The sequence below is a fragment of the Pongo abelii genome, chromosome 6 (genome assembly GCF_028885655.2).
Source record: "Pongo abelii isolate AG06213 chromosome 6, NHGRI_mPonAbe1-v2.0_pri, whole genome shotgun sequence".
NCBI classification, from domain to species: Eukaryota; Metazoa; Chordata; class Mammalia; order Primates; family Hominidae; genus Pongo; species Pongo abelii.
The window spans coordinates 52,253,872-52,383,591 of NC_071991.2; the positions used below are offsets into that span (position 1 = coordinate 52,253,872).

The 129,720-nt window shown below is 39.1% G+C and overlaps 1 pseudogene; it reads left to right on the forward strand.

Moving 5' to 3' along the window:
• Window positions 1-41,482: 41,482 nt before the first annotated feature.
• Window positions 41,483-119,566, forward strand: LOC112134268 (protein C-mannosyl-transferase DPY19L1-like; annotated as a pseudogene).
• Window positions 119,567-129,720: the final 10,154 nt, after the last annotated feature.

A 129,720-nucleotide genomic window follows, 5' to 3' on the forward strand; every position in this document is an offset into this window, starting at 1 on the left:
TTTTTTTTTTAAAGAACAACTTGGTGATTATAGAACTGAAAAATACAATAACTGAAATTAAAATTCAGTAAATGGACTTGGTAGCGGAGTGAATATTACTGAGGAAGCAATCAGTGCTCTTGAAGATGGAACAATAGAAATCTCCCAATCTAAATTGAGAGAAAATCACAGGAAAAAGGACAGAGCCTTTGGGACCTATGGTGTAGTAACAAAAGATTTAATATTTGTATCAACAAAATTTCAGAAGGAATGGAAAAAGAGAGTGGGGCTGAATAGTATTTGAAGAAGTAATTGCTAAAAACTCCCCAAATTTGGTGAAAGACACACCTGCAGAGTGAAGACACTGAGCGATTCCCAAGTAAGACAAACCCAGAGAAATCCATGCCAAGATACATTGTAAGTTAACTTTTAAAACTAAAAGAAAAAATCTTGAAAGCAGGTACAGAGAAATGACACATCCCCTACAGGCCAAACTGACTTGAATTGTAGCAGACTTCTCATGTGAAACTAAGGAGGCCAGAAGGTTGTGGCAGAACATTTGTCAAGATGAATTAAATATCCAGTGGATGTTTCCTTTATGAATGAAGGGCAAATAGACATTCTCCAATCAAGGAAAATTAAGATAATTTGTGGCTAGCAGAGAACCTTAAAGAATGGTTAATTGAAGTTCTTTTGTCAGGTTTCTTGAAGACCAGATGGTTGTAGATACGTGGTTTTATTTCTGAGTTCTCTATTCTGTTCCATTGGTCAATGTGCCTGTTTTTTACCATGACCATGCTGTTTTTGTTATTGTAGCCTTGTAATATAGTTTGAAGTCAGGTAGGCTGAGGCCTCCCACTTTGTTCTTTTTGCTTAGGACTGTCTTGGCTATATGAGCTCTTTTTTGATAGCATGGAAGCAACCCAAATGCCCACGAATGATAGACTGGATAAAGAAAATGTGGTACATATATACCATGGAACATTTTGCAGTCATAAAAAGAAATGAGATCATGTCTTTGGCAGGGACATGGATGGAGCTGGAAGCCATTATCCTCAGCAAACTAATGCAGGAACAGAAAACCAAACACTGCGTGTTCTCACAAGTGGGAGCTGAACAGTGAGAACACATGGACACAGGGAGGGGAACAACACACACTGTGGCTTGTCAGGGGAGGGTAGGGGGAGGGAGAGCATCAGGAAAAATAGCTAATGCATGCTGGGCTTAACACCTAGGTAATGGGTTGATAGCTGCAGCAAACCACCATGGCACACGTTTACCTATGTAACAAACATGCACATCCTGCACATGTACCCCTGAACTTAAAATTTAAAAAGTTCTGAAAACAAAAAGGAAATGAAAGAAGGAATCCTAGAATATAGGGAAGAAATATAAAACAGCAAAATAGATACAGAGAGGGGTAGATATAATAGACTGTTCTTCTCATGAGTATTTCCTTTAGTGTACTTTTTTTGCTTTATTTTGTTATTCTTTATTTAGATTTTTAAGTCAAGGATTTAATTCGCTTATTTTCACTCTTTCATGTTTATTGATAAAGCTTTTGAGGCCATGAATTTGCTTCTTATCCTTGCTTTAAATGTCTTCCTTAGTTTCCATATGGAAATGGTATTGCCTGCCATGCTGCTGCCATCATTCTATTTTTTCACCTTTCTGAATCTGTTTTTGTTTGTCTTCCCTGTGTAGCATAAGTTGAGTCTGTCTTTGCTTTGTGAGATAATGTGAAAACCTTTGTTGTAAGTTTTATGTGTATTTGACTATATTTGCTTTGTTTCTGTATATGATTCTCTTTTAAACTTTTTGTATTTAAGAAGGTTACTATTATTTCCTCAATTATTGCATATTTGAAACTTTTTTTATAACATCTATACTTGAATGACAGATTGGCTAGATATAAAATCCTTGGTTCTCACTTTTTTTCTTGAGACGGAGTCTTGCTCTGTCGCCCAGGCTGGAGTTCAGTGGCGCGATCTTGGCTCACTGCAGCCATAAAAAAGGATGAGTTCATGTCCTTTGTAGGGACATGGATGAAGCTGGAAACCATCATTCTCAGCAAACTATCACAAAGACAAAAAAACCAAACACTGCATGTTCTTACTCATAGGTGGGAATTGAACAATGAGAACACATGGACGCAGGAAGGGGAACATCACACACCAGGCCCTGTTGTGGGGTTGGGGGAGGGGGGAGGGATAGCATTAGGAGATATACCTAATGCTAAATGACGAGTTAATGGGTGCAGCACACCAACATGGCACATGTGTACATATGTAACAGACCTGCACATTGTGCACATGTACCCTAAAACTTAAAGTATAATAATAATAAAAAAAGAAGTTGTTATTACCTAATAAGTTTTAAGGTATGTAGTCTCTGCAATTTATAGTTTCACTCTAAAGAAATATTGGTACAAATATACCAAGGAAACCAATTACATGAATCTTCATGGAAGCATTATTTGTACCTGAGGAAAAAAAAGCTGAAAACAACTCAAAGGCCCACTAACAGAATGGATAAAATGAATATTTCCATACAAAGTAATATTGTAAATGAGTGAATGTGATCTACAGTCACAAGCATCAGCAGGAACCAATGTCAAATAGACTGTTAAAGATAAAAAACTAAGTCATCAAAGGGGATGAGTGTGCATGTCAATATATATGCCATTTACATAGGGCCTAAAAGCAAACAAGACAACAATATTATAGAAGATATAGTGTGGCAAAACAGCAAAAGCGTAGGCATAGTTAATTCAAAACATAGGCTGGTGATCACTTCTAGGAAAGAATGCAATACAGGAGAAGCCCTGGGTGCTTCAATGTTAATATTCAATTTCTTGGTGTTAAGTATACAAGTGTTCATTTTATAATTCTTTCAAATGTGTGTGTATATATGTATATAATGCTTAATATATATTTATATTCTTCAAAGTAGGGCTTTGATTCCTCATCAGTGGTTCTTAAACTTCATGTTCTCTTTAGGTAGCTCTGGGTGCTTAAATAAGCATCAAGAATTGTTCTGATGACACGTCCAGCTATTCAAATAAAGTTCAAATTGTAGATTTTATTGTTTCCATTTGTGCAATGTATTTTTTTCCTTCCAACTTCTATTTTAGGTTCAGGGGTACATTTGCAGGTTTATTATATAGGTAAATCGCATGTGATGGGATTTGGTGTACAGATTATTTTGTCACCCAGGTAATAAGCATAGTACCTGATAGGTATTTTCTCAGTCTTCACTTTCCTCCCACCCTCCACCCTCAAGTAGGCCCTGGTGCCTATTTGTCCCTTCTTTTTGTCCATGTGTGCTCAATGTTTAGCTCCCACTTATAAGGAGCACATACAGTATTTGGTTTTCTGTTCTGTGTTAGTTCACTTAGGAAACTGGCCTCCAGCTCCATCTGTGTTGCTACAGAGGACATGATCTCATTCTTTTTATATGGCTGTATAGTATTCCATGGTATATATGTACCACATTTTCTTTATCCATTCCGCCATTGATGGGCATTTAGGTTGATTCCATGTCTTTGCTATTGTGAATAATGCTGCAATGAACATATGTGTATATGTGTTTTTATGGTAGAACAATTTATATTCCTTTGGGTATATATCCAGTAATGGGACTGCTGGGTTGAATGATAGCTCCATTTTAAATTCTTTGAAAAATCTCCAAACTGCTTTCCACAGTGGCCAAACTGGTCTACATTTCTACCAGCAGTGTATGTGTTCTCTTTTCTCCAAAACTTCACCAGCATCTTTTTTTTTTTTTTTAACTTTTTCATCATAGCCATTCTGACTGGTGTGAGATGGCATCTTACTGTGGTTTTGATTTGCATTTCTCTAATGATTAGTGATGGTGAACATTTTTTCATATGCTTGTTGCCTACATGCATGTCTTCTTTTGAGAAGTGTCTGTTCACATTTTTTGCCCGTTTTTAATGAGGCTGTTTGTTTTTGCTTGTTGATTTAAGTTCCTTATAGGTACTGGATATTAGACCTTTGTCAGACGTGTAGTTTGCAGGTGTTTTCCCCCCGTTCTGTAGGTTGTGTGTTTACTCTGTTGATAGTTTCTTTTACTGTGCAGAAGCTCTTAGTTTTATTAGATCCCATTTGTCAATTTTTGTTTTTGCTGCAACTGCTTTTGGTATTTTCATCATGAAGTCTTTGCCAAGGCCTATATCCATAGCCTTTCCTATTTTCTTCTAGATTTTTTATAGTTTTCAAGTCTTTCATCCATCTTGAGTTGATTTTTGTATATTGTGTAAGGAAGGAGTGGTATAGCTTCTTAAAAATTACTGGATTGTGTTTCATAGGGTTTTGAAAAAAAGATGTCATTCATAGAAATTGCATTAAAATTCACATCTCTCAGGATGTGTTTCTTCATCTGTACATAGGTGATAATAACTACCTCATAGAATTATGCGGATCAAGCAAGGTGTTCCAAGTCAATGTGCATTATTAAGGGCTACACATGTGATCCATTTTGATACCACCAGACAATAGACCAACTTTGAATTGGATGTTAATAAAAAAGCTATGATGTATTCATAATCCAAAAGAGCAATAAGATTATTTATATTTGACTTTGAATAATTTTTTGAGGAGCTTTTGCAGCTACTGACTTCCTTAGTATGCTTGCCTGAGATTAAAATATATATTGACTTCCTCATTATGCTTTTCTGAGATTAAAATTCTTTTATATCCTTTGAGCACATATAGATAATGGCCTTTACTTTTAAAATTTTCATCCAAGAGATATATATAACTCATATATAAATATTGAGATTATTCAGATGAAGCTGCAAAGCCAGTTCACGGAATATACTGGATTGAATCATATCCAAGAACGTATGAATTTTATTTAAAAAGCACCTCAGCTATTGAAAAGAGCAAGCCTGTTTACACAGCTTCATACAGACCTAAGAATACAATGGGGATCATACACATGAGAGTTATTTCTTTAATAAGGATGGTGTGGCAGCCACAAAAGTACACCACCTCTAGGGTATTCCTCTGAGAACCTGCTGCCCAGCTTCAGGGAACAGAGTTAACTGACAGCCTTCAACTGTAGTGCCATCAACATCTGCATGGCATTCACACTGGACCACATTCTTCCTAGTCAACCCCCAGCCAATGACCGAGCAAGGAAGATATACTAGTCTGTTCTCACATTGCTATAAGGAAATACCCAAGACTGGGTAATTTATAAAGGAAAGAGGCTTAATTGACTCACAGTTCAGCATGGCTGGGGAGGCCTCAGAAAACTTACAATCATGGCAGAAGGTGAAGGGGAAGCAAGCCACCTTCTTCACAAGGCGGCAGGAAGGAGAAATGAATGCAGGAGAAACTACCAAACACTTACAAAATCATCAGCTCTCGTGAGAACTCACTATCACGAGAACAGCATGGGAGAAAACACCCCCATGATTCAATTACATCCACCTGGTCTCTCCCTTGACTTGTGGGGATTATGGGGATTACAATTCAAGGTGAGATTTTGGGTGGGGACAGAGCCAAACCAGATGAGAAGGGTACTGTAGGGCCCGGCTGTTTTGGCCCAATGCTGAACTGCTTCATCACGCAATCTTTGCTCTGAAGCTGCTCACTGAGCAAGCCAAGCCCTGGTCAGCCGTCCTTTGCAGCTGGAGGCTCTCCTGCTTTCTTCCTCTTTCATAGATGTCAACAGGCCTCACAGCTGAAGGCTTTACCCACCCAATCCTGCTCCCCCTCCTCTAACAGCTATGACACCTTCCTAGTTTCACCCCTTCACCCATTCCAGTTTTACATAAGTTTTCCTCACTACACAGAGATGGTGCCACCAAGATCATTATTCATTTTACAACCTTACTGGGATCCCCTGATGAAATCCCTCTGAGACTACAGCACAGTAGCCCCTGGCAGAAGAGAGGACCCTGTACCTACAAGATGCCTTCCCTATCTCACAGATCCAGACCATTGTCAGATTTTAGAGTTCCTAGTATGGAGAAAAGTCCCTTGAGAACAGTAGAGCCTGGATTGAACTCTTAAAATAAGTAGGAGGTAGGCACCTGTGGTCCCAGCTATTCGGGAAGCTGAGGCAGGAGGATCGCTGGAGCCCAGGATGCAGAGAGACATGATTGCGCCACTGCACTCCAGCGTGGGCAACAGAGTGAGGCTGTCTCAAGGAAAAAAAAAAAAAAAAAAAAGGTGACACTGTGCAAAATGTTCATTTTATGTATACTTAGTGCCATCTGCTGGCTATGAAATATGACAGCATTTGTCATGAAATTACAAAAAGTGTTAAGGTGCTAGTTTGCACATGTTTTAACAGAAAATGGGAGAAAGCAAGAGAACTCAAGGACATGCACTACACTTGTTTTAGTTTTGTTTGAGTTGTGATGATCTCAGTGGCTCTTCTCTCCCTCACCCACCCACCTCTCCTATTTGTTCAATCTCTCTCCCTCCTCTGGTGCCTTAAAGGGGTCTCCATGCTTTACATCCCACCTCCGCTCCAGGATCAGGGACCCACCCGACATCACACCTTTTGCTTCAGCAACAATGAACTGCTGGAAATTTCCAGCAACTCCTTTTCCTGCCAGTGCTCACACTGTCCCCTTGCCTGTTAAGGTCTTACTTGTCTTCCTCCCACACCCCTGCCTCTCACCTGCTCAGATGTCCCCTCCTGCCAGCAGCCAGTCCTGACCATCCCCTCTGTGATCTGCTAATGCCACTCCACCTGTCACACAGTTTGATCATTTAAAAATGATCTGTTTTCCTTTGAAGTCTTTTATTGAACTCTGAATTACTTAATAAAAGGGTTTGTATATTATTTATTCCTGTTTTCCACCCGACACAGTACCTGGAACATAGCAGATGCTCAGCAAACATTCCACCAAAGAATAAGGTGGAAAATAAATGGTTAAAACATACAAAAATTTTAAAGATAGGGTATTTGGGTCACTTTTACTGTTTTCTGTCCCTACAATATGGCTGAATCATCCCCCATATGGCTCAACATTTTCTTAATTCTTTTTAAAGTACCCAACACTATATTGAGTGCTCTGGGGATCAAAATAATAGTATATAAAGACTGGGCGTGAATCCCTGCTCCACTATTTACTAGCTGGGCAATTTATTTAACATTTTAAAATTTCATCATCTGTAAAGTGGAAATATTAAAGGTATCTTCTTCAAAAGTGACATTTGGAAGAAAAAAATAAAGTAATACATATAAAGCATATGAGATTCAGTAAGTACTCGGTTAGTGGTGAGTTGTTTTTGTTGTTATTGCTAAGACCCAGGAACTCATTGTTTGAAGATCAGCATAGAGCACTTACTGGTTGGGTGGGATTTCTGTTCTCTACTCAGTGGTTTGTTTATTATTTAGAGACTGTCTGTCCCCTCTAGAGTCTATTAGTAATATTTTGTTATGCCAATTTAGGGGAGTTTTACTATCATGCTGTTTCTCTAATAATAGCTAATTTATATCTTTAATTTTTAAAAGCCATTATGCTGGAAACAGAACATTCATACAAACAATACATGAATGAATGTAGGTTATACTACAAAATAGCTGGTTACTATAATGTAGTGGTATTCCATGGCTTTAAGTTTAAAAATAACTTCACATTTACTAGAGTGGACTTACCCTCCAGGCATAAAATTTTAAAGTCCAACAACTCCAGGCCTCCAGAGTCTTTACTTCCCACTAACTTCTCACCAGTGAAGGTGAAGCTAATGAAAAAGGATAGATGACTGCTTCTCAATTGGAAATGGATCCAAATACCATCAAGGGAATTGGTGTTTGGTGTACAGATTTTACCTACTGTCACAGCCTGGTTGGGTGGAGGATGGGGAAGGTGGTGGTATCTTTCTACTTTTAGAGTCTGTAAATGTTTCTCTGAATTCCTGTTTTTGTAGCAGATAATTTTGAGAAAATTTTGATTTTGAGAAAATTTTGCCTTGAGAAAGAGTCTGAAACCAAAAAGCTAAACAGAGGCAAAAGTTTGCGGCTTGGATCTTTAATATTAATAAGTTTATTGCTTTTTCCTACCTCCCACTCCTGCTACCTGAAGAAGGTGAGTAGGAGGGGAGGGATGGTGAAAGATGAGGGATGTGGAGGGAAAAGGACATAAGTGGGGGTTGGGTAGATGACAGATAGTGGCTGTCTGCCTGCCACCCATCTAGGTATGCCCCCAAGGGTGGTCTCTGCTTTTGCCCACAGGGGACTCATTCACACACAAAGGAAGATGACAGACAATTGGCCAGAACATAGAGCACTGAAATGAAACACAAAGGCCACTCTTGGGCCTCTATGTTTCATCACGATTATATTAGTTTTCTAGGGCTGCCATCACCAAGTACCACAGACAGGTGTCGGAGATCAAGGTATCTATCAGCAGGGTTAGTTTCTTCTGGGATCTGTCCTCTTGATCTGCAGATGAGTGTTTTCTCCCTGTGTCTTCACATGATCTTTCCTCTGTGCCTGTTGTGTCCTCATCTCCTTTTCATATAAATTCACAATTGAGCACATAACTCCTATTTAATACCATATGTTGGAATAAAAAAACTTATAGCAATGCACAGGATAGAAATTCTTTTCTTTAAAACTTAGAGTATTTTGCAGTAATGAAAAATGGTCCTGACATACAGAATGCCATCTAGCTTACACCTGCATGTGGCATGCAGAAGAAAGAGATGAGCAATCCTTACCTGAAAAGAGACCACCCTCTCCTTTAATGGGAGTGGAAATTACAGAATAATGCCCATAGTTTGCTGCAAACACTATTGCTCAATTTAATACTGTAATGGAATTCACACATTTTCTACAGTGTGTGTCCAGTCATTGTTAACTATACCTTTATTATCTTTATAATGTTGAGGTAAAGAGCTTTCTGCTATTATGCATTAATAACTCCATCCCTAATGCCATCATAGTTCTAGTGTCTAGGAAAGGAGTCTGTATTAATCTGTTTTCACACTGCTATAAACAATACCACCAGGCTGGGTGCAGTGGCTCATGCCTGTAATCCCAGCACTTTGGGAGGTTGAGGCGGGTGGATCACGAGGTCAGGAGATCGAGACCATCCTGGCTAACACAGTGAAACCCCGTCTCTACTAAAAATACAAAAAAATTAGCCAGGCATGGTGGCAGGCGCCTGTAGTCCCAGCTACTCGGGAGGCTGAGGCAGAAGAACAGCGTGAACCCAGGAGGTGGAGCTTGCAGTGAATTGAGATTGTGCCACTGCACTCCAGCCTGGGCGACAGAGCGAGACTATCTCAAAAAAAAAAAAAAAATACCACCAGAGACTGGGTAATTTAAGAAAGGAGGTTTAATTGACTCACAGTTCTGCGTGGCTGGGGAGGCCTCAGGAAATTCACAATCATGGTGGAAGACAAAGGGGAAGCAAGGCACATCTTACATAGCAGCAGGTGAGAGAGACAGAGAGAGAGAGAGAGAGAATGAACCAGGAATTGCCACACTTTAAAACCATCAGCTCTCATAAGAACTCACTCACTATCATGAGAACAGCATGGGAGAAACCACCTCCATGATGCAATCACCTCCCACCAGGTTCCTCCCTTGACACCTGAGGATTACAATTCGAGATGAGATTTTGGTGGGGACACAGAGACAAACCATATTATTTCAAGGTTCCACAGGTCTCTAGAGCAGGTGCAAAATGCTGCCAGTCTCTTTGCTAAAGCATAGTAAGAGTGACCTTTACTCCAGTTCCCAATAGGTTACTCATTTCCATCTGAGACCATCTCAGCCTGGACTTCATTGTTTATATCACTATCAGTATTTTGGTCAAAACCATTCAACAAGTCTCTAGGAAGTTCCAAACTTTCATTCATCCTCTTGTATTCGTCTGAGCCTTCCAAACTGTTCCACCCTCTGCCTGTTACCCAGTTCCAAAGTTGCTTCCACATTCTTATAGCAGTGCCCCACTACCTCAGTACCAATTCTCTGTATTAGTCTGTTTTCACACTGCTATGAAGAATACCACCAGAGACTGAGTATTTATAAAGAAAGGAGGTTTAATTGACTCATAGTTCTGCATGGCTGGGGAGGCCTCAGGAAACTTACAATCATGGTAGAAGGTGAAGGGGAAGCAAGGCACATCTTACATGCAGCAGGCAACAGAGAGAGAGAGACAGCGAGAGAGAGAGAGAGAGAGAGACAGAGAGCGAGAGAGCGAGAGCGAGCATCAGGAAGTACCACACTTTAAAACCATCAGCTCTCATGAGAACTCACTCACTATCATGAGAATTGCATGGGGGAAACCACCCCCAAGATCCAGTCACCTCCCACCAGGTTCTTCCCTTGACACCTAAGGATTACAATTCAAGATGAGATTTCAGTGGGGACACAAAGCCAAACCATACAGAGTCTTCCTCTTAAAATTCATGGAAAGGTCATCTCTGTCTAATGTCTCTCTGATGCTTCTTTTGGCAGTACCACTAAAGACATTTCCATCCCAGAGAGTAGATGTGGAGGACATCAGATTCAAAGACAAAAAATTATTTGTCATTGGTTTCAACCATAAAACCATTTACTATGGTTTTAATATTGTGAATATCTGTTCTGATCCCAAGAAATCATCAGTCAAGTAGAGAAAAATAGAACAATCTATTTCTAGAGTGTCTAAAGCATTCATTCTATCATTTTAGTAGATGATATATGTGACCATCACCATCCAGTCATTTCCTGAATAATACAAGACATTATAATTTACCTTAGAGTGAAGCTGTTCTCACAGAATTTACATTGTGCAATTTTGCTTTTTCACATGAATAAATTAGGGGCTCAGGAAGTAGAAGGACAAATAAGGCAGAGAACAAGCAGGAAAAATAATTCAGGTAGGACCAGTAATCCATGGAGGATCCCCAAGTTCAGGTGAAAGCATAGAATATATCTGAACGTGAGAGTTGAGCCAAAGATAGACTCATTTAGCCATGGACTCACTGATGTGTGATCAAAGAAAAATAAGTCTGAAGAGCATTGGAAACCCGGGCAATGGTCATGGAATAAATGGATAGTCAAATACTACTAAAAATAATAATAATAGCCATCATTTACAGGCTTACTGTTTGCTAGACTCTTTATATATTATGTAACTTAATCTTTAGGACATCTTAGTAACACTGTTTTGCAGATGAGAAAACCGGGTCTCAGAGATGTCAAGTGCCTTTCTTAAAGCCCTCCAACTAGACAGGGGCAAAGCTTGCAGTTAGATTTGGGCCTGTCTGATCCATTGATACAATCAAACAAAACCATTGTGCCCTGGATGGAAGTCATTAATTTAAGGGGAAGTAGAACTGGACACCTAGAAACTAAGAGATCCAGGAGTTCTCATTGTATATTTGGGACTAGGTGGTAGAGGACATGAAGAACAAGGAATAGCTGGCTGAGAATAAAAGCATTGACCCTCCTGCAAGAGAAAAGTAAGACAGAAACTGTGTAGTTGAAGAACCCCGGTTCCAAAGGTTATCTCAAGCATTGTTTCAAAAATTGTTGACCAAGCAAATTACTCAGCTCTTCTCATCCAAAACCTTCTCGGGCTTGGCATAGACCTGGAATCCAGGGCAGGACTGAACCTCAGGGATGGGGACCAGTGTCCACCAGTGCACACGGTGGAGAGGGGAAGGGAAGCAAGCCAGAAGGCCATTAATTAAACCCAGGAACTCCTGGCTCCCAGCAGGATCCTGTTCTTTCTCTTCCCATAGTAAGAAGCTAGTGGGGAGATACAGACACCAGGTGAATCCCTCAGCTGACTAGTCAGCTGTAGGATCACTGGGAAAGTGAGAGGATCCTGCGTCCTCTCGAGGAAGTGCAGCTTTCTTCTGTCCAGGCTCTGGAGTCCCTGCTAGATTTGCTCACACACAGGACTTGCACTGGGCAGAAGTCTGTGGCATATGCCTTTGAAGCATTCCATTAGCTGGAATTTAAACTTCTCTGGAAGAAATCAGAATACTGTCTGAAGGCAATTTTACAACAGTGTGAGGCTCCTGAGGGCCATGGAGCTGTTCCAGGCAATGAAATGAATGGAGCATTCAGCCGGACAGGGCAGGCACTCAATTTAAAACGTGCAGGTGAATGACTGATGGGACCTCTTGCTCAAACATCTCGAATGCATTTTGCCAGGCTCTCCAAATATGCAAAAGCCTTGGCAAATAACATGAAATTGCCTTGACTGCCTCATAAAATGGCTGAATGTAAATGCCCTGTAAAAATTAAAAAAAAAAAACCTAAAGAGCATTTTTAAGGCTTTTGCTTCACAATAGGATGAAAATGATTCGAGATGGGAGCACAATGATGTCAGTGAAGTGTGGCTCAGCCATGCTTTTGGTAGTTAATGCAGTCAGAGACACAGAGGAAGTCAGAAAACCTATTCTAAAATGATGTCGTAATGCAAAAAGAAAAAGCAGTGTGATGTGTAAATAGATACTGAGTGGTGTATTCTATTATGCAGCTGAAGGAAATTGAGATCAGAACTGCCATTCTAAGTAAGAATTGACGCAGATTCTCCATTTCAGTTTCTTTGAGGTGCTTAATAATCTGAGGTTGAATACAAAGACACCTGACTTTCCCGTGCCTTGATTTACCTATCTCTGAAGCAGAGAAGACACAGTGTGGCCACTCCATGATACTCTTGTATGTAGTGTTTACCTTTCCCCGGCATGAGAAGGCTGCAATTACAAGATTGTTCTCAGAGATGTGTGGGGTATTTTTATCATACTTGTTTAAGACAAGAAAAATGCTATCCCTCATTCTGAGAATATGAAAGTCAATTTTAAAGCAAGGTCACACATTAAAAAAATTATTATATTCCTGCTATGTGCCAGAATCTGTGCTAGGAGCTCAGAAGGCAGAGAACATTCTCTATCCTTAAGGAACCTCAAGGAGGAGACAGACATATAAACCAGAAATTACACTAAGTATTGTAGATATAGGTGGCAGTAGTAGTACATGTTTCCAGAGTGTGAACATAAAAATGGGATACCGGATCAATATGATTTGTGTGAAGTTGAAGCTACCAATATGCAAATAAGTCCCAAGTAGATGCCAGAAAATGCTTACCTAACAAAGCTGTTCCCACCTCTCCCAGTGAAAACAGAAGTCATCCCACAAGGTCTCTAAAATTCCCACTATCCAGCATTCTTAAAAGCCCTCCTAAAGAGGGTAGGATAGGAGATGTGAGTTGTACATGGAATTCAACAATTATTAGATGTTAAATATTACTGAGACTGCCATTGCTGGCCAAGATAAAGTCAGCCTTCTATAGTCTGTCTCTCTCACAGATTACAGCTAAAAATGAATACAGAAAGCAACTATTTAACTATTTTACTACTCTGAAAAGTAAACACCAGAAGATAGTTTGAAAGTCAAAACTTGAAGAAATTAGGATAAGAATCCTTAGTTATTTTTGCTTTTTTATCTCACTGCTTTGAAATGAAAGTGGCCCTAATTATGGAACTGAGCATTAGGAGCAGATGTCAAAACTCAGAGAAATCTCCTTTGTTGAACCAAACAGATACAGAGACCTCTGTAAGCTGAAAAGTGTAGAATATATTCCAAGGTTTTTTGTTTTTTTTTTTTTTTCTGTTTTTCCCCTCTTTTTTCCTCCTATCTCTAAGCGAGGAGTGGCCACAGTCTAGAGCTTCTCTGCAGCAGTTGTGGCATGAGCACCTAAAACACTGAGAAAGCAAACAAACAAACCACTGTCTCTCTAGTCAGAGGATCTTCAAAAGAGTTCCCTATCACCCCAAGTGGAGGGGGGAAAATTTTTGTTTTCGTTCTCTTTGTCTCTCCAGTTGTGTGGAACTGCATAACAGGGTGGTCATTATGGAAAATCAATATTCTCTAGAGGATTTTAACAGGACTCAGAGTCTCACAACATAATATCAGATTGTCTAAAATACAATCTGAAACTACTTAACATACAAAGAACCAGGAAAATGTGACCAGTAGTCGAGGGAAAAACCATTAACAGGTGCCAACTCACTCCAAAACAGCAAAACACGTTCTTTTCAAGCACCTATAGAGGACACAATCTGAACCATTAAATAAACCTTAACAATTTTTAAATAATTGAAATCATACCAAATATGTTGACAATAATACGTATGACCATAAATGGTTAAAGAAAAAAATAAAAAATCAAGGATATCTAGAAAATACCTAAATATTTGGAAGTTAAACAACACAATTTAACTGCGTTAAACAACACAGTTCTAAATAACCCATTGGTTAAATAAGTTTCAAGGGAAATAATAAAACATTTTTAAATAAGTAACAATAAAAATACAATTTATAAAAAATTGTGGAAGTGCTTAGAGAGAAGAAAATTATAGCACTAAATGCTCATATTAGAAATAACTTAAGCTTCCACAGTGAGACAGTAGAAGAAAAGAACAAATAGCCGGGCACGGTGGTTCATGCCTGTAATCCCAGAACTTTGGGAGACTGAGGCAGGTGGATCACCTGAGGTCAGAAGTTTGAGACCAGCCTGGCCAATATGGTGAAACTCCTTCTCTACTAAAAATACAAAAAACTAGCTGGGCATGAGGGCGGGCGCCTGTAATCCCAGCTACTCGGGAGGCTGAGGCAGAAGAATTGCTTGAACCCGGGAGGCGGAGGTTGCAGGGAGCCAAGATCGTGCCATTGCACTCCAGCCTAGACGCTAAGAACGAAACTCCATAAAACAAACAAACAAAAACACAAAGCAAAAAAAAAAAAAAAACTAAACCCCAAGCAAACAGAGAAAACGAATTAACAAAAATCAATGAAAGTGAAAACAGAAAAACAGTAGACAAAACCAATGAAAATATCAATAAAATGTGTAAATCTCTAGCTAAACTAAGAAGGAGAGAGAGAGAGAAAGAGAGAAGACAAAGGCTATCAATATCAGGAATGGAAGAGTGGATATCACTACAGAACCTAAAAATGAATGACTCTATTACCATAAATTTGGGTTTAAATCAGGGTTAAATCGGGAATTAAATGGACTAATTCCTTGACAGATACAAACTACCAAACCTTGGTGAAAAACTTAGATAACTTGATTTATCTCATATCTATTAAAGAAATTGAATTTGTAGTTAAAATACTTCAACAAAGAAAATACCAAGTACAGATGGTTTTACTGAGTAATTCTCCCAAACGTTTAAGGCAGAAGTAACCAATCTATATAATCTTTTCTTAAAAATAGAAAAGAAGGAAATACTTCACAGCCTATTTTATTAGGCTAGAATTATACCAGCATTAAAACCAGACCAATATCCCTCATGAACATAGGTGAAATAATTCTGAACAAAATTTTAGTGAATCTATTCTAGCAATATTTACAAAGGATAATGTACCATGACTAAGTGGGATTTGTCTTGGGAATGTAAGGCTGATTCAACATTTGAAAGTCAATCAGTATAATTAACCATATTAATAGGTTAAGAAGGAAAACCATGATTGCTTCAATAGATACAGAAAACATATTTGAAATTTTCAATATCTATTCATGATAAAAATTCTCAGCAAACTAATAATGGAAGGATTTTTTTTTAACTGATAAAGGGCATGTAGAAAAAAACTGTATAGTTAATTTCATACTTAATGGAAAAATATTGCATTCCCCTAAAATAGGAAACAAAGCCAAGATTTTTGCTCTTACCATTATTTTACAACATTGTTCTGGAAGTCCTAGCCAGTGCAGTAAGGCAAGAAAAAGAAATAAAAGGCATACAGTTTGGAAAGGAAGAAATAAAACTTTATGGACAACATGATTATGTAGAAAATTCCAAGAAATCTATAAGAAAGCTCTAGAGCTCATAATCATAATTGACTAAAAAGATCAATATATAAAAATTAATTTTTGCCAGGCATGGTGGCTCACACCTATAATCCTATCACTTTGGGAGGCTGAGGCAGGCGGATCACTTGAGGTCAGGAGTTTGAGACCAGCCTGGCTAACATAGTGAAACCCCATCTCTACTAAAAATAGAAAAGATTAGCCAGGCGTGGTGTCACACACCTGTAATCCCAGATACTCAGGAGGCTGAAGCACAGGAATCGCTTGAACCCAGAAGGCAGAGGTTGCAGTGAGTCAAGATCATGCCACTGCACTCCAGCCTGGGTGACAGAGTGAGACTCCATCTCAAAAAAAAACAAAAAACAAAAAAAAAAAACAAAAGTATTTCTATATACTACCAATAAATAATTTATATTGAAATTTTACATTATACCATTTATAACAGCACCATAAAATAAAATATTAAGAGTAAATGTAATATCAGCAGGATCTATATGTTATAAACCCTGATTAAAAAAAAATCCCAAAGAAGGGCCAAATAAATAGGAAGATATACTGTATTTATGGGATATTCATAAGGTGTCAATTCTCCCCAAATTTATCTATAGGTTCAATGCAATTATAATCAAAATCTCCACAGAATTATTGATACATATTGGCAAGCTGATTCTAAAGTGTATAGGGAAAAGCAAAAGAATGAGAATAGCAAAACAAATTTGAAAAAGGGCAAAGTTGGAAAACTCATACCACTTTATTTCAAGTTAGTGTAATCAAGCATGATATTGGCAAAAGGATGAACACCTAAGTCAATCAAATAAAATAAAGTCCAGAAATAGATCTATATAAGTATGGTCAACTGAATTTCTACAAACATACAAAGATAATTCAGTGGAAAAAAGGATGGTCTTTTTTAACAAAATTAAAATGAATTGTAGAGCTAAGTATAAAACTGTAAACTTCTAAAGGAAAATATAGGAGAAAATTATTACATCCCTAAATTAGGCAAAAAATTCTTATATATATATATATATATAAATAGCACCAAAAACATAATACTTTCAAGCAAAAAATTGGTAAATTAGAATTCAATAAAAATTAAGAATTTACTTTGCAAATGACATTGTCAAAATAACGCAAAGAAAAGCCACAGACTGGGAAAAAACCATCTGTGAATTACATATATGACAAAAGACTTGTATCCAGAATATAAAAAGAACTAAAATGCAACAATAAAAAACCAAGGAAATTTTTAAAAGAATCAAAATTTTGAATAGACACTTCAACTAAAATATATATGTATGGCAAGTAAGCACATGAAAAGACAGTCAACATCATTAGTCATTATGGAAATACAAACTGAAATCACTACCTGCCAATTAGGAAGGCTAAAGTTTAAACACAATATGACAGTACAATGTATTAGTGAGATTCAGGCCACTGGAGCATTTGAACAACAGTTTGGTAGTTTCCTATAAGAAACTTAAATATACCCTTACTATCTGATCCAGCAATCTCATTTTAAGGTATTTATCCAAAAAAAGAGAAAACTTACATTCATATAAAACCATTATGCAAATGTAATATAGCAGCTTTATCCATAGTCACCCAAAGCTGGAAACAACCTAAATGTCCTTTAACTAGTGAATGGATACACAATGAATAGGCAAATTCAGCCATAAAAAGGAACAAACTATTGATACATGCAACATGGAAGATTCTCAAATTCATTATGCTAAATTTAAGAAGCTAGGCTCAAAAAGCTACATATGGTAATCCATTTACATGCTACCCTGGAAAAGACAAAACTACAGGAACGAAGAACAAATCAGTGGTTGCCAAGAGTTTGGAGTGAGAGAAGTTGCCCCAAATGGGGGGCAGTTAGAAGGAACACTTTGGGGTCATAAAACTTGATTGGTATCCAAAATCATACAACTATACACTAAAACCAGTGAATATTACCTTATGTAAATTAAAAAGAAATCAAAAGAAAAGCATACATATCAAAAATAGTTTTTTCTAAGCACTTCTCATTTGTAAGGTGTTTTAAGTATGTTGTATGTTGTCTCATTTCACCCCCATAACAAATCTATGAAAGAGGTACTTTTATCCCCATGTTAACGTGAATAAACCCAAGTTTGGAAAAGTTGAGAAACATACTTACTGTCATATAGCTAACAAGTGACCGAGCAAGGATGTGAAGCCAGATTCCTCTGACTCCAAGGTCTGAGTTCTTCCTCCTGCACAGTGGTCAATTGGCTAGACCCACATAAACAGCATGCACAAACTCGCCACTCACACATACATACCCACAGACACACACCACACAGATGGGATACAACTCACAATCACATATATGGAATGAGTGATATGCAAATATAAAATTGCATTATTTTTGTATTCTCACATATAAATCCTACCATGAGGTACAGTCTGTCTCATTCATTCATTCGTTCATTTATCCATCCCTTCATTTATCTCCTCATTTCCTCAGGAAATAGCTTCCTTTGTGGCAGGTGCTATTCCAGACTCTGGAGGTACTGCAGTAAACAAAACAGAATAAACTAAAAAACTCTAAAATGCAACAATAAAAAACAAGGAAATTTTAAAAAGGATCACAGTTTTGAACAGACCTTTCAACTGAAATATATATGTATTTAATACACAAAAAAACAAGTAAATAACAAGTGGGATATTTGGTAGTGACAAGTGCTATGAAGAAACACTAAAGCAAAGTAAGAAGAGTGAGTGAGAGGAGGAACTGTTTTAGAGACAGTGACCGGGGAGGCCTCTCTGCGAAGGAGAATTGAAGCAGAGAATGGATGGAAGTGAGGCAGGGAGTATTGGGAAGGTCTGGGAGAAGGTTTTTCCAGGACACAGGAATAACCAGGAGAAGCCCCTGAGGCAGGAGTCGCTTGGCACCTTTGAGGTACAGTCAGTGGGCTGCTCGGCTGGGGTGAGCTTGCAGGGCTGAGAGTGGGAGGAAGCCAGGGAAGCTGTAGAACTTTCCTACTTACGGTGTGTACTTGTAACTGCTCTTCAATTCTCTGGTATAAGTGTATCTCCCTGGTTAATTTCAAATTCTTTACAGGACCATGCTTTCTATTTTTTAAATGAATCTCAGTCTGTACCTGGCACTTCACTGGGCATGGAGCTAATGCCAAATAAAAACGTGATGGTTGATGAGTGCTGTTCATACACATTTCCCAGTGGTTCTACCCCCGGGAGGCAGCTACGTGATCAATAAACAGGATGCTAGGAGACTGGGAATTTCCCGCAGTGCTTCATACTGTCACCTTTGAGACCTATAGAGAGTTCTGCTGAGGGCAAGGTTTTGTAGTATAGGAGGTCATCCTGATGAGGGTTTTTATTTTTTTATTTTTTTTATGGTGGCTTTTAGCGTAAATTGGCAGGGATTGATCAGGTGCTTCCTCTGGGCTAATGCTCCTTGGGGATCATGGGATGTGGTCTGCACACTCATCTGAGAAGGTCCAGTAATGGCAAGGCAGTCACCAGGGGACCCATGTCCTCAGAGGACCTGGCCCCTCGGAGAAACTGCAGGTTCACTGGGGGAGATTATCAGGACTTTAGACCTCAGGATGAAGACACACACTCCAGGAGGCACTGTGGATAGTTACTATGGTGCCCCAGAAAGGTGCCAGGGTAGTGCATGGGGAAAGCCCCCCGGGGTCCTGGCCAGCTTAGAGGCAATGGGGAGGAGCATGATGGGCAGACTATGTGGGGTCCAGTCATGATCAGCCTAGCTCCTGAGGGGCTTTGTGTGGCACAGGTGTGAGGATAAGAGCAAAGGTTCTGGTAAGGAACAAAGAGACAGTGAGTCTCTAGGAAGCCTGGACTTTTGATTCAGCCAGACTTGGGTTTGCAGCCTGGCTCCTGCCCAGGGTAGAGTAAGCTCCTGTCACCACCTCCGCCATTACAGGGGAATCCTAGCAAATCTATGAGAGCCAGAAGCTAGACGCAATGCTTGGCACTTAGTGCTCACCATATACTTGTCCTTGGATAGCCAATGTGCAGTTACATTTGCCAGAATTGTCACTCTGGACCAGAAAGAGCTGTATCCTGGCAATGGTGGCAGAGAGTCACCAGCAGGACCAGGTAGGACGCATGGTCGCCACAGTGGCTAGTGCTGTGAGGAGGATGGAGATGCGGGAGAGTTTGCTCCTATAGGGCAGCACCATGGTGGGGCCACTGAGACTGAGACCAGTGCATGGAGGGCTGGGCCTGGCGGTGGCCCCTTTGCACAGGCAGAAGAGCCTCCCAGAAGAGGACTCAGTCTGGGCCTACTATGGGGGCTGGTTGCTTGTAAGGAACGGAATAGACCACCAGGGGAGAACACCTCCCAGGGGGGGCAGTGCCAGGGCAAGACGCTGGACCTGACAACAAAGTCTTCAGTGGTGAAGACAGCAGAGACTCCAAGCACCCTGTGGAGGAAATGACTCACCCCGTCCCCAGCCCAACTCCTTTCCTAAGGTAAGAATTCCAAAAAGAAAAACTCTGTCAGTAAATTCTAACATGGGAGGTCTCAAAGAGCCCTACTCAGCCCCCATCCAACAGCCAGTAACACAAAAAGCTGGCTGCTCAGAGACCACAGCACAGTCTGTTCTTAGGACAGAAGAGCAGATGGGTGGCACACAGGCCATAACCACCAACATGGAGTTGCTGTGCCAGGTGGAGCCAGGGCCTCACTCCTGCACCCCGTGGAGCTGTGACAGCTGGTGGTGGGCATTCTGGTGACAAGTGAGCCATGAGCAGGCTTGCGTGGCACAGAGAGCAGGCTTGTTCTTACACACCCATGAGACACCCTCTGGAGAGTCCCAGAAATACTGGCCTGGAGCTTGCAGGTGGAGGAGGTGTGAAGGTCTGCAGGTGCAAATGAGGCCAAGCAGTCAGTGAGATTTAAATTGGTCCTGTTAACCTGATCTCATTTGTATCCTCAGTATGGAGACACTTTGGGAAGATAAGGCAAGGATAGTGATGATCAGTAATGGCATCTATTTGTTGAGCACCTATTGCAGGCAGGCACTATGCTTAATACTATAAACATATTTTTTTGCTCTTTATCCCAACCCTGAAATAAGAACATTTGAGACAGGAGGAAACTGAGGCTGAGCATTCATGTAAAGGTTGCAGCAGCATCAGGGAGAGGTGTGGGAAAGCACAGGAATAGGACCCAAATGTTCCCAGCAGAAGCAGTCCCTAGCAGGGGCCCTTCTCTGACCTGCTCGCTGCTCCCTCTGGACTCAGCAGGAGCCTCCAGGCTCCAGGAAGGACATGGGGCAAAGCTCTGCTTTTTGACCTGGGCATCTCCTTTTGAGATGCTAACAGTGGTGAGTTAGCCAAAGGGGGCATGGAAATGACTGTGAAAATGAAATGGCAGCTGGAAGAAGGTCATGATCCAGGAAAGGGCATGAGGAGGGCAAACTGCAAAAGACTGAGGCACTGCAGCGATGGGAATGTTGAATGGTATAACGGCACATCAGGGTTTCCATGACTTTGATGCAAGGAGAAAGCGATTTTCACCTCAGACTCAAACTGGAAGTTTTTCTCCCCACCAAAAAGGCAGGATGCCAGAGAAACAGACCTTTTCCCTCCTGGGTAAGAGTTTGGTGTTTCTCCAGTGCTCCACTCTGACCTAGCAGGGAGCCAGCAGAGACCATCCCACAGTCACCTCATCCAGCAGAGGATTTTCCACATGTGCCATGGGCTCTGTTCCTCAGCGACTTCAATAACAGAGGTCCAGCACCTGGGGGGAGCCAGGCTAAAGGAAGTCAAACAAGCTTTTTGTTTTGTGTTTCATTTTGCTTTTACTCTAGCATTTTCCAGAGCCTTTAGCATGCTAAAACGAATTGTCACTCACCAGGAGTGGAGATGCAGCCACTCCCGAATTTATCTGAAAAATGAAAACTTTATTGGGAAAATACTTATTAACATCTTAGCGAATTGGATTTCTGGGGAAGATGATTTAGGAAAATCTGCTCTGTGCATGTCACTACCTGCTTCATGATTGCTTATTGCTTAATTTGATGCAACCTTTTTTTTAAACCAAAAGTCAAATAATAACCCAGGTTTACCATTTGCAAAGCTTCTCCCTACTCCCAACACACACACCTTCCTTCTTCCTCCTTCCTCCTCTTCTCCCTTCCCCTCTCCCTCTCCTTTTCCTGCCCTTTTCTGTACAAGAATGCCTTGAATAAAGAAAACGTATAAAACAGAAATATAAATTTGGCAGTGATTATTTAATTGGCCTTTGATTTCATGACAGGCAAAAATAAGTTATCCCTCATTTTTTTTTTTGAAAAAAATGTTACTTTAAATACTAAAGGATTTAAAGGATACTTGGTAAATATTTGTTGGCTTAATTCATGAAACATGTGGCTATTATGTGAAAATACATTATCTGTAACCCAGGAATTAAAAAAAATAACCTTTTTCTGGCCTAGAGCACATCAGCCCTGGGGACCCCACTCACCTGGTATTCTATGTATATGGCGCCCCCTGCAGCAGCCCTGGGCTCATTACAAGTAACACTGATTTCTTAGGTGTTTTCTGCCTTTTTACCAGTCTCTTTAGAGAAAGCAGATGAAAATTTAGAATTTTAACAGGGAATGTTTACCTGAGGACAGAAGCTAGATGAAAAGATCAGCTGGCACCCAGAACACACATATTTTTCCTGACAATCCAGCCAAATGAGAATTCAGAGACTGGGTTTAATTCATCAGAACAAAGCAACACTCTGCAGGCAGGTTGTGTGGTACCCACTTGCCTTTGTAATACCGCCATGCTCAATTCTGAACACAGCCTATCAACTCATCAGAGCAGGACTGGTGAGAAAGCCAAGGCTGGCAGCAGGCTTGGTGCCACCTCTTGGTGCCAGAACCACCTGCACACAGCGTGGAGCAGCGGAATAGCCAGGGTATCCTGGAGCCAGTTCCTTCCAGAAGTCAGCAGCCCTAGGACCCCTCTATCCTGCCCACTCCCAGCAAGAAGGAGCTGCCATGAATATGAAGGTGGGAAGAGGAAGCTCAGATCAGGGGAAGGCTTGGGCTTGGGCTGTGTCTTAATTCTTCTCTGGTTCCCAGGGCCCAAGACAGTTGTCTGGTTAATACTGCATTAAATGCAGTGAATTGATTCTAGCCCCAGTTCCACTATGAAATTCCTGAGTGATCTTAGAAAGTTACTTCTCTTGGAGCCTGCAGCACAACAAACCACTCTGAACTTAGTGCTATAAAACAAAGGCAAGCATTTGTCATTACTATCTTTCACTTCTTTAGGAGTTGATCGGCTCAGCTAGGCAATTTTTGGTCCTCATGCAGTGACAGTCAGACTATGGCTGGGGCTAGAGTTCTCTTGAAGGCCTTTCCATTTATACTCTCTGGTGCCTGACTTGGGAAGACCTAAATAGCTGGCGGCTGGAACAGCCGGGGCTCCTCAGGCACCTCTGTCAATTACAGTGTGCTCCCTCCATGTGGACTCTCTGTCAGGGTAGCTGGACTTCTTACATGAAGTCACCTGTCCCCGGAGACAGGCTGGTGGAAGTCAATCACCCACTGTGATCCAGCTTCACAAGTCAAGCAGTGTCACTTCCACCATATTATATGCATGGAGACGTCAAAAGTGCTGCCCATGTTCCAGGGCAGGGGATAGGTCTCTCTTCTTGACGGGAAGAATGTTAAAGAATTTACAGACTTGCTTTGAAACACAGCCTCAATTTCTCAATGTCCTCTAAACGAGGACAATAATAATACATCATGGGCCAGATTTTTTTGGTGGGGGGGATGGAAGGATACTTGGGGCTAATGCAGATGAACTCATGTGGTGAAAATTAAGGTGCAGTCCAAACATAAGAAATGGACAATTAGAGCTGTCTGGAGTTACAAATTCTTAAACTGGAACATACTATAATCTTTCAGAGGCCAAAAAAGTTTTCCTGTTGGCATTCTTCTCTTCAATAAATAAATCACCTGAGTTGCAAAAATATAATTTTCCTCATAAGATCAACAATAAAGCCATTTTGAATGAGAGAGAAATATAGCCTGTAAGTAATTTTTGCTTTTTCCTAATTTGCTCTTTATCAAAATAAGGTTGCCCACCAATGCTATGTGTCTTGTTACAGTCACTGCCAAAGCTCAATGTCTTGCAAATGTTGCTGTGCATAAATGTTTATAGTGGAAAGGATTTAAGAACAAAAATGAGTTGTCATTGGCCTATTTATCATTAAGTACAATTGACATCTGTACTCTATTTGTATAAATAAGATAGGTTAAAATTGGTTCTGTTGTCATACCACCACTTCCATTGTCATACCAATAACAAGTTATTATACTCATTTATTAGTTGGAACTCTTGGTTGCGGAGAAAAAAAAATCAAGGCTTAAAACACAAAAAAGGAAATGTAGGGGGCCTCAAGCACTGGGGTGTTGGAATGTGGCTGGAGGGTCTGGAACCAACAGCTGGTGGGAAGCAAGGCTCTCCAGGATTCATTCAGTCATCTAATTATTCATTCTCCCTCCCTCCCCCATCCTTGTTTCTCACTGTCTGCTGCACTCTACTCTGCACACTGATTATTTCTATATTTCTACTTCTCAGCCAACATGACAAGCAGAAGTGGCTGCTCCATAATCTTCAGTTTTGAGTCTGTCATTCACCAGGCTTGCCCAGGCTAAATCAAAACTCTTAGTTAAAGGTTCAAATTCTTGGGAGAGACAATGTTGCCTGGTTGTGCAGGGGCCAGTATCCATTCAGGGCTACGTCACATAACACAATTGTGCTGCAGGCTCCCGGGCACAGAAGGGGAAAGAGTGCTGCTGGGGAGCGCCTAAGGGGTTCTTGGTGAAATGGAGAGCCACTCCAGAGGGTGGTGGCTACAATGTATTTACACACACACTTTCATGCTCTGCTAGACTTGTTTTGTTCTTCTCTATCCTCAATATCAAGCCCAATCCGTAGTAGGTAGTCAACGCATGCTAAGCTTTAGGAGTGGAAGTTTTTACAGTCACATTTCTTAAACAGCAAAAGCACCTAGAGCTCTGGTGCACTTTGAGAATCTTGTGATAATTAGCACACTAAATGGTGTTACCTCTTTTAAGTCCATCTTGATAATTTGAAATGTAACCCAAAGGCACATGTTGATGTCTGAAAACGAACTTCTCTAATATAGTTATTCCTCTTTAATGAAGTATGCATTTTAGGTGGTAATGGAATGGGGAAAAAGTACATAATGATCAGGGAAAGTATGCAAACACAGTACTTAGATATATAGATATGTCTTTGGCTTACAATTTAATAATGCTAATGTATGTCTTAGTGTCTACGGACTAGAGATGCAGTAGGGCCCTATGAAAAGTCTATTCATTTGAAATAATAAAGATTTGGGGGTAAATTACTGGGAGATGATTGAAGGCCAGAGGAAAATATGCAGTGAAAATCTAGCAATCAGAGCTAGACATTCTCAAAGGTAATCAGAATTTTGTACCAATCTCATTTTATTCAAAGTATCCCATATTTTTTGAGTTGGAAGGGATTTAGGGAAACACGTATTTCATCCCCTCCTGGTAACAACCAGTGACTTGGCCAAAGTCACATCGATGTCTTGGAAGGTCAAGGGACCAAAATGCCTAAGTGGAGGCACACATGTCCTAGAAGAGTTGGCTCATTCTTTCCCCGGTGCCTTGCCATTTATTCCTTTAAAGGGGGAAATTCTCAGCTTGGAGTGATTTAATCTTATGCAACAAATGCTGTGGCTCCTGGGACTTACGTAGTCTTGGCAGGCAGCAGAACGCCCCAGAACTTATCTCTGCAGGCTCACCCATAACACTGATGTGTTTGCTTTGCCACCATCTATTTTTCCTGCCCATTTTCCAGGAAGGCCCTAAGCTGGAGCTCCTGGCACACACTGCCAATGTCTAGCTTCATGCACCTTCCAGCTACCTTCTTCAACTCAGTTACATAAATATCTTTCTGCCTAGGTCTATTTTCCAGGCCAATGGTTCCCAGCCATGGTGGTATCACAGCACACTGGGGTGTTGCAGTGGGCTGGGGTGTAAGCCATTTGTTACTAACAACAGAGTTCCAAAGTCTACTAATGACTTACTTTGTAATATGTAAAGAGAATTCAAGTTAATCCCCATGATATGCCACACTCAGTTGCACTGAACATACTTTCTTAGGATGGGCTGTGATTCTTAGGGTGTGCTCTTAGCATCTTTATTTTCAAGGAAGCAATTTTTAGCTTTTAAGGGAAAAAACTCATGTTGTTGTCTTTTATGAATTGTCCATCTCACAAGACAGTGTAGTGTCAAGGGTTAGGAACAGTGGCCTGAGTTCTTACCCCAGCTCCACTGCTAACTAGTGATATAACCTTGAGCAAGTTTCCTCAGCCTGAGTTCTTTCTCCTACAAATTGAGGATAATGAAAGGATGCATCTTGTAGGCTCCTGTGAGAATTAAACAAGGTAGTATATGTGATATCCTTAGACAGTCCCTAGAACTTGGTAAAGGCTAGTTTTGTAGGGCTCTTTTTATTTTCTATTGTAAGGCTTTTCCCTTTTCTGGGGGTTTTCCTTAATGGTGTATCAGTCTTCTTATTTTGGGGCATAAAGAACAAATGTATCATTAATGCTTTGTATCATGCCCATACACAAATCTATAGGCTGGCTAAGCCTGGATTTCTTTTGTTTTCTTGACTCTTGAAATTCCATGGGCCTTTTTCTTGGCTGGCTCCTGAAATGCATCTTGTGCTTGAGTAACTCCAGGAAAAAAGGGGATTTGAGGAGATTTTTTCCAAGATATTTCATGACTCTTCACCAGCTCTCAGTCTTGTACCTTGATTCACTTCTCCCTTCTTCCATCCATCATCTTCATGCTCAGGTTGCCTGGGCTGCAGTCAAGCTGCGACCGAGCAGAGGAGACAAGCGGGGGTCTGGGAGGCAAACCTCTGGCATCCCAGGTTAAAGTTTCAAATCATTTTCCAGCCAATACTGTATATCTACGGTGCCTGCTGGGATAAATTAGCATTCATGAGCTAATCTAACTGTTGTAGAGGCTACAAAAGAAGAGCTCAAAAAGAGACCAGTGCCAGGAACAAAGTCCCACCTTTGATGTGTGAAACCCACTTCCACATTTTGACTTGTGATCAGAGAGACATTCTGCGTTACTTGTTACCTCATTATCTTTTCCTTTTACTGTACAGACCCTGGGTAAAGATAAATTTACTTTTAGATAGATATGTTAAAAATCTATCATATCATAAGGAATGAGCAAAGAGATCATTTCTCTTTTCCCTAAAGCTGTGGGTCTCAGGCTCCCCACTTGGCAGAATCACCCGAGAAACTTCTAAAAGGTACAGATGCCATCCTTTTCTGATTGCATTCGCCTGGAGTGACATCTGGGCACCAGCATTTCTCAAAGCCTCCCAGGTAATTGTAATGTTGCCAGAGCTGCAGGGATGAGAGGCAGCGGCCTATGGGCATCCACTGAGCAGTGTCATTACTCCTTTTGCCCCCCACTTTCAGGTTCCAAAAAAAGGGTTAGATGACACCAGCTCTGAAATTGTCTAACTCCACAGATCCCAAAATAATATATCTGTGTAACCTCTTAATAAAGTTTTGTAAATAGTACATGTCCTATTGTTACCTACTTCATTCTCTTGGCAGCATTTTTAAGACTTGTTTCCAAGATCCATCTTACACTACTAAAAAAGAATTATGATGGATGTTCAATAGCTATTCCTCCAAAATATGACTCTAAAAAAAAGGGGGGGCTGGGCACAGTGGCTCACGCCTGTAATCCCAGCACTTTGGGAGGCCGAGGTGGGCGGATCACAAGGTCAGGAGTTCGAGACCAGCCTGGCCAACATAGTTAAACCCCGTCTCTACTAAAAATATAAAAATTAGCCGGGTGTGGTGGTACGTGCCTGTAATCGCAGCTACTCGGGAGGCTGAGGCAAGAGAATCACTTGAACCCGGGAGGCGGAGGTTGCGGTGAGCCAAGATCACGCCATTGCACTCCAACCTGGGGGACAAGAGTGAGACTTCGTCTCAAAACAAAAACAAACAACAACAACAACAACAAAAAACAGTGTGGTAAGAGATATGACAGGGGAAGGTCTAGGTTACAGAGGGAAAGGAGAGTTCCTGCAGGAACTGAGTTCTAAGTGAGATGTGAAGACTGAGTCAGAGACATCCAGGAGAACTGGCAGGGCCTGGGCAGGACAGAAGGGTGGCCATCCAAGATAACAATATGTGTGCATGTCCAGGGAATAGAGGGCATCGGGCACTGGGGAATGTTGAGGGGCACTGGGGAATGGTGAGAGGCACTGGGAAATGGTGAGGGGCACTGGGGGAATGGTGAGAGGCACTGGGAAATGGTGAGGGGCACTGGGGAATGGTGAGAAGCAAGGCTGGAGAAGAAGGGGCAGGAAGAGGATATGCAGCATAGATCCTGAAGGCCTAGTTAGCCATGTCGACAGATTTGGAAGTGTTGAACAGTTTTCAAAACAAGGAGTGACAGGATTCGATTTGCATATTGGAAACAGCTCTCTGGAAGATTGATAGGCAGCAAGAGAAGATGCAAAGAGGCCAGTTAGAGCTGCTGCTGAAGACCATGGGAAAAATGACTGTGGATCATGGCACTGAGGGTGGAAAGCAATGAATTGATTTGAGGACCATTAATGAGACAGAATCAGCAGGATGACTGCCTGGATAAAGGAATAGGGGGAATGGTAGTGCCACTTGCTGGAGTAAGGAGACTGGAGGAAAGGCAGGCTTGGGCTTTGGGGTTTGAGGTGACTAAAAGACACCCCATCACAAGGAGGAGCCCCTCTTCTGGACACAGCCAACCTCTCTTCCAGAGGATGGTGCTCCCTCTACTAACTAGCTGCTTGGTCATCTCTCCACTCTTCTGGCTGCCTTTCTACAGCCTTAAGCATGCCCAAGTGACATGGCTGTTATCTTCATTAGAACTCTCCACTAAACCAGCATCTCCCCAAGGCAACCACTAGATGTCTCTCCTTCCTTCATGCATAGACGTCCTTGGCAGAGTCCCTCATACTTGCTACCTCTGCTTCCTCAGAGGCTTCCAGGAGCCCTTGTGCTTTCCTCAGAAGGATTTTCCAGTCTCACTCAAGTTCACAGAAGTCTGGCATCTTCATCTAATACTGCACAGAACTGCTCTCACCAAGTTGGTTAAAGACCTCCATGTTTCTGGTTCACAGGACACGCCAGTCATTATCATGTCAGCTGACCACTTCCTTCCTTTGGTTTCTCTGACCCACATGCTCCTGGGTTTTGTGGTCTCTCTGGCTGCTCTTTTCCAGTCTCCCTTACAGATGCCTCTTGTTCACAAACATCAATGTCCTCTAGAGTTCAAAAACTAGGCTCTTTTTACTTCACAAACATCCTCTGGGCGATCTCATTATTGTCTTTTTGTTGAAGATTTGCAAACCTGTGTCTACAGGCCAGCTCTCCTCAGCCTCAGACCCATATGCCCACCTGCCCATTCAGTGCTTACACTGGGGTAAGAAGCAGAATCTTCGGTGAGTCTGAGGGTATGTGGCAGCTCCTTCTGATGGTGCCCAGTTTCTCCATTGAGTAGGAGGCAAGGCCATGTTTAGGGGTGTGGGAGTTGGTGACAGGGTAGCAGGTTTAAGAGACTAGTGGACATTTGCTGTATCTTCTTGGGAGAATGGAACTAGGAGAATGTAGAAGGCAGTATGTAGGATCCAGTTGCTAATGGAAACTATGAATCCATAGGGTTCCTGCCTTCTAAGTTGTGGGATTTCTCCAGCACTCCAGTAAATAGCATGGGTATGGATCCAAAGTTGGATAGTAACATTCTGCCACGTGGATGAGACAGAAGGACCAAGCAAGGAAAGATCCTGGCAGAGGGAGTTGCAGTGACAGGCCCTGGGATGAAGATAGAATACCAAACAGACTTGGAGGCAGTAGAGGATTGGATGTTTGAATTTTAAAATGCAGAGGCAAAGCCAGATTGGGGTGATGATATGGTGCAAGGTGAGACCATAAGTGTTGGTCAATGACATGAAGTGGGAGAGCAGGTCCCTGGAGATGAGGATGTCAACGGGCTGAGAGGCTCAGTGTTGAAGTCATTCCTAGCACTGGTAGGAGCTGGAAGGACTGGGACCAATGCTAGTGAGGTCAAGGGGGAGCTGACGGGCAGTCTGCACAGGACACCAGTGACAAAGAGCGGAGATAAAAAGGAGTTCAGAGGAGCTTTCCAGGAGGGAGAAAGAAGGCTTGGGGAGGGAGGGAGTGGAGCTGTGGGAGAAGAAACCTGTCATAGGAGAAGGGTATTCTGGGAAGGGGTGGAAGCTACAGAGAAGAGCTGAGTGTATCAGGAACAGATCGCTGACCCCAGGAAGCACAAGGCAAGGTTGAGTAGAGGGAACAGCTTAGGAGTGAGAGGATACATTGTGTGACACATCCAGGTGCTCACCCTGGATAATGGAGGTAGGAGACTGACCATATGGTGTCCAGCTGAATCGGTCCCGAATCTTCCTGTGTCTGGGGGCAGGTGAGAGGAAGGTTCAGGACTCTGGCAAGGAGTCAACAGAAGCAAGCTGGAGGAAAGCAAGTTCTGGCCCAAAGAGAAGGCCAGAGGTAGAATTTTTGCCTCCCAGTGTTCCTAAAGCCACCTTCATTGTAGGGGGAACTAAGTACTCTTGGGGGAGAAACCTGCTCTGGCCCAGTTAGATTTGGGGAACTCTGAAAGCCAGGCTCCAGGTTGGGGTACTCTAGGCATTTCATGTTCCACTCATTAGTTAACTCGTTCATTCACTCTTTAATCCATTCACTTATTCCTAAAACGTACATTAGTTGTTTCTTCCCTTCCTTCCTCATCTGAAAAGGTTTAATGTGTTCATATTAGCACCAACTATGTGCCAGGCACTGAGCAAGGGTTTTAGAAATATACAGCTCCCTGACTATGATTCCTTTGCCATGTTCCCTTCTATTAAAACAAAATCTAGCCCTCTGGCATGGCCTAGACCAAATTTCACCTACTTCCCGAAAACTAAATCATGTTGGCCATCATCTCTCCTCTTTGGAATTCTTTTAGTACTTATTCTCTGAATCACATATTTTGCTATGTAACTATATTTTTTTCTAGCTTACCCTGCCTGTTCAATGAAACTGTAAGCCCTTGGGGATGGGGACTTAGTATATGAATTTTAAGTGTCTCTAATATCTACTAAAGACATAGTAAGCCCTCAACAACAGGAATTACATTCTAAAGAGACATGCCTCTTTGCAACAGAGTGGTTCTTGATGATGCACTATAACTAGACCTAATAATGAACTCTGAGTTTCTCAGGAACACTCATTGGAGCATGAACAGTTTAAATTATAAGATCAACTCCAGGAAAGACAGAAGATAAAATGTGAAGAGCAATAGAGTAGCAATTACATTTGTTCTCACCAGACTAAAAGAATATATTATATAGTGTCAAGTTAATGCTGGAGCTTTGGAAAGTAGAATGTTACAGACATATTTTGTTGCACCCATTTTAGGTTTCCAAGAAGTGTGCTGGAATTATGCAGGTTCCTCTCTTGGAATGAGCAGCTGCTTAGCGAGACAAATGTCAGATTCTAGAACTTGACCCCAGGACACTTTTCCAAAACAGTGATCAAGTGACCTAGTTCAAGGAAATGACAAATAAATGTCATGGATTTCTCATTCAGCTGTCACTCTATGGGTAGGAGAGAAAGTAGGAGGAAAAGGGGAATATTTAGAAGTTCTAAATGGGGCCTTTAAAATGCCAATGTGGAGACATAAGAAAACTGGTTCCCAACATAGTCTTCCCTTGACCAAATTTATTTTTCATTGCCCATCTGACAATGTTTCCCTGATTCCTATACCTTATTATCACTAAGCTTTATTTCTCCACATCTTGTTTTCTTCTATGATTTTATGTTCTTTTTATTTTATGCTCATTCCCTCCTTATAATCTCCTCTGTCTCCATCCCCAAAGTTTAAAAGGTATGTCTTTTTAATTAAACATTTTTATTTCAATACCCAAAGTGTAGCTTGTAGTGAGAAAAAGACTCGGCTTGCACCCCAGGGGCCAGGGCAGCAATTCTTTATAAGTGGTTGCTCTTTCAGGTTCCTGTCCTTAAAAATCTGTCTTCCCTGACCAGTATTTCTATAGCATCACACAGGAAGTACCTTTCTGGTGCATCTGGAATTCCCAGAAAAGAAAGACATTAAAGCCAGTAATTTTAATGCTTAATTTCATTATAATCTTAGATCCATTCATAGATTGTCCATGTACAAAATGTTTTTTTAATATGCAGCTTGTAGTGCTTGCAGGTTTCAGTTTGCCAGAGGTTTTTTGTTTTTTAGCATCCACTGCTATGGGTGGCAGGCACTGGTCTACAGATACAGATAGAAATTAACTGCATTCCCATTCCCTGCTCTTGTGGATCTTGTCGTACTAAGGATAAAATGAAATCTGGCATATAATCTTCCATGACTGTTCTGGTTTCCATTCCTCCACGCTTCCTGTGTGAAATGCCTCCCTTTTGGGAGGGGGCACGAGGAGTTGCCTACTATTTTATCCAGGCCTAAGGACCCATGAGATGGGCAACATTTGTAAAGCATCTGTGGAAAGCAGGAAACCATTCAGGCACATCAACTGCCCAGAGAGCTGAGAAGCTTGAAGCCCAGCAGGCCTGGCTCAAAGATCACGTGGCTGTTCTTGCTCTCCCGCTCATGGTGGCATTCTCCCCTTGCTATACCCCAACTTGGAATGTCAACCTCAGGTTCTGGGAGGACAGGAGTTTGCCACTCTCCTTAAACGTCATCCACTACTTTGAACACTTATTGAGCAACTACCAACATCCAATTTGAACATTCACTGAGCAACTACTTGGATATGTGTAATTGTTAGATGCTTTAGATACATTGTCTTATTTTTTACAAACCTGTGAACTAGATGTTTTTGTTGCCCCCATTTTAAGAATGAAGAAATCCAGACTCAAAGAGGTATAATACCCTGGTCAAGGCTGGTATGGGTCAATGTAGTGGCTGCAACCTGGATCTAAATTGACCGTGTTTAAAGAAACAAACAAACAAAAAACAAACAAAAAACCCAAAAAACTAATACCCCACACTGCCCTTCTCTGGGATTCTCCGCATGGTTGCCAAGTCGAGAAGGGGAACTGACAAGCACTTGCGGAACTGCATTCATTCACTTATTTGTTCATTCGACAAGTGTTTTCCTGGTACAACGGTACCAGCTTAAGGGAGGCAGTTCCTGAATTCAGGGCCTATCACATAAGGAGACACACACCAATCTAATAGTTCAAATGTTGAACCTCTTTTTCCATGTGTCTTTCTAATCATTAAAAGAAAATCCATCAAATTATTTGTATTATCTTTTTTTTTTTTGAGATGGAGTCTTGCTCTGTCACCCAGGCTGGAGTGCAGTGGCACGATCTCGGCTCACTGCAACCTCCACCTCCCAGGTTCAAGCGATTCTTCTGCCTCAACCTCCGAGTAACTGGGACTACAGGCACCCGCCACCACGGCCGGCTAATTTTTGTATTTTTAGTAGAGACGAGGGTTTCGCCAACTTGGCCAGGCTGGTCTTGAACTCCTGGCTTCGTGATCCACCCGCCTCGGCCTTCCAAAGTGTTGGGATTACAGGCTTGAGCCACGGCGCCCGGCCAATTATTTGTATTATCTTTAATAGACATTGAATTAGCTTTCTTTTAACCGAATAAATTCAACGTTAATCCCAGAGGTAACATTGGGTTCAGCTGACACATTGTTTCAGAATCCAAGCCTTCTGAATTCCACTTTCAACCATTTTTTTAAACCCGTGTAGAAAAATAGTTGTTCCTTGCTCCAATAAAGACATTGGAAAATCCAAATTCACAAACTAGACAGGGTATGAGGGAGTATTAATTAGTATGGCAAATACCCTTCCTTTACAAAATAATCCACTGTCTCTTAAAAAGGCTAACAGTGACGAATACTGGTATTAGTAAAGAAATCACTGGGCAAAGAAACATAAAGAGCGAGAAAGCCACGTGAAGTCCCTGGAATTACAACAGAGATAAGCAGAACGATGGGCCTTGATTTACAACATTGGGACTTAAAGACAACTTTTTGGAACAAGCCCACTGGGCACGGCCAGGAAAGGAACTTCCCAGTTGTAATCCATGCGGTTGTAAGACTTTGTGCAAAGAATGCGGGGGTGAAGAGAGAACTGGGATCTACCTGGGTTTCTAAACTTTCCCGGGTTTAATTTACTCGTGCATTCTGCTATGTAAAAGAAAACATATTTTCGACTAAAATCTCCTATTTTATCAACGCAAAGTGTTCCTGCTTTCTATTAAGCAACAAGGTTACAGCAAGTGTAACAAACTGAATGTACTTATTGATCATCTTTCCTGCTCCAGCCAATCCATCCTATCACCTTCAGCCTGGCTCCTACCCTGGTCTTCAGTTTACACTTGTGCCTCGTCCCTTATCAGCTCCCCACGAGATTCCTGGCTGCTATTTTAATACTCTGTTACTATTTTAAATCGCGTCGCGCCCGTTCTTCTTGTCGGTGAGTGAGGGGCTGCGCTCCAAATTGCGCGACCACACAGTGGGGAGTAAACGGAGACGGTGACTTGATTGCCATCCGCGCGCTTCACAGCGGCGGGGCCGACCAGGCGCCCAGGGCGCACGCACAGCGCTCCTAAGTGGCCGCTCCGGGCGCCTTCTCCCTGCCCCGCCGCGTCTCGCCCGCGCGGTCTCCACGCGCAGCCTTCATAGGCTCCGAAACTTGGATCAGCGCCCCGATCCTCGAGAGGGCTCTTCCTTCGGCCCCATGACTCCCACAGTGGAAGGGCCGCCGCCTCCGGAAGGCTGTCCGCGCCCGCGTCCTTGCCCCGGCCGAGCCCCACGCGGGCCACGAAAGGATGTGGGTCGCCAGGCGGCAGGGGGTCCGGCCCTGCCCGCGACAGAAGTCCGCGCGTGTGCGTTAGCCGGCCTTGAGCGCGCGTCCGGCGCAGAGGGGCGGCGGGGGCGGGGCTGCGGCCGCTCGCAGGGTGTCCCCGCCCCCGCCCCCGCCCCCGCCCCCGGCGTTCCGCGGTCGCCGTGACAACCGGAGTGGCGGCAACGGCGGCGAGCTAGCGAGTCCCGCGCCGCCTCCCGGCGGTACGGCCGGGCCCGCAGCAGCCGCCCGGCCTCCGCGGTCTCCCCGCCTCCCGGCCCGCGGGGAGGGACGGGCCCGCCCTCCGCCCGCCCCCCGCCCTCCCGCTGGAGAGTGAGCACCGCCCAGCCGCCCAGCCTGTCCGCGGTTCTCCGGCTGCCGTTCGAGCGCGCGCAGCGAACCGGCGCGACTATGCCTAGATGGTCCTGCAGGCGCGGGAACAAGCACCAGGAGGCGGCTCCCAAGCCGCCCCTGCAGCCCCGCGCCTCGCAGTCGCTGCTGAGGGTGCGCCGGACGTCGGCACCGGGGAGCCCCGGCCCGAGCGCGCGACCCCGTCCCCAGGGCGCAAGGGCGCAGCGGGCAGGAAGAGGCCCCGCGCTGAGCCCAGGGGCGCCTGGCCGCCCGGCTGTGCTGGACGCGGCCGTACCTGGACCACGCACCTGTTAGGTGAGCAGCCCGAGCGCCGGCGCCGCCGGGACGCGGAACTTTGAGGCGCGGGCCCCCTCCCCTCCCCTTCCTTCCCCTCTCCTCCCGCTTCGGTCGCGCCAAGCCCTGCCGGCCGGACCAGCCAGTTTGCAGCCCTCTCCGACTTTTTCTCTGGGACGTTCTTACCTTCTCTTCCCCACAACTTCCCGGCTCACCTCTCCTCGCACTCTTCCCACCTGCGCTCCGCCTGAGCTTTAAAAGAATGGCCCGGGGATCAACAGCTGCCCGGCCTGGCCGCGGGCGGCAGATCTGCGCTAACGAGACTTGGGCGCTGCTGATTGGTACGACCGGCTGCTTTCCCGTTATCTCGGCCTCTGACCGCCAGGATGGTTTGCTTTGGCTTGGAAAGGATTCCGTGGAGCTCAAAGCAAACGCACGTTCCATGTGCCAGAGAGTTGCTTAAACTTATAAATTTTAGCGTGCTTTTTTTCTTCTTGGCCGCAAACGCCGCCGGTGGCACTTTGTGATTCCCCTCCGCACGTCACTTTCTAGGTTGTGTTGTGTTTGGGGCGCCCGAGCGTTAATCCTCCCTGCTGTCCTGGGAGCCTTTGGTGAGGAGGGCTCTCCTCCCCTCTCTCTGCTATGCACCAAGTGGATGATGTGTAATGATGTCCTGAAAAAAGTAAAGTTGAAGCATTCATATGTTTCGGACTGACTTCAGGTTTCCTTTGTTTCCTGATTGACATTTCGATAAAGCAAGTTATAGCAGTTTGGATAACAGGCCTAATTTTTCTAAGTCAACTAGTGAAATGCTGTAACATTGCTTTTTCTGTATGCCTCAGTGGGCATTTGGCTACTGAACTGTTTATTTACTGTTGATTTATCCCTTAGTATATTTTCAAATTCCCTTGGTGACCCAAAGTTCCCTTAGCCAGGAGTTGGGGTCCAGTATAAGTCGAGGAATAGGACACAGCAAATTGGCTTCCCCTGAGATCACAGCCACCACTAAAAGCCACTCAGTCATAAAAAGCCAGACATCTCTGTGAGTATGTTTTAATGGGCTCAAGAAGGTTGTTTTTAGGGTACTTTTTTTCCCCCATTGCAGATTCAAGCCTAGAAAAACTAGTTGTTGTTTTTTTTTCCCGGCACATTCCCACCCCCGCCCCTGCCTTTTTTTTTTTTTTTTCTCGGTAGCTAGCTTGAAAAGCTGGCTAGTGTGCAGGTTAGAAAAGCTCACCTTGGGGAGGCAGCACGATACAGTGGATGAGGCAGAGCCTTCAGATCTAGTACACAGCGGTTCAGTTTGGTTTAAGTTTCAGGTTCCTTCGTGAGTCTTTCCTTCTCTGCTAGTGGGGGGTTATCACATGGCGAATTTACTCCACAGAGATCCGCAGGGATCTGCTAAGGATCATAACTAAAAGTGGTGGGTGATACATGGGAAGATACTTTGTGTTTAGAGCACTTGACACATTGTAGTTGTTGTAATAAAAGCAAATGTGTGATGCTGATTTGAGATCTGATCACAGAATGGAATTGCATTTTTATTGAATGACTAATATAAACATTAACCACTTTGTAGTAAAACAGAATGGCATTGCTTCTTCAGGGATGTTACAATAACAAATCTTAGAGTAATGATATTTATTGCTATTTTCTGCATATTTTCTTTTTTGATTGCATTTCGTTTGAATCTTCTTTGGAAGGATGCATGACTTATATTTGGATGGCTTATCTTTGGATTTAGTGATGCCCATACCTAAATACAGTTTCGTATTAATGTAACAGTATAGCACGTTGCTTGACTTGCCCCTTTGAGCATTGAAAGGAGGTACAGTGAATGTGGTAGACCGTATTCTTGGGTGTACCCTGGACCATGGCCGTCAGATGTATGGAAGTTGGATGAACAGACCCAGGTCTAGAGACTTTCTGTCCTTGTTAACCCTCTGCATGAGGCCCCAGGGCACCTTGAGAGATGATTCTGCTGAATGATTGGACCTGGGTTGCTTCTTTCTCTGGCTCTGTACCGTCATAGATTGATGTCAGACCTATTTCTTCCCCACGATTATGCCCTGCCACAGCATCAAAAAACCACTCAGATCCTGCAGAGAGGAGCAGAGTTTAGACATTTTTGAAAGCTGCCTTATTTCCTGTTTTCTTCCCCTCTCCCAGAATGAGTGAGAGTTGAGCTGACATTATACAGTATTTCAGTATGGGACTTTAAAATAGCTGTTTGGTTTTCCACATTGCATTGCATATTCTTTCGTTCATCAGGAGTTCATTTGTAACAGATCAAAAAAAGAAGAATTATAACAGCTAAATATTAAGCTAGACAGAAATGGATTCATTTCTATTTAGATAGTAATTTTGTAACTTGAAGCTCCGTGATAGAAACACACGTTTTTAAGAGTTAGAAACTGAGTGGGACTTTCCTCCATAGGTTCTAATCACTGATGAGGAACTCACTGCCTTCCAACATGGGCTTTCCACCGTTGGGCAGGGTTAAGCATGGTTGAAAAGTCTCTTTTCATAAATATGTGTTTTTCTTATTTTGGGGCATTATTTGCTACTTATTTAGTGGTAACATTTGTAAAGAGGGGTTCATGACATGTTTGTATTTAGAAGTTTCAACCTGAGAGCTTCCTCATGCAGAGGTGGCTGTGACATAATAAGAACCTTGACAATGTTTCCCAAACTTTTTTGCCCACAGCCCACATTATAAACAATACATTTTATATTAAACCTGTTCACAGCTCCAAACTGCAACTCAGTACATATATGCATAAGTCTGTATGTCTGTTGATCTATTTATGTATGCCAGTGCTCCGTCAGGAAACAATGGAGTATTGTCAGAAGTGTGGGCAGGTTTAAAGAACCTACAAAGGATATTGAATCACCACCCAAGGATTGTCACCAACAGGAAGGTGCTACCACCTCTGGGTCTGAAGGGAAAGGGGAGCTTTATCAGAGGCTGCACTCAGTGAGAGCTGTGTTGTGGGAGCGAGGTCACTCCAGAAGAGTGACCTCAAGCACTTTCCCTGCACCCTCTGGTCTCCCTCTAGTGTGTCTTACTGGCTGAAGCTACTAGAAACCCTTGGGTAAGGGGCACAGCTGAAACACTCTGTAGGGTTAGCGTCTTGGGGCTGAGAATAAGGTAGAGAAGGGAGAGGAATGGATTTGAAGAGATAAATAGAGAATAACCAGCACTTATATGCATATATTTAAAACAAAAGTTTCATGTCACAATATATTTATTTTTTAAATCTGGAGCTGTATCTTTTTTTCTTTTTAATTATACTTAAAGTTCTAGGGTACATGTGCACAACGTGCAGGTTTGTTACATATGTATACATGAGCCATGTTGGTGTGCTGCACCCATTAACTCATCATTTACATTAGGTGTATCTCCTAATGCTATCCCTCCCCCCTCCCCCCACCCCACAACAGGCCCCGGTGTGTGATGTTCCCCTTCCTGTGTCCAAGTGTTCTCATTGTTCAATTCCCACCTATGATTGACAACATGCAGTGTTTGGTTTTCTGTCCTTGTGATAGTTTGCTGAGAATGATGGTTTCCAGCTTCATCCATGTCCCTACAAAGGACATGAACTCATCCTTTTTTATGGCGGCATAGTATTCCATGGTGTATATGTGCCACATTTTCTTAATTCAGTCTATCATTGATGGACATTTGGGTTGGTTCCAAGTCTTTGCTATTGTGAATAGTGCTGCAATAAACATACGTGTGCATGTGTCTTTATAGCAGCATGTTTTATAATCCTTTGGGTATATACCCAGTAATGGGATGGCTAGGTCAAATGGTATTTCTAGTTCTAGATCCTTGAGGAATTGCCCCACTGTCTTCCACAATGGTTGAACTAGTTTACAGTCCCACCAACAGTGTAAAAGTGTTCCTATTTCTCCACTCTCCAGCACCTGTTGTTTCCTGACTTTTTAATGATTGCCATTCTAACTGGTGTGAGATGGTATCTCATTGTGATTTTGATTTGCATTTCTCTGATGGCCAGTGATGATGAGCATTTTTTCATACATGTCACGATATTTCACCCTATAATGTGCAGTAATTCTGATATTCTGTTCTTTTTAAAAAAATATTATTTATAAACCATTAAATTGATTTCATGATCCAGTGTTGTGACCCACAGTTTGAAAACACAGGAACTATTTTCAGGTTCTGTAACCTGTTTTAAGTTAGTTAGGTGCCTGAGCAAAGTGTTTAGTTTTCTGAGTCTAAGTTTGTACACATGTAAAAGGAAAGACCTGGACCAGAACAGGGCTTCTCAGTCTTAGCTGTGTACTAAAGTCACTTGGAAACTTTAACACAGTTTCGTATCCAAGCCAACATGAAACCAATTAAATCTGAATCTGGGATGGGGAGGGTAGTGGCGGCAGCGGTGGTGGTGGTGGTGAAGGGAAGTATCAGTAGTTTTTAAAATTTAATTTCCTGCCTCTTTTTAATAGTAGGCATCTAGCATCACTGAGCTGATGTTCCTACATGGCAACAATCTGCGAGAACTATGTAAATCTCCCCACCCCCCATGAGGACATGACACATGTCGGTTTGCCACAGCTTCTCCTAATCTCTACAGTTTCCCCAAAACTGGGGCTGTCATTTGCCATTTATTATCTGATTAGGCTGTTATTTTAATTAAGAGTTAAGAGAAGAGTGGTGCATTTTTTATATCTGTGTCCTTTATGAAAAGAGAAAACAAAAGGGTAGCTGGAGAAGGCTCTGTGTTTCAAGGGAAGATGGCAAAGTTGCTTTTCTTTGTGGTAGTAAAAGATATACCCATTAGACATGCAAACAGAGCATGCCTGTGGTGAAAGACTAACATGAGATACGATTTACAAAACAATAAAAAAAGAACCTGAGTGTGGAAAAAGTGGATGATAAAAACTACCTTTCCCCCGCTTTGCATCGGTCCTGTTTGACTCATTCCCATTACCCACCTGGTTCCTGTGGTCAATGGCAAGGGTACCTCTGCTATAACCTGGTTCTTTATTGACAAGGCTTTGCAACCTCAGCATTGTGGCATTTTAGGTGGGATAATTTTTTTTGTTGTGGGGGCTGTCCTGTGCACTGCAGGATTTTAGCAGCATCCTTGGCCTCCACTTACTAGACGCTACTAGTACCTCCCCAGTAGTGACAACGAAAATGTCTCCAGATATTGGCCATTGTACCCTGGGAGGCAAAATTGCCTCATTTAGGACCACAGCTTTTATTCTCCACAGCTTACGAGAGCCTTGAAGTCCATATGATAGGAAACGCTTGTGACTTCTTAGAGGCAGAAATGATCAGAAACTGGGTGGAGGCAGAGAGTTGAATCTAGCTGTTCGGGACTAGATAGGGGGAGCAATGTGGTGTGGCGGAAGCAGCATAGCCATTTCAACACTGGCCTGCATTTGAATCCTGTTTCTGCATTCAGGCTGTTCTACACTCCCTTAATATGTCTCACCCTTAGTTGGCTTGTCTTTAAAATGGGGATAATAAATGCTTTGTCTGATTATGGTAAAGAATAAATGAGATAATACATGTAAAATAGCACAGTAAGTTCATTCATAGTCAATCATACCATATCATTGAGTGTCTACTAAGCCAGATGCTAGTTGGTTGGGCTAAAATGTAGAATGAGACTCTGTCACCCCTACCTTCATGGAACTTACATTCTAGAAGGGGGGATGGTAAATAAATGAAAATAATTGCACATTGTGAGTTAGTGCACTGCAGGAAAGAAACAAGCTGAGATAGAAAAAAAAAAAAAAAGGAAATACCCACTTTAAGTAGGGTGAGGAAAGTCCTCTGGGGAGGTAGCCTTAAAGCTGAGACCGATAGAAAGAAAAGATGTCAGCTGAACAGAAGAAGAGAGAGTATTGTGAATAGCATGCGCTAAAGGTAGGACAGAGCTTAGCATGTTGAAAGACGAGAGGGTGGAGGTACATCAAAGTGAGATGGGCATGGGCCAGATCTTGAAAAGGAGCTTGGGTTTTATTCTCAGTGCAACAGGAAGCCATTGAGGAATGCTGAACAGGAGGAGAGTGACATGATTAAATTTTTACTTTGAGAAATCTGCTCTTGGGAAAATGGGTGGTTGCACTACAAGGACAAAAGCAGAGAAACCCATGAGGAGGCTGTTCAGGCACCTAGCAAGAGGACCCATCAAGAGGGTTGCTGGCCTGGATGAAGGCAGTGGCTGTGGAGATGGAGAGAAATTGGTCAATTTGAGTTGTATTTTGGAGGTGAAAATGATAAGACTTATGAATTGGGCTTGGATTGAGGGAAAGGAAAGAGTTATGAATACTTTGTACATTTTTGGCTTCTCTAATTGGGTAAATTATGCTGGCATTCACCAAGATAGTGAAGACTGAAGACTAGAGGTATGGATGAGGGAATGGGTTTGAAGGAAAAGGTCAAGAATTTCATCTTGGACATGTTACTTTTGGGACATTTGTGAGATGTCCAAGTAGAAATGCCAATCAGTGGTGGGGTATGAGAGAAAAGGTCTGAGTAGAGACATGTTACAGGGAGTCATCAACAAATAGGTAGTTTTCACATTAATGGAAATTGAATTCGTATTCCCATTGAACTTCTGTTTCCATGCTTATGGGAACAATAGCATCTTATACTGATATGGGGCTTACTCTTTGCCAGGCTTTGTTCGAAGTGCTTTAGATGAACTCATTTAACTGTTTACTCAGTCCTCACCATGACACTATGATTACTGTGCTTGTTTTACCACGTGGGGGGAATCTGAGGCACAAAGATATTAAGTAACTTGTCCAAGGTCACCCCTAGAATGTAGAAGGGCCAGGATTTGACACAGGCAATGTGTTTCCTAAGTTCATGTTTTTTTTTTTTTTTTTTTAAGGAACAAAATCTTTTTTATTTTATTTTATTATTTTTATACTTAAAGTTTTAGGGTACATGTGCACAATATGCAGGTTAGTTACATATGTATACATGTGCCATGCTGGTGTGCTGCACCCATTAACTCGTCATTTAGCATTAGGTATATCTCCTAATGCTATCCCTCCCCCCTCCCCCCACCCCACAACAGTCCCCAGAGTGTGATGTTCCCCTTCCTGTGTCCATGTGTTCTCATTGTTCAATTCCCACCTATGAGTGAGAATATGCGGTGTTTGGTTTTTTGTTCTTGCGATAGTTTACTGAGAATAATGATTTCCAATTTCATCCATGTCCCTACAAAGGACATAAACTCATCATTTCTTATGGCTGCATAGTATTCCATGGTGTATATGTGCCACATTTTCTTAATCCAGTCTATCATTGTTGGACATTTGGGTTGGTTCCAAGCCTTTGCTATTGTGAATAGTGCCGCAATAAACATACGTGTGCATGTGTCTTTATAGCAGCATGATTTATAGTCCTTTGGGTATATACCCGGTAATGGGATGGCTGGGTCAAATGGTATTTCTAGTTCTAGATCCCTGAGGAATCACCACACTGACTTCCACAAGGGTTGAACTAGTTTACAGTCCCACCAACAGTGTAAAAGTGTTCCTATTTCTCCACATCCTCTCCAGCACCTGTTGTTTCCTGACTTTTTAATGATTGCCATTCTAGCTGGTGTGAGATGGTATCTCATTGTGGTTTTGATTTGCATTTCTCTGATGGCCAGTGATGGTGAGCATTTTTTCATGTGTTTTTTGGCTGCATAAATGTCTTCTTTTGAGAAGTGTCTGTTCATGTCCTTCACCCACTTTTTGATGGGGTTGTTTGTTTTTTTCTTGTAAATTTGTTTGAGTTCATTGTAGATTCTGGATATTAGCCCTTTGTCAGATGAGTAGGTTGTGAAAATTTTCTCCCATTTTGTAGGTTGCCTGTTCACTCTGATGGTAGTTTCTTTTGCTGTGCAGAAGCTCTTTAGTTTAATGAGATCCTATTTGTCAATTTTGGCTTTTGTTGCCATTGCTTTTGGTGTTTTAGACATGAAGCCCTTGCCCATGCCTATGTCCTGAATGGTAATGCCTAGGTTTCCTTCTAGGGTTTTTATGGTTTTAGGTCTAACGTTTAAGTCTTTAATCCATCTTGAATTGATTTTTGTATAAGGTGTGAGGAACGGATCCAGTTTCAGCTTTCTACATATGGCTAGCCAGTTTACCCAACACCATTTATTAAATAGGGAATCCTTTCCCCATTGCTTGTTTTTGTCAGGTTTGTCAAAGATCAGATAGTTGTAGATATGCAGCATTATTTCTGAGGGCTCTGTTCTGTTCCATTGATCTATATCTCTGTTTTGGTACCAGTACCATGCTGTTTCGGTTACTGTAGCCTTGTAGTATAGTTTGAAGTCAGGTAGTGTGATGCCTCCAGCTTTGTTCTTTTGGCTTAGGATTGACTTGGCAATGTGGGCTCTTTTTTGGTTCCATATGAACTTTAAAGTAGTTTTTTCCAATTCTGTGAAGAAAGTCATTGGTAGCTTGATGAGGATGGCATTGAATCTATAAATTACCTTGGACAGTATGGCCATTTTCATGATATTGATTCTTCCTGCCCATGAGCATGGAATGTTCTTCCATTTGTTTGTATCCTCTTTTATGTCATTGAGCAGTGGTTTGTAGTTCTCCTTGAAGAGGTCCATCATGTCCTTTGTAAGTTGGATTCCTAGGTATTTTATTCTGTTTGAAGCAATTGTGAATGGGAATTCACTCATGATTTGGCTGTTTGTCTGTTATTGGTGTATAAGAATGCTTGTGATTTTTGTACATTGATTTTGTATCCTGAGACTTTGCTGAAGTTGCTTATCAGCTTAAGGAGATTTGGGGCTGAGACAGTGGGGTTTTCTAGATATATAATGATGTCATCTGCAAACAGGGACAATTTGACTTCCTCTTTTCCTGTTTGAATTCCCTTTATTTCCTTCTCCTGCCTAATTGCCCTGGCCAGAACTTCCAACACTATGTTGAATAGGAGTGGTGAGAGAGGGCATCCCTGTCTTGTGCCAGTTTTCAAAGGGAATGCTTCTAGTTTTTGCCCATTCAGTATGATATTGGCTGTGGGTTTGTCATAGATAGCTCTTATTATTTTGAGATACGTCCCATCAATGCCTAATTTATTGAGAGTTTTTAGCATGAAAGTTGTTGAATTTTGTCAAAGGCCTTTTCTGCATCTATTGAGATAATCATGTGGTTTTTGTCTTTGGTTCTGTTTATATGCTGGATTACATTTATTGATTTGCGTATATTGAACCAGCCTTGCATCCCAGGGATGAAGCCCACTTGATCATGGTGGATAAGCTTTTTGATGTGCTTCTGGATTCGGTTTGCCAGTATTTTATTGAGGATTTTTGCATCAATGTTCATCAAGGATATTGGTCTAAAATTCTCTTTTTGGTTGTGTCTCTGCCCGGCTTTGGTATCAGGATGATGCTGACCTCATAAAATGAGTTAGGGAGGATTCCCTCTTTTTCTATTGATTGGAATAGTTTCAGAAGGAATGGTACCAGTTCCTCCTTGTATCTCTGGTAGAATTCGGCTGTGAATCCATCTGGTTCTGGACTCTTTTTGGTTGGTAAGCTATTGATTATTGCCACAATTTCAGATCCTGTTATTGGTCTATTCAGAGATTCAACTTCTTCCTGGTTTAGTCTTGGGAGGGTGTATGTGTTGAGGGATTTATCCATTTCTTCTAGATTTTCTAGTTTATTTGCGTAGAGGTGTTTGTAGTATCCTCTGATGGTAGTTTGTATTTCTGTGAGATCGATGGTGATATCCCCTTTATCATTTTTTATTGCATCTATTTGATTCTTCTCTCTTTTCTTCTTTATTAGTCTTGCTAGCGGTCTATCAATTTTGTTGATCCTTTCAAAAAACCAGCTCCTAGATTCATTAATTTTTTGAAGGGTTTTTTGTGTCTCTATTTCCTTCAGTTCTGCTCTGATTTTAGTTATTTCTTGCCTTCTGCTAGCTTTTGAATGTATTTGCTCTTGCTTTTCTAGTTCTTTTAATTGTGATGTTAGAGTGTCACTTTTGGATCTTTCCTTCATTCTCTTGTGGGCATTTAGTGCTATAAATTTCCCTCCTTTGAATGTGTCCCAGAGATTCTGGTATGTTGTGTCTTTGTTCTCATTGGTTTCAAAGAACATCTTTATTTCTGCCTTCATTTCGTTATGTACCCAGTAGTCATTCAGGAGCAGGTTGTTCAGTTTCCATGTAGTTGAGCGGTTTTGAGTGAGTTTCTTAATCCTGAGTTCTAGTTTGATTGCACTGTGGTCTGAGAGACAGTTTATTATAATTTCTGTTGTTTTACATTTGCTAAGGAGAGCTTTACTTCCAAGTATGTGGTCAATTTTGGAATAGGTGTGGTGTGGTGCTGAAAAAAATGTATATTCTGTTGATTAGGGGTGGAGAGTTCTGTAGATGTCTATTAGGTCTGCTCGGTGCAGAGCTGAGTTCAATTCCTGGGTATCCTTGTTAACTTTCTGTCTCATTGATCTGTCTAATGTTGACAGTGGGGTGTTAAAGTCTCCCATTATTATTGTGTGGGAGTCTAAGTCTCTTTGTAGGTCTCTCAGGACTTGCTTTATGAATCTGGGTGCTCCTGTATTGGGTGCACGTATATTTAGGGTAGTTAGCTCTTCTTGTTGAATTGATCCCTTTACCATTATGTAATGGCCTTCTTTGTCTCTTTTGATCTTTGTTGATTTAAAGTCTGTTTTATCCGAGACTAGGATTGCAACTCCTGCCTTTTTCTGTTTCCATTTGCTTGGTAGATCTACCTCCATCCTTTTCTTTTGAGCCTATGTGTGTCTCTGCACGTGAGATGGGTTTCCTGAATACAGCACACTGATGGGTCTTGACTCTTTATCCAGTTTGCCAGTCTGTGTCTTTTAATTGGAGCATTTAGTCCATTTACAGTTAAAGTTAATATTGTTATGTGTGAATTTGATCCTGTCATTATGATGTTAGCTGGTTATTTTGCTTGTTAGTTGATGCAGTTTCTTCCTAGCCTCGATGGTCTTTACAATTTGGCATGATTTTGCAGTGGCTGGTACCGGTTGTTCCTTTCCATGTTTAGCGCTTCCTTCAGGAGCTCTTTTAGGGCAGGCCTGGTGGTGACAAAATCTCTCAGCATTTGCTTGTCTGTAAAGTATTTTATTTCTCCTTCACTTATGAAGCTTAGTTTGGCTGGATATGAAATTCTGGGTTGAAAATTCTTTTCTTTAAGAATGTTGAATATTGGCCCCCACTCTCTTCTGGCTTGTAGAGTTTCTGCCGAGAGATCTGCTGTTAGTCTGATGGGCTTCCCCTTTGTGGGTAACCCGACCTTTCTCTCTGGCTGCCCTTAACATTTTTTCCTTCATTTCAACTTTGGTGAATCTGACAATTACATGTCTTGGAGTTGCTCTTCTCAAGGAGTATCTTTGTGGCGTTCTCTGTATTTCCTGAATCTGAATGTTGGCTTGCCTTGCTAGATTGGGGAAGTTCTCTTGGATAATATCCTGCAGAATGTTTTCGAACTTGGTTCCATTCTCCCCGTCACTTTCAGGTACACCAATCAGACGTAGATTTGGTCTTTCCACATAGTCCCATATTTCTTGGAGGCTTTGTTCTTTTCTTTTTTTTCTTTTTTCTCTAAACTTCCCTTCTGGCTTCATTTCATTCATTTCGTCTTCCATCACTGATACCCTTTCTTCCAGTTGATCGCATCAGCTCCTGAGGCTTCTGCATTCTTCACGAAGTTCTCGAGCCTTGGCTTTCAGCTCCATCAGCTCCTTTAAGCACTTCTCTGTATTGGTTATTCTAGTTATACATTCGTCTAAATTTATTTCAAAGTTTTCAACTTCTTTGCCTTTGGTTTGAATTTCCTCCTGTAGCTCGGAGTAATTTGATCGTCTGAAGCCTTCCTCTCTCAACTCGTCAAAGTCATTCTCCGTCCAGCTTTGTTCCGTTGCTGGTGAGGAGCTGCGTTCCTTTGGAGGAGGAGAGACACTCTGCTTTTTAGTTTCCAGTTTTTCTGCTCTGTTTTTTCCCCATGTTTGTGGTTTTATCTACTTTTGGTCTTTGATGATGGTGATGATGGTGATGATGGTGTGGATGTCCTTTCTGTTTGTTAGTTTTCCTTCTAACAGACAGGACCCTCAGCTGCAGGTCTGTTGGAGTACCCGGCAGTGTGAGGCGTCAGTCTGCCCCTGCTGGGGGGTGCCTCCCAGTTAGGCTGCTCGGGGGTCAGGGTTCAGGGACCCGCTTGAGGAGGCAGTCTGCCCGTTCTCAGATCTCCAGCTGCGTGCTGGGAGAAACACTGCTCTCTTCAAAGCTGTCAGACAGGGACATTTAAGTCTGCAGAGGTTACTGCTGTCTTTTTGTTTGTCTGTGCCCTGCCCCCAGAGGTGGAGCCTACAGAGGCAGGCAGGCCTCCTTGAGCTGTGGTGGGCTCCATCCAGTTCGAGCTTCCTGGCTGCTTTGTTTACCTAAGCAAGCCTGGGCAATGGCGGGCGCCCCTCCCCCAGCCTCGCTGCCGACTTGCTGTTTGATCTCAGACTGCTGTGCTAGGAATCAGCGAGACTCTGTGGGCGCAGGACCCTCCGAGCCATGTGCGGGATATAATCTCCTGGTGCGCCGTGTTTTAAGCCTGTCGGAAAAGCGCAGTATTCGGGTGGGAGTGACCCGATTTTCCAGGTGCCGTCTGTCACCCCTTTCTTTGACTAGGAAAAGGAACTCCCTGACCCCTTGCGCTTCCCGAGTGAGGCAATGTCTCGCCCTTCTTCAGCTCGCCCACGGTGCGCGCACCCACTGACCTGCACCCACTGTCTGGCTCTCCCTAGTGAGATGAACCTGGTACCTCAGATGGAAATGCAGAAATCACCCATCTTCTGTGTTGCTTACGCTGGGAGCTGTAGACCGGAGCTGTTCCTATTCGGACATCTTGGCTCCACAACCCCGGTTCATGCTTTTAACTAGTATGCTATATTTCATCTCCTCTACGGGTACAGTACAGCAAAATAAATGAAACCCTAGAGTCCAATTCTCAGAAACCCTAACATTTTGTGCTCAATGTTAGTTTTCTTGTTTCTGCCTTCTCCTGGAAAAAGAGGGAAAAGAGGGTCATACTTAGAGATACAGGAACAAGAAGTAGAAAGAACATATTAGGGGTGGCATAAGGGCTAAGAAAAGCTAAGGAAGCATGAGGCACAGGGACACAGGCCATCTTGGTGTGCTTGCTTTCAAACAGACACATAGACTCAACTGAGCACCAGCTGTGAGAGTGTATTTATGTTAATTCATAGAGGTCATGCCAATGGGAATTTGGGATTTTAAAGAATTTCTTTAATGTTTACCGGCATTTTTTTTCTTTCTAAAATAGACTTCTGGCTAACTCTAAAGAATGTTTATAATCACCTAAACATTTTATTATTAAAAGATACAGTTAGAAGTTTTCTGAATACATGATGCTCATTAGCATCCAAAGAACAAATTTAATGAGTTTGGTTTATAGAAATATAAGCATGTTATCTATTTGTGATTGATTTTTGGCCAATAATATGGCATCAATACTGAAAGCACATACAATTTTATTTATGTACCTATGGGTATTTGGATGTTGCTAATATTTGAACAGTGGCTGTTTTGCATTGTAAATACTTACCCTATTAGGCTGTATTAATTTCTCTTAATGAGTGTATTAGGTATATTAATGTTTCTTAAAGTTCATGCTAATGAGGCACAGTTGTTCTTCAGTATCCCCAAGGGATTGGTTCAGGGACCTCCCTCTGATATTAAAATCTGCAGATGCTCAAGTGCCTAGTATAAAGTGGCATAGTATTTGCCTATAACCTACACGCATACTCCTGGATACTTTCAATCATCTCTAGATTACTTAGAATACCTAATAGAATGTAAATGTTATGTATATATTTGTTATACTGTATTGTTTAGGGAATAATACCTGTATGTGTTCAGTACAGATGGATTTTTTTCCCCCTACTATTTTCAATCTGAGGTTGGTTGAATCCACAGATGTGGAACTGACAGATATGGAGGACTGACTAAATCTACATTGTCATAGAGACTGTAAACCTGTGTACATACTTCCAAATGGAGTAGCTTTAGGCTTTATTATTCATATGTTTAATCCTAAATTCCTGTTTTGCTAGTTCTTCTGCTGTCAGCTTGTACTTTAGTCAAACCATTGGGACATTACTCTTCCAGGGGAAGAGGCTGCTAGTTTTATGTAGTCACTGTTAGAACCGTTTAGTTATAATGGTTACTAGTCATCAAAGCTAGTAAAAATTATGTCTATATCTAGGTCCAGATGTTGTTTAATCTCATAAAGGGCAGTCTCATTTCATAGGGAAGATCAGTTCTCCATGGAGGACCTTTCGTAATTCAATCAAGAATCATTGAATATAAATACATTTAAAAAGCGGAATAATTTATTTTCAGAATACATAAATCTACAACTATTGTAGCATGTTTTTGTGCTTTAATACTGCTTTCTATTTTCTCAGCATTCTCACTATTATTTTTTTCCTGAGGGCCCTTAAATGAATAGCTGTTTCTGTTTTTCTGGCATCTTTCTCCATATTTGTGGCTGATTGTCAGGTGTGTTTTTCACCACAGTCACTATCACATAAAGAGTGTTTGGATGGCATTTTGTAACTTTACCTTTATTAAAATAGCAATTGTTAACATAATAGCATAGCTGTCACCAAGGCCACTTACAGAAGTTCTAGTGTGGTTTATTGTACTGATCATGAACGCGTGTGATTTTATCTACTAGTTTACAGTAGCACTAATTGTAAACACAGTTTATAAGTCACTTGACCAGTTACTTTTGAAAACTTGCTATCTAGACAAATTATTAGTTTAGGGAGATTGTTGTAATTGAGAAGAGTGAGACTTTATTCATATTTTTAATACTAAAATTTGCCCAAAGTGCTACTACTCTGCCCTGCATTTTCCTGTTTCCTAGTAGTAATTACTACTTTTTATAATATAGCTTTTCAGTGCTGGAGTTGTCAACAGTAGAATCTTTTTCTGCAGGTTTTCATATTAACCATAAAGTTCTTATGTAATTGTTTTTCACTAAGTTTAAAAAGTTGTTGTTTTTTGAAAATGAGACCTTATTTCTCACTCTTTTCTCATCTTTCATATCCATGGGAATGTTATAAAAATGTAGAACTTAAAGGTTAGCTCTTGGAATTTTCTTGGTGAGAAAACTAAAGTAGGGCCAGGTGAATGGCCCAATGTAATTATTGAGTTCAGCAGGTGAAGTTTGGGATTGAAATTGAGGTCTCTTGGCTTTGTTAATTACATCTGTGTAAAATTGTAGGTTTCAGATCTAAAGTCTAAGGCATCTGTCAAAGGCACATTAGTGGGAAGTTGACCTCATGTGTCCCAAGACTCTGGAGCTCTTTTGACAAGAGCACTGCTTTACTGGCTTCTGGTTATTTGGGGGAATCACTCTTTTGTATCTTTATGGTCAACCTGTAAGTCTTTTTTTTTTTTTTTAACGTAATTATTTTTGAAAACTAATCTGAATTTTTTTATTGGTTGGTTGGTTTGGCAATGATGTAACAACACAGTAAAATAGTAAAAACTGTCACAGTTTTCTTAGTCACTTAAATTAAAAGATAAGCAAGATTTGTGATACCCAAGAGAAGCTTGCAATTTGAGGGGAATGCATATCTTACCATTGGAATGAGTTATCAGTTAATGAACTTGTTAAATCTCTCACTGAATATCATGGGCCTGGATGTGTGTGTGGTTCTCTTTTTACTCCAGTGGAGAGATGCAGCTTCTACTTAAACTTTTTCCATTAGGTTTACTAAAGTTTTACAGCTTCTGTATGCATGCTCAGAAGCAGATCATATTATCTTGGTTATGTATCTTATCTAGCTATTTGTTCTTAAAACAATAAAATGTATTTTTTTCAATAAGGAGAAAGTTACTTTATGAAAATTACTAAGGTAGATTACTGTTTGATTTTGAAATGTTTGTGTCAGAGTCATTTGAATCAGAGCAACTCCATTTCGAATGGAGGCTGGGTAAAATAAGGCTGGGACCTACCAGGCTGCATTACCAGAAGGTTAGGCATCCAAGTCACAGGATAAGATGGGAGGTCAGCAAAAGGTACAGGTCACAAAGACCCTGCTGATAAAACAGCACGCGGTAAAGAAGCCAGCCAAAACCCACCAAAACCAAGATGGCGATGAAAGTGACCTCTGTCATCCTCACTGCTCATTATACACTAACTGTAATACATTAGCATGCTAAAAGACACTCCCACCAGCGCCATGACAGTTTACAAATGCCATGGCAATGTCAGGAAGTTAGGCTATATGGTCTAAAAAGGGGAGGAACCCTCAGTTCCAGGAATTGTCCATCCTTTTTCTAGAAAACTCATGAATAATCCACCCCTCGTTTAGCATATAATCAAAAAATAACTATAAGTATCCTTAGTACAGCAGCCCAAACTGCTGTTCAGCCTAGGGAGTAGCCATTCTTTATTCCTTTACTGAATGAACTTGCTTTGGACTCGCCCCGAATTCTTTCTTGCACAAGATCTAAGAACCCTGTCTTGGAGTCTGGATCAGGACCCTTTTCTGGTAACATTTGTATTCATACTATGTGAGGATAAGACTTTTATGGTAAGTTAGAATTTATTGTCTTCAAAACACTTATGTTGAGTGGTTGTTGTATTAAGTATTGCCTACTTTAATATCTGTACATATATATATATTTAAAATATGTGAATGTTTACTTAGTGTATTTCTCTGTTTAGAAGCCTAATTATATTCCACTTTGGGATGGTGATATATACTTTCCATGCTCTCCTGTTTTCATATACTGTATTCACTTTAAAATAAACCATTTTGTCCTTGATGCTCTTGTGATTTCTAAGGCATTTCCTCCTGTGTGCCAGTGCATCCTCTTCGTTGAATGTGCTTAACATCTTCGAGCCTGAGCTTGGAGTGAGAGAAACCCAGCTCTCCTCCAGGCCTTGCTGTATCCCAGTCATGTGCCCCTGAGCCTCATGGGAAAATATGACCCATATCTGCCTCAAAGGCACCCCTGGATCATTTTTGCTTAATAAGTGAAAGGGCTCTCTAAACTGCAACTGACAAACAGATGTTAGACATTTTCATTGTGATTAAGTTTTCTAATTTTTCCTTAACTGTTGAAAAAGCAGTTTTGCTTAATGCAAAATACATGGAGGAGATCTGATTAACTAAAGTTGTCCTTAAAACCATCATCACGTAGACCACTGATTTCTAGATCTTACTGGGAGCAGTAGTTTCTTCAAATCATGACTGAATTTTATTTTTATTTATTTATTGAGACAGAGTTTTGCCCTTGTTGCCTAGGCTGGAGTGCAATGGTGCGATTTTGGCTCACTGCAACCTCCGCCTCCCAAATTCAGGCGATTCTCCTGCCTCACCGTCCCAAGTGGCTGGGATTACAGACATGTGCCACCATGCCCGACTAATTTTTTTTTTTTTTTTTTTTAGTAGAGATGGGGTTTCGCCATGTTGGCCAGGATGGTTTGGAACCCCTGACCTCAGGTGATCCACCTGCCTCGGCCTCCCAAAGTGCTGGGATTACAGGTGTGAGCCACCAAGCCCGGCCTTCATGACTGAATTTTAAAAGCAATCTTGCTTCTCGCTTTGAAACTCAATATCTGTATTAATAGAGTGCATTCCTTCTTTTCCTAGTCAAAATAGATTTCTTTCCCTATTCAAAACAGAAACAAATTAAAAGTGCCAAACCTACCAAGGCTTTGTAGTTCGAGTAGCAGGAAAATCAAAATGAAAACAGAAAATTGTCAGAAAATAGCTGTGCAGTCACCTTGGAGGGTGCAAAGTCCAGTGTGTTAGTGATAATAGCTGTAGGTAGCTACTCAAGATTGTCAAGTGCTAGGGATGGAGACGACCAAAGAGAAACCCCTCCTTTTTTTTTTTTCAGACGGATTTTTGCTCTTGTTGCCCAGGCTGGAGTGCAATGGCGCAATCTCGGCTCACTGCAACCTCCGCCTCCTGGATTCAAGCGATTCTCCTGCCCCAGCCTCCCGAGTATTGAGTAGCTGGGATTACAGGCGCCTGCCACCATGCCCAGCTAATTTTTTGTGCGTTTTTAGTAGAGACGGGGTTTCGTCATGTTGGCCAGGCTGTCTCGAACTCCCACTTCTTTTTTCCTCCTCCTTCTTTTTCTCTTTCCTTCTTTTTTTTTTTTTTTTTTTTTTTGAGAAACAGAGTCTCACTATGTTGCCCAGGCTAGAGAGCAGTGGCTGTTAACAGTCACAGTCATAGCACACTGCTGCAGCCTTGAATTCCTGGGCTCAAGAGATGCTGCTGCCTCTGCTTCCCCAGTAATGGATACTACAGGCATGTGCCACTGTACCTGGCTTGGGTTTCATTTCTAAGAGTATTTTCATAGTTTGATTCCTTAGTTAAGAGTTATTTAATCAGAAGCCTACCATCAGCTGTATCTTGTGAGATAAGAAAATTGAATGGTGTCTTCCAGGTTCATCTTAGTATGTTCTTTCTGCTTGGACAGATAGCAAGGTATTCATTCTCATATGAGACTGATTTTATTTCCAGCTTGTTTTCTCTCTCTTACCTTTTCTTCTTTTTTTCTCCTTTACTCGTTTCATTTTAAATTTGTTTAAAAACACGGGTAAGATTGGTCATAAAATTTCAGGTATTGCAGCAGTATATCAGAAGTGGTAGTTCCCTTTTTTCTCCCACCCCCAATCCTGTACCCCTCAACCACCATATTTCTTTATTCTAAGTTATCCTTACCTGTTGATTCCATTCCTCTCTCAGTTCTATTAGCGAGAGTTTCCATCTAATGGTTTCTATTAGAGGATACTAGGCCCTCATATATTTTGTTGAATGAGTGAGTGAATGAAAATGGTGGCTGTATGCTTAATTCCCTTATGAGCTAGTTAATCACAATTTTAAACGTAGCCCTGGGGCTTTTCTTGAAGAGCCAGTATTCTTTTTTACAGATTTCAGTATTTGACATACTTATCTTTGAAATGGCTTTTCTATAAGATGAACATGTTTATGTTAAAATTCTAATTTAAATTTCTTTTTTCTTACAGCTTTTGCAGCAGCGTTGGCACTGGTAAGATTTTTTTTTTCCTTTGGTATTTTATGCAGATGTTTATAATTTACTAAAGCTATTTCCCATACATTTAAAGGAATAATTTCAGCATGATTAATATGAATATATATTACATGTAACACAATAGTCTGTAAAGCTAGTTTAATTGATAAATCAGGGTCAGAATAATATAATTGTTTAATAAAAGAGAGATTCATTATTAAAGAGGCTATATTTGAGACTCCACTCAACATTAATATGTTCATGGTGAGAGAAAGATTAATTTTTTTAATCTTCTAGATAGAAATATGAATTTCATTAGATGTTTCTAAAATGGTAACCCAACGACATTTACAGTTTAATCTATAGTTTTATTGTACTTCACTTAAAATATTCTGGTTCATTTTAATTTTAAAATCTAATTTGATTTTTTATAGAGGGAAATTTTAATATAAATGCAATGCATACTGAGCGGAAAACAAATATAGATACTATTGTATTTGAGTTTTATTACAAAATTATCTGCAAGTTAGTTGATACTTTTATTTTTGCTTTTAGCTTACCTTAAAAAATAATACTTACAGTGTAAGTTTTAACACTGTTGCTTTGTTTTGTTTTTCCAGGAGCCATATAACACACCTCTTTGAAAATGACCATCATTTTTCTAACCTCTCAACATTGGAAAGGGAGATGGCTTTTTGCACTGAAATGGTTAGTTTTTATTTGGCATTTCATCATAGTACTTTAGGAATTTAAAAACATTTAAGATTTTTTATTATGGAAAATTTCAAGATGTTCCAAAGTAGAAAGAGTAGATGCTCCAGTTTCTACAGCTGACAGCTACAGCCAGTTTTCCTTCATCTACACCCCCACTCACTATGTCTTTTTATTTTTTAATTTTTATTTGTTAATGTTTTTTTTGAGACGGAGTCTCACTCTGTCACCCAGGCTGGAGTGCAGTCGTGCCATCTCAGCTCACTGCAAGCTGCACCTCCCAGGTTCACGCCATTCTCCCGCCTCAGCTACATTTTCAGCTACATTCTCCTGAGTAGCTGGCACTACAGGTGCCTGCCACCGCACCCGGTTAATTTTGTTTTTGTATTTTTAGTAGAGACAGGGTTTCATCATGTTAGCCAGGATGGTCTCGATCTCCTGACCTTGTGATCTGCCCGCCTCAGCCTCCCAAAGTGCTGGGATTACAGGCGTGAGCCACCGTGCCCGGCCAACTATCTCTTTTTAAAGGGAATCCCAGACATTATATCATTTCATGCTTCCATACTTTCATAAGTGTCTCTAAAGATAAGACTTTAACCATGACACAAAACCATGGCACAAGACATACTGGAAAACATTTAACAATATCCTTAATATCATCAAATAGAAATCAGTATTTAAATGTCCTGTTTGGCACCTTTAAAAGAAAAAAAAAACAGTTGATGTGTTTGAATAGGATCCAAACAGTGCCTACACATTGCATTTAGTTGAAGTGTATCTTAAGTCTTTTAATATGTGAAGTGCTTATCTGTTTTTGTTTTGTTTTCCTGCCATTTGTTTGTGGAGAAATCCAGGTGATTTGTCTATAGAATTACCCACAATAATCCACATTCTTCAATTATGTTCCTGTATCCCAAGTTTCCTGAACATTTATGGATCAGAAGATTTGATTTCTTTTCTGGCAGGAATACTTCCTAGGTGGTGCTGTATATTTCTCTTGTATCAGGCCAAGAGGCACATCATATCTGGTTGTCTCACTTTCTGTGTTGTTAAGATTGATCACCGGCTTTAGGTATTGTGATGCTGATTCCTCCTATAGCCTAGCCATCAGCCTAGGTTAGTTATTTCATTATCCTTCTCAAACTGTGATACCTAGTCTATCATTTTTTTCCCTGCACTTATTAGCTGTAATTCTTCTATTAAGAACTTTCACACAATACCTTTTGATTTCTCTCTGAGGTATACTTCATAGAGGAAAGACAGGAAAATGCTTTATTCTTTCTTTTTATTTACCAGTTTTCAGAAAAATGAGTAGCTTCCCTAGCATCTTCGAGTAGTGATCAATGGAGTACCTTCTTTTGGAGTATCATTATGACATGATGGATTTTAACATATTTTGTAAACTTTCCTGTCTTTAGCTGTTAAAGCCCTTGCAGCTCTCCCTGTTTGCCCTTGATGTGACCTCACTAGTATCCATAGCTTCCTTACTTTCAGGTACTACAAGACATTTTCTTCTCAGATCTGGCATCAGCCAGTTTTCCCATGAGCCACCATTCCTGTCAGTGGCAGATGCTCATTGCTACTAGATTGGCCATTGTATTTTGGCCTTTTTACTGAACAGAATTAGGCTACAAAAATTTTTTTAAAGAGAAAATAAATCATGAATTTATATTAATTTTTAAAATGGAAACAAGATTAGATTTTTTTTACTTATTTGATATTAATCTTTTAGTTTGAGAATCTTGGTTTCAAATTATTGATTTGTTAGGAATAAAAGTACCAAAGGTATAATTAAAAATGTGATTACTGAAAAGAGTTTAAGATTTTCTTGCAGTTTGGTTCTTCACAGGGCAACCCCCAGAATTGGGGCTGAGCCCGGGAGGCCATGTGGGTTCTTGGATTTTGGGCAGGAAGGAATTCAAGAATGCTCCAACATAGTAAAATGAAAATAAGTTTACCTTAAGAAAGTAAAGGGATGAAAGGGTGGCTACTCCACAGGCAGAGCAGCTGTGAGGGCTGCTGGTTGATTGTTTTTAAGGTTATTTCTTCATCATATGCTAAACAAGAGGTGGATTATTCATGAGTTTTCTGGGAACAGGGAGGGGAATTCCTGGAACTGAGGGTTTCTCCCTGTTTCAAACCATATAGGGTAACTTCCAGAGGTTGCTATGGCATATATAAACTGTCATGCTGCTGATGGGAGTTTCCTTTAGTATGCTAATATATTATAATGAGCAATAAGGATGACCAGAGGTCACTTTAGTTGCCATCTTGGTTTTGGCGGGTTTTGGCCGGCTTCTTTACCGCATGCTGTATTATCAGCAGGGTCTTTGTGACCTGTAACTTGTGAAACTAGTCCTGCCAGATTCCTGGGCTCCATTTTAACCTTAGGATATAGTCCACTAGGGATATACAGTAAAATTACAATATCTTAATGTTATTTGAAATCTTCTCCCAAGTTGATAAATAGTTCATTCCTTTCTTTCATTTTTATTTTGATATTTAGGGATTTTAAAATTTTTGATATGTTTCCAAAAGCAAACCTACAAAAGAAGGAAGATATAGTGTCCTAGGGCTGTCATAAAGAAGTACAACAAGCTAGGTGGCTTAAAACAGCAGAAATGTATTCTCTCACATTTCCAGAGACTAGCAGTGGGACGTTAAGGTGTTGATGGGCATCTTGTCTCTGAAGGCTGGAGGGGAGAGTCCTTCCTTGCCTCCTCTCAGCCTCTGGTGGTTGCTGGCCATCCTTGGAATTCCTTGGCATGCTGATGCCTCACCCCAGTCTCTGACCCATCTTCACACGGCCTTTTCCCCTGTGTGCCTGTAGATTTGAGGCCAAATATTCCTCTTTATTTAGATTTACCAGTTGTGTTGGGTTTAGAGTCCACCTTAATCCAATATGACCTTATCTTGATCATGTCTGCAAGAATCCTATTTCCAAATAAGGCCAATCCATAGGGTCTGGTGGACATGAAATTTTAGGGGACACTATCCAAATCAGTTCACAAGGAAACATAATTTTAAAAATAGTGATATCAGAGCTAATACATCAGAGTATCAAGACCATTTTTTTCTTTTTCAATAAATTTCTGGGTAGGCGTATCACTTTTGTATTTGTGAGTCTTAAACCCGGTTTAAACTTTGGCAGCTACTGGTACTGGCTACCAGGGCAGCTCCAGGCAAAACTGAAGATGCAAATATAAGACGTAGATTTATCTTGTGTTTCTCTGTCTTCCCTCATACTGCCACTTAGACTCCCTATTAGGCTTCTAGTGTTTTCTTGTTTTTTTTTTTTTTTTTTTTTTTTGTCTCATGTAATTTTCCACCCTTGCTATCTTTCCAAAGTAGTGTGCCAAGCTAAAAAACTATCTCTTCTCTTCAAAATAGGACCACTCCCCACCCTCATCCCCAGTCCCACAGGGTTCTTACCTTATGCTGACTTGATAGGAGGGAAAATAATCTGTAAAATTAGGTGGCACCCAAGTGAAATTCATATGTAATAATACATCAGTGAGTAGCCTTCTCAACACGTTTGCATTTTTGCATGTAAATCCAGAGGAAAAATGATTGATGGTGTCATTTTGGGGATTAAAATAAGCAGTTAGAGGAGCATTTTTGGCTTAAGATTTCTTGGTTAATGATAAATTTTAATTCCATAAGAAACCACTCACTCTATTCATAAGATAGCATTTTCTAGCAGTTATATTAGTGTGGGTAGTAGGATTTTCTAAGTTGAAGTATGCTGAGTCATATTATTTTTTAAATGCTGAAACTATTGTTGAAGCTATTTTGCATTTAGTTATTTCAATTAAGACAAGTTTATGTGAAAATATGTAGTTTTTTCGCAACTTTAGGATTTATCAATGGTCAGAAACCTGTGAAATTCATTGTATTAATAGCTATTAATTGCTTAATTGCTTTGTTTTTCAAAAACAGTGTATTTACTTAGAAGAGGCATCATAATTATGTACCTTTTGTTATTTTAACTGAGCATATCCTTATTTCAGGGACTGTATTATTTCTATTTCAAGACTATTGTGGAAGCACCCTCATTTTTGAATGGAGTATGGATGATCATGAATGATAAACTGACTGAATACCCCCTTGTTATTAATACATTAAAAAGGTTCAATCTTTAGCCTGAGGTAAGGTACTTTTTTCAATTGTGATTTTTCACTTTCATAAAACTTTTTTGTATTAAATGCTGATTCTAAATCTAAGATGTAATTCAATATATTAAATTGTATTTAATTTTTTAAAAGAAAATATGTATCTTGGGGAGGAATATGTAAAAAAGATCATTACTGATTTTGAGGAGGGGGAACTGTTGTTGTGATTGCATTGTTTAAAAAATACAAAAATTAGATTTGGTGAGCTTACAGGGATTATACTAAGGGAGCTCTGTTACTTTTACAGGTCATTTGTTAAATGTTTTCTTCCTTATCCTCATTTAATTGAGTGCACTTTCTTGAGTGGGGGTGGAGGGAAGGTGAGCCCAATCCAGCAAGTGGAGATGACATTTGGCCTTTCCTTTATCCTCCTTGCAAAACTATAAATTTGTTGATGTGGAACTCTTTAGTTCAAAAGAATATATACTTTAATGATTTTGTCAGAAGGCCTTCCAGATAGATATTCAACTATCCACCAGCAGTGTTTTTGAAACTATTTATTTACCTGCATCTTTGTTAATTGGATAGACAAAGAAATTGAAGTCACATGATGTATTTCATTCATTGATCATATATATATTTCAGTGTTCTTTATATATGTATATATAACACACATACATATACATATAATGCATTTTTACTTTTAAAATTAATTGCCAATTCATGCCTTTTATCTGTATTTATATTAAAATTTTATAAGAGCTAATCTATTATATACTGGATACTAATATAATGCTATATAATAAAACATTTTCTCCAGTTGTTTGCTCTTTAGCTTTGTGTATGATGTCTATGTATTTTTTTATACAGAAATATATCTATGAATCTTTTTGTCTTTTATACATACATGTAAAAAACTTCATTTTTATAATTATGATTTTTTTTTTAAATTTACATTTTTAATTTATCTGGAATTGGTTTTGATGCGTAGTGTGGGGTAGGAATCTAACCTTGAATTTTTCTTTGAAAATGGTATTGTGTGTAACCTAACACTGATGAGGTGTCCATCCTCTCTCCACTGATTTGAAGTAAGCTTTCTTCTTTATGTGCAAAATTATTATACATACATGCTTTCATGTGTTTCTGGATTTTGTGCTCAGTATTGCCTTAGGTTGAGGTCATGGGAAGTGGACTTTGAGATGGAGATTTGCATGCAGGAAGTAGTTGAGGGAGTGTCCTTAGGGCCAACACCTGAAGGGGGATGAATGAAGCAGAATGAGGCAGGAGGAAGAGGAGAGCTTTGATGCAGTCACTGTGAAGGCCTCATCCAGTCCCTGGGCAGCTCTGGATCTGGGATGGCCTTGCAGAGTTGTCCTGCCTTGACATAAGGGCCCCTAGTATCTTTCCCTGTTGACTAGTCTGTCATTGGATGCAGATTGCCCTTGGGTAGGGGGTGTCACTTTGAGTGAATTTACTTTCTTCCCAGGGAGGGACACAGCTTTGAGCTCTCAGGCACCAGTCTTCCAACCAGCTGGAGGAATGAGCGCCTCAGCCCAGAAGAGGGAATCTGGGGTGGCTTACCACCACCTGTACTACGGCTACATTGATCTGTCTAGCCATTCTTGTGCCAGTATCACACTATTTTAATTATTAAAGGTGATAAGACTTAATATCTGTTAAAACATTCCCTTTAATTTTCTTGTTAGTTTTCTAGATAACATTTTAGGCACTTGGAATTTTGATTAGAATTATTTTATGTTTATGAATTAATTTGAGGGAGAATTCATATCTTAAATAATTTGGTCTATTCCAGTAGACCCAGTATCTTTTACTTGAGCAAATCCTCTCTTGTGTTTCTTAGTAGAGTTGTATAGTTTTTGAAAAACATAAACTTAGCACTTTTTTTGGCACATATTTTGTCCTTATCCATGGATGAACAATTGAAAACTGACAAGTGAAGAATCTGCCTAGAAGATTCTGAGCCTCGTTTTACTACATTTAAAGGGAGCCAAGTGGATGGTATAGAAAGGGAAAATATGGCAATTGTCACAATATCTCAAAAGTATTCTAGTAATGAAAATTGTTTAGCATATTTTCTTAAGATGCCACTATATTTTTAAAAAATAGGTAATTTTGGCCAGCTGGTACCGAATTTATACCAAAATAATGGACTTGATTGGTATTCAAACCAAGATATGTTGGATGGTTACCAGAGGAGAAGGACTCAGTCCTACTGAAAGCTGTGAAGGTAAGTTTCTTTCTGTAATATTGTCCAGTTATCTGTTGTAATGTAATAAACTTATCCAGCATAATAAACTTACACTGTAAACTTAGTGGTGTAAGCAACACCCATTTTATTATGCATATGGATTCTGCAAGTCCAGAATTTGCGCAGGCTTTAGCAGGGCTGGTTTATCTCCATGATTTCAGGGACCTCTGCTACTAAGATTCAAATGTCTGGGAAGGCTGGAATTAACTGAGAGGCTGCATTGCTCACATTTTGGCTCCTGGGCATGGAGGACTGTGAGGCTGAACTCAACTGCAGCTGTCAGCTGGGACACCTACATGTGGCCTTTCGGGGTGACTTGGGCTTTTTGAAAGCAAAGTACCTCAGAGTAGTAGTAAGGCTTTTCCTATGGCAGCTGAAGGCTCCAAGCTGGACACTGTATGACCTCTTATGACCTAGCCTCAGAAGTCACATAGTGTTGCTTCTGCCGTACTCTGTTGAAAGAGTCATAAGCCCAGTGAAACTCAAAAATGGGGGCTGTAGACCGCATACCTCCAGAGGAGGTGTACCCGTGAATTTGCAGCCCTGTTTTAAAACCATCATTGCTAATTACCCTGATCTCATCTATGTTCTGCAGTAGTGTTGGGTTTTCATGTGGGAACCAAGGCAACTATTTAATATATCTGGCAACCATTTTCAAAATGAACACAATTTAATATAAATTGCTAGACACATAAGGTAATTTGGGTTAATGTGATTAGAACATATGTTTTGTTTATTTTTAAAGGATTGGGAGATCCTGCTTGCTTTTATGTTGCTGTAATTTTTATTTTCAATGGACTAATGGCATTATTCTTCATATATGGCACATATTTAAAGTAAGAATATTTCAGTATGTGTTTATAAGATATACTAAAGTAAAATAGTTGATTAGTTAATAGTTAATCATTGATTAATTTATAGTTCAGTTTTATGAAAATATCCTAAAATATCTTATTATCATAAAATCATTCATTATTTGCATGATTTCACCACTGCCATGGCCCATCACACTTAAGATAGTTTTAGAGATGTAAATAGAATTGGGAATACTTGATAAATTTAATTACTATTTTTTTTGAGACAGGTTCTCACTCTGTCACCCAGGCTGGAGTGCAGTAGTGTGATCTCTGCTCACTGCAACCTCTGCCTCCTGGGTTCAGGCGATCCTCCTGCTTCAGCCTCCTGAGTAGCTGGGACTATAGGTGCATGCCACCAAACTCAGCTAATTTTTTGTATTTTTTGTAGAGACAGGGTTTTGCTATGTTGCCCAGACTAGTCTCAACTTCCTGGGCTTGAGTGATCTGCCCATCTCAGCCTCCCAAAGTACTGGGATTACAGGCATGAGCCACAGTGCCTGGCATAAATTTTAAATATTCATAGACATTTGAACATAAAAAATATATATTCCATATATTGTTATGGAATATCTAATATATTGTTATGGAACAATATAATCCATTTGCTGTATGTATGTGTGTATGTGTGTGTGCTGAGATGTGTGAAGTCTTACTTCTTACTGTAGTTTTGTTGTAAAAAAAAAAAAGTCTGTAGACTACTGCTTAAGGTAGCATGAGGGAGCAGCTTTTACCTTAGAGCATTTGGGTCTTTCCAGATGGCTGTCTCTGGTTCTTCTTCCAATGTCAATGGCTGTAGATTGCTTCAGCTCCATCCAGTGTATATTGTTTACATAAAATATAAGGGAAAAGACCACTCATTATCAAATGATATTAATAGCTCTTTACTAATGTTAAAATAGAAGTATCTTCTATGCAATATTTAGAAGTGTCTTCTATGCAATATTTAATATCTGACCTGATTTACTTTATAGTTGAGCAGCATTCCTAAAACTAAAAGACTAATTTTTAAGGCTTTTTATGTTTACTTTTCTTCTTTCTTATTTGTTTTGCCAATTTACTATACTGTGTATATGTTTGAAGTATTTTGCCTTGAGATTATCTTTAGAATTTTCTTCCTTGCTGCTTATTGATTCTTTGTAGTACAGAATTATGAGAATTGTATATGATTTTCAATTCGGGATAATGAGTTTGAATTTGCTATTATTGCATTATCTCCTTTCCTTTGGAAATGTGGCATTTTCAGTTTAGTACCTCAAGGATCTGTTGAGTTTCTAGCCCACTGTTTGAGTATCTAGCAGTTACTTGATAAGCATTTATCAAATGAGGAAGCTATAAGAAGATTGATGTAAAATATATTTGCATATAGATTTAAGACACTTTGAAGTTAATGTTTCTGACTTAGGTCTAAGAAAATTCTTTTGTTTAATTGGGGAGACTAAAATAAAAATGCATGATTAAAAGATGATGTGAAATATTTTGTTTTTGAAACAAGATGCAGGGAAATAAGTTAAAAATACCAAAAGAATATGGTAATGAGAAAAGGAGGCCGACTTGAGGGAAAGTGGGCCTGTGTGCTTGCATCGTAATGAGCCAGAGGGAGAGAAACTTGGTGGTGTCTGTTCATTTTGCTGAGTACTGCCCGTCTGTCTATGGGTAGCTTTATTACATTTGGGAGATTAGATTTTAAATAAGAGAAGTTAAAATATGAAACATGGCATTATTGCTAAGCTGCTAATCTGCACTTATGCTACCTTTTTTTAAAAAAAATACGGGGTCCTGCTATATTGTTGCCCAGACTGGAGTCCAGTGACTATTCACAGATGTGGTCACAGTGCACTACAGCCTCAAACCACTGGCTTCAAGCAGTCCTCCTGCCTCAGCCTCCCAAGTAGCTGGAACTACAAGTGTGTGCCACCATGCCTGGCTACTTTTTTAATTGAAAGAAGAATTTGTAAACATCTGTTAAAGAAAGCATTCATATTTTCTTGTAATGCTTGTTATAACTGTTTTTTCAAAGGCAGAAGGCACAACATCTATTGAAGAGAATAGAAGGTTCTGGTTTCGGTTGAGGGGTTTTTGGTGGTTTTGGCCCTGACCTGATCTTTCTCAGTGTTTAACCCCTGTGGTGCCTGGTAGGCAGTTTTTTGTATTCAGTTGTTCAGTCAACACAAACAATTCATACCAAGTAGTTTCTTAAGACTGTTTGGGCTCTGAGAGCATGGGAGCGCGGCAGGGTGTGTGTGAATGGAAGACAGAAAGGAAGGAAAAATAAAGTGCTTAGAACTCCAGAGGCAGGAGAAATTTGTTCTGCATGGAGGGGCTACTTTAGTGTGACCTTGTAGAATCAGAGGTATTTGGATAGGTAGAAATAAACCATGAGGATAAAGGCATACCAGGGAGAGGCAAAGACCAAAATCTAGTATGTGGAAAGTAGGTAATAAGCAGATCAGTTTCGCTGGGATGCATGTTCTTCAGGGAGTGTTGTGGGGGATTCAGATTGGAACAGTGGTTGTGCTGGATGATCAAAGCCCTTGATAACTGACTGGGTTGAAACCTATTCCAAAGCAAGTGAAATAAATACAAAAATTGACCAGTATAAGAGCAGGATTCAAGCTGAAGTCTGATCTCATGGAACACTTGACTTTCCCCAGTCCTCAAAGTCAAGCAGTGACTACTTCAGCACAGTGTTTGTCAAATTGTGGGGCATCACTTATTAGAGAGTTTTAAAATTGATTCAGTGGGTTGAGCCCATTTCATTTAAATGAGAAAAAAATACTACAAAGTAAATAATATCATCTACCACACTAGTAAGGATAGATACTACTTAGAGAAACTTCCATTTGCTGTGCGTGTGTATATATACGTGTATATACACGTGTGTATATATATACGTGTATATATACGTGTGTATATATATACACACACATACATGCACACACACACACACGTATGTGTGCTGAGTTGTGTAAAGTCTTCTTACTGTAGTTTTGGTGTAAAAAAGTCTGTAGACTACTGCTTAAGGTGGCATGAGGGAGCAGCTTTTACCTTAGAGCATTTGGGTCTTTCCAGATGGCTGTCTCTGGTTCTTCCAATGTCAGTGGCTGTAGCTTGTTTCAGCTCCGCCCACTTGACTGCTTTGTGCTTTAGCTGGCCCCTTCTGTGTTACCCAACTCTTGGACACCATGGTGGTCTGCACTAGCAGCACATGTTTTCATTTTTCCAGCTTTGCTTTTGCTGTTTGTGTTTTTCTTAACCTGGAACCATCTTTTTAGCTCTATTCAAAGGCATCCTAAACTGAAGGTTCTTCCCACAATTGATCCTGATGTATATTATTTTGCATACAGTCTCTTATCACTTCTTTTCTGTCAGTGTTTTTCATTGCATTTTTGTATGTTTTTTGACCTGAAGTACATTTAGAGGTTTCAAATTACTAGTTAGTTCTTAATGTTTCCTTCCTTGATGGTTAGTCACCCTTGTAATTTTATGAGAGGGATAAAGCTGCAGACTTCTTAAAATATGGGTTAAAAATAAAGAGGAGGATATCTAAAGTTGTTTTTAGGATTAAAAAAATAAATTGTATTATATACTGAGAAATAAAAGTTGAGATTTGTCTAGCAGATTAGAAATTTGCAGGCAGATTGACTGTGACGTTTTAAGTTCAGAAGTATATTTGTTTTGAAACAATATACATACAAGTTTTTAGAAGCCAGGAAGCCAGTCCATTTCACTAGAAATGGAAGAAGGGAAAATAGAAAACAGCCAAATGGTGAATGGAGCCAGGCTGCCAAGCTCTAACTTGAGGAGATGAAGTGAGATCTATTTTGCAAACACAGCCTACTCATGGTATAATTCTTTTTCAGTATTTTAGTATTTTTAAAAAATACTCATTGTTAATTATTTTTTGAAGCTGTATTGATTTATACTTACCGTTATTTATTTCATAAGATACCCTGATATTTCTTAGCCACAGACTAACAGTTTCTGAAGGCCAGTTTCTTAAGACCCAGTGTGTGGAAATCTCTGTTCTTCAAGTAAAAAGAAGCATTGGTTGTTGGGCAGTTAGAACTTTCCCCATAGTTTCTTCTGGAGGAAATTAATGTATGCTTAAGGTTCTCTTATTGATAAATATAAAAAACTTTTGGTGTTGGACTCTAAGGCAGATATCAAGCGGGTGATACTAAAACTTTTATTCTTTGCACTTTAGTGTGATTTAATATTATTTTGGAGTTCGAAGTTAGCTAGGTTATGGTGCATTGTTGAGGAAGAATAGATTGGATAGTATATTAAGCTGTTAAATAATGTATATGTTTAACAGTTCTCTGGAAAAATACATATGTATATAAAGTTTATTATAAATTTTACTGCTACGTAAGGATGAGTGCAAACAATAACAGGGTTTCTAAGCAGGAGTTTTTTCTTTCTCTTTTGAAAAGGGTGCCAGAAATACTCTGACTAGCTGAAATAAAAGCGGGAGTACAATGCTGGGATACAGAGGCCTGGTGGAATCAGAGAATCATAAAAAAAAAAGCCTTTGTTTAAGGCTCATTCCTTTGTAGGTGTTAGATTTATCCCTACTGGCTGCCAGTTCTTCTTTGCCTGTCGCTGTCCTTCAGGCTTGCTTTCCTGGTTCCTTCCCATCTGCCTCAGAATGTGTTCATTCCTTACCTCCCCTCTCACATGACAAAATTGAAACAAAATTTTTTTTTTTTTTGAGACGAAGTCTCGCTCTGTTGCCCAGGCTGGAGTGCAATGGTGCTATCACAGCTTACTGCATTTTTCGCCTCCCGGATTCAAACGATTCTCTTGTCTCAGCCTCCTGAGTATCTGGGATTACAGATGCACACCACCACACCCAGCTAATTTTTGTATCTTTTTTTTTTTTTTTTTAGTAGAGGCAGGGTTTTACCATTTTGGTCAGGCTCGTCTCAAACTCCTGACCTTAGGTGATCCACTGACCTCGGCCTCGCAAAACGTTGGGATTACAGGCGTGAGCCACCGTGCCCGGCCAACAAAACTTTTTAATTGGACTTCCCTTGGGTCCCCTTGCTATCCCCATCTAGTCTCCCACCCCTTCCTCCTCTCCCCAGCAGCGAGGCCCTGGTCCCATTCGCCTCTCCCACTGCTCTGCTTGTGCAGTTGCTTACTTAGCAGCCCTGCCTTTGATTGCTTGATTTGTTTTGAATCTTAGGATGGTGAAATGATGCCTGAAACCACCCAGGGTTTTCACAGACCAGGGCTGTGGCTGGCCAAAGAGGACTCTGGTGCTTTTGAACTTCATTTTCTTTGTAGCGTTCTCCCCTGATTAATGCTGCCTCTGTCTTCAGAGTTCCTACTACTCTCCTTAAAACTGGAGCTGAAGGATAGACAAAAATTCCTTTGCCTAAGATAAGAGAAATATGGTAGAATTATAAAAGTACTTAAGTTGATTTTTAGATCTCATGTTAGAATCTTTGAGTTCTTTCCCATTCAGTATCTTATCCGAGGTTGCCCCCAAAATACCCCATTAGGTTTTTAGACTCTTCAGCCTTTGATTCCATCTAGATCAAGCGCCGTCTGAGGAGGTCTTCTGGAGAAAACAGTGGGCAGTGAGTGTGGCTGATGAGTCATCCTGGGGCAGACAGAACAGTGCCCCTGCGGAGTGTCTCATTATTGACTGACAGCTGCCCAGTCACTGCTGCCTACTTGGACTTTTGTTTATTGTATCCCATGCAATACTTTTACTGGAACTTTACTTTTAAATTATCCCTTCAGTTTATGTTGAGGATCTTGTCAGAAACAGCTGTGTGAAATTCCTTACTTTATTTTATGCATTGTTATCATATGAGTGTATTATCTGTGACCCAGCAAATAAATAACTAGTAAAAAAATACTTTTTTATGTGTAAAATGTTACGACTATGGAATTGTGTAAAATCTTTATGTAAATTTTTAAAGATTAGTAAAATGAATACTTACATACCCATGACACAGATTAAAAAAATAAATAAATTATCAGAGCTTTCATACCCTTAAAATTCCTTCTTAATGCATTCTCTTTCCTTCCCTCAACCCTCAGAGGAAATGGCATCCTAACTTTTGGACCAGTGTTTTCCTTGTTTTTCTGTATGATTATGCCACTCGTGTATATATTAAATATGGTGTGTTTAGTTTTGAAAAACTGAGTATCAGGCACAAACCTAGCTGCTTAAGGAGAGGACACTATTGCCCTTGTTAGATGAAAGTTCCCAGAAGAAGAGAATTTCTGAGTCATGGTCTTTAGGTTCCCTGAGGGAACTTTCTGAGGCTGTCAGGAGGCAGCTGAGCTAGGGGAGGGAGCTGAGCTGCCAGGTATTGGAGTGGCTGGTTAAAGTGACAAGCCAAAAGTGAGAGTTAAGCCTTTAATCATTTACTGTAACGGTATAAGTGAGATGTGAGGATCAGGATGTCTCACCCCCGTCAAAAGGGATCAAAAGGCTCCTGCAGTTTATGGTTCTTGAGGTGGTGGGGCAAAGGAGAAGGGCTAGGAGCCAAAGAGTGCAGAGTCTGAGTCAGAGTGGGGAGCAGCCTCTTCAGGGAGCCCCTCTCCGCCAGCAGAGAATGGGACCAGGAAATAAAGGTGCCTGGGCTAGGAAGGCAAACATAAGAAGAGCTTTATCACCCAGAAGTGGCTGAGTCATTGACTGCAACTCCCCTGAGAGACTACAGTACACTGGCTCTGCACCAAGCCTGGTGTGTGAAGGGCTTCTTTTCCCTGTGAGGCCTGCCAGGCAAAGCCTTGCATCTGGCCAGGCCTGAGAAATCCCATATAGGTTTTCAACCAGGAGCCTGACTCCTCAGGACATCAGTAGACAAGGTCATGAGCTAGTCCTGGGATGAATGTCGGACTCAGTCGGTAGGGACATCTGGCAGAGATGTAGTGGCCAGGTACTGAATATCCAGCAGAAATATCATGAGGGGAAGAGCTGTTCCCTCTTTCTAAATTCACCACTGTTTACCCTGGCTCTCTGGAGCATATCAAAGCAGAACAACTTCTGTGAGTGACATAAGTGTCTTTAACTGATGCCAGCAGTAAAGTATGTGGAGCCAAGATAAAATACAGACAAGAATCTGGTCCAGGCTCATCCAGGCTCACACAAATAAAATGTGGAGATTTGGGGCATGAGTCAGTACTTGGTTCTGGACTGGCCACCTTCCATGGTTTGTGTACATCTGTCCTCTTGGCATCCCATTGGGATTTCCTTGACTGCTGTCCCCTGTTGGATCTCCTGTGCCCTTTTCCTGTTTGTTCCTCTTTCTTGGTTTATTTTCTCACTTTGGTAGACCTCATCTAGTAAGTAGGTCTTGAGAGTAGATAGCTGGGAGGTAAACATTTATGAAACTTTGCATATTTGAAAATGTCTTTATTGGCTTTCATATTTGGTTCACTGTTTGGCGAGTATTGAACTCTAGACTTGAAAACATTGTTGGTTGCTTCAGATGGTGCTATTCAGATGTTCCTAAGTTATTCGGATTTCTAAACCTTTGTATGTGACCTTTGCTTCCCCTTCCTCTCTCTGGAAGATTGTAGAATATCTTCTTTGTCTCTATGGTTCTGAAATTTCAGAGCAATACCATCTCAGTGTAGATCTGCTTTCCTGTGTTCTCTTAGACACTTGATGGGTTGTTTCAATCTTGTACCTCATGCCTTTGATTTCTGAGAATTTTCTTGAATTATTTCTATATTTATTTCATTCCCTTTGTTTTCTGATTCAGAACTTTTATTGTTTGGATGTTCATAGTTCCCAGTCCTCTAATTTCATTTTATTTTCTTTCTTTTTTTCCCCATTTTTAAGCTCTTTGGCTTTGTTCTACATTCTAGAACATTTTATCAGCCTTATTTTTTCCAACTGTTCTACTGAGTTTTTATTTTTCATTATCATGCTTTTAATTTCCAAAAAGTTTTGTTTGTTCTATAAACATTCCTTTTTTAAAAATAGTATTTTATTTTTGTTTCATGGGTTCAATACGTTTTCTCTCTAAGGGTATTAATGATGTTTTTACCCTCCCAGAATAATCTTGGCATCTTCTAGCTTGTGTTTTTTGTTTGTTTGTTTGTTTTTTTTTGAGCTGGAGTCTCGCTCTGTTACCAGGCTGGAGTGCAATCGCATGATCTCGGCTCACTGCAACCTTCACCTCCTGGGTTCAAGCAATTTTCTCTTGCCTTAGCCTCCCAAGTAGCTGGGACTACAGGCACGCGCCACCATGCGCAGCCAATTTTTGTATTTTTTTGTTGAGATGGGGTTTCACCATGTTGGCCAGGATTGTCTCAATCTCTTGACCTGGTGATCCGCTCACCTCAGCCTCCCAAAGTGCTGGGATTACAGGTGTGAGCCACGTGCTTTTTAGTTTCCCAGCCTCAGCTGCTTCTGCCTGTGGCCAGAGTCCAGGAGACATATCTGATTCTTCACCTCAGTGCAGAAGTGACACCCAGTGCCAGTGACTCCTCCTCCCCCTCACCCCCGGTCAGATGCAGACACTTATGCGTGAGGGCTGAGCACACACTCACTAAGGCAGGGTCAGTGTTCTCTTTTCCTTACTTCATCCCCTCTCTGGCGATGAGGTTGCTTTTTGAAGAGAACTTAAATGATCTTTTTCATGAACTTCTCTACATTTAATGGGGGCTGCCCAGAGTCCCTGTGGCCGCTCTGATCTGTTTCTGATCTTCTCCCCTACTTTTGAATATTTGCCCTTATCTCTACCCAGTTCTCCATTGTTTCTGAGCTTTTGTGAGAAAAGCCTGGATGTCGTTTTGTAGACATAAGTAGTCAGCAGAAAATCCCTTTTCTTCCACATAAGGAACGGGCTCGTCAGAGGACAGTACCTTCATCTTCCGATTTTCTGTTCTCTGTTATCTTCTTTGGTCATTGGAGGTTCAGAGTGGTTTCTTTGATACCTGAGAGATTTTTTTTAAAGCTGCTTTATTTCTAGATATGTTCCAGAAGCCCTGAGGGCCTGGATGATTAGTCTGTATGTCAAAGCGCTTTTTAATTTTGCTTGATGTCCCCCTTTACATCTGGAGTGAATAGTCATCATTAATACAGTTAATCTTCCTACCTTCTCTTCCCGTGATCCAACCAAGTTGCCTATGAAGTATTCTTAGGCTCTGTAGCAGAATGGAATAGCGTTTTGTATTAATTTTCCACTCTTCCACTGCCCTCCACCTGTTTTAAGGAAAAGAAAAGTTGAATTTCTTAAATTTTATGCCAGTTTTGCTTCCATTGTTTTACATGATATTTTCTTATTCTTTATTTTCAAAAAATCAAGCATTTACTGCTTATACAGGCTGGATTTTTGGCTAAAAACACGTCTTAAATAGGCTGTGAATTCTACCATCTCAAACTTTTCCAGCTACATTTTTTTTTTAATGTACTGTTAACTTGGTCTGCTAACACATCTTTAATCAAACCCATTTGGTCTAACAGTTGTGTATGAATATTTAAAAGATAAGTATTTTTATTTAGTATGCATAAATTGATTAAAGTTATTGGTTGGCAATATTGGCATCTTTTCTCCAAAACCTTCCCCTTTTTATGCCTTCACTCTCTCAGCAAATGACACTTCTGTCTACTGTAATGCCCAGTCTGACCTCTAAGAGATAGCCATGACTTTCCTCTTTCCTCTGTAATCCAAGGAGTCACAAAATCCTGTTATTACTATCCTGCTTCAGAATATCTCTGGCGTCCTTCCACTTCTCTGCCAGCCCATCCCCCTGGGATGACTCTGCATCAGCTCATGTGGCTCTGCTCCCCACCAGTCTTGCTCCCAGGCTGCTCTGCACACTGTTGTCAGTGTGGTCTTATCATCTGAGGAACTGTGATGAGGACAGTGCAGCTGGAGAGCAGAGTGTGGGTAGGAGGAAGAATAGTGAAAGGAGTCCCCGAGGTGTATGCAGGGGCCAGATCCTGCAAAGCATTTCGGATATGTTTTGGTGTTTGGATTTGACCTTGTGGGCAGGGATGCCATTGAAGGGCTGTGTGGATGGAGTGGGATTGGGTCCATTCATTGTTAAAGACAGCATACTCTGCAGTGTAGAGGGAGCAGGCTTTGGGTGGGGGGTGTCGGAGGCTGTAGCAGCCCAGGGGAAGAGGATGGGAGCCTGAGCTGGTATGACGGTGGTGGGATGGAGGGAAGTGGACAGACTCTGGGTTACTAGGAGGGAGGCTCCAGGGGGAGCATTTGTTCAGAGGAGAGTGATATTTCCAGGCAGGAGAAGGAGGAAGCATCTGGGAGGAGGCTGCAGTTGTTGGATAGGTAGTTGTTCACCATGGAATGAAGGGCCTGGAGCACACAGTGGAGAGGTCTGCATAGGAGTTGAGGAGTGTGGTGGTTGGGTCAGAGCAGAGGCTCACCTGAACACATGGTCCTGCCTGGTATTGGGGCCAGTACCAAGAGCAACAATGACATGAGGTGTGGTATGTTTGGCTGCAAGCTTTCAAAAAAGGAATGCCAGCAGTCTTTTGATTGAATAGTTCTGTTTTCAGATACCCTTTCACTCTCTTTCATGGACAAGGCTTGGTGCTAGGCACCATGGGTGAATCGAGGAGTTCACAATCTAATAAGTAAATAACTTCTGTTAGAACTGGCAGATAGAGAGTTAAATTAATGGTGTTAATCACTTGCTTGAAACAGACTGGAAAGGACCAAGCTGAGAACTTTTCTCACCCTTCCCAATTCTTATCCTCATTCCTCATCTTTCTTTCCCCATCTCTTTACTTAGTAACCAGTGAATCCCCCCCACCCCCCACCGCCACCGTGAGTATAGGGGAAGGTTCTCAGCTCTGCACCAGGCCTGCTTGGCATTTCTTCATTGGGCTAGGAAGGTGCTCAAGCCTTCAATCTCCAATTTAAGATTGGGAATTATCTTAATTTGGTTATTTCCAAATTTTTCTCCATTTTCTCTTTCTTAAGCATTTATACAACAATAAGAAAACTTAACTCGTAAGAGTTATTTAATATAGTTTTGAATGAACTCTGATTACTTTTTTCTCTTCAAAAGTTTAACTTTGGATGGTTCATCATTTTTGTAAATAGAGATAAAAATCTCAATGATTGATGAAACCTATCAAAACTTGGTAATTGATTTAAATCTATACAACTGTAGTAGGTAGGAAAGAAGAGAATTATAGAATTCTTAAATTTTAGAACTGGAAAGTATTTTTAGGTCCTTTTTAGCTTTATTTTTTATTATCCTCTCATTTTATGTCTAAGAAAAATCAAGGTTTAGGTGAATGAGATGTATGAGTAAATGTGGTAAATGTTTAGCAAGCTTAGAATGTTTTAAAATTTGCACAATAGGAGCTTTCATATTTTCTGACAGTTGGTGGTAATATTGCAGAAGAGTTTTTTTTTTTTTTTTAACCACTAGGGAATGCTAAAATATCAACTGATCAACTATAATGGGAAAAATTTTTTTAAAAATTTTAGGTATTCTGATTACTGCATCTTTTCTGTTTAGCAAAATAATAGGACTTACTTAGTAGCCTCTATGCATTGGGAGAGGGTGGACATCGAGAACACTAGTTTAGATTTGTTTCAAGTCATACCATTTCACAGTGATTCTAACTCAGAACATTCCTTGTAGATAAACAAATTTTATTCTCCTCCTCTAGCTTTGCAGTTCTCAAAAGTATACTAGAAAAAATCTTCCTCTTTTGTTAGTTAAGCCAAGCTGAGCCCATATTCATGGAAGATGTTGGACCATAACCTGTATTTTAGTAATTTGGTGAAAAAGGAATGTTGTTACAGTGGCTCTGCCCTCAGGAAATTGTCCAACCTCAGAGCCTCCCAGGTTGTATGGCAACTGAGTGAGGGTATGCGACTTCTTAGGCAAACCTCATCCTGAGATTTGGTCAGGGAATTGGATTTGTGAGTCTTTTGTTCTTTCTCTACCTTTACTCTGCCATTTAGAAAATTAAAGTTATTAAATTTCCATTTGTATTCCTCGTTGTTCCAGAGAATTTTTAAAAGGAAATTTTACATTAAATTCCCCAAGTATCATTTTTTAAAAAACTCATCTTTCTTGTGTTTTAGGTTGTTTTAGCTTCTAATCAGAGAATGAAGTGCCTTTGCAACTAGATGTCCCAGTGACATAAGAAAATGATGTGTAATCTCTGTATAGTCACAATATTGAGCTTGTTGATTATCTCCTTCAGATCCCTAATATGTTTCCTTTAGCTTACTTGACCTGTCAGATTATGAAAGAATTAAAATTGTCCACTGTGATCAGATTTTATCATGTTCTCTTTGTATTTCTAGAAGTTTTAACTTGGTACTTGACTCTTAACATTGGTTGTCCAAAAAAAATTTATTATTTTTTGAGACAGTTTCACTCTGTCACCCAGGCTGGAGTGCCATGGCGCAATCTCAGCTTATTGTAGCCTCTGCCTTCCTGGTTCAAACGATTCTTGACTCTCAGCCTCCTGAGTAGCTGGGACTACAGTCATGCGCCACCACACGGCTAATTTTTTTCTTTTGTAGAGACAGTGTTTCATCATGTTGGGCAGGCTGGTCTCGAACTCCTGGCCTCAGGTGATCCACCCGACTTGGCCTCCCAAAGTGCTGAGATTACAGGCATGAGCCACTGTGGCTGGCCCCCAAAATTTTTATTTAAAGGAATACAATTAGAATTGAGTAAATGGAAAGAGATATACTGTGCAACTGAATGGCCATCATATAAATGACAGCCTTTCCCAACCCAAATTATATATAAATTTAATGTCATTCTGATCAGAAGCCTGACAATTTTTTCTTGGGTTGGGGAGCAGGGTTGGGACTCTGGTTCAGATGTTATATGTAAGAATAAGTTGGTAAGAATTACCTAAAAAATCTTAAAAATAAGAGTAGTTGGGGGTGGGGAGCTTTTTAAAATCATGTGTTAAAATTACCATAATGCTACAGTAATAAAAATAGTGTGATACAAAGAAATACAGAATTAAGTCAGTTGAATAAAATAGAACAGAGTCTAGCATTGTAAGGAATTAATATAAGATAAAGGCTGAATTTCATTTCACTGGTAAAAGGGATGTTTATGTGATAAATGATTTTAATATAATTGGGTATTTCAAAGAGAACAAAATGAGGGTGAAAGAGCTAAGTGGAAAATGCAGTTAATAATATTAGAAGAAATTTTAGGAGACTATAGTTTTGAGGTGTGGAAGACTGACAGAGACAAGACAGGAAGTGCAGAAGAAATAAAGGAAAATATCAGCATATTTAAATACATAAAAGTTTAAAAATTCTTTCTGACAGAATACACCACAAATTATATCAAAATACTTTGTCACACATATGTGTTAACTTAAAATAATCAAAAGGATCAGAATCTAAATAGTGTTTATTCAAGCACAAAGTGTGAGGGTAGACCACTCAGGAACACCAACTCCAAAGGAATGAAGTCAGCCTTTGGAAGGGGAAATTTAGGTTTCATTTATATAGGCAGAGACACAGACATTTTTAGCAGGAATACAACATTATTCATACGGATTGGCACATAGTCACAGCAGTTTGATTGGTTATAGGTGGTATTTCTTTTGGGGAAGGGTACATTTAAGTTTTTTTTTTTTTTAAACAGAGGGTATAATAATGATGGGTTTTCTATAGTCTGATCTAAGCAGAGTAAAACAACACAGGGAACGTTAATCTTTAACAGGGGTTATTAACTACGAAGGCAGGGTCACATCTGTAGTTTCAGCTACTCTGGAGGCTGAGGCAGGAGGATTGCTGGATCCCATGAGTTCGAGGCTGCAGTGAGCCATGATTGTGCCACTCTACCCTAGCTTGGGTGACAGAGTGAGACCCAGTCTCTGGAAAAAAAAAAAAAAGGCAGGAAGTTTTTGTGCCTGATATTGTTTAATTCTCTAGTCATTGTACTGAACAAGAAAAATAAGAAAACAAGTTAATCTATAATCTGAGAACGGAAGTTGTAACCATATGTGACTCAGATCACAGTCACATCTCTCTCAAGGCTTAAAGGGGTTGTTTTTTTGGACAGCTTTTAAATGTTATTTTCACATTTGACAGTCAAAGGTTTGATAACCTTAATTTTTAAGTAGGGAAATAGTCTAATAGAAAAATAGACAAGAATATGAATAAGCAGTTCATGGAAGAGAAAATGCATGTTGTCAAAACAAAACACTAAAATGATCCTGCATACAAGTAGGCAGTGAGAAAAGGGTTTTCACCTGTCTAGGGACAAAATTTGAAAAACACATGAGGTGCTGCACGAGGGGTGGAGAAACAACCTCCTGCATACTCTGTGACGAGGGTGTGGACTGCTGCAGTGCTTCCGGACACAGCTCACATCCTTTGACTCGTGTGTCTCACAGTTAGGTCCCTCCTGCCGAAACAAACGCGCCAGCATTTACATGTACGAGGATGTTTACTTTAACCATTTTTTATTATAGCAAGAAACTGAAAAATATTTATATGCCCAGTAATATGGAATGGGCTAAATAAATATATTTGTACTATACAGTATTTGCCATCTATAAAAAGAATCCCTTTAACTTTACATATATTGATTAGGAATAATCTTTATGCTAGAATAATTAGGAACAAATTTCAGAGAGATGTTAATATGATCACATAGAAAATATATGTTTGTGTGGTTAGAGAGAGAGATTTGGAAGAATAGACACGTACTAAAATATTCTTAGGTGAATAGGATTGGGAGAGGGTAGCAAGAGAAAATCACATTTTTTCCCTATAAACTATATTTTTTGTCTTGTTAGAGTAAGTTCAAAACACTAAAATATATTTATTTGTTTTTTAAACCATTAACTCTGTCTTAACCTTTCTAATGTCTAATCACTTGTGATGAAGCCTGGGCCTAGCCTGTGTGCTTCTCTTTTGAAGAAGATGTGGTACACCTTTCAGGAGAGAACCCTGGCGTCCACTTCCTGGCCTGTACTGCTTTCTAAGCTCCTCTATCTGATGGTCTCATTTCAGTGATCCATCACTTCAGACACTTTCTGGCCAATGTCCTCAGTTTCTTTGCCCCTTTATATTTCATTTGTGCTTTCTAGGCTGATAATCGGTAGGCAAAAATCATACAATCTTATGATTAGTGACCCTATAGATTTGTGTTCTGCAGCCTCAGTTGTTCCCCTAAGATATCCCAGCAGCACTGTGTTTTCCCCAGTTACCGCTCTCCTGAAATGTGAGTGGTGTTTCAGACATTTCTGTCTTTCCTCAAGCGTTTAATGCTGCCATCGTTTCTCTCTAGCAGCAAGTGGCTGTGTCTTCTGCTCTGTGGGGAACATGGAAACTCCACAAAGTACTTGCCACTAATGTGCAGTCTTCCTCCTCTTTTGCCAAGGTAAACAGGCCACCTGTGCTGGGGTCCCAGCCCTACCTGTCTTCTTCTGGATACTCCTTATGTGGATTATCCCTGCTGGCCATTGCATCTGTTCCTCTTTTCCATACATCACAAGAGTAAATACAAGGCCTTTGATGCCTATACCATCTGGTTCTTTGTTTCCTCTCTGACCTTTCTGTGGTATACTTATAGATAGAGAAATAGAAGGAAGGTAGATAGAGAAAAAGAAGGAAGGATATTTGGGTAGAATAATAAGAAAGCAGCATGAGCTAAAATGAGTAAGAAGACCTCAAGAGTAAAGACGCAGAATGTGATGAAATAAACCTAAACATAGCCTTATGCCTCCTACCCAGACCTGGGGACAGTAGGGAACATATTTCACTCTTATCTGAGCAAATGAAGGTTAATTGTTAGAACTACTAGATTGCACCATTGTAATTTCTTATCTAGAGTTATAAGCCTGATTGTCATACTTTGATATTTGTGTTCTATTCCAGTTTTTGAAAACAAATGAAACATAAAACTTTATAAACTGGTATTCCTCAAGTGTATTCTGCAGAAAAGTAGCTTGGGGATGGGATTTGGGAAATGTGAAATTAAATATTTAATGTGTGGAAGTGCCTTGTGAATTTCTAGGAGCAGGTAGGCAGTGTGGGGTTTTCCATCCTCATGACCATGGATCCCTTTCCTTGCACGTCTTTCTCACCCTTTTTCCTAATGTATGTCATCTGTCCCAAGGAAAGCAGTTTGAGAAATGTTGAAGGACATAAATAAATATGAGGTACTAAAGAAAATAAAAAGTAAAAACCAGGTTGCATGATGTACAGCAGTGTGACTAGTAAGAATTTTTTATTCCCTTTCAGTTTATGTGCTTTTCTGAATCTATACATATTGAAGATAGCAAATGATTTTTTAAAAATGAAAAAAGATTATTTTGACTAATGATACTTTGGAGGAAATAAACTATTTTATAAATAAGCATAGGAGAGTTCTAGTGTGACTAAAATCTTTTATAATACCAGAGGTTATGATGTTATGCATTTTAACGTTTTTCTCAGGATTGACCTGGATTTTTGTTATTTATGTTTTCTTCTTTTCCAGTGGCAGCCGATTAGGAGGCCTGGTTACAGTGTTGTGCTTCTTTTTCAATCATGGAGAGGTAGGTAATCAAAAACTATTCTCAGAATTACTCCTGGAAATGCAGTTTTCTTCTTTAAATTTAATCTATAATGGCATTCTTTAAATGTTTGGTCTTATTATTTTGATTCAAAATTTAAACACTAGCATTCATTTAAGTTAACTTTTCATGGCCATTATACTTCTTATGTGATATAAGGCTTAGTAATTTGATGAAATAGTGGGTCTGTATCAACTGTATCAATTCTTTTTTTTTTTTTTGAGGCGGTGTCTCTTTTTGTTACCCAGTCTGGAGTGCAGTGGTAGATCATAGCTCACTGCAGCCTCAAACTCCTGGGGTCAGGTGATCCTCCTGCCTCAGAATCAGCTTCCAGAGTAGCTGGGACTACAGGCATTCATCACCACACTCAGCTAATTTTTTAAATGTTTTATAGACATGGAATCTTTCTATGTTGCCCAGGCTGGTCTCGAATTCCTGGCCTCAAGCAATCCTCCTGCCCTGGTCTCCCAAAGTGTTGGGATTACAGGTGTAAGCCACCTTGCCTGCCCTCAAGTATCAATTGTTTGTATAATTTTAAAACTGTGAAAGCTCATATTTTAGTTATAATAGAAGTAGGCAGTAATCGATATAGCTTTCTTTTGTAAGGATAACTTTTTGTTGCAGGAGCTGCACAATGTATTCTTATTTTAATGTATTAACATTTGATATTCTTTTAAGTACTTTTTGCAAAATATTTGAGTGTTCAAGGGCTTTCTAAAGAGAACAGTATTGTAAAAAATGTAGACTCTGGATCCAGGTTACCTGGGTTCAAATCCTGACTGCTATTTAGTGGCTCTGTGATCTGAGCAAGTCATTTAATCTCTCTTTGCCTTAGTTTCCTCTTTGTAAATGGGCATAATGATGTTACCCACCTCATAGGATTATTGCAGAGACTAAGTGAATTCATATGTGTAAATGCCTAGAACAGTGTTTGGCACATGGTAGCTGCTATGTAATTGTTAGCTTGTATTATTACTGTTATTGACTAATTAACTTGGTTTAAATTCTAATATAAATTCAGAGTTTCAATGTTTCTAGATTAATCATAGTTGTAAATGAATTTCTAATACACCTTGTCTAGATTTCTTTCATGATAAATTTTGTATGAGGGAGAAAAGAATAAAGGTCAGCTTGCTTTGTGTGAAGTGACTTTGTCCTTCCATGCATTTTATACACTCAGTGCCTGCTGTATTTGAGTATGCACGTGTTTTAACATGTGCCATAACAGTAATCATCTCCAAACATAATGCAGAGTCAATGCTGGACTTCTTTTTAGTCAACGAGTTACTAATGGATACTTAGCTAATATGTTCTTAGTATTTAGAATCACAGAAATGTAAAGCTAGAGTATTTGACAACTGGTTGCAACATGACATCAGTTAATTGGTATAGTATGTGTTTCAAAAAAAAAAAAAGATTTGGCTTTTCCTGACTATGGATCCTGCACATTGTGATAGTGTGGACCATGAAGCACTTTGAACCACAGATTCTGTTAGAACGACCTAAGAAATGGGGAAATAACCATTTAATAATGGAAGAAGGAAGCATTGTGTGTTAACAATAAGGTGTCAGGGGAAAGAGGTTATTCAAAATTTTGGAACCTAGACCACCAGGAAGACCACTATTTGTAAAGCACAAAGGTCTGTCTTGCTACCCTCAGTGTATACTGTGGTTTTTAATTCTTGGTCTTAAGTTTTCTTATAATTTTGATACTCACGTGGCATGAACATCATTCCTTACAAAGTTTTCTTAAATTTTAACGATGGAATTCAGACTATTCAGTTGGCTTTTCAGGCTGATGAATTGTCTTTTTGATACTTTTCAGCTACTTGGTGTAGCTGAAAAGCATGCTTAGACATTACTTTTTTAGGAAAAGGTAAACCAAATATCATTAGAATTAGAATTTCAGTTTTGCTGAAATAGTCAAGTAGATAATTTTACTTACATGTAAAATTACATGTGAAAATACAGGTAATGGCATTAAAATTGAGAGCATAAACTGCAATTTTGGGTAAAATATTGGTGAGAACTCAACATATTTTGGTTTTAGTTAATGAGATTTTCAGACCCTATTTTTTTCAGATTTTTAAGTGTATACTTTTTCTGTGGACAGAAATATTCACTCTGGTAGTACATATTTATGTATTTAGTGAGCTTTTGTAGAGCATTGCTCACTGGAAATGCTAGTGGATTACTAATTGTACCTTACTTTCTTAGGAGAGTTACTTTGATCACATGAGTGATTGGTTTATGTTGCAAAGAATAGTTCTGAATTGTTACTTGCATTTAAGTTCTATTTCCATTATTTAGTTTGCTCTGCACTAGATGCTAAGATAGCATAGGTTTACTTTTTTAAAATTTTCTTTTTCCTCATATGGTTTTACAAGGGGAAAATTTTGCCTGAACAAAATAGTTACAAAATGTGTAGCATGAATAGCTTAATCGATTATTAAATAAATTATTTAAAACACTTTTAAAACCTTCAAATCTGAAACTTGTGAAATGCAATAAAAGGGTTTATAATAATGATCAGTAATATTGAGGTTATACATTCTATAATAAAAACTATGCAGATGTTTTCATTGATCAAGCTTCTTTAGTAAATTTCATTCTGTCACAACTGAGAATTTTTGCAAAGACGAAAGCTAGCAATTTTGTTTTGCCTTTAAAATGTTTTCTTTTACAAGATGCACACAACATGTGTTGATGGTGCAGGGTTTTGGCATGCTGATAGAAAAGCATATGAATGTGTATTAAGAAAAACCTGAATACAGTATTTTTCTCCAATTTTTTGATTGTTAGAAATTCTTTTTTTGTGAAATAAGATTGTTTAGCTTTTTCATGATAAGATTAAAAAAAAAAAACTATTACCAAACATGATTGATTCTGTTTTATGTAAAACATAATCGCATATATAAAGATGTGCACATATGAAGAGGAAATTCCTTACTTGGTATTTTTTAGAAATAAATACTTTTTAAAAAAGTAATTCAAAGTAAATGAAAGGATTGCCTTGGGATTCATATCTAATTAACCCATTTTTATGACCCACAACATATTTCTGACCCATATTTCTTAACTATTTTTGCATTGAACTGAGATTAAACAATAAACATACATGTTCCTAATTACTTATTGACATAGTTATGCCATTTATATAAGATTTGGAAAGAATTCTTAGAACACTTTGAAAACAATCTCATTCTTCTAATATTCTTATGTGGTAGGTACGTAGTAAATATCCCAATATCATAAAAATGGAAGCACTAAAACATTAAGTAATTGGCTCAAGGTTACCCAGCAGGGAGATGATTTTATTTATTTGTATTTTTAAAAAATTATTTATTTTAACTTACAAATAATAATTGTAGATATTAATGGGCTACAATGTGATGTTTTGATTTATGTATACATTGTAGAAGGAGTCAATCAAGCAAATTAACATATCTGTTCCTTCACCAACTTAGCATTTTTTGTGGTGAGAATGCTAAAAATCTATTCTTTTAGCAATTTTGAAATATGCAGTACATTATTATTAACTGTAGTCACCAAGCGGAGCAATAGATGATTAAAACTTATTCCTCCTGCCCAACTGAAACTTTATATCCTTGGATCATCTCCCCATTACCCATCTCTCCCCTGAGCCTCTGGTAACTACCTTTCTGTTTCTGTTTCTATGAGAATGACTCTTGGATTCCACATGTAATTGAGATCATACAGTATTTGCCTTCCTGTGCTTCGCTTATTTCACTTAGCGTAGTATCTTTCAGTTCCATTCATAGTGTATCAAATGACATAATTTCCTTCTTTTTTTAAGGCTGTGTCATATTCCGTTGTGTATGTATAGCACATTTTCCTTATTAATCTCTTTATGGACACTTAGGGTTGCTTCCGTATCTTGGCTATTGTGAATAATGCTGAAATGAACATGGGAGTGCAGATATCTCTGATGTACTGATTTCAGTTCCTTTGTGTATATACTCTGAAGTGGGATTGCCAGTTCTATTTATAGTGTTTTTGTGGAAACTTACATGGCTTTCTAGAATGACTGTATGAATTTACATTCCCACCAACAGTGTGCAAGAGTTCCCTTTTCTCCAACACTTATCATTTGTCTATTTTGGTAATAGCCATTCTAACATGTGTACATTGATATCTCATTGTGGTTTTAATTTGAATTTCCCCTATGATTTGAGAAGCTGAGCATTTTTTTTCATATATCTGTTGGCCATTTGTATCTTTCCTTTTGAGAAATGACTTCAGATTCTTTGCCCATTTTAAAAATTGAGTTGTTTTGTTGCTATTGAGTTATTTGAGTACCTTATATATTTTGAATATTGGCCCCTTATCAGAGGTATGGTTTGCAGATATTTTCTCCCAATCCTCGGGTTGACTCTACACTCTGTTAATTATTTCCTTTGTTGTGCAGAAGCATTTTAGTTTGATGCAATCCTATGTGGCTATTTTTGCTTTCCTTGCCTGTGCTTTTGCAGTCTTATCCAAGAAATCATTGCCCAGATCAATATTGTGGATCTTTTTGCAGAGAGAGGATTACAAGTTTCCTGATTCTCCCATTAATCTCTCCAAACACGAAACTCTTAGGTAAGGGAGTAGCATTTCAAAGAAGACATCACTGTAATTTATCTTTTACAAATGAAAGGTGCAGAGACCTTTTCTTACCAATTTGTGGACCTCTTCATTTTTCTTTCATTCTTTCTTCCTTTCTTTCCAGTGTTGGTAAGGTTTTGGCCTGCTGTACACCAGGTACTTTTTGATGCTTGAGATGTATAAGTAAAACAAAGACTCCTATCCTTGTGGACAATCATGTGAATGTGGGATTATCTTCTGCCTTAAAGCAGGAGAATAACTGGCTTATTTGGGCAGTAGCAAGGAGGAGCAGAGAGTGATAGCAGATAAGGTCAGACAGTTAATAATTGGAGGTAGGATAGAGTGGGAGCAGATTTCTGTAGGTCATTATAGGGTCTATTTGGAGTGGATGGAATGCCACTAGAGGATGATGACTAGTAGAGTGACATGATTTAAATTATGTTTTACATGAATTTGGGAAACAGTGTAAGTACAAGATGTATCGTTTTATGAAGGCTATTCACTGGTATGTCTATGGATTTGTGAAATTATATTAAACTTACAGTAACTTCAAAAGTTCAATAAAAATAGAGTGTGTTAATCTTAGCAGCATATCTGCTGATGTAAATTTGAAAAGCAGTCTACAATAGAAAAGTAGCCTACAACATCTTTTATGACCTTGCCCAGCTGGATTTCTGATTTTGTCTCACATCACACTTCAGGCTTTTTTTTATTGTTTTGCTTCAGCCCTATTGGCCCTTCTTTCTCCAGTTCCTGGAAAGGACTGTTCCTTTTCCTTCCTCAGGGCCTTTGCACATGCTGTTTCCTATGCTTTGTATATGCCTCTGTGCCCCTCATCTTGACCTGTGCCTAATTAACTCCTAGTCATCCTTCACAACTGGGCATTTCAGTTTGCATCTCAATGGTGTTCTTAATTTCTTCCTGCAGATCTGGATTTCCATCTGACATAATTTCTCTTTAGTTTTAAGAATTTTATTTAGCATTGTGATAAAGATCTCCCAATAAGTCCCTTAGTTTTTGTCTGTCTAAAAATGTTATTTTGCCTTCATTTTTGAAGTATATGTTTGCTGCATAAGAATTATAGGTTGATAGCTTTACCTTTCAGCCTTTAAAGATGCCATTCCATTATCTTCTGGCTTCTACTGTTTTATAAGAAGTCAGCTATAATTTTTGTTGTTGTTCCTCTGAATGTAATGTGTCTTTTCTCTGTTGTTTGAGGATTTTCATTATATATTTGTTTTTTATTGGTTGATGGTGGTGAACCTAGACGTGCTTTGTTCATTGAACGCTTTTGTTTTGTGGGTTAGTTTTTATTTTTAATCAGTTTTGGAAAATTTCTAGCCAAGATCTTCTTTTTAAATACTTTATTTTCCCCATTCTTTCTCTCTTCTTCTTTGGGGATTCTAATTACATGTATGTTCAACTTTTTAAAAATACTATCACAGATTTTTGACACTTTTTTTTCCCCCATTTTTTTTCTCTCTATTCCTCCCTTTGGGTATTTTCTCTTGCCATGTCTAGGAGTTGACGGATGCTTTATTCTGATGCATGCAGTCTGCTATTATCACTGTCTGGTAAATTCCCTGCCTCCCTCTCTGCCTTCCTCCCTTCTTGCCTTCCTTTCTTCCCTCCTTCCCTCCTTCCCTCTCTCTTTCCCTTTCTTCCTTCGTTCCTTCTTAGAATTTCCATTTTTTTCCTAGAGCCTCCATTTTTCTGTTGAAATTTCCTATCTCTTCATTCATCTCACTAATATTTTTCTATACATTTTAAAATCTAATTATAGTTATTTTAAAGTCTGTCTTCTAATGCCAACACCTACATTATCTGGGAATTTAACTCCATTGACTGTTTTTTTCTCTGTATTGTGGATCATGTTTTCCTGCTACTTTGCATGTCTCGTAGCTTTTTATTTTATGCAAGACAATTTCTGTTAAAGAATGATAAAGGTTGAACTAGATAATCATTTTTGCCTCAATTTCCCTAGAAAGGGAACATCTTCTTTTATGTCAAGCACCTAGGAAGAGAGACTGAGAATTTGGATCCCACATGAAGCCCTGCCAAGCAGGGCAGTAGTATAGCTTTAATTTGTTTTAGTTTACTTCCAGTTTCAAATGAACTACAGTGATCTCTTTTTTCTTTGTCTGAGTCTCCAGCTTTCCAGATGCTCAACTTGGGATGATTCCTTTGATTTTACCACTCTTTAAACTGGGAAGGGGTTAGTTTTCAGCTTTTTAGTTAATTTTAATCCATCTCCAGATTCAGCCGTGGCAAGGCCCTGGAACCTAAGCGCTGTGTGAGATTGTGATCTTACAGAGTTCTGACTTTCCCCCCCTCCTCTTCATCTGCCAGATTCATGTGTGTGTATGTTTATGTGTGTCCCAGGTTGGGGGAGGGGTGGCTGTCACAAAAAATATTCATTTTTGTGTTTGTAGCTTTTTCAGATTCTTGTTTCTATGGTTAGAAGTTGTTTGGTTCCAGCAAAGACTCTCTGCCTGTGGCAGATCCTTACCTAAATTATGCAGTTGTTCCCAGGTGTGACAGTAGAGCCAACAACTGTTTTATATCTTCACTTGGGCTATGTCTAGTTCCACTGTAAATCTTGTACTAAAAAGGCAGTACAAGAAAAGTGCATTTTTCTCTACTGTTTTTTCTCCAGCTTTTTATTTTGAACAAATTGAAACTTACAGAAATGCTCTAGATTCACTTTCATTTACCAGTTTTAATATTTTGACACATTTGCTGTCTCTCTTATACAAACACTGACACAGACATTTTTCTAATCCGTTTGAAAATGAGCTACAGATATGATGAGATCTCACCCCTAAATACTTCAGTATATATTGCCTAAAAGCAAGACATTCTCCTACATAATCACAATACTGTTATCATACTTGAGAAATTTCACACTAATAATTATATAATAATATCTTAATATAGCCCATATTCTTATTTACATAGTTTAGTCCTATAAATTCTTTGATGCTTTTATTTTGGATCCAGAATCTGATTAAGGGTCATACATTGCATTTAGTTGTCATTTCATTTAGAAAAGTTTATCTCAGTCTCTTTTTTTTTTCACGGCATTAACATTTTTGAGGGGTCTGAACTAATAATTTTGTAGAGGTCTGACATTTTGGACTTGCCTGATCGTTTCTTCATTAATAGATTTGGATTAGACCATTTTATTTTATTTTGAGGTAGGGTCTCACTCTGTTGCCCAGGCTGGAGTGCAGTGGCACAATTTTGGCTCACTGTAGCCTCTCGCTCCCTGGTTCAAGCGATTCTTGTGCCTCAGCCTCCCAAGTAGCTGGGATTACAGGCATGTGCCACCACGCCCAGCTAATTTTTATACCTTCATTAGAGACAGGGTTTTGCCATGTTGGCCAGGCTGGTCTTGAACTCCTGGCCTCAAGTAATCTGCCTGCCTCGGCCTCCCAAAGTGTTGGGATTACAGGCGTGAGTCGTTATGTCCAGCCAGATTGGACATTTTAATGAAGAATATGGCACATACGATGTTGTGTCCTTTTCTTTGCATTACATGTGGAGGCACATAAAACCAATTTGTCCCATAATCGAATTTACTAAGTTAAATCACACGGTTAAGGTGGTGGTGTCATATTTCTCTATTATAAAAATGCCCTTTTTCCTTTTAATAAGTGAAATGTGGGATGATACTTTGAGACACCAATACCCTCTTCATCTATAACATTTACCAACTGATTATGCATCCACTGATGATACTTGCCTGAATTAGTTATTACATTAGCCATTGCAAATGGTAATTTTCTAATTCTGCCATTTCATCTACATTTAATGGTGTTCTGTAAAGACAAATCCCCTGTCCCGCCATTTTCTTTTACTATATATGCATAGGTTTTTAAAATTTATTCAATGTTTTATAATCCATTGCAAATCTTTTTGATGTTCTCATTGTCACACAGTTGGCTGGTAGTAGTCTCCCCACATTTTAATTATATATAATTTTCATACATTAAGATTTGCATATTTTAACTGTTCAGTGGATCTTTACATATGTATACAGTCTTGTATCCAGGAACTAGATCAATGTATAGACTATTTCCAGCCCCCAAGCAGGCTTACCTCTGTTCCTGTCCAATCTGTATCCTTCTCCATCCTTCAAAACAGGTAGCCACTCTTCTATCTCTATCACTATTGATTAGTTTTGCCTATTTGGGGGTTTCATATAGTGGAATCATATTTTCTTATGTCCGATGTCTTTCTCTCAACGTATGTCTGTGATATATATCCACATTGTTTTCCAAAGTGCTTGTACCAGTTTTCACTCCCATTGGCAATGTATGAGAATTCCCAGTTTCTTCTATCAGTACATCCTTGTCAGTGCTTGGCATTGGCAGTCCTCTTAATTATAGTCATTCTGATGAGTGAAATGGTACCTTATTATGGGTTTAGTTTGCATTTTCCTGATAAGTAATGATATTGAGTACCTTTTAATATGGCTTATCTGATTTAGATATTCTCTTTTCTTTAAACCTATCTGAGTCTTCACCCATTAACAAATATTTGGGTTATTTTATTCATATATGGGAACTCTTTGTCAATTCCATGGAGTTGTTTGTAGAATATATGTTCTGCAAGTACCTTCTCACCACTTATGACCTGCCTTTTCATCTTTTTGGATTTTGTGATTTTTATCTTTGTGTACACAGATCTTTTTGAGGTTTTTTGATGAAGTTCTTAATTTTCATGAAGTTCCATTTATCAGTCTCTTATGTTTAACCTTTTTTGTGTCTGATTAAAAAGTCTTTGCCTACTGTAGGTCATAAAGATTTTCTCGTATTTTCTTTTAGAAGCTTGAAGAAAATATAAGGGAAAATCTTGGTGTAGCTTTCACATTTTGGTTTATAATCTGTCTAGAATCTTGTATACAGTATGAAATAAGTTCCAGATTCCTTCCTCCCCTACCCCACCCCAAATAGGATGTCCAATTAACCTAGTACCATTTGTTAAAAAGAAAATTTTTTCCCCGCTGAATTGTAGTGGGCATTGTGTCATAAATAAAGTGACTACATATTTTTGGATTTATTTCTACACTCTCCATTATGTTCTATTTGTCCGTTTATCTTCAAGCCAGTATCACACTGCCTTAAATATTGTAGTTTATAAGTTCGATATCTGATAATGAAGATCTCTAACCTTGTTTTTCGTCAATATTGCCATAGCTGTTCCAGGTCCTTTGTGTTTCCATATAAATTTTAGAATCAGCTTGTCACTACTCCCCCCTCTTTCAACAGATACACAACCTGCTGGTTGTGTATTGGATCTCTAGATTAATTTAGAATGGACATTCCTGAATATACTAAATCTTCCAATCCATAAACATAGATTTATATTTGTCTCCTTTAATTTCTCTTAGCAGTGTTTTATGTTTTGCATGTATTTTATTAATCTCTAGATATTTTATGATTTTGGCACTGTTTTCTGCCCTTTTGATATATTTCATTGTGTTCAGACAAACACAAAAAGGTTCCAGAAACAAATTATTCTGTAATACACACAAAATAGTTTCAGAGTTACTACACTAATGTCATTACCAATAACAGTTCTATCAAGTGTGGTTTGGTATTTCTCTAGTTATTTTTCTCCTAAGAGTGTATTCTGCTAAGGAGGTATAGTCAGAGTATAAAAGTTAAACAATTCAGAAGCAACCTGAATTGTTTTTATTTCTCCATGTTGTATTATCATTTTGATAGTGCAATTTGAATCATTTGTTTCTGTTTCTATTTATATTGCCTTTGTATCTTGGCTAATGCTTTCATTTTGTAGTCAGAATTTTGGTTATGTTGATAACCTTGAGCAATGTAGTTTATAACCACATGATGAAGGTGGTAGAGTTGATACTGATAACATCTTGCCAGATATATTTTCTGTTTTAGATGAATAAACAATGGTCAAGTTCGAGTCATTGCAACAATGGATGGAAACATGGAGGTGTACTCATCGCGTTTTCAACAAAGTTGACTGCTTTCACAGAGGTTTTTTGTAAATTTAGGATAGGATATACTGATATCTTAGATTTTCAGAGACAAAAAGAGCAATGTTTTCTGTCATACAACCAGCTGAAATTCTTTATAAAGATAGTACAGTTTAAAATAGCATTTACATATCACTGACACATTAAACCCTATGTGAGCCAAAATTGTATTATAAGTTCAGATTGAAATATGTAACTGGTTAATTGAGCAGCTTATCAGTACAGGCTGTGCATCTGTAATCTGAACATCTGAAGTCTGAAATACTTGAAAAGTCCAAAACTTTTTGAATGCCAACATGACTCTCAAAGGAAATTCTCATTGGAGCATTTCAGATTTTGGTTTTTTGGATTAGAGATGCTCAGTTAGTAAGTAAAATGCAAATATTCCAAAATTTGAAAAACTCTGAAATCTAAAACACTTCTGGTCCCAGCATTTTGGATGAGAAATACTCAACCTGTGTATGGTGCAAAAATAGACCAAAACTGCAGGAAAGCAACCAGGCTTACCTGTTACCAAGATACAGTGCCCTGAGATGCACAAAGCTTACTCCAAAATAAGGGTCTTCCTAAATAATGGGACTGCCCAAAGTAGCATCAAACAGGAGATATTCAAGCCATGTCTCTTAAACCTAGCATTTTTATGGTTACTATGTGGATAGCAGGATTCTTAACACCTATAACATTCTCTGAAGAGAGGTAGCATAACCTTCATGGTGCCAGCGGTCTTTTAAGGAAGCACTCATAAATATAGTGTTTAAAGCATTATTATAGTTAATATTAAGCAATATGAAGCAACAGTGTAATCAATATAGAAAAGCAGCAGTCAGAGATGGGTAATTTGTTTTAAACCTAAACATTATAGTAACAAGTTAGGATTGATCCAGCAAATAGCAACTCTAGTAAAAACTCTTGGAATAAATCTATGATCTGTTTGATACTAATATTAACCACAATTTATAACTCACTAGTCAGTTGTTCTTCTATTTATTTTGAAGTTATGAAGATAAATCAATTAGATCATGCTGTATTTCCAATATTATAAGTTAATAGTTTGAAAATAGAGATTGGAAAATTAAACTATTTTTGAGATTCCTTAGTTATTAATTCTTGAGTGAATGATTAAAAATTATTAAGCAGAAAAGAAAAGCCTCTTGTTAATATCTACACAGGATTATGTTGCAATATAATCAGTGTTATGAAATGTGTGCTAAAAATTATATACTAGATGTTAGCAGTTTGCAACATGAGATTTTTATTGAATTTATTTTCACAATAAATGGATTTCTTGTACTTAGAGACAACATACATTTGTATAACCCTTTTTTGAAGCAGTTCACATGTATATTTCCTTTAATTCTCAAATTTCAAAATAGTATCTTTTAAAAGCATTGGCATTTTAAACTGTCACACTATTTTTATTTTCCATTTAAAATTAGAGATAAAGAAAAAATATTTATTTGTTGAAACGTAAGGCATGACTAAACCAAATCTCTTCACTGTTTTCAAATTATATGGGATCATCTGGAATGGCAATTATGTTTGTTCCAGATCTAGTAAAACACATTGTGTTATTGGAGAAACAATAGAAAGCACTTTCATGGACATTTGAATTCATGTACTCAGAATTTTGGAGGGAGAAGACCTTGCCCTTCATTACAGTCCTGTAATTGGGTTTTCTTGTCCCTACTTTCAGAGGATGTAATTCAGTTTTGGTGAACTGAGTGACTTCAGCTATTAAATGCAACGAATTTCAGAGAAATGATAACGTCATCGAATGTGGGTAACAAATGTGGGGGAACCGTCTGTATGAAGAAAATTCTCAAATTGTACATTGCATAGTTTGAATACTTGCTTGTTTGAATACTTGTTTTTGTACAGAGACTGATGACTTTACAAGTTTTGATCATACAGGTATACTTCAGAGATATTGTAAAGTGAATATTGTAATAAATCAAGTCATACAAATTTTTTGGTTTTCTAGTGCATATAAAAGTTATGTTTACACTGTGCTATAGTCTATTAAGTGTGAAATAGCATTATGTCTAAAAAACAACGTACATACCTTAATTTAAAAATAAGTTGCTAATCCCAGCATTTTGGGAGGCTGAGGCAGGCGGGTCACCTGAGGTCAGGAGTTTGAGACCAGCCTGGTCAACATGGTGAAATCCTTTCTCTATTAAAAATACAAAAAAAAAATTAGCCAGGTGTGGTGGTGGGTGCCTATAGTCCCAGCTACTCGGGAGGCTGAGGCAGGAGAATCGTTTGAACCCAGGAGGCATAGGCTGCAGTGAGCTGAAATTGCACAGCTGCACTCCAGCCTGGGCGGCAGAATGAAACTCAGTCTCAAAATAAACAAACAAACAAACAAACAAACTGCAAGTGATCATCTGAACCTTCAGCAAGTTGTTCAGATGGAGGGTCTTGCTTTGATGTTGACAACTGCTGACAGAGGGGTTGCTGAAGATTGGGATAGCTGTGGCAATTTCTTGAGGTAACGATGAAATTTGCTGCATTGATTGATTTTTTCTTTTACGAAAGATTCCCCTGTAGCATGTGATGCTGTTTGATAGCATTTTACCCACAGTAGAGCTTTCAAAATTGGAGTCAGTCCTCTCAAACCCTGCCACTGCTTTAGCAACTAAGTTTATGTCATATTCTAAATCCTTTGTTGTGATTTCAACAATGTTTACAGTATCTTTACCAGTAGTAGATACCATTTCAAGAAACCACTCCCTTTGCTCATTTAAGAAGCAACTCCTTATCCTTTAAGTTTTATCATGAGATTACAGCAATTCAGTCACATCTTCGGGCTCCATTTCTAGTTATCTTGCCATTTCCATCACATCTGCAGTTACTTCCTCCACTGAAGTCTTTAGCCCATCTAAGTCTCCCATGAGGGTTGAAATAAACTTCTTCCAAAGTCCTATTAATGATGATATTTTGACCTCCTGTCATGAATCAGAATGATTTTAATGGTATCTGAAATAGTTAATCCATTCCAGACGATTTAAATTTCATTTGCCCAGACTCATCAGAGGAATCACTATAGCAGCTAGAGCCTTATGAAACATATCTCTTAGATAATAAGACCTGAAAGTTGAAATGACTCCTTGCTTCATGGGCTGCAGAATAGATGCTGTGTTAGCAGGCATGAAGGCAACATTAATCACCTCATCCGCCTCCACCCGAGCACTTGTGTAACCAAGTGCACTGTCAATGAGCAATAATATTTTGAAATGAATCTTTTTTTCTGAGCAGTAGGTCTCAAGAATGGGCTTAAAATATCCAGTCAATCACGCTACAATAGATGTGCTCTTACCTAGGCTTTGTTGCTCCATTTGTAGATCATGTGCAGAGTAGATTTAGTGGAATTCTTAAGGGTCCTAGGATTTTTAGGATGGTCAATGAATATTGGCTTCAAGTTAGTCACTGGTTGCATTAGGTCCTAACAAGAGAGTCTTCCTGTCCTTTGATGTTTTGAAGCCAGCCATTGACTTCTCTCTAACTAGGAAAGTCCTAGATGACATCTTTTTCCAATAGAAGGCTTTTTCATCTGCACTGAAAATCTGTTGTTTAGTGCAGCCACCTACCTCAGTAATGTTAGCTAGATCTTCTGAATAACTTGCAACTTCTACATCAGCATTGCTGTTTTACCTTGTACTTTTATCTTACGGAGACGGCTTATTTCCTTAAACCTCATGAACCAACCTTTGCTAGTTCAAACTTTTCTGCAACTTCCTCACCTCTCTCAGCCTTCGTAGAATTGAAGAGAGTTAGGATCTTGTTCTGGATTAGGCTTTGACTTAAGGAAATGTGGCTGGTTTGATCTTCCGTCCAGAACATTAAAACTGTCTGCATATCAGCAATAAGGTTGTTTCACTTTTAATTTCCTTCAATAATTTTTGTTTTTCATTCCGGACTGTTAGGCATAAGAGGCCTAGCTTTTGGCCTCTCTCAGCTTTTGACGTGCCTTCTTCACCAAGTTTAATCATTTCTAGCCTTTGACTTAAAGTGAGAGATGAACAACTCTTTCTATTAATTGAACACTTAGAGGCCCTTGTAAGCTTATTAATTTTCCTAATTTTAATATTGTTGTGTCTCAGGGAATTTGTAGGCCTGATGGGAGGGAGAGAGATGGGAGAGTGGCTGATCGGTGGAGCAGTTAGAACACACACATTTATCCATTAAGTTTGCCATCTTATTGGGCATGATTCAAGGCACCTAAAGCAATTACAATAGTAATATCAGAGATTACTGATCACAGATCACCATAGCAGATATAGTAATAATGAAAAAGGTTGAAATAGGCCATGCACAGTAGCTCACGCCTGTAATCCCAGCACTTTGGGAGGCTGAGGCGGGCGGATCACGAGATCAGGAGATTGAGACCATCCTGGCTAACACAGTGAAACCCTGTCTCTACTAAAAAAAAATACAAAAAAAAAAAAAAAACTTAGCTGGGCATGGTGGCAGGCACCTGTAGTCCCAGCTACTCAGGAGGCTGAGGCAGGAGAATGGCGTGAACCCGGGAGGCAGAGCTTGCAGTGAGCCGAGATCGTGCCACTGCACTCCAGCCTGGGTGACAGAGCAGGACTCTGTCTCAAAAAGAAAAAAAAAAAGAAAAGGTTGAAATATTATGAAAATTACCAAAACGTGACACAGAGACATGAAATGACCACATGCTGTTGGAAAAATGGCACTGATAGACTTGCTTGATGCAGGGTTTCCACAAACCTTCAGTTTGTGACAGACATTATCTGCGAAGCATAGTAAAAGGCAAGGAAATGTGGTTTGTCCATGTGTCTTACTGTCAATCCTACTGAACTCTCCAGTTAATCTAATAAACTAACAGCTTTTAAAAATTGCATTCTGGTAACAACAGTGTACATTACCAACAGACATTCAGTAATATTCAGTAACAACAGTATACATTATCAACAGATCTTTTCAGCATTCCTTTGTGTGAGTAGTTCATTCATAAATAGATATGTATGTCAGTTTCATAGAGGATGGTGGGCTCGGTAGAAAAGAGGAGTAAATTGACTCAGTCTTTCTATAGCAGTACTAGAAATATTCAGTAGTCTGAGGTACAGCTAAAATATAGGAAACACTTATTTCTGACATGGTCTTTGTCATTCTGTGGAGTCTTTCAGGTACCCCTGCTTGCATTGAAAGACATAATTTATTTTAGTGTGACTTAATAATATCAAATTGCTTGCATTTAATTCTATGCGGTTTTCTGTCGATGGAAGGATGAACTTACTAATGTATTTAGTATATATACAGAAAAATGACGTTATTACAGCTGCGATAGTACATTGCTTAATTATGTCCAAAGTGAGCTTTTCAGAAAGGTTTATACTTAACAATTTTAAGACTTTTGTTACTTAATTTGATTCCACCGCCTACTTTTAAATATTTTGCAACCCAGGGTAGCTTAGGCAAAGAAGTAAAACCAAAAATGGAATATTCCTTTGTAGCAGCACTGTGAATGAAAATACTAAATTTGATGACTACAAAGAATTCTCAAGTACTGGTTATGGATAGTTTTGCTGAAATTCATGGGAAAGAAGACAAACAATAGATAAATAATCAACTCAAAATATTCTGAAATTTGACAGAAAGATTTTTTGCTGGTACTTTTCTCCCTTTCCTTTTAAGATGTAATTGCATCTTTTTTGGTATTTTCTTGTTGACAATTCATAATATTAATGCTTTACATGACCTTAAGCCACATGTGTCTCTGTCAGTAATATTTCTCACATGCTAGTTTTGCTGTTTATGGGATAAAGTACAGTAGTTTGTTTTACAACGCACCATTTAAATTATTTGTTAAAAATAATTTTATTTTATTTATAAATAGCAATTTTTACTTGGAATGTCTGTCTTAGTAAATTTAGCAAGTATACTATACTACGATTTTTTTTTTTTCAGTGTATCCGTGTAATGTGGACACCACCTCTCCGCGAAAGCTTCTCCTGTTTCTTGTTCTTCAAATGTTGCTTGTGACTCATATTTTCAGGTAACTTTGACTTAACCTTATTTCTTTTTGCATTAAATAATTTAAACTATAATTTCTTAAGCTTCCATAATAAAGTCAACATAATAAAATAATTAACCAATATGATGCCATTATTAGTAAAAATATTTTAAGAATGTAACTTAAAAATAGTACCAAAAACATTTCCTCCATCAGCCTTCTGTTCCTCCTTCTTTTTCTTGGTGGTCCACAGTGACTGCTTGAGAAGGAACAAATTGCTTTCACTTCTCCTGTCATTTCCGCTTTCTCAAGTCTTCTTCTGTTACCACTATAACCTCCTGAAAATGAGCAGAAAGAAGGTAAAGGCTGGTCATGCTATACTGTATCCTGTAAGATAGAATCCTTTGGGGCAAAGTGTAATTCACAGAATTCACACTTCTCTCCCTTTCTGCTGACAAATATTGAATATAGCTGCCTTGCTCCAGAGGGTAAAAATGAAACAAAATGGGGGCTATGGAAAAATGGAATAAAGCATGATAAAAATCTGAAGATGACTCAGACTGATAACTCTCTTCAGTGATCCTCCGAATTTGGAAGAACTTTGATGAAGTCTGTTATGCCAAACCCTTTGGGCAATCTATTTCCCTCTGATTGTTACAGCAAGTATAGAACCATCACATGGCTTTTAGTCTCCTATGTAGTAGTGTCTTTACACAGACCTTTCATAGAACATGAGATGGGTGATGTTTTTGCATTAGCTTTTTAAAGTCTGTGTAGCTCCAGCTTTATTGCTGTCCCCTAAACTCTTTTATAGGATTTAAAGCTTCTTTAGCACCTTCAAATAAGGTGAACCTCTATGAATTCGTAACCTTTAGCTCTGCCCTGTTGGTTCTGAGGCACCTTGAGCAACGGTCCCTTCTCAAACATCTCTGTAAGAAGTGTTGTGCTGTAAGAGTATTTGATTCGCCACTATAGATGCTGTTTTTCCACATTCACATTCTTGACCGTGGCTTTTTTCTCCAGTATAGTGCAGACAGCAGACTGCCCATCAGTCTCTAGTTCCTTCCTGCTTTTCTGCCTCTGCTCCTGTCTTAAATCCAGTGAAGGCAAACCTTTGATTCTTCTTTCACTCACTGATCTGATCTGTCCCTAAGTGGGCATGGGGATGCTGCTCCGGGGACTGAGCGCTGCTTCCTTTAGTCCATCTGTACCATAGAAGGTAGTGTTAGTTTCCTTTTGCTGTGTACCAGTCATCACAAACTGGGATCTACTATCTTGAAGTTTTCTAGCTCCTTAGTTTTAAAATCAGGGTATTGGAGGTGCTACACTCTTCCTGAAGGCACAGAGTGGGAGGAGAGAGAATCAATTTTCTTGCCTTTTCTAGCTTCTAGAGGCTGCCTGCATTTCTTGGGAGGCTGTCTGCATTTCTTGGGAGACCGCCTGCATTTCTTGGCTTGTGGCTCCTTCATCTTCAAAACTAGCAATGCTGGATTGGGTCCTTCTTTGTCAGTTCACTCCAACCTTCTCTTCAGCCTCTCTTCCACTTTTATGTATCCTGTGGTGGTACATAAAAGTGACATGACATGTTCACAGGTTCCAGGGATTAGGACACATATTTTTGGAGGCCATTATTCTGCCTACCAGGATGGGGCCTCTCCAGTTGCTGTTTCCTGCCTTCAAGGGCTGTCTTCTATTGGGTCCTTCTCTGTTTTTGGCTCCAGGTGCTTCTGTGACAAGCTTTTTATGTCTTCTTTAGCCTCTTATCATTGTCATTTTCAGCCTTACCCACCTCTTCATACCTGTCTTTACTTTTTGCTGAAAAGTTTGAGAGAACTTTCCTCTCTTTAGAGCCTTCTTCATTGTCTCTGTTTATATTCTAGTTGACATTTCCTTTCTCGTATTCCTGGCCATCTGAAGCTGAATCAGCTGCTGCTTTCACCACTCCTGGTTCAGATCCATCCCGTCTTGATCTTCCTCGCCATCTTCATCGGCAGCTTATCACTTCTGATTGCGACGGCTTTCCTGGTTATGCCCCTTAGTTGTCATGGCTCCCTGCTTGCCTGCTGCGGCTATGACTGGTTGCTTGGAAGTGTGGGCTTTCATTTTGCTTTCTTGGACACTGCAGTCTTTTTTGGAGGGAAAACCTGCTAAACTTCCTTTCTTGAAGTTTTGGCAGACATCTTGTCTTTTTTCTGAAGGATAGTAACCTTCTCTCTATAGGCCATCTTCATCTTCTGATATTTCATCCTCATTACTGACATTGTCTCCTTAGGAAGAGCAGCCATTTCCTTTAGTTCTTGGTTTCTACCTATAGTTGACATATTGTGACATTAGAGGGAGGTGGTGGGTGGTGATGGCTTGGTGGAGCCAAGAAGAAGCTGAGCAGTGTTGATGCAGGCTGCAGTGCTGAGGATACTGGTATAAAACCAGAAAAGAGACTATTCCTTAATGCTAGGAATCATTTATAAATAAGGTTAGTGGTATATTTTAACAAACTGGTTTTGTCCAGTTTTGAATTTTAAGCATTTTTAGAAATTCAGTTTATATAGTCACCTAATACTAGCACAGCTTAGCTTTTTCTTGATTGTTCTTAGCTTTTTTTAATTATTCTTGGCAATATTTATGTTTCCATTTCTGTTTTCTTGGGTCAGAGCTATTTTGATCACCAATGGATTTTCTTTGTTTTCTGTTCATTCCTGTCTCCCCATAGTGCATTCTTTACCCAACTGCCAGATTGGTATTAAATTCTGCTCACAAATCTTAATGTCTCTTGTTACCCATAAAATGAAAATCATATTTAGTATTCAAAAGCAGTAGAGAAGTGCTTTATTTTAGACAGCGGCTTTCAAACTTTTGGACTATGATCTATAAGAAGTAAGAAATATGTTTTACACTGTGGCTTAGTATACACATACATGTATGCATACAACTGAAACAAAAGTTTCACAGAATAGAACCCCTCGTAAGTAGGATATAGTCATATATATTCTGTTTCACTCTGCTGATCTCCATTTTTAAATGCTGAATTTTATTCCATAAGTTGATTTCATAACTCATTAAAAGGTTATCTGGAGTTTAAAAGTACTTTTGTTGGATTAAAATAGCAGAGAGGGATGTCCTTTGGAGAAGGGATACTTGGGGAAGTGAAGAAAGGCATTTCATAATGGTGCTCTATGCTCCAGGTAGGTTTATCTAACCAGGATGTCTTTACTGTATCCGAGCTGCATACACTTCATCACCTCAGTATATTAACATGCACACTCCATTTCTGTGAAGATGGACATGTGTGGGGGCTTTGCGTTGGCTCGCAGATTTAGAGGATAAAATCATCTTACCCTCCTAAAAATCTCCTAAATTACACATCAGTACCAAAATGAGATCTCTAAAGATTGCTTCAGAGTGGCCCCCATATCTTTTCCTCCACTTAACTTTTCTGTGTTCTCCTACCTGTGCCAGACCCAACTTTTTATCTCACATGCTTATAAAATCTCTCTCAGCTGCTTAGCTCTTATTCTGCATTCTTGCAGTAGTTGTCTGCATAATACTTAGCACTTAGAATATGCTGCTATCATCTTTTCATAGGCATCTTCTGCCTTTCTAACTAATGAATCTGTTGAATCAGTATTTTTAAATATTCAGTCATGGATTCACCAAAATATAATTTGAAAAAAATGTTCATGGATATACTGACCCAGCCACCCTCCTTCTCTCTGTGTTATTGCTAGCAATAATGGGTATTTACCTTTCAAAGAAAATTGTTGTAATTGAGTATCAGGAGGTATAATTTCTAACCCATTGGTTCATTTTATGTTTAGGTTGTATTATAACCAGATCATATACATTTAGAGATTCTAATTTGCAGCAGTTTGGAGCCATGCTAGACTATTTCGTGTTTAAACTTACTAATACTTATTTTATCTTTTCAAGGGCTACAAAACTTTATAGAGGAAGTTTGATTGCACTCTGCATTTCCAATGTATTTTTCATGCTTCCTTGCCAGTTTGCTCAATTTGTACTTCTTACTCAGGTGAGGTGATTATATTTTAAGCTGTTTTAAGCTTAGCATGTTTGACTATGAACTTATTTGCATAAAATTATAACTGAGATGTTCTATGATTCTAAGTCCTAAAACATTTTCTAGGAAAAATGTTTTTCTAAAGCATTTTCTAGGAAAAATGTTTTTCTAAAACAGGAACAGGAAAAATGTTTTTCTAAAACAGGAACAGGAAAAATGTTTTTCTAAAACATTTTTTAGAAATGTTGAACAAAAGAAAGTTCAGGGTAGAGAAATATGTAGAATTATTTATAAATGATTGTTAATTATTTACTTCCTAACATAATGCATTTATTGAACTCAAATTTGTAAGAATGCTTATCTTTGTTATTCAGTATTGTTAATGTGCTTAAAAGAGGACTAGTGCTGTAACTTTAAGTATTTCTCTTAAGTTAACAATAGTATTTCTCTTAACGTAAAATGTTTCTTTTATGAATAGTTGTGTACATTCTTGCACGTAGAATAAAGACACATAGGATTACAGGATAAATAGCTAACCAGTTCATCTTTTATAAAATTCTCTCTACCAGTCTGGAAATTTATCTATTGCCTTTCCATGTACTCTTGCCCACTATAAATGGAGGTAGTTTGTTGAGAGATGGAGTAAGTTACATACTCATTTTTTTTTCCCTGCCTACTATTTTTTTTATTGTACTGGTATATTTGTATAAAGCAGTTGAAGAGTTGCTTTTTTTTTTTTTTTTTTCCTCTGAGACAGAGTCTTGCTCTGTTGCCCAGGCTTGAGTGCAGTGGCGCAGTCTCGGCTCACTGCAACCCCCACCTCTTGGGTTCAAGCGATTCTCCTGCCTCAGCCTCCCAAGTAGCTGGGACTACAGGCGAGTGCCACCACGCCTGGCTAATTATTTGTATTTTTAGTAGAGACGGGGTTTCACCTTGTTAGCTAGGATGGTCTCGATCTCCTGACCTCGTGATCCGCCTGCTTCAGCCTCCCAAAGTGCTGGGATTACAGGCGTGAGCCACCGCGCCTGGCTGCTTTTTAATATTTTTTAGAACGTCTTGCTTGAGAAACGAAGTTAGACTTGGATTTGAGTCCTAATTCTATTCAGTAGCCTGTTAACTTGGATAAAATAGTTAACTTTTCTTTGTTTAGGTTTTCTCATTTCTGAAATAGAGATAATAAAAGAACCTACTTTATTGGTTGCGGATAGGACCAGATGAAGTAATGTATATGGTTCTTAATACAGTACCTGGTACTTAGTAGGTCACAGTAATGTTAGTTGGTTTTATCATTATTTTTTAAAATAGGCTCTATTTGTACTTACTTTTTACTTTGATCTCGTCTTGTAGACTCCTTTGTCTAACTTAGTTTGATGACATTTTCAATCAGTTTGTGGTTTAAAATTGTCTCTGAGTTTCTCTCTTTAAAATTCTACCCTGTAAATATACTGTGTGTTGCTTAGCCCTTGGGGTGAAAAGGGAGCATTCTCATTGCTTCCTGATAGTGGAGACTGCCTGCTTCTTTGTGGAGGTGAGAGTCAGGGGAGGTATTTTGCCTCCCTGTGGGGCTTATGTTGAATAATAACACACACTTCCCCACAGTTGTTATGTCATATCAGGCACCCTAAGAAATGCAGTGTTCTCCATGGGTAACTCTGAATAAAGGGAAACTTTGTTGTTTTTCTCACTAATGGAAAAATTTGTTGTAGATCGATTTAGAGATAAAAAACTTGATGAATGAAACTTAAGTTATATGTTCAAGTATTCAGCTATTTTGCAATCTGTTTATGCTATGCTTTTGTAGTAGGACAGGAAGAATTTAATTTGAATTGCTTTCTCTATGAGGAAGGGTGTAGAGGCATTGTCTGACATATTACCTCTATGTAAGAGATACTGTATCATTATTTAATCTATTCATCTAAATAATTCCAGTACTCTTAGAATTATTGATATATAACATACAATTTTCTTCCAAATGGAAAAGAAAGTTAAAAATACCTTTGCATCGAAAGTACTCTTAATCTGAAATTGATAAATTTGATTATAACTGACTCTTGAATATTTGTATTAATGAAAGAACGCTAATGGAGATACTTGTAAAGAGTGACTAGCAAGCAGAAATTAATGTATTTTTATGCACACATGCATTGCTTAATTATTTTTCAGTTTAATGTACCTCCCCCAATTATGTATTAGTTGTCATAATTACATTTTCATCTTTTTTGATTGGACAAGGCACTTTTTAATTGTACGTGTTGACAGTAGGGTTGACCTGAAATTAAAATGAGTATTGTTTTGGACAATCAACAAAGTAGACAATTCACATGATTGAGAGAGCTGTGTGTCAGGGAGAAAAATCAACCAATATTTTCTATACTAATATATTGACTATATTTAATAATAAATTGGCAGATAAAAGGAAAACAAAAGAACTCACTCTGTGTGTAGATATAAATCAGTTGAAACAACAAGAAATATATTCTTCATTCTTGTAGCTATTCATTTTATCTTTTTTACTTCTAATTTCTTTTTAAATTTCAGGTTGCATCATTATTTGCAGTGTATGTTGTCGGGTACATTGATATATGTAAATTATGGAAGATCATTTATATACACATGGTAATAATTTTTTTATTGTTCTTTTCCATTTCGTTTGCCCTTAAACTCCTGATTAATATTTGATTTGTTCATGGTTGAAACTAGTTGTAACAATTTCATAACTAAAACAAATGTTGTTCAAACATTGTGATATAATCAACAGACCTCGTTTTGATAGACCACTCACAAAAATTTAATTTGGGTCATATTATCTGATTGAAGTTGTTCCCAACTTATGCATTATCAGTAAAAGAAATAATTTATGAAACGGAAACATGGGACTGATATATTATCCAGGAGCTGTCTGTTAAAATGAAGTAGAAGGGCCCGACATGGTGGCTTATGCCTGTAATCCCAACACTTTTGAGAGGCCAAGGTGGGGTTCACTTGAGGCCAGAAGTTTGAAACCAGCCTGGACAACAGAGCCAGACCTCATCTCTACAAAAATAAAATAAAATTAGCCTAGCATGGTAACGCATGCCTGTAGTACTAGCTATTTAGGAAGCTGATGTGGGAGGAATGCATTAGCCCGGGAGGTTGAGACTGCAGTGAGCTATGATCACACCACTGCACTCCAGCCTGGGCAACGTAGCAAGACCATGTCTCTACAAAAAAGAAAAAAAGTTAATTTACTGAGTGTCAACTATCCAGGCATGTGGAATACACCAGCATTCATATTACTGCATTCTAACAGAGTGGGGGAAGGAGGGAAGACAGAAGATAAATAATAAACATAGTAAATGGGTAAATTTTGTAGGGTGTTAGAAGGTGATAAGGATTTTAGGCCAGGCATGGTGGCCTGGGGAGGCTGAGGCAAGAGGACATTTGAGCCCAGGAGTTTAAGACCAGCCTGGGTGAGACCCCATCTCTATAAAAAAATACAAAAAAAAAGATTTTAGAAGAAAGAAAAGGTAAGGGTAAGGCAGATCAGGAGCACCAAGATCAGGGGGTAGGAGATGGAAAAATCAAATGAGGTGGTCAGGGCAGGTCTTCTTGAAAAGGGGGAGTAGAACAAAGATTGGAAGAAGGAGAAGGAGTTAGCCAAGTAGATATCAAAGAAACTGATCCCTAGGTTGGTGGAACAGCTAGAAGAAAGACCCTAAAGCCAATTGGTTGATGTTCTTGAATGGTTATCCTTTAAAAACAAACATTTGTCTTCTCTCTCATTAGTTTTTATATTGATGTTTTCTTTTCCTGATAACTTTACAGCTGTCATAATATCCCATTTTCATTTTCCTAATAATTTATACATATAAAAGAACATTTATAATGTGCGAGGAAGTTATAAACACAGTCATAAAATAAACAACCAGGAGCTGCTCTACAAATGGAAAATAGAACCTTATCGTTACTTTTAAGTCCTGTATGCCCTGAGCTCATCCCCTCACTGCTCCTAGAGGTAACCACTATTCTGACTTTTTGAATCATAATCTATTTGCTTTTCTTTATAACTTTACCATATGTGGATTACTAAATAGTATACATTTTTATTATTAAATGTTCACATTCTTTGTAAGGTTTATACAAATGGCATTTTATAAGTACTATTTTTTCACTCAGATTTCTGCTACTTATAGGTAACTAGGAATTCAAATATTTTCACTGCTTTATATTTTCCATCATATAAATAAAGCATAATTCATTTATTCATTTTCTTGTTGAAGGACATTTAGGTTCTCTCCTCTCCCCCCAACTTCTTATTTTAGTTATAAATAATGCTGTACATTCTTCACATATCTCCTAGGGCACCTATGTTGAGAGTTTCTCTAGGGTGTTTACCTAGTAGTAAACTTGTTGGGTGGTAAATTATGTACATGTTCAACTTTGTAAATACCAAATTGTTTTTCTAAAATGATTGGACTACTTCCAACAGCAATATATAGCAGCTTATGTTATTCTGCATCCTTTTTTATTTTATCAATCTGGTTCGTGTAAAATGGTATCTTGTAACCATAATTTGCATTTTCTCTGATTCATAATGAAGCTGAGCAGCTTTTGGTTTGTTTATACGCCCTTCATGTTTCCACTGTTGTAAATTCCTATTCAAATCTTTTACCAGTTTGTCTTGTGTCCAAAAGAAAACGACATCTATTTTAGTCAGTGCAGTGTAATCCATTATTTTTGTTATTTATGTTGATGCTCAAATTGTTCCACACTTGTCCAACTATTCAAGCTGACTTCTCTTTCCTTTTAAGATATCCTCATCATTTCTTGAGCACTTTTAAAAAGAAATTAATAAATGTAAGTTTCATGAAATGCTTTCCTACATCTGTTTACATGATTCTGTGTATTTCCCCCTCTTTAATCTGTTACTATAATGAATTAACATTAATTAATTTTCTAGCATTAAATAAACTTGCTTTTCTGGGCTAAACACAATTTTTGCATGTCGCTGGATTCAGTTTGCTGTCATTTTGATAGGATTTTTACATCCTTGTTCATGAATATGTTAGACAGTAATTATGTATTTTTTAGACGTGGCTTATTTTTTCCCAAACTATTTAAAATGGTTTTTTATTTTATAGTATAAATCAGATTAAATATTAAGCCTTCAGAGTTGGCTGGTCACATAGGTAACTATGGCTGAGGGCCTTGACTCAAAGTTATAGTTATAAAATTATAAAATTACACAGCGTAGTTTGTAGTAAAACCTACCTTGGGTAAATGATACATACTTTATTATATGACTTACTATTTTCTTATTTTATTTTACTTTTTAGAGTTTAAAATATTTATTTATTTATTTATTTTTTATTATACTTTAAGTTTTAGGGTACATGTGCACAATGTGCAGGTTAGTTACATATATATACATGTGCCGTGCTGGTGTGCTGCACCCATTAACTCGTCATTTAGCTTAGGGTATATCTCCTAAAGCTATCCCTCTCCCCTCCCCTCACCCTACAACAGTCCCCAGAGTGTGATGTTGCCCTTCCTGTGTCCATGTGTTCTCATTGTTCAGTTCCTACCTATGAGTGAGAATATGCGGTGTTTGGTTTTTTGTTCTTGTGATAGTTTACTGAGAATGATGATTTCCAATTTCATCCATGTCCCTACAAAGGACATGAACTCATCATTTCTTATGGCTGCATAGTATTCCATGATGTATATGTGCCACATTTTCTTAATCCAGTCTATCATTGTTGGACATTTGGGTCGGTTCCAAGTCTTTGCTATTGTGAATAGTGCCACAATAAACATACGTGTGCATGTGTCTTTATAGCAGCATGATTTATAGTCCTTTGGGTATATACCCAGTAATGGGATGGCTGGGTCAAATGGTATTTCTAGTTCTAGATCCCTGAGGAATCGCCACACTGACTTCCACATTGGTTGAACTAGTTTACAGTCCCACCAACAGTGTAAAAGTGTTCCTATTTCTCCACATCCTCTCCAGCACCTGTTGTTTCCTGACTTTTTAATGATTGCCATTCTAACTGGTGTGAGATGGTATCTCATTGTGGTTTTGATTTGCATTTCTCTGATGGCCAGTGATGGTGAGCATTTTTTCATGTGTTTTTTGGCTGCACAAATGTCTTCTTTTGAGAAGTGTCTGTTCATGTCCTTTGCCCACTTTTTGATGGGGTTGTTTGTTTTTTTCTTGTAAATTTGTTTGAGTTCATTGTAGATTCTGGATATTAGCCCTTTGTCAGATGAGTAGGTTGTGAAAATTTTCTCCCATTTTGTAGGTTGCCTGTTCACTCTGATGGTAGTTTCTTTTGCTGTGCAGAAGCTCTTTAGTTTAATTAGATCCCATTTGTCAATTTTGGCTTTTGTTGCCATTGCTTTTGGTGTTTTAGACATGAAGTCCTTGCCCATGCCTGTGTCCTGAATGGTAATGCCTAGGTTTTCTTCTAGGGTTTTTATGGTTTTCGGTCTAACGTTTAAGTCTTTAATCCATCTTGAATTAATTTTTGTATAAGGTGTAAGGAAGGGATCCAGTTTCAGCTTTCTACATATGGCTAGCCAGTTTACCCAGCACCATTTATTAAATAGGGAATCCTTTCCGCATTGCTTGTTTTTGTCAGGTTTGTCAAAGATCAGATAGTTGTAGATATGCAGCATTATTTCTGAGGGCTCTGTTCTGTTCCATTGATCTATATCTCTGTTTTGGTACCAGTACCATGCTGTTTTGGTTACTGTAGCCTTGTAGTATAGTTTGAAGTCAGGTAGCATGATGCCTCCAGCTTTGTTCTTTTGGCTTAGGATTGACTTGGTGATGCGGGTTCTTTTTTGGTTCCATATGAACTTTAAAGTAGTTTTTTCCAATTCTGTGAAGAAAGTAGTTGGTAGCTTGATGGGGATGGCATTGAATCTATAAATTACCTTGGGCAGTATGGCCATTTTCACGATATTGATTCTTCCTACCCATGAGCATGGAATGTTCTTCCATTTGTTTGTATCCTCTTTGATTTCATTGAGCAGTGGTTTGTAGTTCTCCTTGAAGAGGTCCTTCACATCCCTTATAAGCTGGATTCCTAGGAATTTTATTCTCTTTGAAGCAATTGTAAGTGGGAATTCACTCATGATTTGGCTCTCTGTTTGTCTGTTATTGGTGTATAAGAATGCTTGTGATTTTTGTACATTGATTTTGTATCCTGAGACTTTGCTGAAGTTGCTTATCAGCTTAAGGAGATTTTGGGCTGAGACAATGGGGTTTTCTAGATATACAATGATGTCATCTGCAAACAGGGACAATTTGACTTCCTCTTTTCCTATTTGAATACCCTTGATTTCCTTCTCCTGCCTAATTGCCCTGGCCAGAACTTCCAACACTATGTTGAATAGAAGTGGTGAGAGAGGGCATCCCTGTCTTGTGCCAGTTTTCAAAGGGAATGCTTCCAGTTTTTGCCCATTCAGTATGATATTGGCTGTGGGTTTGTCATAGATAGCTCTTATTATTTTGAGATATGTCCCATCAATACCTAATTTATTGAGAGTTTTTAGCATGAAGGGTTGTTGAATTTTGTCAAAGGCCTTTTCTGCATCTATTGAGATAATCATGTGGTTTTTGTCTTTGGTTCTGTTTATATGCTGGATTACATTTATTGATTTGCGTATATTGAACCAGCCTTGCATCCCAGGGATGAAGCCCACTTGATCATGGTGGATAAGCTTTTTGATGTGCTTCTGGATTCGGTTTGCCAGTATTTTATTGAGGATTTTTGCATCAATGTTCATCAAGGATATTGGTCTAAAATTCTCTTTTTTGGTTGTGTCTCTGCCCGGCTTTGGTATCAGGATGATGCAGGCCTCGTAAAATGAGTTAGAGAGGATTCCCTCTTTTTCTATTGATTGGAATAGTTTCAGAAGGAATGGTACCAGTTACTCCTCGTATCTCTGGTAGAATTCGGCTGTGAATCCGTCTCGTCCTGGACTCTTTTTGGTTGGTAAGCTATTGATTATTGCCACAATTTCAGAGCCTGTTATTGGTCTATTCAGAGATTCAACTTCTTCCTGGTTTAGTCTTGGGAGGGTGTATGTGTCGAGAAATTTATTTCTGCATTTCCATCTGTGGTACCGGGTTCATCTCACTAGGGTGTGCCAGACAGTGGGCGCAGGACAGTGGGTGCAGCACACCGTGCACGAGCCGAAGCAGGGCGAGGCATTGCCTCACTTAGGAAGCGCAAGGGGTCAGGGAGTTCCCTTTCCTAGTCAAAGAAAGGGGTGACAGATGGCGCCTGGAAAATCGGGTCACTCCCACCCCAATACTGCGCTTTTCCGACAGGCTTAAAAAATGGCGCACCAGGAGATTATATCCCGCACCTGGCTCAGAGGGTCCTACGCCCACGGAGTCTCGCTGATTGTTAGCACAGCAGTCTGAGATCAAACCGCAAGGCAGCAGCGAGACTCGGGGAGGGGTGCCCGCCATTGCCTAGGCTTGCTTAGGTAAACAAAGCAGCCGGGAAGCTTGAACTGGGTGGAGCCCACCACAGCTCAAGGAGGCCTGCTTGCCTCTGTAGGCTCCACTTCTGGGGGCAGGGTAGAGACAAACAAAAAGACAGCAGTAACCTCTGCAGATTTAAATGTCCCTGTCTGACAGCTTTGAAGAGAGCAGTGGTTCTCCCAGCACGCAGCTTGAGATCTGAAAAGGGGCAGACTGCCTCTTCAAGTGGGTCCCTGACCGCTGACCCCCGAGCAGCCTAACTGGGAGGCACCCCCCAGTTGGGGCAGACTGACACCTCACATGGCCCGGTATTCCTCTGAGACAAAACTTCCAGAGGAACGATCAGACAGCAGCGTTCGCGGTTCACAAAAATCCGCTGTTCTGCAGCCACCGCTGCTGGACCCAGGCAAACAGGGTCTGGAGTGGACCTCTAGCAAACTCCAACAGACCTGCAGCTGAGGGTCCTGTCTGTTAGAAGGAAAACTAACAAACAGAAAGGACATCCACACCAAAAACCCATCTGTACATCACCATCATCAAAGACCAAAAGTAGATAAAACCACAAAGATGGGGGAAAAAACAGAGCAGAAAAACTGGAAACTCTAAAAAGCAGAGCGCCTCTCCTCCTCCAAAGGAACGCAGCTCCTCACCAGCAACAGACCAAACTGGATGGAGAATGACTTTGACGAGTTGAGAGAAGAAGGCTTCAGATGATCAAACTACTCCGAGCTACAGGAGGAAATTCAAACCAAAGGCAAAGAAGTTGAAAACTTTGAAAAAAAATTTAGGCGAATGTATAACTAGAATAACCAATACAGAGAAGTGCTTCAAGGAGCTGATGGAGCTGAAAACCAAGGCTCGAGAAGTACGTGAAGAATGCAGAAGCCTCAGGAGCCGATGCGATCAGCTGGAAGAAAGGGTATCAGTGATGGAAGATGAAATGAATGAAATGAAGCCAGAAGGGAAGTTTAGAGAAAAAAGAATAAAAAGAAACAAACAAAGCCTCCAAGAAATATGGGACTATGTGGAAAGACCAAATCTACGTCTGATTGGTGTACCTGAAAGTGACGGGGAGAATGGAACCAAGTTGGAAAACACTCTGCAGGATATTATCCAGGAGAACTTCCCCAATCTAGCAAGGCAGGCCAGCATTCAGATTCAGGAAATACAGAGAATGCCACAAAGATACTCCTTGAGAAGAGCAACTCCAAGACACATAATTGTAAGATTCACCAAAGTTGAAATGAAGGAAAAAATGTTAAGGGCGGCCAGAGAGAAAGGTCGGGTTACCCACAAAGGGAAGCCCATCAGACTAACAGCGGGTCTCTCGGCAGAAACTCTACAAGCCAGAAGAGAGTGGGGACCAATATTCAACATTCTTAAAGAAAAGAATTTTCAACCCAGAATTTCATATCCAGCCAAACTAAGCTTCATAAGTGAAGGAGAAATAAAATACTTTACAGAGAAGCAAATGCTGAGAGATTTTGTCACCACCAGGCCTGACCTAAAAGAGCTCTTGAAGGAAGCGCTAAACATGGAAAGGAACAACCGGTACCAGCCGCTGCAAAATCATGCCAAATTGTAAAGACCATCGAGGCTAGGAAGAAACTGCATCAAGTAACAAGCAAAATAACCAACTAACATCATAATGACAGGATCAAATTCACACATAACAATATTAACTTTAAATGTAAATGGACTAAATGCTCCAATTAAAAGACACAGACTGGCAAATTGGGTAAAGAGTCAAGACCCATCAGTGTGCTGTATTCAGGAAACCCATCTCACGTGCAGAGACACACATAGGCTCAAAATAAAAGGATGGAGGAAGATCTGCCAAGCAAATGGAAAACAGGAAAAGGCAGGGGTTGCAATCCTAGTCTCTGATAAAAGAGACTTTAAACCAACAAAGATCAAAAGAGACAAAGAAGGCCATTACATAATGGTAAAGGGATCAATTCAACATGACTTACTATTTTCTATCTTCTTCCATTATCGTTTTATAAATTCCTAAATTCTTATAAAAAAATAGATAAAATTATTTCCAAAAAATTATTTTTCCATTATTTATTGTGGTAAAATACATGTAACTTAAAATTTACCACCTTAAGCATTTTTAATTATACAATTCAGTGATATTAAGTACATTCACATTGTTTTACAACCATCACCACCATCTATTTCCAGAACATTTTTCGTCTTGCAAAACTGATACTCTATACCCATTAAAGTCCTTATTCTTCCACCTTCCCAGCTCCTGGAAACCACCATTCTACTTTCTGTCTTTGTGATTTTGACTACTTTATGTATGTTATGTGAGTGAAATCATACAGTATTTGTCTTTTTGTAACTGGCCTATTTCAATTAGCCTACTGTCTCCAAGTTTCTTCTATGTTGAAGCATGTCAGAATTTCCTTCCTTTTAAAGGTAAATAATAGTCCATTGTGTGTACACACACACACGATTTTGCTTATCCATTGGATCTGTCCATGGATACTTGGATTCCATTGTGTGTACACACACACACACACACACACTAGATTTTGCTTATCCATTCAGCCTGTCCATGGATACTTGGATTCCATTGTGTGTACACACACACACACACACACACACACACACACACACGATTTTGCTTATCTATTCAGTCTGTCCACGGATACTTGGGTTACTTCAGTGTTTCAGCTATGGTAAATAATGCTGCTATGAACAAATATTTATTGAGATCTTGTTTTCAGTTATTTTGAGTATGTACCCAGAAGTGGAATTGCTGGATTGATCATATGGTAAATCTGTTTTTTAAGGAACTGCCAAACTTTTCCATAGTAGCGGTATATTTTACCTTCCTATAAACAGTGCACAAGGTTCTGTTTTCTCCATGTAATCACCAACATTTATTTTCTGCTCTTGTGATGGTAGCCATCCTAATAGGTATAAGGTGATATATCACTGCAGTTTTTGTTTCTTAATTAAAAATCTTTATTTTTCAGAGAAGTTTTAGGTTTATAGCAAATTTTTTTTTTTTTTGAGACGGATCTCGCTCTGTCACCCAGGCTGGAGTGCAGTGGCACGATCTCGGTTCACTGCAACCTCTGCCTCCTGGGTTCAAGTGATTCTCCTGCCTCAGCCTTCCAAGTAGCTGGGATTAGAGGCACGTGCCACCACACTCAGCTAATTTTTGTATTTTTAATAGAGATGGGGTTTCACCATGTTGGCCAGGCTGGTCTCGAACTCCTGACCTCATGTGATCTGCCCACCTCGGCCTCCCAAAGTGCTGAGATTACAGGCATGAGCCTCCACACCCAGCCAGGTTTATAGCAAAATTAAGCAGAAAGTACAGAGTTCCCATATACCCCCGCTCCCAACCATGCACAACATACCCCTCTATTGACATCCCGCACCAGAGTGGTACATTTGTTACAATTGATAAACCTACATCACACATCAGAATCACCCAAAGTCTGTAGTTTACGTTAGGCCTCACTTTTCTATGGGTGGTTGTTGTGTTTTGTTTTGTTTTTTGAGACAGGGTCTTGCTCTGTTGCCCAGGCTGGAGTTCAGTGGTGCAAACATGGCTCACCACAGCCTTGATCTCCTGGGCTCAAGGGATCCTTCTGCCTTGGCCTCCCAAAGTGCTAGGATTGCAGATGTGAGCCACCACAATTGGCCTGGATTTTGACAAATGTATAATGACATGTGTCAACCATGTAGTATCTTGTAGAACAGTTTCACAGCCATAAAGTTCCTCTGTGCTCCACCTATTCATCCCTCCTTCTCCCAACCCATGGCAACCACTGATCTTATTACTGTTTCCATAGTTTTGCCTTTTGTATAGTGTCATGTGTTTGGAACCGTACAGTATGTAGCCTTTTCATATTGGCTTCTTTCACTTAGTAAAAAGCAAATAAGTTTCCTCCAAGTCTTTTCATGGCTTGATAGCTCATTTCGATCTTGATTATTATTAACATTTTATTAACATTATATGGATGTACCACTGTTTATTTATTCCCCTATTGAAGAACTTGTTGGTTAACTCCAAGTTTGGGCAATTATGAATAAAGCTGCCGTAAACATCTTTATGCAGGTTTTTACATGGATGTTTCAGTTCATTTGAGTAAATACCAAGGAAAGTGATATTTGGATGGTATGGTGAGAGTATGCTTAGTTTTTAGGAAATTGCCAAACTGTCTTCCAAAGTGGCCATACCATTTTGCATTACCTCCAGCAATAAATGAGAGTTCCTGCTGCTTCACATCCTTGTCAGCATTTGGTGATGTCATGGTGGATTTTGGCCAGTTTAATAGATGTGTAATGGTATCTCATTGTTTTAATTTGGTTGAACATCTTTTAATATGCTTTTCTTTTGCCATCTGTGTATCTTTTTTGGTGAAGTGTCTATTAAGATCTTTTGCTTATTTTTCCTTGGGTTGTTCATTTTCTTATTGTCGAGTTTTAAGAATTCTTTGTATATTTTTGATAACAGTCCCTTATCAGATGTGTCTTTTGCAGATACCTTCTCTCAATCATTGTCCTGTCTTTCACAGAGCAGAAGTTTTTGATTTTAATGAAGTTCAGCTTATCAATCATTTCTTTCATAAATTGTACCTTTTTGTTTAAGAAGTCATCACCATACCTAAGGTCATCTAGGTTTCCTCCAATGTTATCTTCTAGGAGCTTTATAGTTTTGCAGTGTGCTTTTGGATCTGTTGTCTGTTTTGAGTTAATTTTCATGAAGGGTGTAAAGTCTATGTCTAGATTTATTTTTTTGTATGTGGATCTCTAGTTGTTCCAGCACCATTTGTTGAAAGGACTATTTTTGCTCCACTGTATTGCCTTTGCTCCTTTGTCAAATATCAGTTGACTATATATGTGAGTCTATTTCTGGGCTCTATATTTTGTTCCCTTGATCTGTTCATGTCTTCTTTCACAAATACCACACTGTCTTGATTACAGTAGCTTTATAGTAAGTCTTGAAGTGGGGTAGTGTCAGTTCTCTGACTTTGCTCTTCTTCAGTATTGAGTTGGCTCTATACTGGGTTGTTTATATCTCCATATAGACTTCAGAATCACTTTATTGACAATTTCCTAGGCTCATGATTGGGATTGTGCTGAATCTATAGATCAAGTTGGGAAGAACTGGCATCTTGACAATATGGAATCTTCCTGTACATGGAATAACTTCATGTATTTATAAAGTTCTTTGATTACTTTCATTGAAGTTTTGTAGTTTTGCGCAGATAGATTTTTTACATAGTTAAATTTGTATCTAAGTGCCTTATTCTGGGAATTCAGGAATGTGTTGATATTAGAAATTCTATTAATATGATTTATCACATTGAGAAGTTTAAAAAAATCCATAATAGGCTGGGCACGGTGGCTCACGCCTGTAATCCCAGCACTTTGGGAGGCCCAGGCAGGCGGATCACAAGGTCAGGAGATCGAGACAATCCTGGCTAACACAGTGAAACCCTGTCTCTACTAGAAGTACAAAAAATTAGCTGGGTGTGGTGGTGGGCACCTGTAGTCCCAGCTACTTGGGAGGCTGAGGCAGGAGAATGGTGTGAACCCAGGAGGCGGAGCTTGCGGTGAGCCAAGATTGTGCCACTGCACTCCAGCCTGGGCGACAGAGCGAGACTCTGTCTCAAAAAAAAAAAAAAAAATCCATAATATAATAATACCTTTGATACTGTAAAGGTATTTGATAAAAGTCAACATCTATTTTTGGTATTTAAGACCATAATCAAGTAAAAATAGATGGATATTTCATTGAAATTTAAGATACCCACACCTCAAAACAAAAACTAGTATCACATAAAATGATGAAGCAATAGAACAATTTCCTATTTCCCTTAATGCCAGAAGCATGATAAATATGCCTACTGCCTCACTTATTACTTAACATTGTTGCAGAAATATCAGCTAATACAGTTGACTAAAAAATAATTCAAAGGAAGATGTAAAAATATCATTGTTTGTAGTTGATATCGTTTTGAATACTTGAGAAATCCAAATAAACTGCTACTAGAAACAATGAAATATTCATTGATGCATATTTAATATAATTTTTCTATATACAAACAATCAGAAAATATGAAGATTCTTGATACAACAGCAGGAAAAATAATATGCTTTAGAATAAACTTAAGAAAATATGCAGGATCTATAGAAAGAAAACCGTACTTGCTAATGCATGTAAAAGAAGATTTAAAGAAATGGAAGGAACATGTATTGCTTTGGGATATAAAGATTCAATGTTGAACAGATATAACTATAAATAACATACGTTACTGAATAAAGTAATTTTAATAAAAATTTTAGTTTTTGAAACTTAAGCTGATTCTGAAATTCACATTGAAATTGATATATATGGATCAAAAATAAAACTTCTAGAAGAAAATATGGATTATTTTATTTTTAGTGCCTTTTTAAATGATAGATAAATCCAAAGACCTAAAGGAAATGAAAGATACATTTGCTAACATAAATATTTAGAAAATAACCATAATGCAAAAAATACCACAAAGGTCAAAAATGAACTGAGAAAAATATTTACAATATGTTTACTTGATAAGGAGCTATGTTCTTTTTGTGTGTGTATATATATATATACTTTAAGTTCTGGGATACATGTGCAGCAAGTGGAGGTTTGTTACATAGGTATACACGTGCCATGGTGGTTTGCTGCACCCATCAACCTGTCATCTACATTAGGTATTTCTCCTAATGCTATCCCTCCCCTAGCCCCCCACCCCCAATAGGCCCCAATATGTGATGTTCCCCTCCCTGTGTCCATGTGTTCTCATTGTTCAACTGACACTTATGAGTGAGGACAAGCGGTGTTTGGTTTTCTGTTCCTGTGTTAGTTTGCTGACAATGATGGTTTCCAGCTTCATCCATGTCCCTGCAAAGGACTTGAACTCATCCTCTTTTCATAGCTGCATAGTATTCCATGGTGTATATGTGCCACATTTTCTTTATCCAGTCTATCATTGATGGGCATTTGGGTTTGTTCTAAGTCTTTGCTATTGTGAATAGTGCTGCAATAAACATATGTGTGCATGTATGTTTATAGTAGAGTGATTTATAATCCTTTGTGTATATACCCAGCAATGAGATTGCTGGGTCAAATGCTGTTACTGGTTCTAGATCCTTGAGGGAATCCTTACACTATCTTCCACAATAGTTGAACTAATTTACACTCTCACCAACAGTGTAAAAGTGTTCCTATTTCTCCACATCCTCTCCAGCATCTGTTGTTTCCTGACTTTTTAATGATCACCATTCTAACTGGTGTGAGATGGTATCTCATTGTGGTTTTGATTTGCATTTCTCTAATGACCAGTGATAATGAGCTTTTTTTTTCATATGTTTGTTGGCCGCATAAATGTCTTCTTTTGAGAAGTGTCTGTTCATATCCTTTGCCCACTTTTTGATGGAGTTGTTTGTTTTTTTCTTGTAAATTTGTTTAAGTCCCTTGTAGATTCTGGATATTGGGGCTATGTTCTGTAATATATGAAGAGAGCTATTAAGGAAAATAATGAAAGCCCAATAGACAAATGGGCGGTGGGAATAAGCAGTTCACACATACACACAAGACAACATAACCAGCAAATAGAATAAAAGGTGCTGTGTCTCATCTACTGTTAAAAGAATGGAAAAGTGAAACAATGAGGTAACATTTTTTCTCCACTGGATTGGCAGATATTTAAAAGAATAATACAGTGTTGCCAGAATATATATCCATAGGAACTTTCCTGCTCAGTTGGTGGGAAGGTGAAGTGGCACAGTTTTTGTAGGCCAATTTGTCAATATTTGTATTGAATTTAAAAATGTGTATATCCTTGATCCATCAGTTTCACTTCTAGTAATTTATTCATAAATGTACTGACATGTACATAAGGTATACACATAAGGATGTCTATCATAGCAGTGTTTTTATTAGGAAGATCCAAACAAAACAAAATAGAAGTGGAAAGCTCTTAAGTGTTTCGCAGTATTCGGAGGACTAGTTAAATAAATTAGGGTACATCTATGGAATAGAATACTTTTTCCACTTCTTAAGCAGAATGTATTAGATTGGCTTGCATGCATATGGAAAGCTCTCTGAAACATATTACGAATAAAAGCAAGAAATAGTATGGCTTTTGGGGTAAGTGTCCGTTTGTGGTTTAACAAAATACATAAACTAGAATTTATACATGTTGTCTAGAAGGATGCACAGAAAACTGTTGATGATGATTATCTCTGGGAGCTTGAAGTGTGGGATGGAGAATGGGCTGTTTTAATCTTATAGTCCCTTTTGAATAGTTTGAATTCTGTTTATTATGGGCATGTACAATTTTCACAATAAAAAACAAAGGTTTTTTGTTTTATGTGCATTACTTACATTTTTTTCTTGGATTTTTTTCCAGATTTCTCTTGCACTTTGTTTTGTTGTGATGTTTGGGAACTCAATGTTATTATGCTTATTCTTCGGTAATTATTTGGGTAAGTATTCCTTACTTATATGGCTGTTTTTGAAACTAATGGTTTAACAATTTCTTCTTCACTGGCTTAGGATTCATGAGGGTTTTCTGTAGGAACCATCTTGAGTGTCTTACTGAATATTCTAGATGTGATAGTGTTTAAGTACTCACTTTTAAAACAGGAAAAAAAACAATGAAAAATTAGTATCATTTCAGAAAGATTTCTATGCTTTCTTCTCCCTTCCTCCTTTCCATTTTTATCCTACTCCTGCTCCACTTTTTGAACCCCTTTCCTCGAACTGCAATCTTGTAACAGCCTCCCCTCTTCATTCCACTGTGGTCAGAAGATCAGGGCCTTGGTTACTTAGGGGTTTTATTTTTTTTTTTTTTGGTTTGTTTTGTTTTTTGCCCCTTGTCTACTTGTATAGACTTATTCAGAAGGTTTAAGTAAGGTGATGATTCAATTTTATATTGTTAAATCACTACCAAGAACAGCTTTAGATTATGGAGAGATTATTTTACAGAATTAGAACAAATAGATGGAAGGTCATCTAATTCTTTCTGCTACATTTGGCGGGATGACTTTGTTTTTTTTATTTTGTTTTGTTGTGTTTTTTTTTTTTTTTAAGACGGAGTTTTGCTCTCATTGCCTACACTGGAGTGCAATGGCGCAATCTCGGCTCACTCTGCCTCCCAGGTTCAAGCGATTCTCCCGTCTCAGCCTTCCGAGTAGATGGGATTACAAGCATATGCCACCATGCGTGGCTAATTTTGTATTATTAGTAGAGACAGGGTTTCTCCATGTTGGTCAGGCTGGTCTCGAACTCCCGACCTCAGGTGATCTGCCTACCTCGGCCTCCCAAAGTGCTGGGATTACAGGTGTGAGCCACTGCGCCCGGCTGGCAGGATGACTTTGTAAGTCTAAAAGTCTTCTGAAATTTAAAGACTGCCTTTTTTTTTTGGTGGGTTTCCATTAAAATGTTTTGCAAACTTGTTATTCCTTATGTTTAAAGTGCATGTGCTTTAGTTTCCCGATGACTTTAAAAGCATATTGCATTGTCTTAATTGGAATGTATTCTACTTCTTGAGTAATTAAGTTACTCAGATCATTTGGGGTTTCTTAATTTCTAGAAGCCATTACATTTGAAACCTCCATTTTCATTTATTTTACAAATAATATTTATTTAAAAATCCATTTCTCAAAAATATGCCTCTTTTGAGACTCTTTTGAGTCTGGGCCACCATCCTTTTCAGGTTGTGCCTTGAGTATACTTAGCTACAGAAATTAGCAATTAGCATGATGCTATATTTTCAGCAGCAACAACAAGAAAAATCATAACTTTGGGATTAATAAGTATAGTTCTTCAGTTGTGTGTCAAAGTGACAAAGTACTCAGTTGTATATTTTACATATGTACTTTGTCATGTACTGCTATCACCTAGGATAAAGTACATGAATCTTGGTACTATGGACAGGGAAACCATTGAATCAAATATTACATATAAATAAAATCTTATTTAAGTACATTTTGTAGGAAATTTCTCTTCAGTTCTATATGTCAGGTATGCTGCCAGATGCTTCACACTGAGGTGCATCTTAGATATGAATTAAGCATATTTATGTATATCCCATATATTTTGGTGTATAAAAATAAATGATAACAGGGAATACAGCATGTTTGTGCATATTTAACTATAAATACACATTTACATATATTTATAATTAATCACTTTGAAACCTGAATTGTATCACATTTTGTATTCTCAGGTATTCAGAAACTTCCAAAAAGATTTAATTTGGTTTCAAGTATTTATGTTGTGATCTCTAATCATATTTTTGCCATGTTTGAAGTAGTTTTAGCTCCCCAAGGGTAATACAGTTTGGGAGCGTTACTACCTGAAAATACTTAAGATTTGACAAGAGAAGTATTCAGTTGATCCATTAACATTTCATTTGTTGTTTACCCTAAGAGTCAGTAATTTTTAGCTAAAGGAAAATCTTATGGCTGTATGACTACTGTCCAAAATTCTGAAAATGTTATATACCTCGTGGCTCAGAGATAAATCAGATATGTCAAATCAGTCATAGACATTTACATATGGTGATTCCTTTTTCAACTTTAAAAAGTCACGCTTTCACCTAATTTACTTTGGATAATAGGGCTATACCTTGAAGTCACTGACTATAGAAATGAGCATGTGGATGGTATGTGGAAAGTTGACTGTGTGCTAAATTTTAGATACTTGAGTATCTTATTATTTAGAAGAATTTTTTGGTACTTGAATTTATGTTTATAAGTATTAACTGTGTATACTATGTTATTTCTCTCTACTCAGGGTATTCTGGCAATGAAACCACATTTCCTGATAATAAATGTATCTGAACTTAGTTTATGGGTAAGAATCAATCTATTTTAATGTTTATGTTTTTTCTTCTCTAAAATATATCATTGGTTTTATGTTTTACTTTTAAGAAAATGATCTGTGTAATTCAGGGGATCCAACAGTTTTATAGTATATTAGGGCTCAATTTTAATGTACCAAATTGCCCTTTTTATGAAACAAGTTAAAGTTAATCCTGGGTATGCAGTTAAAAAATTCCAGTTTTATTTATTACTCATGTTTCATCTGAGAAACAGTGCATGTATAAGAAACTTTTAAAGGGAATTTAACTGCAGTGGTTGTGTAAATCTTCTATAAAATATATTAATTTTGATAAGATTGTATGACTATATTTTTATTTTTAGTTACTGTCCCTTGATTTTGAGCAACATGCTTGATTTTAAAATGAGATGCATTTTCTAGCATTTCCTCTTGTAGATAGTAATATGTTTTTCATGTATGATTAAAGCATTTATTTTTTTCTTCCTAGCCTATGTCTATGGAATATGAAGCATCAAAGTTATTTTTGTTTTCTTTTTTTAGGTTATTCAAGGATGTTTTTGGTTATTTGGAACTGTCATACTTAAATACTTGACACCTAAAATTTTTGGTATTGCAGATGACATAAGTGCATTTTTTGCTTAAACTTGAAAGACTTGAAAAGAATCGAGTAGGCTAAGAATAAATTGAGTTATTCAAGTATCACTATTAAATGAAATTCTAGGATGAAGTCTGTTCACCTATTATTTTATGTATTTAATATAATAGAAAGTAAATGTAATTGTATATAGATTTTTGTTCTCCAAAATTAGTTTCTTAAAACAATCTCTTATTTTACTGGTCCTTCTATATCACTAAAATTTTAAAATTTTAAAACAGGAAAACTCTAGAGATTAAAGATCGAATTTTAAGGTCTATACAGTCATTTTTCTCTAGCTTCTTTGTAACTGGTAAAGACACCATCTTCAGAGCCTTAACTGGAGGTCGTATTATAGTCTCATTCTTTTTTCTCCCCAGTTTTCAAGTCATTACTTGTAAAAGGCTTTTATAAGCCTTTATAGATAATTTAATCCAAGTTAGTCTTATTTAAAGAAGATTTTTGTTTGTTTTTGGTATTAGAGTAGAAGGGAAGATAAAATGGAGAAGTCTGTCTTATAATTTTAAGGATTCTCCTTGTCCATAATTGCTTTGCCTATTTTATTTTGGTGTTTTAATCAGCACATCCTAAGTCAGGAGGCTATCAAAGATTTAATTTAAAAAAGCAGCACAAGAACCAACATGGAAAAAATAAACTACTTTTTTTCCTATAATTTATTTTTATTGGTGATTTTCTTCTTTCTGTACTAGATTAATGCTATGGTTTTGAAACTGGGTTATGTGAAGTCCTAGGACTTCCCAGGACTCTTCCCTGAGGGCTGTCTACTCCCGCATCTCCTAGCCTCTCTTTTACCCAGGGCAGTTTAACCTTAATTTCTTTCATATAGGTTTTCATAAGAACAAGGGCTGTTTTTGCTTAAAAGATTGAAAACACATGGACCATTAAATGGGTGGTCTACAATCTGTGGAAAGATTTTTAAAACTTTAAAACTATAGTTGAAAATGTATTCATTCATTCATTCAGTACCTCCTGTGTGTCTGACAGTGGAAAGTATCCTAGAGATACAAAACTGAGTAAGGTATGGTCTAGCGGAAAATTCGGAAAATAGGAACAATTCCTAGCAGTTATAATACAGTGTAATAAAGGCTATGATAAAAAATGAAGTACAGAGTGCTGCAGGAATACACAGGAGGAGCATCAGGAAAGGATCCTGGAAGTCAGTTGTGAGGATGAGAGCAGAAAGGTGGGTGAGTCAGCCAGTATGCAGAGCATGAGCAGGAAGACAAGTGAAATAACCCTAGTCCTGCATTTATGGAATCTGTTTTCCTCACTGGGGGAACATGAACCAGTTAAGGTATTAATTCAAGTTAAAGTAATTGTTGTCATTTTCTGTCATAGCCTAAAATTATGCCAGGGCCAAAAAAACATGCTATAAACTATGTTATTTGCAAATTGGAAATAACTTAGTTGTAACTTTAGTATTTTTAGAAATACGTAACGTTGATCAAGGGCATTGGCTCATAAATTCTTAATTTTGACATTGGTTAAAGGAAGAGAGTGGCAAGGCTACCCAGCCTTTCATTTCCTACTGAGTTCTCTACTTTTACTGATAGTGCCTCTGAGCATAGGTTTTTAGCTGTCCGCCCCAAATCAGGTCAGCCTGCTCTAGTAGTAAAGGTTCTTTTTATACTAGTCATACTCCATCCCGCCCCCTTCAAAAGAACTATTTCACTAACAGTATGGGGGAGATGGGGGTGGTGCCGAGGTGGATGGGAGCAAACTAGGTAAAAATGCCACAGACTCCCACTGTTTTTACCCAGAGTTTCTCAGTTTTTTATGAATGAATGCTTCCCACGTTGTTGTTTCCTTTTGGTTAATTTCTAGAACCCGATGTGAGTGTTTTTTGAAATAATTTTGTCCAACTTTAAAGTTGTTTTGGAGAATGGGAGATACCAGTTTCTTAACTCGGCCGTATTTGGAAGTCGACACATTTTTTGATATATGAGTGTTGATCTAGCTTGTATCCTGGGATAAACCTCACCTGCTCAAATGTAGTATTTCTTTTCTATATTGCTGTATTTGATTGGCTATTATTTTTAAGGATTTTCATCTATTATTCATGAGGAATATTTGTTGTAGTTTTCTTTTCTTGTAATGATTTTGTCTGGTTTTGGTTTCAGGGTAATGTCATCTCCTAAAATTATTTGCAAGTGTTCTGTCTCCTGTTTTCAGAGAGATTTTTGTGTAGAATTGGTATTATCTCTTCTTTAAGTGTTTGGTAGAATTTGGCAGTGAAGTCCTCACGGCCTGGAGCTTTCTTTGTGGGTAGGTTTTTTACTACAAATTCAATTTCATTAGAAAGCTCTCCAGTTCATCTGGAGTGAACTTTGGTAGTTTATGTCCTTAGAGGAATTTTGCCCATTTTATATATGTCGTCAAATGGATAATGCTTTTTGAATTTAGTCAGTTAAAATTCTTACTGGAATTTTTGTGTATATGCATATTTGGGAAGTGATCTTTTTGTTCTTTGGTTGACTTCTCCTTATTTGGATTTGGAATTACTATTGGTCTCCTATTAAGAGCTGTTGTGTCTGTTTGTTTGTTTTTGGTGTTCTTTTTTTTAAAAATTTTTCCTACTTTCTGGCAACTTGGGAAAGATTTTTTTTTTTAAGTTTGATAATTCATCCATGTTAACCATCTCTGTGTAGGGCTTTTTGGGAGGGAAAATACTTGATTTCTATTTCAGATATTTGAATGCTTTTTGTTCAAGTTTTCTATTTCTTTTTGTGCCAGTTTTGATGTTTCATGATTTTCCAGAAATGTATCCATTTTACCTAGGTTTTACAATTTATTAGCAAATTGTGTAGCCTACTCTTCTTATTTTAATTATGTTGAGTCCATAGTTATTTCTCCCTTTTTCATTTTGCTTTTTTTTTGCATCTTTTATTTCCTTCATTAGACTTGCTGTAGAGGTCTGTTGTTTTAATATTTTTAAAGTTATACCTTTTTTTAGTCCTCTTTGGTTTTGTTGTGTTTCTCTTTGTCACCAATTCCGGTCCTTATTCTTATTTCTTTTTGTTTCCTCTCTTCTGATGCCCAAGGGAAATGCTTAGTTCTGTTGTTTTCACCTCTCATTTTCTGATCAATGCTTTTAAAGCTAAAATTTTCTTATAAGTATGTAGTACTTCTTTATGTATCTTATAAATTGTCTATTTGTGATTTTTTTAAAGGTTAAGTTTTATGATATTTAATTTCTAATCAAAATAATTTTTAAAGCAATTTCTAGTTATTTTCTGGGCGACAGAGCGAGACTCTGTCTCAAAAAAAAAAAAAAGTTAATGCTTAATTTTCCCCTTGAATCAAGTGGGCAAATAGAATGAATATGGTGGAAGTGACAGTGTATGATTTCCAAGAGTAGGTCACAGGAGACACTGCTTTCTCCTTGCTTTCTCTCTGAGATCTCTTTCTCTAGGAGAAGCCAGCTATCATGTCATGATGACAGTCAAGTAGCCCTATGGAAAGTTCCATGTGATAAGAACTGAGGCCTTCTCAGTTCTAGCACTAACTTGCCAGGCATGTGAATGAATCATCTTGGAAGCAGATTCTCCAGCCCTGGGCAAGCCTTCAGATGACTGCAGCTTCTGGCTGGCACTTAAATGCAACCTCATTAGAGACCCTGAGCCAGAACCACCCAGCCAAGCCACTGCCAAATTCCTGACCCATAGGAACTGTCTGAGTTCATAAGTATCTGTTGTTTTAGGCTACTAAGATTTGGCTTAATAGCAGTGGGTAACTAATTACAGATGCTGAATCTAGGGAAAATTTTGATGATAAGCAGGATATTTCTTGATCTCAAAGTGTTGCCCCACAGACTGTTAATTATCTCTAAGAAGGAAAAAAACAGTAATTGTACAGGGATGAAATCAGGCAACAACCTTAACTGGTGATCAGTATTGACACTGGCCATCATATGCCTCCAGATGTGATACCCTGAAAAGGACACAATATCACCTAGTCAGGATACTGACTGGAGTCACATCTTGTCAAGATGTGCACATCTTGAATCTAATCATAAGGAAACAGCAGACAACCTCCACACAAGGAACATCTTAAAAGAAGAAAGAGGAATTTATTTTTCCAAAAAGTCTGTGTCATAAAGGACAAAGGTTCTGGAAATTTTCTTTTTTTTCTTTTTTTGTTTTTTTGAGACAGAGTCTCACTCTGTCGCCCAGGCTGGAGTGCAGTGGTGTGATCTCAGCTCACTGCAACCTCCGCCTCCTGGGTTCAGGCCATTCTCCTCCCTCAGCCTCCTGAGTAGCTGGAACTACAGGCGCCCGCCACCATACCTGGCTAATTTTTTTGTGTTTTTAGTAGAGATGGGGTTTCACCATGTTAGCCAGGATGGTCTTGATCTCCTGACCTCATTATCCGCCTGTCTTGGCCTCCCAAAGTGCTGGGATTACAGGCATGAGCCACCATGCCAGGTCGAAATTTTCTTAATTAAAAGAGACTGACAGGCTGGGTACAGTGGCTCATGCCTGTAATTCCAGCACTTTTGGAGGCCGAGGCGGGTGGATCACCTGAAGTCAGGAGTTCAAGACCAGCCTGGCCAACATGGAGAAACCCTGTCTCTACAAAAAATACAAAAATTAGCCGGGCATGGTGGCACGCGCCTGTAATCCCAGCTACTTGGGAGGCTGAGGCAGGAGAATCGCTTGACCTGGGAGGTGGAGGTTGCAGTGAGCCAAGATCACGCCACTGCACTCCAGCCTGGGCAACAGAGTGAGACTCTGTGTCAAAAATAAAATAAATAAAATAAAATAAAATAAAATAAAAAGAAAAAAATAATAAAATCTGACAATTGAATGCAATACCTGACCTAAAACTGGATCCTGTAGTGGAGGGAAAAGAAATGCTATAAAGAACATTATTGGGGTTGGCACAGTGGCTCCCATCTGTGATCCCAGCACTTTGAGAGGCCAAGGTGGATGGATTGCTTGAGTCCAAGAGTTCAAGACCAGCCTGGGCAACATGGCAAAACCCCATCTCTATAGAAAAAAAAAAATTTTTTTTTGGGGTCAATTCACAAAATTGGAATACAAGTGGTAGAGAAAATAAAATGATTGAATTGGTTTACATTTACTGAATTTGATAACTGTACCATGGTACCTAAGAGAATGTCCTTTTCTTGGGAAATACACATTAAGTATTTAGGAGTAAATGATGATGATGTGGCCGGGTGCTGTGGCTCACGCCTGTAATCCCAGCACTTTGGGAGGCCGAGGCGGGTGGATCACGAGGTCAGGAGATCGAGACCATCCTGGCTAACATGGTGAAACCCCGTCTCTACTAAAAAATACAAAAAATTAGCCGGGTGTGGTGGCGGGTGCCTGTAGTCCCAGCTACTCAGGAGGCTGAGGCAGGAGAATGGCGTGAACCCAGGAGGCGGAGCTTGCAGTGAGCCGAGATCGCGCCACTGCACTCCAGCCTGGGTGACAGAGCGAGACTCCGTCTCAAAAAAAAAAAAAAAAAAGATGATGATGTTTATAATGTAGCCTCAAATAGTTCAGAAAAAAAGTGTGTGTGAGTGTGTGTTTGTGCAGGGGGAGATAGCGTGTACAAATAAGCAGTACAAATGTTAACAATAGGTGAATCTGGATAAATGGTAATGGGTATTCTTTTTATTATTTCCATCTTTGCAACTTATTTGTAAATTTGAAATTATTTCCAAATAAAAAGTTTAAAAAAAAACAGCAAAAAAAGTTATATGAGACGGAAGAAAATGAGTGTGGGTAAATATGAAACAAGATCAGCCATACCTTGATAATTATTGACACTGAGTGGTTTACTGTAGTATAAAAAGAAGTTTATTATGCTCTTTGACTACTATTGAATATATTTGAAATTTTTCATAATAGAAGAAGGTAAACAATAATGAGGGCATCTGAACTTGAAGATCGCTAAGTGTATTTCCCAGCTCTAAAGCTCTATGGCCGTTTGAGTGTGATGAATTATGTATGTTAGGTATGATCCTTTTTTTTTTTTGAGACAAGGTCTTGCTATGTTGCCCAAGCTGGCTTTGAACTCCTGACCTCAAGCAACCCTCCTGCCTTGGAGGCCTTTTGAATAGCTGGGACTACAGGCTTACACCACTGTGCCCAGCTTGACCTAAATTTGAGTTCTACTTTGGCTCAAGTTTTTCCTCCAAAAATTGGGAAAACTGTCTACTAAGAGTAACTAAATATCTATTATGCATTTAAAGTTGTTAGCACATTTCTTGGTACATAGTATAGTAATTGTTCAATATATGTTAGCAATAACTTATTATTGGATGAGTGAATGAAACAAAAAGATTAATTTTCACTGATGGTTAGAAGATGGAGCATTATCGGTAAGGAATTTGACCTGCATAACTACTCTCATTATTGTCATGAGGTGTTACAAGAGGTTCACAGAGGGGGGTATGGAAAGAACAACCTCTTTATAATTTTTTAGGTGGACTCCTATGTATTGAGAAATATATATTTCTTTCTTTTTTTTTTTTGAGACAGAGTCTCGCTCTGTTGCCTAGGCTGGAGTGCAGTGGTGCAATCTTGGCTCACTGCAAGCTCCGCCTTCCGGGTTCACACCATTCTCCTGCCTCAGCCTCCTGAGTAGCTGGGACTACAGGCACCCGCCACCACACCTGGCTAATTTTTTTGTGTTTTTAGTAGAGACGTGGTTTCACCATGTTAGCCAGGATGGTCTCGATCTCTTGACCTCGTGATGCGCCCGCCTGGGCCTCCCAAAGTGCTGGGATTACAGGCGTGAGCCACCACGCCTGGCCTATATTTCTCTTTTTTAAGCAGAATGTAACAGAGTCATTTATTTACCAGAAATTAACACGTACAGAGAATAACATATAATATCCCAGGAAAAGTAGAAGACATTTCTCTGTTTTAAGCAGAATGCAACAGAGTCATTTTTTTTTTTTACTAGAAATTAACACATGTAGAGAATAACATATAATATCCCCAGGAAAAGTAGAAGACATAAAATTAGAACCTTTCCCATCATTAAACAAAGGCTCTGTGGAATCAAACCTGAATTTTTTAAGAAAAAATTGTGGTAGGCCGGGCACAGTGGCTGGTGCCTGTAATCTTAGCACTTTGGGAGGCTGAGATGGGAGGATCATTTGAACCCAGGAGTTCAAGACCAGCCTGGGCAACATAGTGACACCTCATCTCTCCAAAAAAAAAAAAAAGAGGCAGGGAGGTGCTGGCCTGTGGTCCCATCTCATCTACTGGGGAGGCTGGGGCAGGAGGACAGCTTGAGCCCAAAGGTCAAGGCTGCAGTGAGCCATGATCACACTGCTGCACTTCAGCCTAGGCAACAGAGTGAGACCTTGTCTCAAAAAAGAAAAAATTGTGGTAAAATACACATAACATAAAATTTACGGTCTTAACCATTTTAAAGCGTACGATTTGTTGATATTAGTACCTCCACAGTGTTGTGTAACCATCACCACGATCCATTTTCAGAACTTTTTTATCTTCCCAGATGGAAATTCTGTACCCATTAAACACTAACTTCCCATTCTGGCTCCCTCTACCTCCTGGTAACCAGCATTCTACTTTCTGTCTCTGAGAATTTGACTACTCTGGTTGCCACATAGGAGTGGAATTGAGGTAGGAGGCGGGACTCGACTCCAGAGACAGGGCTCATGCTCCAGACCAGATTGAAGACTAGCTGAAACAGGGAAGAGGCGAAAGCACCTTTCCATAAGACAGACCCATTGTCAGCTTACCATTGCCATGAAAACACCTGGAAGTTACCACCCATTTCCACGGCATGAGCCAATGACCCAGAAGTTAATCTATTTCTAGAAATTTCTGCATAATCTGCCCCTTAATTTGCGTATAATTAAAAGTGGGTATGAATATGACTGCAGACCTGCCTCTGAGCTGTTACTCTGGGCACACAGCCTATGGGGAAGCCCTGCCCCACAAGGAGCAGTGCCTCTGCTACTGCTGCTGTGCACTGCCACTTCAATAAAAGTTGCTGACACCGCCAGCTCACCCTTGAATTCTCTCCTGGGCAAAGCCAAGAACCTTAGTCCTGGGGCAAGCCCCAATTTTGGGGCTCACCTGCTCTACATCAGAATGAGATATAATAGTGTTTGTCTTTTTGTGACTTGCTTATTTCATGAAATACATCTTCAAGCTTCATTGGTTTTGTAGCATGGGTCAGAATTTCCCTCTCATGGATACACCACATCGTGTTTATCCATTCGTTTGTCAATGGCTGCTTAGGTTATTTCCATCCTTTGGCTTCTGTGGAAAATGCTTTTATGAACATGGGTGTACAGATCTCTCTTCAAGCCCCTGCTTTCAATTTCAAGCCTGGATTTTTACATATGTTGGAGAAAGAAAGTTATGTTTTAAGTTCCTCTGCCCATCTAGCATTCAGGGGTTTTTTGTTTGTTTGTTTGTTTGTTGAGACAGTCTCGCTGTGTCACCCAGGCTGGAGTGCAGTGGCATGATTTCGGCTCACTGCAACCTCCGCCTCCCGGATTCAAACAATTTTTCTGCCTCAGCCTCCCGAGTACCTGGGACTACAGGCGCACACCACTACAGCCAGCTAATTTTTATATTTTTAGTAGAGACGGGGTTTCGCCATGTTGGCCAGGCTAGTCTCGAACTCTTGACCTCAGGTGATCCGCCCGTCTAGGCCTCCCAAAGTGCTGGGATTACAGGCATGAGCCACCACACCCAGCCTGATTTTGTTTTTATTTGATGTTTTAATTGGCTTTTAAGGGGATAGTGATTATGCTTTTCTTGGTAAAACACCAACATGAATAGTCTTGACCTGTTTGTAATAGCCAAGCTTCAGTTTAGTTTCCAATGTGTTCCTTCATGTGCGGTACTCCTCACATGACTGTTTGTAAGTAATTTCTGCTGGAGGGAGGTGATAATAGAAACCTTGTTTTTGGTTTTGGATGTTGGGTGAACACAGAGAAAACACGTTGAGGTTGGTCAAGTTCATGAGAAAGGGCACATGAACCCACATTCTCTTCAGTAAGAAAGTCCTCTTCTTTGAGGGCTGAGACCTGTTATTTTCTCAAGTGAGCCCAGCTTTGCTCGTGCTCACATCTGATTTTCCCCATGCACTCCAGCACGATAGCGCTTCTTGTCTCTTTGTTAAAGGGTTATATAATTATGCAGATCAACGTTGTGGGTCTTTTTCCCCTTGGACAGATGAGAGCTGTTTATTCTGGATCAGACTTAATTTGGTCAGATGAATTCTCTTGGGTATGAAGAGTTTTTCTTACCCTTGGCCTACTTTTTGTGGTCCTGAATATCTTTTTACAGTTTCAACAAGTACTCTGTAAAACAGAAATAGTTGAAAGCACTGCTTTCTTTTGCCTTCTTAGTTCCTGTGCTGTTTAATGATCTCAGTATGTCAGTTACATTGCCTTCTTTGAAAGCCGTAACAACAGAGCCCTGCATTGCAAAGGAATGCTTTGTTATTCTCACCATATTCATCGAGTGCCCACTACATGCCAGGCTCCTCATAGCTTGTTACAAAACCAGATGGTTACCCCAGCGCATTCAGGAAGGTGATGGAGATATATTCAGGGCCCAGTGGGGGAAAAAAAAGGCACTGGTCTAGCTGAGATGGCCCAGGAAGCTCCGCGCTGCTTTTATCCACACACAGCATCTTCTCTACCTTTTATTGCACTTGGATTCTAAGCTCCCGCCCTCCCAAAGAGTAACAACTTAAAAGCAGAAGAAAATCACTGTAGTAAATCACCCTAATAAATCAACTAATTTCCCGTGTTCTCACAGTTCTTGTGGAAGAAATGGAGAAAAAATACAGGAAGAAGAGAGAAGAAATGAAGACAGAAGCAAGTTCGACTCCTATTCTCCCGGGTGCCTCGTCCCTTTGTCTGATTTTGTATTCTGCATTTTCCTCTTTTCCACCTTCCCCCAGCGTTCACAATGATTAGTTTGTTTTTAATTTTTATTGATTGATTGATTGATTGATTGATTGAGACTGTTTCGCTCTTGCTGCCCAGGCTGGGGTGCAATACCACAATCTTGGCTCACTGCAACCTCCACCTCCCGGTTCAAGCGATTCTCCTGCCTCAGCCTCCCAAATAGCTGGGATTACAGGCATGCGCCACCACACCCAGTTAATTTTTTGTATCTAGTAGAGATGGAGTTTCACCATGTTGGTCAGGCTGGTCTCGAACTCCTGACCTTAGGTGA